At 39.5% G+C, this 144,179-nt stretch overlaps 1 protein-coding gene across 20 annotated transcripts; it reads right to left on the reverse strand.

Moving 5' to 3' along the window:
* Nucleotides 1-28,230: 28,230 nt before the first annotated feature.
* LOC105034850 (ABC transporter I family member 1) lies at nt 28,231-83,960 on the reverse strand. Of its 20 annotated transcripts, XR_012141549.1 has the most exons (9): nt 83,700-83,931; nt 82,682-82,768; nt 82,507-82,595; nt 81,864-81,978; nt 60,703-61,451; nt 59,206-59,289; nt 44,373-44,406; nt 29,197-29,856; nt 28,527-29,090 (listed from the first exon to the last, which is right to left on the reverse strand). XR_012141549.1 is itself a non-coding variant. In XM_073257974.1 (7 exons), exon 5 carries the CDS (start codon nt 61,376-61,378, stop codon nt 60,704-60,706), a length of 675 nt encoding a protein of 224 aa, XP_073114075.1. In that variant the 5' UTR covers nt 61,379-61,451; nt 81,864-81,978; nt 82,507-82,595; nt 82,682-82,768; nt 83,700-83,931; the 3' UTR covers nt 28,527-29,090; nt 44,373-44,406; nt 60,703. The 20 variants fall into 20 exon arrangements, 10 of the variants coding, with proteins under 10 accessions (XP_073114076.1, XP_073114075.1, XP_073114072.1 ...); XR_012141554.1 differs by lacking the exon at nt 59,206-59,289; XR_012141548.1 differs by lacking the exon at nt 44,373-44,406.
* Between the last annotated feature and the right edge of the window lie 60,219 nt (nt 83,961-144,179).

The raw sequence follows: 144,179 nt of genomic DNA on the forward strand, positions 1-144,179 counted from the left end.
AGCTGAACATCAGAGATCTGCGGGACTACTTCAACCTCTTGATATTCCAGTTTGGAAGTGGGAACATATCACTATGGATTTTGTAACTGGACTACCGAAGACTCCCAGTAAAAATGATGCAGCCTGGGTGATTGTGGACCGATTGACAAAGTCTGCATACTTTCTTCCAATTAGAGTTGGATTTACTTTGGAACGACTAGCAAAGTTATATATGAAAGAAATTGTAAGGCTACATGAAATTTCAGTGACCATCGTATCGGATCGAGACACCAGATTTGTATCACAGTTTTGGAAGAGCTTACACAAGGCATTAGGAACAAAATTGAACTTCAGTACAGCCTTTCATCCGCAGACTGATGGTCAGTCAGAGAGAACTATTCAGATCTTAGAAGATATGTTGAGAACCAGTATTTTGGATATAAAAAGTTCATGGGATGAGCATCTACCTTTGATTGAGTTCGCTTACAATAACAGTTATCAGGCTAGCATTGGTATGGCACCTTACGAAGCTTTATATGGTAGAAGATGTCGATCACCGATTCACTGGGATGATGTCGGTGAGCGAAGAATATTGGGTCCTGAACTTGTTCAACAAGCAGTCGAGAAGATTCAATTAATTAAAGAACGACTTCGGGCAGCACAAAGCAGACAGAAAAGTTATGCAGACAACAGGAGATGAAAATTAGAATTTCAAGTTGGTGACCATGTATTTCTCAAAGTATCTCCTTCAAAAGGAATCTCAAGATTTGGCATTCGTGGCAAATTGAATCCCAGATATGTGGGTCCGTTTGAGATTTTGGAAAGAATTGGTGAGGTGGCTTATCGACTTGCCTTACCCCCTTCACTTGCAGGAGTACATAATGTTTTTCATGTTTCTATGTTAAAGAAATATTTACCAGATCCAAGTCACATCGTGGAACTTGAACCAGTACAAGCCAGGAAGGATCTAACATATGAAGAATACCCGATACGGATCGTAGACTGTAAAGAACAGGTGCTGAGACGTCGCAACATTCCTTATGTCAAGGTACAGTGGAGTCGACATTCAGAAAGAGAAGCTACTTGGGAGCTAGAGGAAGAAATGAAGCAAAAATATCCCCAGCTCTTCGAGACTACAGGTATGAAAAATTTCGAGGACGAAATTTCTTTTTAGGGGTGAAGAATGTTATAGCCCAAACCCGTTTCAGCCCAGTAGATTAAAGCCCAAAGCGAAAAAAAAAAATAAATAAATAAAACAGGGGAATTCAAAATCGGGAAGAAGACTCCCGATGGGAGTCTCCTTCTCCGACGAAATCCGGACGGAATCAGGACTCCTAGGACCCCTCGGAGTCCTAGGGTCCTCTATAAGTAGACCCCTCCCCCTTGAGACCCAAGAACGGCCTCCTCCCTGTCTCTTTCTCTCCGATTTTCCCGAAGAAGAGCAGCGGGCACAGTTGGGTTTCTCGCCGTGTTTTCTCTCCGACGAGGTCCCAAGAGGCCGAGGTAAGTTCTTCTCTTTTTCCCCTCTTCCTTCCTCTTTCCCCCATGCGTTGTGCGCAGTGGCCGACGATGAACGTCGCCGATTTTTGGGTCGGGAAAGACCCCTGTTTTTGGGCTTACTTTCCGTGAATCTCCGGTGCCGGCGATCGGATTTGATCGCCGGCCATGTTTTCTCTGTGACCGGAGGAGATGGCCCCGTCGACCGTCGGTCTCCGCCATGGCAGCCGCGGCCCGAACGGCCGTTCAAAGCTTGAGGACCAAGAGTCCTCTGTTTCGGCGCAGGAAGAAGAAGAAGAAGAAGAAAAAGGAGAAAAAAAAAAAGAAGAAAAGGAAAAGAAAAAGAAGAAAAAGAAGAAAAGGAAAAGAAAAAGAAGAAAAAGAAGAAAAGAAAAAGAAGAAAAAGGAAAAGAAAAAGAAGAAAAAAAAAAAAAAAGGGGCAGAGAGAGAGAAACTCTCTCTCTCTCTCTCTCTCTTTAGATTTTAGGATTTATGGAATTAATTTTAAAAAAAAAAATTAGCAATAAAAAAATAAAAAATAAAATTAGGATGTCCATGGGTTAATTCGAAAATCGGGATGCTGTCGATGAATTGATCCTAGTGGGGATATTAGATTTTAATAAATTAGTTATTTTTAATTCGATAAAATTTTGATTTAAAATATGATATTTGACGTATCAGGTTCTGAGAAGGATTTTCGAGATCCCTAGAATTTCTAGTTTTGACTTTCTTTTGAGGTAAGTAGTGTTTACTTTTACTGAATTTATCTGGTAAAATTTTGAATTAAATGAATTTATACATGTTTGTGATTGAAATTATTTATTGAAATAATTGTTGAAATTATTTATGATTAAAGTTAATTGTAGAAATTATTTATGATTAAAGTTATTTGTTGAATAATTATTATGATGATGTATGATCACAAAGAATGACATGGTTGATTTGACTCGAATATCATTTATTTATATTATTTTGAAAATAATATATGAATTGAAAGACAATATGAAATTGACAACCTGACTGTGTTGAGGACCCCGCCAACGGGGGCATATACGTTGGCAATTGACTGTCCTGAGGATTTACGTCGCTAGTAAGACCAGCGACATGTCGCCAGATAGACCAGCGACAAAACCGCCAGTTAGACCAGCGGTTCCAAAGGACTTGGCTGCCAGATGATTCGCAGCCCACCGCAAGCAGATACGCGGTATTATGACCCTGCCACAGGGATAATGTGGTCATAGTCATGGTTGGTAAGAAGAATTTTAGAAATTGATGAAATTAAGAAGAAAAGCATAATTGAAAATTATGATGAATTGACTTCTAAATATGATTGACAGTATGAATATGATTTCATGAAATTACATATTAAATTGTTATGCATCGTATTATTTGTCTGATTATTCAGTTAAAGGTATACACTGCTTACTGGGCTATTTAGCTCATGATAAGTTTTATGTTTTTCTTACAGATCCAAAAAAATTAGCATGATGCGGGATTTCGGTTGGAAGAGCGATTAGAGATGGAGTTAACTCATTGATTTAGGATTTTTTCAGAATTGATTCAAGACCTTTAGTTTTGTTTTTAGTATTGACATTGTCAGACAGTTACTTTCTTTTGAACACTTAGTTTTGATTTGTTATTTGAACCAAGGTTTGATTATTGAATGAAGAAAAATTTATTTAACTGTTTGTGAAGATATCATGATGAGATGCCTTGCATGCTTATGAAAAAAGTATTCTATAAGTATGCGGCGGTTGTCATGACCCTCGATTCAAATCTCGGGTCGGGGGCATTACCAAAACGAAAAAAAAAAAAACAGAGCAAACCGGGAAGAAGACTCCCGGTAGGAGTCTTCTTCTCCGGCGAAACCCATGGAAATTAGGACTCCTAGGACCCCTCGGAGTCCTAGGGTGCTCTATAAGAAGACCCCTTCCCTTTGAGACCGATCATCGGCCTCTTCTCCCTCTCCTTCCCTCTGATTTTCCCGAAATAAAGCTGCGGTCACCGTTTTGATTTCTCGCCGTGATCGCCGCCGACGAGGTCTCCGGAGGCTGAGGTGAGTCTCCTTCTTCTTTCCCTCTTTCTTCTCCTTCCTCTCCGTGCATTTGTGCGCGGCTGCCGGCGACGAAAGTCGCCGATTTCTGGCCGGGGAAAAAGACTTTGTTTTTGATCTATTTTCCTTGAATTTTTCGACGCCGGCGATCGGAATTGATCGCCGGCCCCGCCCCTCCGTGACCGGGGGAATGGCCCCCGTCGGCTGCCGGCCTCCGCCGCGGCGGCCGTGGCCCGAATGGCTGGTCAAGGCCGAGGGGATGCCGGTCCCCTGTTCCGGCGCGGGAAGAACCGAGAAGAAGAAGAAAAAGAAAAAGAAAAGAAAAGAAGAAAAAGAAGAAAAAGGAAAGAAAAAGAAGAAAAAGAAGAAAAAGAAAAGAAGAAAAGAAGAAAAAGAAAAGAAAAGAAAAGAAAAATAATAATAATAATAATAAATATATATATATATATATTTATATATATATATATAAGTAAATAAATAAATAAATAAATAAATAAAAAATTGAAATTGATGAGAGAGAGAGTTTCTCTCTCTTCTCTCTCTTCTCTCTCTTCTTTCAGTCTGAACCCTGATTTTCTCTCTCTGGAATTGGACTTTCTCTCTCTACTTTCTCTCTCTAGAATTTTCTCTCTCTAAGATGTTTTTCTCTCTTGATGGATTCCTCTCTCTCTAAAGTTATTCCTCTAGGATTAGCGTAGTGGGAGGTCTCATCTGATGATTTTGATCGAGTTTAGGAAAGAGTCGATTTTAAGTGAGGTTTTGAGTTGGAATTTGTTTAGATTTAATTTTGAATTAAAATTAATGTAAAAATATAATTTTGGATAATAGGCACGGAAGAATCTCCTAAAAGTTAGTCGATCCGTTCATTCAGTGCTCCGTGAAAGGTAAGTAATGAATCATCTTCTTGAGATATTCCATATTTATTCTGAAAATAAATAATTATTCTCTGAAATTATGCATGATTTATGAAATTATGTTTTGAAAGAAAAGTGCTTTTGAAATGTTATGGTATATCGATTTATGCACATATTTAGTGAAAGATTATGATATATATTGTGGTACTAAGTGTTTTGATATAGATCGGATTTATGCTCTCAGCCTAACTATGTTTCAGTGGGCCCCGCCAATGGGGATTATACATTGGTACTTTGTGGACCCTGCCAGTGGGGGTTGTGCGCTGGTATTTGTGGACCCTGCCAGTGGGGGTTGTGCGCTGGTATTTCTGGACCCTGCCAGTGGGGGTTGTGCGCTGGTATTCTGTGGATCCCGCCAATGGGGGTTAAACGTTGGTCATAGTCGAGGCTGTTGAGTTACGAGTGTTTTGAATCGAATCAAATTTATGATTATATTATATGTGAATATTTGAAATTATTAGATTTGCATTAAATCAGCATGAAATATATTTTTATGTTTAATTGCAGCATTATTCTTGAAAATTATATATGAATTGAAAGACAATATGAAATTGACAACCTGACTGTGTTGAGGACCCCGCCAACGGGGGCATATACGTTGGCAATTGACTGTCCTGAGGATTTACGTCGCCAATAAGACCAGCGATATGTCGCCAGATAGACCAGCGACAAAACCGCCAGTTAGACCAGCGGTTCCAAAGGACTTGGCTGCCAGATGATTCGCAGCCCACCGCAAGCAGATACGCGGTATTATGACCCTGCCACAGGGATAATGTGGTCATAGTCATGGTTGGTAAGAAGAATTTTAGAAATTGATGAAATTAAGAAGAAAAGCATAATTGGAAATTATGATGAATTGACTTCTAAATATGATTGACAGTATGAATATGATTTCATGAAATTACATATTAAATTGTTATGCATCGTATTATTTGTCTGATTATTCAGTTAAAGGTATACACTGCTTACTGGGCTATTTAGCTCATGATAAGTTTTATGTTTTTCTTACAGATCCAAAAAAATTAGCATGATGCGGGATTTCGGTTGGGAGAGCGATTAGAGATGGAGTTAACTCATTGATTTAGGATTTTCTCAGAATTGATTCAAGACCTTTAGTTTTGTTTTTAGTATTGACATTGTCAGACAGTTACTTTCTTTTGAACACTTAGTTTTGATTTGTTATTTGAACCAAGGTTTGATTATTGAATGAAGAAAAATTTATTTAACTGTTTGTGAAGATATCATGATGAGATGTCTTGCATGCTTATGAAAAAAGTATTCTATAAGTATGCGGCGGTTGCCATGACCCTCGATTCAAATCTCGGGTCGGGGGCGTGACAATTAATATGGTATCATGGTGTGAGACTATGATCGCATGAGAAGAGACTAGCAAGAGGCCGGAAGCTTCAAGCATTCCGTAGAGAGGTCAGAGGTACCTCTTAAAGAGTTGGTTGAGACTATTAGCTATCTTTTTTTCAGATTTACTTTCTGTTTCAGATTCAGTTTTTTTTTTCTTTCTTTCTTTTTCTTTTTTTTTTCTTCTTTTTTTTTCTTTTTTTTTTTACTTTGATTGTAACGGAGGAAGGAAGATATTTCTCCGTTGATTTATTTGATGATTCAGGGATTTGTTCTGCTACTTTGACGTCACACAGGCTTGCTTAGCTTACTTATATTATTGGATCTGCTCTGGTTGCTAGAGAGGCGTTTAACCACCTATAATTACATGGTAGACAAATATCCTCGACCACCCAATTGTTCATCATCAATAAACAAATGGTGGATGATATGCAACTGGATCTTTTTGGTTCTACCATGAATTGGACAATGCTGGCTCCACTAGCACATAATGCAGCCAATTTTGAAAAAAAGAAATTTATATAACCACCATAAAGTAGATAAATTCTGATTAAGAAATTGAAGTAGCACTTAGGCAAAGTTGAAGCATGCCCATGTATCATAGACCCTCCTATCATCACAAATTTTGATGGGTGAGTCATGATATAAGTAGACACAATCAAGGTTTAGTGGGAATGCACCTTAGGTGGGTTGGGTCATGTTGAGGGCAAATGCTAACCCAACCTGTCATAGCCCAAGCCCATAATGTCAAGACCCAAGCCCACAAAAAAAAAAAAAAAACAAAACAGAGGAAAATCGGGAAGAAGACTCCCGATCATCGGCCTAGGACCTCTCGAAGTCCTAGGACCCTCTATAAGAAGACCCCCCCTTTCCCTAGAAACCGATCATCGGCCTCCTCCCTCTCTCTTTCTCCCTGTTTTTTTCGATCAGAGCCGCGGACACCATCTTGATTCTCGCCGTGATTGCTCGCTGGTGGGGTCACCGGAGGCCGAGATAAGTCTTCCTCCCCTTCCTCTCTTCCTTCCCTTTCCTCCCATACCCTTGCGCGTGACGGCCGGCGACGAGTGTCGTCGATTTTCGATCGAGAAAGAGACCCCTGTTTTGGGCCTCTTTTTCCTTGATTTTTCGGCGCCGGCGATCGCAATCGACTGCCGGTCATGCTCCTCCGTAACCGGGGGAGCAGCCTTCCTCTGTCGCAGGCCTCCGCCGCGACGGCCGCGACCTGAAGGGCTCGGCAAAAGGAGAGGACGCCGGTCCCCTGTTTCGGCGTGGAAAGAGCCGAGAAGAAGAAGAAGAAAAAGAAGAAAAAAAAAAGAAAAAAAAAAAGAAGATGAAAGGAGAGAGAGAAACTTTCTCTCTCTGCTCTCTCTCTCTCTCTTTTAGATTTTTAGGATTTATGAAATTAAATAAAAAATAATAATAATAATAATAAAATAATAATAATAAATAAATAAATTAAATATAATTAGGGTGTCCATGGATTAGTCCGAAAATCTTGGATGTTGTCGTCAAGCTGATCTTCGTGGGACATTAGATTTTAACAATTTTAGTTATTTTTTTTAATTTGATAAAATTTTGATTAAAAAATATGATATTTGACGTATCAGGTTCAGAGAAGAATTTTCGAGATTCCTAGAATTTCTAGTTGGATTTTCTTTTGAAGTAAGTAGTGTTTACTTTTACTGAATTTATCTGGTAAAATTTTGAATTAAATAAATTTATGCATGCTTGTGATTGAAATTATTTATTGAAATAATTGTTGAAATTATTTATGATTAAAGTTAATTGTAGAAAATTATTTATGATTGAAGTTATTTGTTGAACAATTATTATGATGATATATGATCTCAAAGAATGATATGATTGATTTGATTCCAATATCATTTATTTATATTATTTTTGAAAATAATATATAAATTGGAAGATAATATTAAATTGACAACCTGACTGTGTTGAGGACCCCGCCAATGGGGGCATATACGTTGGCAATTGACTGTCCTGAGGGTTTATGTCGCCAGCGAGACCAGCGACATGTCGCCAGAGAGACCAGCGACAAACCGCCAGTGAGACCAGCGGTTCCAAAGGACTTGACTGTCAGATGATTCACAGCCCACCGCAAGCAAATACGCGATATTATGACCCTACCACAGGGATAATGTGGTCATAGTCATGGTTGGTAAGAAGAACTTAAGAAATTGATGAATCTTAGATGAAAAGCATAATTTGAGATTATGATAAATTGATTTTTATATATGATTGATAGTATGATTATGATTTCATGAAATTACATATTGATTTTGTTATATCAGTAAATCGATATGTATTGTATTATTTGCCTGATTTATTCAGTTAAAGGTATACACTACTTACTGGGCTGTTTAGCTCATGATGAGTTTTATGTTTTTCTTACAGATCGAGAAAATTAGCGTGATGCGGGATTTCGGTTGGGAGAGCGATTAGAGATGGAGTTAGCTCATTGATTTAGGATTTTTTTTTCAGAATTGATTTAAGACTTTTAGTTTTGTTTTGACTTTGTCAGACAGTTATTTTCTTTTGAACACTGAGTTTTGATTTGTTATTTGAACTAAGGTTTGATTATTAAATATTAAAAAATTTATTTAACTTTGTGTGAAGATATCATGATGAGATGCCTTGCATGCTTATGGGAAAAGTATTCTATGAGTATGCGGCGGTTGCCATGACCTTCGATTCAAATCTCGGGTCAGGGGCGTGACAATTAATATGGTATCAAAGCATAAGTAGATAGATAGAGACATGTAAAATAGAGTGAGTGAGTGATGGGTAGATATTAGGAAATTGATTGATTAGTTATGATGATTATGATTTGACCTGTCACAAATAAGTTATAACCTTATTAAGGATAAGTTATTATCTCAAATCTATCATAGGTCAATATGCCTCCACGACGAGCGAAGAATACTCAAGGAGCGGTAGGAGGGACGTCAAATCCACTTGGCGATAACACTCCTCAATTAAATAGCGGCACAACTCAACAGGAGGGAATCCTTGATCCTACCGATAATACTCTGACAGTACAGGAGGAGCCGAACATGACTCAACTAATGCAAACTCTGATCGGAGTAGTTCAAACACAGCAACAGTTACTTCAACAACAACATGCACAGCCACGTCAGCATTTTCCACCGACACCTGGACATGGAGAACATCCGATGCAGAGAAATAATATCATCGAATTTAAGAAGCTAGCTCCTCCAGCCTTCAAAGGGACCATCGAGCCACTGGAAGTAGATAACTGGATTATGAAAATGGAGAAGGCCTTTGCCGTGCAAGAATGCCACGATGAAGAGAAGATCCGATATACAGCATATCTATTACAAGGCGAGGCATACAACAGGTGGCGAATACTGGAACAAAAATATGAGCACGATAGGATACCACTCACTTGGGAGAGTTTTCGAGGTGAATTCTTTGACAAGTACTTCCCTCGAAGTGTCAGAATACAGAAGGAGCAGGAGTTCATTCATCTGAAATAGGAAAATAGATCCGTTGCAGAATATGAAGCTAAATTCACAGAGTTGGCCAAGTTTGTTCCAAGATTAGTAGAGATTGAGCAAGACAGAGTACACAAATTTGAAATGGGATTGAAGACAGAAATTAGAAAATAAGTTGTACCTTATGAGCTAACTACCTATGCCTCAGTTGTGAATAAAGCTCTAATAATTGAGAGAGAAGTTAATGAAGCTCATGTGGAGCGAGAACGGAATCAGAAGAAGAGAAATAGGTTTAGTGGAACTCAAGGGCAAAATCAGAACAATAAGGGTGCAGCAAAAAAGCCAGCAATTGATAAGAATCGTGAGAATGAGGCAGCTAGATGTTCGAGATGCGGTCGAAGAGAGCATGAGTCTACTAATTGCCCATGGAATACTGGTTCTTATTTTAGATGTGGACAGAAAGGACACAAGATAGCAGATTGCCCCCAGATGGATGAAAATAGACCCACACAAGCAAAGGACAGAGGTCAAAGGCCGAAAACTCAAGAAAGGATCTATGCACTCATACAACAGGATGCTCAGGCCTCCAATGCTGTGGTGACAGGTATCATTCCTGTATCTGATATTCATGCTTCAGTTTTGTTTGATTCTGGTGCTACACACTCCTTTATATCTACTACTTTTATTAGACAACATGATATAGTATGTGAACCTATGAAAATTAAATTATATGTTGAGACACCTGTAGGTGGTATTTTGAGTACCGAAAGTGTGTGCAAGTCATGTAGTATCAGAATAGGAGAAAGAGAATTACCGATAGATTTGGTGGTCCTGGATATACATGATTTCGATGTCATTCTAGGAATGGATTGGCTGGCTACTTATCATGCCTCTGTGGATTGTCATAGAAAGAGAGTGAACTTTCACATACCGGAAGAATTAACTTTTAGTTTTGATGAAAGTATAGGAACCACCCCTCCATGTATTATTTCATTTGTGCAAGCTAGACAGATGCTAAGAAAGGGATGTAGAGGTTACCTAGTATCAATAAAGAATAAAGAACATGATGAATTGAAGTTACAGCATATTCCTATCGTAAATAAATTTTTGGATGTATTCATTGATGATTTAGTCGGACTACCATCAGATAGAGAATTGAATTTACCATTGAGTTGGTACCCAATACCAGTCCGATTTCTAAAGCTCCTTACAGAATGGCCCCTATGGAGTTGAAGGAGTTAAAAGATCAATTACAGGATTTATTGGATAAAGGTTTTATAAGGCCTAGTGTATCTCCTTGGGGAGTTCCAGTCTTATTTGTGAAAAAGAAGGATGGTAGTCTGAGACTTTGTATCGACTATAGAGAGTTGAATAAAAATACTATCAGAAATAAGTATCCTCTACCTCGAATCGATGATTTGTTTGATCAGTTGCAAGGTGCACAAGTCTTTTCTAAAATTGATCTTCATTCAGGATATCATCAGTTAAAAATTAAAACAGAAGACATACCAAAGACTGCATTTAGAACTCGTTATGGACATTATGAATTTCTAGTAATGCCTTTTGGGTTAACCAATGCTCCAGCAGCCTTTATGGATTTAATGAACAGAATATTTAGATCCTATCTTGATAAGTTTGTTGTCGTATTTATTGATGATATCTTGATATATTCAAGAAGCAAATTGGAGCATGAAGAATATTTACGGTGTGTACTACAAATATTGAGGAAAGAAAAGCTTTATGCCAAATTTAAAAAGTGTGAATTTTTGTTGGACAAAATAATCTTTTTATGACACATCGTATCTAAGGATGAAATTTCTGTGGATCCAGTAAAAGTGAAAGCTGTGATGCAGTGGAACAGACCTACAAATATTTCTGAAATTCGAAGTTTTCTAGGAATGGCAGGATATTATAGATGATTTGTAAAAGGATTCTCCCGCATAGCTGCACCTTTGACTCATCTTACTCAAAAAGGGGTTAAATTCGAGTGGACCGAAGATTGTGAACAGAGTTTCCAAGAATTAAAACAACGATTAGTTTCAGCCCCTATCCTTACTATACCAACAGGAGATGAAGGATTCACAATATATAGTGATGCATCTGAAAAGGGACTCGGCTGTGTATTGATGCAACATGGCAAGGTAGTGGCCTATGCCTCAAGACAATTGAAACCATATGAACAGAATTATCCGACACATGATTTGGAATTAGCTGCAGTGATTTTTGCCTTAAAAATTTGGAGACATCACTTATACGGTGCGCAGTGTGAAGTGTTTACTGATCATAAGAGTTTGAAGTATATTTTTACACAGAAAGAATTAAACATGAGACAGAGAAGGTGGTTAGAACTTGTTGGTGCAAAAATCCGCTCACGCCGGAGAAGCTGGAGTCGGGGAAGTCGCCGTCGGGACCTGCAAAGGAAGTCTTGAACTGGAGGTGGGGTTGCTCCGGCAAGACCCTCCGACGCTCAAGTCAGTTCTCTGCCTCAACAAGAATGGAGTGCTCGAACGGAGAATTTAGCAGAGTTTTAGGTAAAAATTAGAGCTTATAGAATAACGTATCTGGGTCCCCCTTTTATAGACAGAGGGGGCAACAGATTGATAGCGATGCCTGTAACCGTCCGGCAGATGGCTGCCCAGGGTCAGGCGGAATTTGCTGCGAAGAGTAGTGGAGTAGACCCGTGGCTATCACTGGGGCGTGCCACGTGGAGTCTACCGCGGGAAGTGGGGCGGCGTTTGTTGTCGCGACTTGCCAGCGGATGAGAGAATCGCGCGGTATCCGTCGCAGGAAGTGGAGCAGGATCGTGGCCATTATTGTGGCCTGCCAGGGAGTAGTGGAGCTGCGCGGAATCCATCGTAGGAAGTGGAGCAGAGCTGCGACCGTTACTGTGGCCTGTCAGGGAGTGATGGAGCTGCGCGAAATCCGCCGCAGGAAGTGGAGCAGGATCGTGGCCGTTATTGTGGCCTGCCAGGGGGCGCAGATCCATCGGCTGAAGTTCGACAGCGGTCGGAGTCCGGCCCCCGTAGGGGTCCGGGCGGAGTCCTCCTTGCGATTGGGGTCGTGGGTGGAGCCCGGCTCCCGTGGGAGTCCGGGCGGAGTCCTCTCGGAGCTGAAGTCGTGGGCGGAGCCCGGCTCCCGTAGGAGTCCGGGCGGAATCCCCTGCAATCAAAATCAGATGCGAAGTCCGGCTCTCGTAGGAGTCCGGACGAGGCTTACCGGCAGCTGATGTTGAGGACGGAGCCCGGCTCCCGTAGGAGTCCGGGCGGAGTCTACTTGCGGTTGAAATTGTTGGCGGAGTCCGGCTCCCGTAGGGGTCCGGATGAAGTCTGCTTGTGGTTGAAGTTGTTGGCGGAGTCCGGTTCCCGTAGGAGTCCGGATGAAGTCTGCTTGCGGTTGAAGTTGTTGGCGGAGTCCGGCTCCCATAGGAGTCCGGACGAAGTCTGTCTGCAGCCGCTGGGGTCGAGGATGAAGCCCGGCTCCCGTAGGAGTCCGGGCGAAGTCTCCCTGCAATTAAAGTTAAAGACGAAGTCCGGCTCCCGTAGGAGTCCGGACAAGGCTTACCGACAGCTGATATTAAGGACGGAGCCCGGCTCCCGTAGGAGTCCGGACGACGTCTGCTTGCGGTTGACGTTGTTGGCGGAGTTCGGCTCCCGTAGGAGTCCGGACGAAGTCTGCTTGCGGTTGATGTTGTTGGCGGAGTCCGGCTCCCGTAGGAGTCCGGACGAAGTCTGCTTGCGGTTGATGTTGTTGGCGGAGTCCGGCTCCCGTAGGAGTCCGGACGAAGTCTGCTTGTGGTTGAAGTTGTTGGCGGAGTCCGGCTCCCGTAGGAGTCCGGACGAAGTCTGTCTGCAGCCGCTGGGGTCGAGGACGAAGCCCGGCTCCCGTAGGAGTCCGGGCGAAGTCTCCCTGCAGTTAAAGTTAAAGACGAAGTCCGGCTCCCGTAGGACTCTGGATAAGGCTTACCGGCAGCTGATGTTAAGGACGGAGCCCGGCTCCCGTAGGAGTCCGGACGAAGTCTGCTTGCGGTTGATGTTGTTGGCGGAGTCCGGCTCCCGTAGGAGTCCAGACGAAGTCTACTTGCGGTTGATGTTGTTGGCGGAGTCCGGCTCCCGTAGGAGTCCGGACGAAGTCTGCTTGCGGTTGACGTTGGCGACGAAGCTCGGCTCCCGTAGGAGTCCGGGCGGACCTCCTGGAGCCGATTCTACTGAGGACTTCGGCTGTGGATATTTTATACCCAACACCAGTCCCCCTACTTCCGAGTTTGAATTTCGAACGAAGGAAGTACAGAGAGAGAGATGGGCACAGCTGAAGCCGTCCCCTTGAATCCTGCGCACTGCCGCCCCCAGATATTTTGGCATTAAATGTGCGCGTGCTGGAGTCTTTTCGAATTGGGGCGGTACGAAGGGACTCTTCAAAATTCCCGCAGGTACATTGGCCCAGGTACGGTGCAATTATAGTCCTGTCAACCGTCAGCCGCTTTTAGCCGCCTGCCAGGGGGAGTGGGACACGTGCCGGGTGCGGACTGGCTTGGGGGGATTCGCGATCATTATGGCGTCGGATCCCAAGGTCTATTTAAACCCATCCTCCCACCTTTAGGTGCCCTATTCCGTTCCAGAGTTCTTATCAACGTCTGCCTTCTCTTCGAGAGCCCTGTTTCAGTGGGCGTCTTCTTGAGCCGTAGGGGTCTTCTGTTTTCGTCCCTCTGGTCCCTCAGAGCGATATAGGTTAGTTCCGGCACCACCAACCTTCTTCCCACCGCCTAGGGACTTCTTCTCTGTCCTTATTTTTTGCATCCCTCCGAGTTAGCTTCTTGTGGCCTCTCGTCCCCCCTTCTATCCGTCTTCTTAGGGACCTTTAGAGCCCCCCTTCGAAACTACTCGAAATGTCTTCTGGTTCTTCTGCTCCCTGCAGTTCCGGGAGCTCTTCCGCCTCAAACCCCCAGGTCCCCGGCCCTGTGGACGAACCTGCGTCTGGGGCTGGGCTCCGTCCGATTTTCACGCCGGGCGCCATTCCCTATTCACTGACCTCGAAGGAACTCCTTCTGATAAGGGTTCAGTACAGAGTTCCTTCGGAGTACGACCTGGAGCTGCTTGGCCCTTCTGACCGGGCCAGCACTCCCCCTCCCGACCACTTTTGTCTGTACCAGGAAGCGTTCCGTGCCGGACTCCGGCTTCCACTTCCTTCCTTTGTCGTTGCCCTCTTCCGTTTCTTAGACATCTCCTTGGCTTCCGTGGCCCCGAATTCTTTTAGGTTCTTGATAGGATTTCTCTCCCTCTGCCACGTAGTCGAGGTCCGGCCATCCCTCTCCTTATTTAGGCACTTCTATACCTTCAAGCGTCATCCTTCGGCGAAAGACTGGTGGTACTTCTCCCCTCAGTTCGGCAAGAAGGGGTTATTGAAAGGCGCCCCTTCTTCGATCCATAATTGGAAGGAGAAATACCTCTTCGTCCACTGCCCGACCCTGAGGCTGGGCCTGCCCCCTTGGGGCTCTCTGAGGGATTCTGTCCGTCGGGCCCCTAGCCTGGGGGAGGACGACCTCCAGGCTGCCCGGAAGCTTCTAGCTTATTCCGCTCCTTCCCTTCCCAATCTTCTGAGGGAGCAGCTTCTTTTCAACATCGGCCTGAGTCCCCAGGATCCAGCGAGTATTCATCTTTTACCTCATCTTTTCTTTTCATGCCTTTCTTCTCTTCTTCTCTTTACCTCCTCTTCCTTCTCTCTCTCTTTCCCCTCTGTTTCTTTCTTTCTCTCCCTCTTTCTCTTTTTTTTTTTTTTTTTTTTTTGCTCTTTGACTGATTGGTTTGCTTCTTTTTCCTCTTTTCTTTTCTCTCTCTCTTTTCCTCTTTTTCTTCTCTTTTCTTTCTTCTTCTTCTTCTTTTTTTCTTTTTTTTTTTTTTAGGAATGGACGTCGAAGCAGCGCGGATGCTCGCCAGGGGCCTGAGGGCTCACAAGAGAAAGGGCACTGCGACCTTCGGATCGGCGAAGAGGGCCAGGGCGAAGGAGTCGAGCTTAGCTGCACCCATCCAAGTGGCCCCAGCCATCGACATTCCCTCGGATGCCGAGCCAACGGCTCTCCGGGCCTCCTCGAGGAGTCCGCCGACTGGGGCTCCCATTCCGGGGGTTCGCTCTACGGAGGTACCCGCCGTGGGGAAAAGAAAGAAATCGATGGCCCGCAGGGCGAGTAGCCGCCGAACTACTGCGGACGAGTCCCTCTGCTCCGAAGAGGGGTCGGAGAATCCCTTCAACGATAGGGACTTGATCAGGTGGCTGATCGACGGCTGCATCCTGCCTGACGTCGTGGAGAAGATCGACCGCGCCGATCCTTAGCAGCGGGCTTGGGATTCTTTGGGGTCCTTCCTTGAGGTAAGCGACTCTTCATTTACATGGCTATTCGGCCTTTGTTCTGATTCCCTAGCCGCCCTTGCAGATTGGGCACCAGCTCCTCGTCTATATCGAGGCGGTGAGCCGCACGAGGAGGGACATCCTCCAGGTGGAGGAACGCTGTCAGGCGGAGGTTGCTCGCCTCCAAGCAAAGACGGTCGAGGTAGCCGCCCTCCAGGAGGCCCTGAAAAGGGAGAAGCAAGCCCGAGAGGAGGAGAGGCAGATCTTGGAGGAATCGGCGAGGAAGGCGGAGGCCAAGGTCGCCAACTTGGTCGAGCAAACTCCGATCCTGGTCTCAGAGGTCAGAGCTCTTGTGGTGGAGGAATTCAAGGCCTCCGCGGAGATGAGGGACCTGAATGTCCAATTTGGCCAGGAAGCATTCATTAAGGGGCTCGAGCTCTGCCAAGAGAAAGTGGCCAGAAAATTTCCAGAGCTCGACCTCAGCTTCCTAGGCGAGGAGTCTGAAGACGAGGCCGGTCCCTCGTCAGCCGCCACTGCTGTCGCAGCCCCCGCACCGGAGACGCCGAGTTCTCCACCCCCCGCCCCTGAGGTCTGAGACCTCCGATCTTGTACCTTTACTTCGTCGCAATTTTTCTTTTCTGTTTGTCTTTAAAAACCATTCAATCAATAAAGTTGAATTTCTTGTTGCGGACGGCTTCTCCTTCTCCCCCCTCCTTCTCTCTGCTTTTCCTCCTACAATGAGTCATGCTTTGACGCTTTTGCCTTTTGATGGCAGTGCCCTGCAGAAGCGCTCCCCCTGCCCCTGGGGGTCCCGCTGAAATCGACGATCCAGCGGCTGAAGAAGGAGGTCCTTCACCTGACAAAGAAGTTGAAGAGGACGGAAGGCGAGCTCCGCAAATCGAGAGAAGGTCACTCTGAAGCCACCGCTGAGGCCACCCACTTTCGGAGTCTTCATGTGAAGGGGATCATGGAGTATAGCCGGAGGAAGGCGAGCTTCGCAAAGGAACTCGAGGAATGCAAGAAGAGCGCCAGCGACCGAATTTGGGCCCAGGCCGCCAGGATCAGTGCCCTCAAGGTGGAACTGTCAGCTGCGAAGGGGAAGATCGGCCAGCTGGAAGGAAATTCATCCCGGCTCTTGGCCCGGGTCGACGATGACCAGAGGTGGTCGCAGAAGGTCTCCGACCTTCAGCAGCAGCTTCAGGACGCCGAGGTGAGCCACGACGTGCAACGGGCTAGCTGGCGCAGGCAGTTGGAAGAATATAAAGGGAGATTCAGGACGGCGGCCGACGAAGTCGTCCGTCTCCAGAGGCAGCTGGCTAACAGGGCACAGCTTACTTCTGCCCAAGATTCTGAAGAGCTCCAAGCCCTAAGAGGCACCGTTGAGGGGATTTCTGTCTTCCTCGGAGAAAAGATAGCTGAGCTGCAACAACTGAAGATCCAACTGGCACTCGAGCGGCGGGCCGTCGCGGATGCGGAGGCAGAATCCGAGGTCTTGAGGAAGAGGCGTCGAGAGGCGGAAAACGAGAGCCAGCGACTTCGTCGGGCGCTCCAGGATGCGCTGCAGAAAAGGGGAGAGCTAGAAGAAGAAATTGAGAATCTGAGGCAGTCCTGGTTAAGGGATGGAGTAGATAATTCTAGGTCGGAGGGAGCAGGGCCTCCTTAGAGCTCTTTTCGTCTTTCTGTCTTTTCATGTATTTACTTCCTTTTTGTCGTTTTGCCTTTCTTTCCTTGGCCTTCCGGACTTTGTAGCGTGTATGTCGGAAATGGAATGAAAAGGGCATTTTGTGTTACCTCGTCCGCGCGTTGCACTAAATTGCCGTCCGCCGAACTCTTCTTGTCGTTTGACTTGTCTGATGTAGACGTCGTTGGGGAGTGCCCGGCCGTTGATGCGTTAACTCGCCTTTCTTGTCATACACGGCCGCAAGCCCGAGCTTGACCGTCCGGGCTCCGCATTATTTCAGGGATGTCGTTGTCTTCCTAACCGGTGTCGAAAGTCTCTTTAGCGGCCGGAGGTGTTCGGTAGGAACTCTCTGTTTCAGTTGGGACGAAGTCCTTTAGGTCTTTTGGTGTGGTTCATCCTTCATCTGTTCCCGTCGTAGTTCGTCATCCTTCCTTTTTAATTTTCCTCCTCTTCTCAGAGTGAGGGCCTTCCCCCCGCTTTTCGCGGGGTTGCAAAGGAGCGAGGAGATGCCGATGAGGGGCTTTTTCCTTTCACCCGATCTTGTTGGGCGGCCAGGCTTCGCCACCATCAGCTCTTGCTGCAGAAGTCGTGGGTGGAATTCGGCTCCCGTAGGAGTCCGGGTGGGATCTTCCTTGGCGTCGTGTACGGAGCCCGGCTCCCGTAGGAGTCCGGGTGGAGTCTTCCTTGGCGTCGTGGACGGAGTTCGGCTCCCGTAGGAGTCCGGGTGAAGTCTTCCTTGGCGTCGTGGATAGAACCCGACTCCCGTAGGAGTCTGGGTGAAGTCTTCCTTGGTGTCGTGGACGGAGCCCGGCTCCCGTAGGAGTCCGGGTGAAGTCTTCCTTGGCGTCGTGGACGAAATCCGGCTCCCGTAGGAGTCCGGGTGAAGTCTTCCTTGGCGTCATGGATGGAGCCCGGCTCCCGTAGGAGTCCGAGTGAAGTCTTCCTTGGCGTCGTGGATGGAGCTCGGCTCCCGTAGGAGTCCGGGTGAAGTCTTCCTTGGCATCGTGGACGGAATCCGACTCCCGTAAGAGTCTGGGTGAAGTCTTCCTTGGTGTCGTGGACGGAGCCCGGCTCCCGTAGGAGTCCGGGTGAAGTCTTCCTTGGCGTCGTGGACGGAACCCGGCTCCCGTAGGAGTCCGGGTGAAGTCTTCCTTGGCGCCGTGGACGGAGCCCGGCTCCTGTAGGAGTCCGGGCCTTCCACTTTGCTCGAGCCAGGGCGAGGTTCTCCTCCCGTTCCCAGCTTGGCTGTGGGGGCGCGTTAGGGCGCTGTAAGGCCTCTCCCCCCATCCGGTCTAAAAGAACCGGGCCTTCGATTTTGCTCATGCCAGGACGAGGTTCTCCTCCTGTTCCTGACATGGCTGTGGGGGCACATTAGGGCGTTGTAAGGCCTCTCCCCCCATCCGATCTAAAAGAACCAGGCCTTTGACTTTGCTCATGTCAGGACGAGGTTCTCCTCCTGTTCCTGACATGGCTGTGGGGGCACATTAGGGCATTGTAAGGCCTCTCCCCCCATCCGGTCTAAAAGAACCGGGCCTTCGACTTTGCTCATGTCAGGACGAGGTTCTCCTCCTGTTCCTGACATGGCTGTGGGGGCACATTAGGGCGTTGTAAGGCCTCTCCCCCCATCCGGTCTAAAAGAATCGGGCCTTTGACTTTGCTCATGTCAGGACGAGATTCTCCTCCTGTTCCTGACATGGCTTTGTTTTTGGAGGGATCATATCCAGTCATAATAAATCCATGCCAGATGGGAAGAGTACGTCAAATAGAAAGAAATTTAGATTCAAGGTGAAATCGTAAGTGATACATTTACAGATTTTTCGAGTCCCACGGTCGCGGGTGGTCCGCTCCTCCTTGAGGCCCTCCGGTGATGGAGTCGATGGTCCCGATGGGAGGCCAGTCCCCGGTTTGCTCCTCCCTTCTTGGCGGTTCAGGCTGCGGAAGGGCCCTTGGCCGGTCTCCTCTACCCTCAGGCCTGCGGCGGATGAACCTGTCGAGTCGACCTCGTCGAATGAGCTCCTCAATCTCGTCCTGGAGCTGGATGCATTCCTCTGTGTCGTGGCCGTGGTTGCGGTGGTAGAGGCAGAACTTGTTGGGGTTGCGCTTTCCGGGGTGTGTGCGCATCCTCTCCGACCTAGGGAGCTGCTCCCTGACCTCCATCAGCACCTGGGCCTTCGAGGCGTTGAGGGGGGCGTAGCTGCGGAATCTCCCTGGTGGGGAACCCCGCCGAACCCCGCAATCCGGGCTTCTCTGCCTGCGCGCCCGGAGTGGAGTATGGGCGCGCTTATGCCCAGGAGGGGATCGAGAACGCAGTCGGGCTTCCTTTGGCCTTTTCTCAACTGCGGGCTTACTCGAATCTCCCGCTTGCTGCTCCCTCGCCGTCTCTTCATCCTTCATTTTGAAGGCTTCTTCCGCTCGAGCGTATCCTTCAGCCCGAGCCAGCAAATCAGCAAAATCCCTGGGATACTTCTTCTCCAGGGAGAACAAAAGATCATTCTTCTGAAGGCCGCCTTTCAGGGTGGCCATGGCAACTGATTGGTCCAGGTTCCGGACCTCCAGTGCCGCGATGTTGAAGCGGTTGATGTAGGCCCGTATGGACTCTCCTTCCCTCTGCTTGATGTTGTTGAGGGACTCCGAACCCTTCCGGGGGCACCGGCTGCTGACAAAATGGGCCACAAATTGGTGGCTTATTTGATCGAAGGAAAAGATGGTACCCGATTTCAAAGTCGAGTACCAGTTCCTCGCCGCTCCCTTCAAGGTAGATGGGAAAGCCCGGCATAAGATGGCATCAGGAGCACCGTGAAGCAGCATCATCGACCGAAAGGCCTCCAGATGATCAATCGGGTCCGAAGTCCCGTCGTAGCTTTCGAACTGGGGAAGCTTAAAGTTTGACGGGATCGGTTCCTGCATGATCATTTGGGAGAAGGGAGGGTCAGTACAAATATCCTCACCATAAGCGGGGGGCGCATGGCGGAGTTCTTCAATCCGTCGGTTCATCTCCTGGAGCCTTCGATCCAGGAAATCCTCTCGACTTTGAGTCTCGAGGGTCCTCTGGCAGAACGGGGGCAGGGACCTTCCAGGGGTGGAGTCGTAGTCCGATTGAGGGCTCTCTACCCTCGGGTTTGTTTTCCCAGGAAGGATGGGGCGGCTGGCCCAGGTGGCCCGCCCCGCCGCCGGGTTCTGGCATTCCGGAGACACCCTTTCCGAGTGCGCCGACGCCTGCGGCTGCTGCTGCTGCATTGCTTGCACAGCTTCGACGAGGCCTCTGACCTGCTGTGCCAGCAAGTCAAACTGTTCCGCACCGACCGCCGCCGCCGTAGGAGGAGGAGGAGGTTGTTGAGAAACAGGAGGGGAGGCCGGAGCCTGAGATCTGGCCGCGGAGGTCGTGGACCGTCGCGTGGACACCTTGCGTGGAGGCATTGAGTATGGATCCCGTGGGGGGAAACAAGGAGTGGGTGCCGGAGGAAACGATCGGAGGCGGCTCCGTTGAGCGCTCCTTCAAGAACAATGGTACTGCGAAGACACGGCCCTTCCTCTAGCGCCAATCCTGTTGGTGCAAAAATCCGCTCGCGCCGGAGAAGCTGGAGTCAGGGAAGTCGCGGTCGCCGTCGGGACCTGCAAAGAAAGTCTTGAACCAGAGGTGGGGTTGCTTTGGCAAGACCCTCCGACGCTCAAGTCAGTTCTCTGCCTCAACAAGAATGGAGTGCTCGAACAAAGAATTTAGCAGAGTTTTAGGTAAAAACTAGAGCTTATAGAATAACGTATCTGGGTCCCTCTTTTATAGACGGAGGGGGCAGCAGATTGATAGCGATGCCTGTAACCGTCCGGCAGATGGCTGCCCAGGGTCAGGCGAAATTTGCTGCGAAGAGCAGTGGAGTAGACCCGTGGCTATCACTGGGGCGTGCCACGTGGAGTCTGCCGCGGGAAGTGGGGCGGCGTTTATTGTCGCGACTTGCTAGCGGATGGGAGAATCGCGCGGTATCCGTCGCAAGAAGTGGAGCAGGATCGTGGCCGTTATTGTGGCCTGCCAGGGAGTAGTGGAGCTGCGCGGAATCCGTCGTAGGAAGTGGAGCAGAGCTGCGACCGTTACTGCGGCCTGTCAGGGAGTGATGGAGCTGCGCAGAATCCACCGCAGGAAGTGGAGCAGGATCGTGGCCGTTATTGTGGCCTGCCAGGGGGCGCAGATCCATCGGCTGAAGTTCGGTAGCGGTCGGAGTCCGGCCCCCGTAGGGGTCCGGACGGAGTCCTCCTTGCGGTTGGGGTCGTGGGTGGAGCCCGGCTCCCGTGAGAGTCCGGGCGGAGTCCTCTCGGAGCTGAAGTCGCAAGCGGAGCCCGGCTCCCGTAGGAGTCCGGGCGGAATCCCCTGCAATCAAAATCAATGCGAAGTCCGGCTCTCGTAGGAGTCCAGACGAGGCTTACCGGCAGCTGATGTTGAGGACGGAACCCGACTCCCGTAGGAGTTCGGGCGGAGTCTACTTGCGGTTGAAATTGTTGGCGGAGTCCGGACGAAGTCTGCTTGCGGTTGAAGTTGTTAGCGGAGTCCGGCTCCCGTAGGAGTCCGGACGAAGTCTGCTTGCAGTTGAAGTTGTTGACGGAGTCCGACACCCGTAGGAGTCCGGACGAAGTCTGTCTGCAGTCGCTGGGGTCGAGGACGAAGCCCGGCTCCCGTAGGAGTCCGGGCGAAGTCTCCCTGCAATTAAAGTTAAAGACGAAGTCCGGCTCCCGTAGGAGTCCGGACAAGGCTTACCGGCAGCGATGTTAAGGACGGAGCCCGGCTCCCGTAGGAGTCCGGACGACGTCTGCTTGCGGTTGACGTTGTTGGCGGAGTCCGGCTCCCGTAGGAGTCCGGACGAAGTCTGCTTGCGGTTGATGTTGTTGGCGGAGTCTGGCTCCCGTAGGAGTCCGGACGAAGTCTGCTTGCGGTTGATGTTGTTGGCGGAGTCCGGCTCCCGTAGGAGTCCGGACGAAGTCTGCTTGCGGTTGAAGTTGTTGGCGGAGTCCGACTCCCGTAGGAGTCCGGACGAAGTTTGTCTGCAGCCGCTGGGGTCGAGGACGAAGCCCGACTCCCGTAGGAGTCCGGGCGAAGTCTCCCTGCAATTAAAGTTAAAGACGAAGTCCGGCTCCCGTAGGAGTCCGGACAAGGCTTACCGGCAGCTGATGTTAAGGACGGAGCCCGGCTCCCGTAGGAGTCCGGACGACGTCTGCTTGCGGTTGACGTTGTTGGCGGAGTCCGGCTCCCGTAGGAGTCCGGACGAAGTCTGCTTGCGGTTGATGTTGTTGGCGGAGTCCGGCTCCCGTAGGAGTCCGGACGAAGTCTGCTTGCGGTTGATGTTGTTGGCGGAGTCCGGCTCCCGTAGGAGTCCGGACGATGTCTGCTTGCGGTTGACGTTGGCGACGAAGCTCGGCTCCCGTAGGAGTCCGGGCGGACCTCCTGGAGCCGATTCTGTTGAGGACTTCGGCTGTGGGTATTTTATACCCAACAGAACTGTTGAAGGATTATGATTTAACAATCCATTATCATCCGGGAAAAGCTAATGTTGTTGCTGATGCCCTTAGTAGAAAATCTGTGAGAAATTTGGCAGTTTTAATTACACATCAAAACCAATTATTGGAGGATATAAGAAAACTGAAATTAGACATCCGAATATATGACTCAACAGTACGGTTAGCCAACATGAGGATTCAGCCAACACTCATTGAAAGAATTTCAGTTGTCCAGAATGATGATCCACAACTAATAAAAATAAAGAATTCAGTGGAAACTGATATTCAATCTGAATTCAAGATACATGAAGATGGTTCGTTGAGGTTCGAAAATAGGATTTGCGTACCCAATGATTCAGCACTCAAGCATGAAATACTTCAGGAGGCACATCAGACCGGTTATACAGTTCATCCGGGAGGTACTAAGATGTATAGAGACTTAAAGGAAATGTACTGGTGGAATAATATGAAGAGAGAGATCGCTCAATTTGTGGCTCAATGTTTGGTGTGTCAACAAGTTAAAGCTGAACATCAGAGACCTGCGGGACTATTTCAACCTCTGGATATTCCAGTATGGAGTGGGAACATATCACTATGAATTTTGTAACTGGACTACCGAAGACTCCCAGTAAAAATGATGCAGCCTGGGTGATTGTGGACCGATTGACAAAGTCTATACATTTTCTACCAATTAGAGTTGGATTTACTTTGGAAAGACTAGCAAAGTTGTATATGAAAGAAATTGTAAGGCTACATGAAATTTCAGTGACCATCGTATCGGATCGAGACACCAGATTTATATCACAGTTTTGGAAGAGCTTACACAAGGTATTAGGAACAAAATTGAACTTCAGTACAGCTTTTCATCCACAGATTGATGGTCAGTCAGAGAGAACTATTCAGATCTTAGAAGATATGTTGAGAACCTGTATTTTGGATATGAAAAGTACATGGGATGAGCATCTACCTTTAATTGAGTTCGCTTACAATAACAGTTATCAGGCTAGCATTAGTATGGCACCTTATGAAGCTTTATATGGTAGAAGATGTCGATCACCGATTCACTGGGATAATGTTGGTGAGCGGAGAATATTAGGTTCCGAACTTGTTCAACAAGCAGTCGAGAAGATTCAATTAATTAAAGAACGACTTCGGACAGCACAAAGCAGATAGAAAAGTTATGCAGACAACAGGAGACGAAAATTAGAATTTCAAGTTGGTGACCACGTATTTCTCAAAGTATCTCCTTCAAAAGGAATCTCAAGATTTGGCATTCGTGGCAAATTGAATCCTAGATATGTGGGTCCGTTTGAGATTTTAGAAAGGATTGGTGAGGTGGCTTATCGACTTGCCTTACCCCCTTCACTTGCAGGAGTACATAATATTTTTCATGTTTCTATGTTAAAGAAATATTTACCAGACCCAAGTCACATCGTGAAACTTGAACCAGTACAAGCCAGAAAAGATCTAACATATGAAGAATATCCGATACGGATCGTGGACCGTAAAGAACAGGTGCTGAGACGTCGCAACATTCCTTATATCAAGGTACAGTGGAGTCGACATTCGGAAAAAGAAGCTACTTGGGAGCTAGAGGAAGAAATGAAGCAAAAATATCCCCAGCTCTTCGAGACCACAGGTATGAAAAATTTCGAAGATGAAATTTCTTTTAGGGGTGAAGAATGTCATAGCCCAAGCCCATAATGTCAAGACCCAAGCCCACAAAAAAAAAAAACAAAAACAAAAACAAAACAGAGGAAAATCGGGAAGAAGACTCCTGATAGGAGTCTTCTTCTCCGGCGAGACCCCAGCTATTTGGGAGTCCTAGGACCTCTCGAAGTCCTAGGACCCTCTATAAGAAGACCCTCCTTTCCCTAGAAATCGATCATCGGCCTCCTCCCTCTCTCTTTCTCCCTGTTTTTTTCGATCGGAGCCGCGGACACCGTCTTGATTCTCATCGTGATTGCTCGCCGGTGGGGTCACCGGAGGCCGAGGTAAGTCTTCCTCCCCTTCCTCTCTTCCTTCCCTTTCCTCCCATACCCTTGTGCGTGACGGCCGGCGACGAGTGTCGCCGATTTTCGGTCGGGAAAGAGACCCCTGTTTTGGGCCTCTTTTTCCTTGATTTTCCGACGCCGGCGATCGCAATCGACTATCGGCCATGCTCCTCCGTAACCGGGAGAGCAGCCTCCCTCTACCGCCGGCCTCCGCCGCGGCGGCCGCGGCCTGAAGGGCCCGGCAAAAGGAGGGGACGTCGGTCCCCTGTTTCGGCGTGGAAAGAGCCGAGAAGAAGAAGAAGAAGAAAAAGAAGGAAAAAAAAAAGAAAAAAAAAAGAAGAAAAAAAAAGAAGATGAAAGGAGAGAGAGAAACTTTCTCTCTCTGCTCTCTCTCTCTTTTAGATTTTTAAGATTTATGGAATTAAATAAAAAAAATAATAATAATAATAAAATAATAATAATAAATAAATAAAATAAATATAATTAGGGTGTCCATGGATTAGTCCAAAAATCTTGGATGTTGTCGTCAAGCTGATCCTCGTGGGACATTAGATTTTAACAATTTTAGTTATTTCTTTTAATTCGATAAAATTTTGATTAAAAAATATGATATTTGACGTATCAGGTTCAGAGAAGGATTTTCGAGATTCCTAGAATTTCTAGTTGGATTTTCTTTTGAAGTAAGTAGTATTTACTTTTACTGAATTTATCTGGTAAAATTTTGAATTAAATAAATTTATGCATGCTTGTGATTGAAATTATTTATTGAAATAATTGTTGAAATTATTTATAATTAAAGTTAATTGTAGAAAATTATTTATAATTTAAGTTATTTGTTGAACAATTATTATGATGATATATGATCTCAAAGAATGATATGATTGATTTGATTCGAATATCATTTATTTATATTATTTTTGAAAATAATATATGAATTGGAAGACAATATTAAATTGACAACCTGACTGTGTTGAGGACCCCGCCAATGGGGGCATATACGTTGGCAATTGACTGTCTTGAGGGTTTATGTCGCCAGCGAGACCAACGACATGTCGCCAAAGAGACCAGCGACAAACCACCAGTGAGACCAGCGGTTCTAAAGGACTTGGCTGCCAGATGATTCGCAGCCCACCGCAAGCAGATACGCGGTATTATGATCCTGCCACAGGGATAATGTGGTCATAGTCATGGTTGGTAAGAAGAACTTAAGAAATTGATGAATCTTAGATGAAAAGCATAATTTGAGATTATGATAAATTGATTTTTATATATGATTGATAGTATGATTATGATTTCATGAAATTACATATTGATTTTGTTATATCAGTAAATCGATATGTATTGTATTATTTGTCTGATTTATTCAGTTAAAAGTATACACTGCTTACTGGGCTGTTTAGCTCATGATGAGTTTTATGTTTTTCTTACAGATCCAGAAAATTAACGTGATGCGAAATTTCGGTTGGGAGAGCGATTAGAGATGGAGTTAGCTCATTGATTTAGAATTTTTTTTTCAGAATTGATTCAAGACTTTTAGTTTTGTTTTAACTTTGTCAGACAGTTATTTTCTTTTGAACACTGAGTTTTGATTTGTTATTTGAACTAAGGTTTGATTATTAAATATTAAAAAATTTATTTAACTTTGTGTGAAGATATCATGATGAGATGTCTTGCATGCTTATGGGAAAAGTATTCTATGAGTATGCGGCGGTTGCCATGACCCTCGATTCAAATCTCGGATCGGGGGCGTGACACAACCCAACCTCAAAATCCTTCAATTCTAAACTAACCTAACTCCATCCTAAGCTAAATTTGAGTTGGACCGATTAGCTAGGTTGGATTGGGTTGGGTTGGTCAAGTTAAGTTGGGTTGTGCCATATAAATTGGACTAAATTAGGTTAGATAGGAATTTTAAGATAGGGAAAAGTTCTGGAATATTTTTGTTGAACTACTTTTTGGTGAACTGAGATCTCCAACTCATTAATTTCAATGATTACACATAAATTAACAAGATTAAAATATAATTTTCTGAACATATAAATAATATATATTAAATATAAATATGAATTATTATTTATGTATTCATATATCAGTTTGGATCAGGTTAAATCAAGTATGGCAGGATTAGGCTGGGTTCGATTGAGGTTGTGTCCAGTTGGATCAGGGTCAAGTTCAATTGGGTTGAAGGTCAATCTCAAAGAAACCTTGAGGGCTGGAATCGGACCAGGTCGGGTTGGATTTGCCTCGAGCCCAAACTTAGCCCAAAATAGTGGGCTTTAAACTAGGCCCAAGGCCAAAATTTGTCTAGGTTAGGGGAGCCCGAAACCAAGTCTAACCTAAAGGCCCAATCAAACCAAAAGCAAATAAACTTTCAATCAAATCCTATTAAGCATGACTAGGCCTAACCTGAACCCTAATCTAGACCTAACACCAAACCCTAATCACAATCCTTCACCATTTCTTACCAAAAAAGAAATAAAGGAAGAAGAACAACAACAACCTCACCAACCACCATCCTGACATTCACCATCTCCCTATCCTGCCACTGACCGTCATTGCACAACACTACTGGTTACAAGGAAAAGAGGGAGGCGAGGGTGAGCCTGGAAACCGAAGGTAAGAGGGGCTGGAGTTAAGAACGGAGAGAACTAGATCATCATATCATGTAGGGGCGAGATGGCAGTGAGCTGCTAGACGTACAACATGGGGGTGGAGGCTTAAGGCAGAGAGCGGAAATAGGGAGAGAGACACACACAGATAGAGAGAGAGAGTCATGGAGCGTTCGCAGTAATAATAATGAGTTAAGGCTTGGGCTTTAAGTAAGCCTTCAGGCCCGGCTTATTTCTTGTTTGGGCCCGGCTTATTTCTTGTTTGGGTTCTACCGCCCGAGCCCAAACTCAATATAAACCTTCTGAGATAAGGCCCAAAAAAATGACCTTAACCCAGAGGTTGGGATGAAACTTTCGCCCCCAAGATCTGTCCAAATTTATAGAATCTTAATACCGCCAATAAGCCGGTTGGGAGGGGGAGTTCGAGTTGATTCTAACCCAAGCCGTATGCCCGAGGTTAGTCCTGGTCATAGTCTCTCTCTCTCTCTCTCACACACACACACACACATCATCATCATCACAAATCAAGTGATTTTGGATGGCTCATAATCTTATTCCCATAAGATAACTTTCATGTTAATATGCACCTCAGCTAGTAGTACAGAGACCTTGAGCTGTCTCTCTCTCTCTGAATCTTGATCCACCCTTCGGAGTTTCTATAGAAGACATTACTGAGTTCAGTTTTCTATTCCTAAAGAAAATAAGATATGCATAAAGTAAAATTAGGAGATACATCTATCAATATAATTGTATAAAAAGTAAAAGTTCTAATCCTTTGCAACTGAAGTTTCTCAGTTGCCAACGAAAATTTAAAAAAAAGACAATCCATCCATGAAGTACAACAGTATATTTATTTATTGCTCAAGTTGTATAAAGGAACAAGAGTTCTTATCCTCTCAGATTTGTGGTTCAACTGGAGAGGTCTAATTTCATATTATTAACCATCAATGTATCGCAAAACACAGTCGACAGTTGGACACTGCACAGATATAGGTCTTCACCCCCACTCAATCACCAGCCATTGCAGACACTGTATGATGGACTAAATCTCTTCAATTCAACTCCAAATGGGAGATGACCGAATGCTCAAACAGAAATGAGTAACTTCATATTTGCAACAATAGGTAAGCTGAAATCAAAATTTTGGAAATGAATCATAATGCCTGATTATCACATGAATAAAATATATAAACAGAACAGGATTTGTTAATTCTGATGACCGTAAAAATGAAAAATAACCTTGTGAGTTGTTCTCTCTTAGACCTTATACCAGATCACATTAAGATGTGGCGCATTAGGAGAGAGTTGGCAAGTTCGTGGCAAATATCACATAGTTTTGTAAAACCCATTTCCTTGTTCTGGACAACCCTTCAATTTACTAACAAAAGGCTAAAAGCTACCATTTATCCACCATAAAACTATATACAGGAAGTTCTGGAACTTGGAAAAATATGTTTGCAGTGACGAATTATTACAATTACAAGATCCAGTGCACAGAGCCCAACACGTATTCAGTAGCCAAACAACTCTCCTTGGGTCCATATAGAAGGTCATATTTATGGACTCAAATCTGCCAAGAATCTGGCCTGCAGGAATGATTGAATGCAATGCTGCCCCACTCAAACCGACCACCAGGTCATCTCACTGTGGTATACCAGGCCAGAGTACTAAACTCTTGTGGGGCTACGGAAAATACCTTCTCAGACAAGATTATCTGCACATTAAATCACAACATTCATCATGATATCTACCATTCAGCGACAACAGTCGTCTTTCATGCGGAAGACCAATGAGGTCACTATTCATGGTCTAGTTCTCACCTATGAGCTTAAAACTGTAAGTAGAAATGGTGTCTTGCTGTGGAAGAAAGATGCAGGCATGCTATAATAGTGTCAGCTCAGATACACTGATCTAAAACTTTAGTGCATCCCAATGCATGCTCATGTCCCTCTATGCTTCATACCCCTCCAAAGTCAGTTTCTTGTAATTTAAGTGAGTTGACTTTCAAGAGAGTAAGATCTCATGCCGAATGAAACCTAAGAAGTAATTGCTAAATAATTTCTAGAATGGCGGTACAAATATTAACTAGAGTAATGTACATGCATGGTAATTTATCTCAACTCGTTGAATTCCTTTCAGAGGTAGTGCAGATTTGAAGCATCCGAAAGGCTATTTGATCTGAAAAACTCCAGCCTTCACTTGAGAGGGGAGCAACATCAATGCAATGGTCCCATGCTCATCAATGGAACAGCTCTTTAAAACTTGAGCAACAGCACACAGATTACTGCAAATAAAAAATACTTCCAAACCCAAAGAACCCAGCCCAAGACCAGTGGACACAGAGTGAGTTGCCTCTTGTTAGGTCATCTTTAGCATGTTTGGGTAATTCATTAAATTTTGGCTCCACTGGTTCAACTTGATCTTTCAAGAAGAAAGGTAGCTTGATAGAATTCAATCTTTCTCTGCAAGATATCATTTCCCTACAAATGTGAACTTTATTAACAATGATGCAGGTCACAGCCAAAAAATTAAGCAAGATGCTGATCATCTCAGAATACTGCAAGCCTAGTTTAGGAATGACGATATCTTAGAGCTAGGTATACAAAATTCACCTCGGGTTATTGTCTGAAGCTTATTGAGGTAAGCATCTGAGTTTAGTGTTAAAAATTTGAGAGTGGACACAAGATTTGTCATAAGTCAAGATACCAAGGATGTTACTAAAGTTTCAAGTGAGAATACTCATCTAGTAGGTGCCAAGAGCATAGCAAAGAAAACTATAAAGCAAGAACTTGGACAAATGGCAAGAATCCCAAAGCAATCTAAAATCAAAAGATACATCAGAACCTTTAAAGCTAAGCATTTTATTCCAAGACCCAGGAGACAACAACCAAAGAAGCCATTGAAACTGAACAGGGCAGTTGAAATGAGGCTTTGATAACAATTCACTAGCAGCTGGCAATGACTGACAGCCAGCTGGCAATGACCCATGACTAGAAATAGGTGATCATGCTTCCGTTTTGTAATCATAATTCTCATATGTATACTTGAGATAAATAGTCCTGGCTGTTGAAACTGTCATATTATCTAAGGGATTGGGACCTCCAAATGTAGATCTAGTTTGTCTTGTCTTCAACAAACAAAAAGTCAAAATGTAGAGATTTCGGCTCACAGGTCCTTGATGCTCGATAAGGAGGTCCTTGTTGAAACGCTATACAAAATTTCTAGAGAACTGGAAAAGTTGATCAAGTGTGAAGATGCTGAACTGTATTCTTAATAGTTTATTCTTAATCTGTCTGTATTTGATGTGTTGGTGTTGCAGGTCTTCTGTGTTTCTTCAAAATCTCTCTTGAGAGAATTTTGAGATTAGGAGTATTCCATCTTTGAAGAACTAACGGTTGATGAAAAGTCTAGTGCAAAGAAAAAAATGAAGTTGTTTAAACAATTAAGTTGTAGGAACAGATGAATAATATTCATGTAAACAATAACGAATAGTTTAACAAATCCCTTTAAATCCCAAGTTGTGGTTATAAGCGTAACTAGACTGTAGATTCAAATTGGTATTTAGAACAGGCTAGGTATAGGACACCTCAAGAAAAAATTTGCCATGGGCTGTCAAGTCATAAAAAGATTGTTACATGGATTTATGGATCAGTAAGATCTTTCAAACTGAATTGGAAAATTTGATTTGTTAACATCTCACTTAACAGTAACTTGAGTAATTGGTTTTGTCATGGGCTGCAGATGAAAATTTGTAGGCTCAATAACTTGACTTTATTAAGGTATCTTGAAAATAAGAAGTGTCCCAGTCTCACAAGATTGACTACCCATACACCTGACAGACTGTTTACATGTGATCCAGTGGAAAACTGGTTCAACAGTTGTCTCGAGTAATAGGACATTCTTCAAGTGAATCCAACAATAAATGATGTATCAAAATTCAGACTTTAAAAGAAAAGCATTTTCAAATGTTAAGAAATTCCTTTGGTGTTAAACATCGCAGAACACGATGTAAGATTGAAACAGTGTACAAAACAAATGAGATAAATCGGATGGAAGGATTCTGATTTAGACATCTTAAGCCAAAATTCATTATCTATTCCATTAATGTTCTTCAAATCTGTTTATACCTTGATTATTGTTTTAAGGGTATCTCGCATGATGTTCAACCTATCAATAGCTTTAGAAAAGAAAATCAGATCCCATAGGTTACAGATAAGATAAAGACTTGGTCAGTCATTTCAGGAAGCCGAAAATTTGCCTGAAAATTTCAGATATGCCAACATATTTATATGGAAAGATTTGTTTCAGCAGATTCCATCCAATTTGCGATATGGGAGCCCTATCTTATATGTAATTGTGATCTCAGGTAATGCCATTGCCAGTAAAATATTGATGTAAAGAGGACTTCAAGTAATATGAATTACTAAAATTGTAATGTCTCAGCATGCAATAGACTGTTTAAGATAAAAATTGATAGATATCTAGAATTTGCAATTTACTCGGTCTTGAACAGTTTTTTATCATAGAAGGCAACAGAACCACCCATCGCAAAGAAAAATCTATTATAGAAATTCAGAGCCACCTCAACAAGAAAAAGAATTATAAACGACCAAGATGTAAAATAGTTGAAAAGGAAAAAATCCTCAATGGCCAATAGAAGCTGCTGGATGTCCCAAAGATAAAGTGATCGACAGTGTCGTTCATAATAATCCTTAAGCTGTATATAAGTGGCTTAATTTCCCAAATTTTCAATTCAAAAACAACATAAACATTGTTCCACAAAATATTTATTCTTATATTATTCATAATTGCATTTCGCTCTTAAAAAGTATAAAAAAGTATAAAGCATGATTACATTTTGCTCTTAAAATTGCAGTAAATTTATCCCAAATCTAAAATCTTTAGCAACCATGTGCATTCACACAAGCATTATGTCTGGTTATTAAAAAAAATATGGTAAAAACCTCAGGAAAACAAAACCTTGGAGAACCTGCTCCCTCTTCCTCCTCAGCAAGAGGTGGAGAGAACCATCAGTGGACTCCTATCTCCCTCCATACAAAAGGTGGCGTCACCTTTTATTCTTTTTTTGGGATATTCACTCATTTTGGGTTCAAAATAGTTTCCAATATAGATTTTCCTCTTTTCGTTGCAAGTCACTATGGTGGCAATGGAGCATCCTAGTTAGCCTGATACACTATTTGTGCTAGTCAAAGGTGGTCCTTTGGCGTTAAGGGTACATCCATCAAAACCAGGGTGGTTGGAGGCACTCTTGCAAGGTCCTATTCCTTGAGAAGCTTGCACTAGCAGCCGCCTCCCACCACCCAGACAAACAACTGGTTGGTTGGGCAGTTGAACCCACCAATACCGCTACCCAACAAGGTAAAGCTTGACAGCATCTTTAGCAACACCATTAACATCCTTCACATAAGACAGTTGAACCCACCAATACCGCTACCCAACAGGGTAAAGCTTGACAGCATCTTTAGCAACACCATTAACATCCTTCACATAAGACATGGGACCATCCAATATCTAATTGCTTTAACTTTACTAAGGCAGAGCTATATGGCATTACGGACAGAAGAGGGGAGTGGTTTGTGCATGGCCTTGGCCCCCCCACCCAATAAAGTCACGAAATTACTTTTATTTTCCTATCAACTTAGATATACTTTTCTTCCATGTTCTCCAAATGCAGACCCAACTTTCTAAACCATTCCTCCCTAAGTAGATATATCACAGATGTTTTTTATTTAATGGAATAACTTCCATACCTTAACCAGTTACATTAACAAATCCAAGGCAACTATCCATAGTCATGGTTGTTCGAAGTTCATGGATTATAAATCTTGATGACTAGAAAAGATGGCATATGTCATAACCAATCCTTCCAATATCGTTCTTTACTCCATGGCCTTTAGTCTCCCTAATGGCCTACTATTGTTAAACATCACAGAACATGATGCAGGATTAAAACAGTGTATAAAACAAATGAGATAAATCTGATGCAAGGATTCTGATTTAGACATCTTAAGCCAAATTCATTATCTATTCCATTAATGTTCTTCAAATCTGTTTATACCTTGATTATTGTTCTAAGGGTATCTTGCTTGATGTTCAACCTATCAATAGCTTTAGATAAGAAAACCAGATCCCAATAGGTTTGTAGATAGTATAATAACTTGTTCAGTCATTTCAGGAAGCCGAAAATTTGCCTGAAAATTTCCGATATGTCAACATATTTATATGGAAAGTTTTGTTTCAGCAGATTCCATCCAATTTGCAATATGGGAGTCGTATCTATATGTAATTGTGATCTCAGGTAATGCCATTGCTAGTAAAATATTGATGTAAAGAGGACTTCAAGCAATATGAATTACTAAAATTGTAATGTCTCGACATGCAGTAAACTGTTTAAGACAAAAATTGATAGACATCTAAAATTTGCAATTTACTTGGTCTTGAACAGTTTTTTATCATATAAGGCAACAGAACTATCCATCAAAAAGAAAAATCTATTATAGAAATTCAGAGCCACCTCATCAACAAAAAGAATTATAAATGACCAAGATGTAGAATAGTTGAAAAGGAAAAAAAATCCGCAATGGGCAATAGAAGCTGCTGGATGTCCCAAAGATAAAGTGATCGACAGTTTTGTTCATAAGATAATCCTTAAGCTGTATATAAGTGGCTCAATTTCCCAAATTTTCAATTCAAAAATAACCCAAACATTATTCCAGTAAATATTTATTCTTATATTATTCCTAATTACATTTCGCTCTAAAAAAGTATACAACATGCTAAGACTTCTAAAGAAGGAATTCTAACATTTATGGACTTTAAGAGAAAATATTATTTCGCTAAGAAAGCATTTAAAAATTTATATAAAAGATGTCATAGTAATTTGAAATAAAAAACTTTTAGAGGAGAAAAATAGATAAGAAAAAAATTAATTATAAATTAATTATTTCCAGATCTTTTAAAATTAAAATTGCAGTTAATTTATTCCAAACCTAAAATCTTTAGCAACCATGTGCATCCACACATGCATTATATCTAGTAATTAAAAAAATATATGGTAAAAACCTCAGGAAAACAAAACCTTGGAGAACCTGCTCCCTCTTCCTCCTTAGCAGGAGGTGGAGCGAACCATCAGTGGACTCCTATCTCCCTCCACACAAAAGGTGGTGCCACCATTTATTCTTTTTTGGGGATATTCACTCATTTTGGATTCAAAATAGTTTCCAACAAAGATTCTCCTCTTTTCATTGCAAGTCACTATGGTGGCAATGGAGCATCCTCGTTAGCCTCATACACTATTTGTGCTAGTCAAAGGTGGTCCTTTGGCATTAAAGGTACATCCATCAAAACCAGGGTGGTTGGAGGCACTCTTGCAAGGTCCTATTCCTTGAGCAGCTTGCACGAGCAGCCGCCTCCCACCACCCAAACAAACAACCAATAGGTTGGGTAGTTGAACCCACCAATACCACCACCCAACAGGGTGAAGCTTAACAGCATCTTTAGCAACACCATTAACATCCTTCAAATAAGACATGGGACCATCCAATATCTAATTGGTTCAACTTTACTAAGGCAGAGCTATATGGCATTACGGACAGAAGTGGGGAATGGTTTGTGCATGGCCTTGGCCCCCCCACCCCGTAAAGTCACGAAATTACTTTTATTTTCCTATCTACTTAGATATGCTGTTCTTCTATAACATGGCTCCAAATGCAGACCCAACCTTCTAAACCACTCCTCCCTGAGGTAGATAAATCACAGATGTTTTTTATTTAATGGAATAACTTCCATACCTTAACCAGTTACATTAACAAATCCAAGGCAGTTATCCACAACCATGGTTGTTCAAAGTTCATGGATTATAAATCTTAATGACTAGAAAAGACGGCATATGCCATAACCAGTCCTTACGATATCGTTCTTTACTCCATCGCCTTTAGTATCCCTAAAGGCCTACATTTTCTTGTTATCACAAACTTACGAAGCTCCTAATACTATCAATTATGCATATTCTTACATACAAGAAAGTGGAAATATTTTTTTAACCTGTCAGATGAGGTTCTTTTCTCATGGTATATAAGTTTAATGCAACAATAAGGCATTACGAAACTTGTATTCTTAGATAAGTAATCCATCAAAAAAGCAAGCTTAGTGATGAAAATCCTAAGCCGGCCTTACGCGTTTACACTAGGCATGGGCGCAAAACCAGATTTGATTAGGATTTTTTTAAATTGCTGATTTGATTGAAAATCCTGATTTGATTAGGATTTCCTTAATTTGTTAATTTGATTTGATTTGGTTTTTCTTATTTACAGGATTCTATATTTTTTTGGGATATTTTCTTATTTTGATAAGATGTGTTGCTTAATTTTGCTACTTTCCTACTGTGGGGTTATAAGCCTATAAATACAGGCTTGTAAGACATCATTGACGTGTTTGATTGATTGAGAATTGAAATAATGTACAAAATCTTTGATTGCTTGTCCTGAATTTCTTCTCTTACCTTTGTTCTGCAATCTGTCTTCTTCCTCTTCTTCTTCTTTTGTTTTGGTTCGGCATCAATGAGTTTGTAAGCTGAATCATCATGTTGATTCATGGAATCCAATAGTCAACTGGACCAACAATTTGTTTAATTTAATTTATGTCAGTGGATTATTGGATTAAATTACTGAGGCTCAAGGAAAAAAACCTAGATTTCTTTTTTCATTTTTTTCAGAATAATTTTCTTGCTATTCTATGATTTTAATTATGCATACTTAGTACATACTACAACGCACAAGATTTGCTGTACCAATCAATGTCGTATCATACAAAACGTACATCACCATACCGATACTGAATCAGTATGTGGTTTCATACCGATACTCGATACACCTCGCATCTCATACCATACCGTATACTGACACTATAATAGGATGGTACCGGTATAGGATCCGTAACCAAGATGGCGAATCTTTATAGGGCTAAAGGAATTCTTTTAACTATTTTATATTTTTTAAGCAATTGTCAATTTATCATTTTTTTTTTCTTAGAATTACAAACGGAGGAAACCAAGCCCAAATCATGTGAGTGCAAGACTTGAAGCCAAATCATTGGCACCAAAATCTCAATGACTTTACCAATTGTACTAGTTGACTATCAATTTATCTTAAAATTTACATTTTCTATAATATATACAAAGTTCTAATGCAAAACAAATTTACCACTTTTTTAAATCACATTTGATCGTTTATGGTTCTACTATTGTTTTGATGTATGCATAATGGAAATTCTTGTTGATCTATTCCACTGAGGCATTCAAGACAAACAAATGTTAACACATTTAATCATCCATAATTGTAGATTTGACAATAATATAAGCAAGGCATTTACTACTCAAACTTTGAGGAAATTAGTACTCACTAACCAATTAACCCAAAAAGCTTAAGATGTTAAGGAAGGGTCGATAATGTTATTAGCTTAACACGCTCCTCATATGCAGACTAGACCATGCATCTAAAGGGATAATTGAGTCACAAACAGACCATAATAAGTATAACAAAAAGCTAGGGATAAATAAGAAAATAAATTGAATTGACCCCCTTCATATGCAATTTAAACAATGCACATGGAGGATACTTGAGTTAGAAATAGACAAGAATTAGGCTAATACATAAAGCAACAATAATTAAATAGAGCGTAAATTATAGTGACACCCTTTCAACTTTTTGCGATTTGCACTTACACCCCAAAAATTCTAATTTTTCTAATTAGATCCTAAAATTTAGGTTTTTGTTGCAATGCAGCTCAACCATACAATACAGATCTAATGCTATTAACGACGACTATCAAATTACTAATTGTACCCTCTTGTTTTAAAATTGAGAAAAACCACCAGAGAATTACAGAGACATCTCTTCGCAATTTTCATATACATCCCAAAAATTTCAAAGAGTTACACCTGGCCCCCCACCTAACTGCTATATGTACGGCTGCTTATGGGGTGAGACCCTTTAGTGCCAACAAACCTCCAATGATTATATTCAAGAGATTTATATGAGAGATCTTGCTTGAATAAAATCGATGAAAAACAATATCATTTTCTTATCTCGTACATGGAGCACACATAGAACCCATGCTCGAGAATTGCTGCGGGCCATTTGGTCTTCAATGCAACCCTCAACCCATAGGAAGGAGCTTGGGGAGAGTTCATACTTGAAGCCATGGAAATTTCAGGTTCCTCTCCTCCCTCAACTCTCTCCTCTCTTCTCCATTTGCTCTCTCAACAATCTCTTCTCCCTTCGCTCTCTGCTCCTCTCTCTTAATCAAATTGGAAAGCCCCCGTTGGATAAGAAAGAAAAAGGACCTGAAGGGGTCACATGATCACCACGCGATCTCCTTCAATTCCCACTAAAACAAGAGTATTTTGGTATTTCCTACCAACTAGGCTATTGTTGGTTTTTTTCTTTCTAAAGTTATTTCACGTGACTATTATGTGTTCAAGGATCTTGATGGAGCTGGATGGCTGGGTTACATGGCAATAAAAACCTAAATTTTGGGTTCTAATTGAAAAAATTAAAACTTTTGGCGCATAAGTGCAAATAACCAAAAATTGAAGGGGTGCTGCTATAATTTACCCTTCAATAAATAACTAAAGTGGAAAGATTCGAACTCATGACCTCAAGCAAATGCTAAACTCCAATAGCAAGTTGAGCAGCAACCAATTAACCCAAAAGCTTTTGAGGTCAATTGGTTAGTTAACATGGTATTGGATTTCAGGTTTCCTAGAGGTCACAAGTGCAAATCCCTCCAATTCAGTTATTTACTTAACTATCCTCAATGATCAATTATCCTAATTCTTGTGTATCTTTGACTTTTATCCCTTGGTTGCATATGAGGGGGGTGTTAAGCCTAATATACATTTTGACCCATTCTTTGTCAACTTAAGCTTTTCAAGTCTAATGGTTACTCGGCAATAAGAACTTCAACAATGAGTTATGTAAGACATGATAACAAAATGATCAGCATGTGCATTGTATGTGCCAATTTAACTACTTTAATTCCATGATCCAATTTCGATCCAAGAGACACCGAACCAACCTAAATCGAACAGTTCGGCCCATACCAAACAGAACAGATGCCAACCTAGATGATTCGGCCATGCGAATCAATTTGGGCTATAAAATCAATCCATCAATCCATCTATTCGAGCAAACTTTTGAGAGGCCTCTCTACTCTCTTGCCCTCTCTGCCTCCCAAGGGCCTCTCCATTAGACATCGCTCAAGGTAAGCCTTACCTCTCCTCTGTCTCTACCTTCGCTTATTCGTTGGAGTTGAGGTTTGCCATAGAGGATGATGCCATCATCGTAGTGAACCAATTCTTGGTCCCAATTGCCATCTCCATGACTACCCATCAATAATCTAGCATCAAGATCATCCACCGTCGACTCCTCATCAATTGTCGCCCTTGACACGACACCCCCTTCGCCTCCTCCAGCAATCGTGGTACAGTGGTATCTCCATCTCCACCTCTATCTCTCCTCCCTCTCCTTCTCTCTCCCTCTCCCTATTTGAATATGCTCTGACACAGCACGACACAAAATAGTATAGGTCACAGAACCGATTTGGCAACCCTTGCTTCAGTTAATCTTGTAAAGGTGTGTGTTTCCTGGAGTTGAACTTATACTACAAAGATTATTATGAATGCTTGCATGAGTTCCACCAGAAATTAGTTATCTAATCAATAAATTATTGCTTCCAAGCTTTTGCACACCACATTACATTTGGTTTGATGTAATGACTGTTCAGATACTGTCAGACCTTCTTGCCTTTGAAACCGATTTAAGATCTGTCAACATTACTATGCATGGATTGCTTCTGAAAAATATTATATAGCTTTTATAAAACCCTATACTATTATTGAAAATCATGCTATCCAAGGTTCGTCGTCTCGATACCAATGGCTGTTTCGGCCGACCGACGGTATGATTCGGTATGGTTCCATACCGTATCAAACCGGCAGCGAACCGATAAAGGCACCGGACCCGAACCGGAAGAAGAAAAAGAGAGAAATAGAGAGGAAGGAAGAAAGAAAAGGGGGGAAGGGAAGAAGGGGGTGGGGCCGCCGGACGGCCTGGCCACCGGACGGCGCAGTCCACGCACGCAACGCTATGGACGTGAAACAAAGGCAACACCCCTGTTTCACGATTTTCTTTTAAAAATCAAAACTTAAGTGAAGCCAGCAAATAGTTTGCCAGCTTCATTGATTTTAATTTTTTTTAAAAATTCTTTTAAACAGTGAAGTTGGCAAATGATTTACCGGCTTCACTGTTGATCTTTATTTTTAAAAAAGGGGACCGCGTGAATAAGGGCGACAGCCCCTTTTCCGCGACCATGACGCCGCAAGCGCCACTTCCACCACCCCCCCTCCCCGGCCTCGACCAAACCCGCATCCACGACCGTGATGCCGTCCGCTCCCATCTCCGATGATCTCCCCCTTCTCTCTCTCTTCCTCACTCGTTTTAAAGCTCTATCGGATGAACCGACGAGCTATGGATGCTTTCATGGCTCTCCGATGGCCGCAGCAGGCCACCGTCAGCCTCCAGCAGCTCCCACCTTCCTCCCTCTCCTCCTCTCTTTTTCTCACTTTTCTTATCTTTCTCTCCCTCCACCGGTATACCGTTTGAACCGACCGAACCATACCGGTTCCCCGTCGGTCCGGCTCGGTACGGGGTGTACAGACCGATTCGGTACGGTACAGCATTCCATTATGCTATCATTTTTCAATAATTCCATGTGTTTCTTGTCCCCCAGTCAGTAAATTTTTGGCATGTATCATTTGGAATGGTTTGGTTTTGTTACTTCAAATTAGATTTTGAAGTATCACACATAAGTAATGTATATCACATTTTTAGTCAAAAATATGATTTCCTTCTGTTCTTGTGATAGTAGATATGATCATTGGAAGTTTCATTCCAATATCAGTTTATTGCAAGTTACTTTTACCTATTTGACATTTAGTTAGGTCTAAGTCATGCTTATCTACTTTTATTAAATAGCCATCACTTTATGTTTCATAAACATCCCAATAGCTTCAAGGAAGAGTGTTGACCCCAAAGAATGATTTTGATGATTACAAAACATTGGAGTATAAAAATGGCTAATGTCTTTGAAGTTTGCTTTGAGAATGATTGTGTAGGATGATAACTCTTTTGACAGGCCTTGAGATCTTTTGAAAAAAATTTGAAGCAAGAAAAAACAAGTTTGGCAAAGGGTCTTACGAGAAAAGCAAGTTTGAGGAAGTCGAGTCCAGCGATGGCATCGGGCCGGGTTTGGGACGGATTTCTAACTATCCAAACCCAAACCCAAATACTCAATAAACCACCCAAATCCAACTCAAACACTATCGGAACTGGATTTTTTTTGTCCAAACCCGCCTCAATCAGATATCGGATATTAAGTAATTCGAGTTTACCTGGCCCGAATCCAATTAAGTCGTATTGAACATGTTTGTTCATTTCTATCAACTCTAAAGCTATACTAGCATATGGGGCGGTGGCTAAAGGAAATAAGGTAAAGAGAGAGAGGGGAATGAATGAATAAGTTAGGGTTTAGTAACTAATAAGTGATAATTGATAAAATATATTTAATATAATATATATATTAAAATACTAAAATAGTTCGGGCCGGATTTGGGTTGGGTGCATAACTATCCAGTCTCGGTCCGAACCCAAAATTAAGCATTCAGGTTTTACCCAAACCCAGTCAACGTGTTAACTTCCCGACCCAATCGGGGTCGAGTACCCACCAATTTCAATTTTACTGCCATCCCTAGTCGAGTCGACTCTTGATCCCAAAGAGTCGGCTCTAGCACATTTTGGGATTAGCATGCAGGTTTGGCATGTGGGCGAGTTGACTCGTGGAAGCCCTGAGCCGACTCTCTTGATGGGATAGAAAGCAAATTTTTTTTGACGTGCTTGCAAGAGTCGACTCATGGGTCTGATCGAATTATGGTCACTTCGAGTCGACTCCTGAGCTTCTGACAAATCTAACAGTTAGTTCTGCAACAGACCTAGTTTCGCCTAAATTTTTTTCCAATGGCTATATTTCATCTCCAACGATCAAAAACAGCTAGAAATATGTTCAAAGTTGATTAAACTTGATGAAAATTAATTAAGATATAAGAGAAACTAAATGAACATAAGAAAGAATACATTCAAAGCAAAAAAGAAGCTCATTTTCAGCATCTACTACATTCAAGAGGGTTCAATCACTTTCCAACCACTTTCTCTTGATTCTTGTGAGGGCATTCAAGGAGGAAAGAGTGAGCATTGAAAGCGAGCATTCTAATATTTTCCAAGCAAGCATCAACGACAACCATTGCCTCATCTAAGAGCTTTTCTTGTGTTGTAAAATTTTCTTCTTACTGAATTTTTCTGTAACCAATTTTAGACGGACTGAAACTTGGGTAAAGGTTTGATCCAAACCTAATAATTGGATTGTAAATATTTTGATTGGTTGACCTGGGCAAAACTAATTGGATTGTTTATGAGCCCGGTAAAACAAACTTGCTGTATTCTACAGGAATATAGTGGAATTCCCAAGGATAGATTGGGGAGTAGATGTATTTGCTTGGTGTGCACTGAACCACTATAAAAATTTATTGTGTTTGTGTGTATGGCTCTCTTTCTCTCTATCTTGCATTTATTCCTCTTTGCATTCACTACACTTCACTTGAATTATTTTGTGAAATTGCATATACTTGTTTGAAATTTTTAAAAAACCCAATTCACCACCCCCCTCTTAGGTTGTCTAGCTCGACAACAAAGAGTTTGTATTTTTGATGGAAATTCACAAATCAATTGATTTAGAAGATAATGAAGAGGCTCCAAATGAATCAAAACAATGAAGCTTGCCAAATTGCAGCTCAGTGATGGTAGCATTGCTGTTTTCATGATTTGAGGATTAGTGCTCGAAGATTAGATTCATCATATTTTGAGGAAACAAAATGAAGCTACGCTTATTTAAGCATGTTTCAGACATATTGCTATATTGGCCATTTTTCCTGCAATTATTTCTTTAATACTTGCATCCAAGGTTTTACGTCCCGATGGAACAAGGGGCATCCCGACTGCCCCATCCCGTTCCTATGAGAAAACGGGATCGAGACAGGTTCGGAACTCCGAGATTCATCCAGGAGAGAAAGAGAAGAAGAAAAAGGAAAGAAGGAAAGGTAAAGAAAAGAAAAAAAATAAAAGGAAAGAAGAAGACAAGAAAAGAAATAAAAGGAAAGAAGAAAGATGAAAAAAGAAAAGAAGGGAGAAGAAAAAGGAGAAAAAGAAAGATAGAGGAAAAGAAATTAAAGGAAGAAAAAAGAAAGAAAAAAAGGAGAGAAAAATGAAGGATATCTAATAGGATGCATGACCGGGACTGCTATCAGGATAAGATCGGACAGGCGGGGCATCCTGTTCTATAGAGAAACTGGGATACCTTCGTCCCACAGTCAAATCTTACTTGCATTCAAGAGAATTGCTTTAACTAAAAATAAAATATAGTCTTTTACATGGACAATGTTCTTTGAGCCAGAACTAAACAAACAATCAAATAAAATGCATGTGTGACTCATATAGTCATCTTACTAATTCTATTAAAACGGGTAAGAAGTGAAACAACTTGGTAACTTACCATATTTCCTTTCCACAATTAAAAAAATGTCCAAGGAGGCCATCTGAATAACCGCACAGATTGGTAATTCTGATCGCTATTTAATTCAAATATGGGCTAATGAATCAAAGAAAGATCTGACAGGGAAAAAAGGCCTGATAATAATTCTCTGAAAGCTTTGAATATCTATCCTGTCAGAAGTTCACACACAGTTTGGACTACTTAAAGTTTCTCTAAGAAAATAATCATTATCAAATTATTGTGGATATCTCTTTGATTTAACGACAAACACCCCAGTGACAAAGTAACATTCCTTCCAAAATGAAGACTCACTTAAGAAATTTTGAATAAAAATGATCTGACTGAAGAACCTATCCTCAGAGATGCAAGTGCAGATACATACACAACAAATAAACCGAGCTAGAAAGAACAAGAATCTAATTTAATGGCTTTACTCATTTGATATATTCATTTTCACTGAATAAATGCAGCAAAATGTCATCTTATAAACTAAGTTGGACTGCTTTGCATAGTCCTTGAATTGAAATCAGGCTTAGATTGCATAAGCTATTACCTGAATCCAGTCCAAGCCTAACTGATGACATTATAGGCTGGGCTCGGGCTTAGGCATGTTAAGAGTGGGCCAGGCAAAGATTGGGTAAAGACTGAGATGGCCTTTGGCTAGGTCCACCCACAAAAATGCATCCTAGTTCATTGTCACCCCAAGCAATTGAAGGAGATCTTATATCTAATAATTGCAAGAACCTCTGAGAACTTCAATGGTCGTAATGCAAGTTCATGTAGGAATGTTTTGATGTAAAACATGTGATGCAGTGGGTGACCCGATAACACTGGGTGCATGTAAGAAGTTTGATAAACATGCAGCCAATGCTAAAGATGTTTTGCTATGTAGATTAAGCCTAATGCCCAGGAATTGTAGAGCCTGGTGTCTAGGGCAAGCCAACGCCCAGTTACCATGATAACGTACCTAGACACATGGTCAAAATAGTAATTAGATGGAGGGGGCAACATTGAAATTAACTGGTGAAATGTTCAATTTCAAGATTCAATCGCAAAAGGAATAAAAAAAAAGTTAGATATGTGGTGACAGATCGATCTCAAGGACATATCCAACCTAATCAAGTTTGGGTTGGATCCGGAGGGATTTAGCTACAATGAAGAAAATATCAAAATTAAATGCAAGTAAAACAAACAGAGATGATCTAGGAATATTTTTCTCTCACTTTTTGGGTGATTAAGAGACCTTTTTATACCTGAACTATCAACAGTCATTGCATAATGATGATAAAACTTTGTGAGATTTGATAAGAATTACCTAACGGTCTTATAGCATCCCCATCTTGCATGCGCTGCAATAAGACCAATTGTTATAGATTATAATGAAGAAATTCAAATGATACCCTCACATGAACAAATATAAAGAGAAGAATTACATTATATAGATTAGGTCAAAACCAAGAAAGCCTAGAAATTGCTGAAGGCTAATTAGGGTTCCAAGAAGTTGGACAAGAACAAAACAGAAAGAGGTGTCAGGCATCCATGATTCCTTACTAATGCTCGTCTATGGAGAAATGATGCCAAAGATGTTGATAATGACAAAGTTACTGAAACAGAAAATGGGAGAGAATCGATCTATCTTATTTCATGATTTTGTACTCCTATATATAAGAGTGTACAGAAATAGAATTTTCCTAAAGAGGGAATGTGACACCCTAAACCGAGAATGTGGTGACCTAAAGCATTTGCATTCGCATTTGGCATTTATTCATATATATGGCATAGTATTTCATTCATGATAAACATGAGCATTTGAATTTCAATTGATTAGTATTAGTGAAATATAAATTTGTTCGATACTTGAGGAAGAAATTGATTTCAGAGATTGAATTGATAATAGTGTCATTGAAGTTGAATTTTGGTGGTTATTGAGCAAAGAATGAGCTGATATTTTGAAAGACATTTAGGTATATATATATGTTGAGGGCAGTGTTGTGGCGAGCCGACTCAAAATCCAAGTGAGCTGACTCGGCTGCAGGAAAACAGCAAAAATAAAGTGGGTCCCAGGTGTTTAGTGTTTTGATTTGAAAAAAGATCCTTAAACAGCTTCAAGTCATAAAGAAAAAGCAGAAATTCCTCCCAGCAGAACCTCAATAAGTGCATTAATTGCAGGACTTTTAGGTGTTTGACAAGTGGCAAGCAGCTCTTTTAATTTAATTTATTTTAAGCCTTATCCACCGGTTCCTTTTGCTGCTGATTTAATTCCTTAGTTAAACCAGAAAGGATAGCAAGGGAGAGGGGCTGTAGAAGGCCATATTCTCAGCTAAAAATCCTAGAGAATTCAATAAAAAAAAATGATTTCAAATTAAAAGAAGAAGGGTTGCTGAAATTGCTGATTTTAGAAAAAGAAAGGAACTTATCTTGATTTCAGCAGGGTTTTAGCCATTTGAGGTAAGGATTTTAATCCCTAAACTAGATTTAAATTGAGCCTTGAATAATTACTATCAAATTTGATGTTTTGATGAATCAAATTATGGATTTAAACTTGAATTGAGGGTGATTTGCTGCTGTAATTTTTTTGAAACCAGAAAACAGTCTGAAATCTTTTCAGCAAATAAGTTGGAGTTGTGTTAACTGAACTTGGGAGAAATTATGAAGATGAAATACAGTTAAATTGCTGAAATTTTGAGTTTATGTTGAGGTTTAGCCACCCCTAAAACAGGGCAAAATAGAATAGAACAAAAGAAAGAGTTAAAAGAGATAAAGAATAAGCATAAAAAGTGAAGCATGCATTCTCATACTCACGTATCATAAAAGTATTTCATTAACAATGTTATAGGAGAGGAAGAGGGCTCAAAGGGTGCCTTGGGGGAGTCAAGCACCAAGGTGGTGCAATATCCATCAAGAGGTGAGTGGGTTTTCCAATCTAACCCTGATGTTTTCTCTACTATATTTTGCTATGAAAGAGTTTAATTCTGAAAAAGAAAGTTAAATTCCTGTTATTTTTACAGCTTATATATATTGATGCAAGCATGGAAATAGGGATTGATATATTATTGAATGTTATTATGAATATGTATATGTATGTGAATCCGATTTGGACAGCATAGCATGTTGGTTTTGAAAAATGTTCTCAAATCAGCTTATCAATCTTTGAAAACTTATGGAGCATACTTTTGAAAAGGGCTATCCATAGGAATGATCAATCTATGAGGTATGCCACAGCTTCAACATTTTATACAGCAGAAAAATAGCCGGCACCACAAACAGCAGAAAAACAACAGAAATTCAGCATGCCCAGTGAGACTCAGTAGTATCAATTGCTACGTATCGTCTGCCCATAGAAGTGGTGCCCTATAGTGCAGTCGGCAGTAGCCAGCAGCATTTTCTTCAGCAAAATGATTTACTACATGATTTTACTCTTGTTTAGCCTATAAATGTTTTGAAAGTATATCAACAATGTAGCTATATGTGCTATGTTGAGTATTAAAGCTAAACTTTCCTATTTTCCCATTGTTAGATGGATTATCCATTCACTGGGACTTAGGTCTCATTCCCCCTCACTTCTTTTGTTTGCAGATTTAGAGTATTTTAGGCAGGCATAGAAGTAAAGCATCAGCATTTTCATCAACTTCTATACTAGAAGAGGTTGGTCATGTTTGCTAGAGAAAGAGGAGCTCATTTTTTATCTTGTCAGCTAGTACCGAGGCACATTTTGTTATGGTAGTTAGTGAGAGGAGCATTTTGGGATTTGATGTATATTTTGGGTTTGTTCAAACCAAAAAATATGGATGTATCATGTTTTAAAACCTTATGTAAAAAGTTATGGCATGATGAATAAAAGCTTCAAGTTATTTTTGAATTATGTTGAGTTGACTTGTGAATCAGATTTAATATGAACTGTAGCAAGATATAGTAAATGAACAGAATTTACTGATGGCTTATGAACCACGACATAAGATACTGGTACAACTCTGCTCAACTGTTATACCTTTATTCGATTAAGGGAGTGAGGTGTGACAGGAAAAGTCTCATAAAGAAAAATACGATAAGAGATTGTACTCCTATACATAGGAGTGTACAGAAATAGAATTTTCCTAAAGAGAGAAAGTCTTATAAGAAAAAATACAATAAGCAATTGTACTCCTATATATAGGAGTACAGAAATAGAATTTTTCTGAAAAGGAAAGTCTTATAAAAATACAATAAAAAAAAAAATATAATAATGAAAGAACTATAAACATAAAGAATAATAGGAAATAACATATGTCAAATGACGCATGTTAAATATGCTCTCTAACACTCCCCCTCAAGCTGGGAAGCATAGATATCCAACATTCTCAGCTTGCCACGCAACAGAGAGAACCTACTACCTCCCAAAGGCTTAGTGAACACATCAGCCACCTGATCTTCAGAATGAATGTACGGAGTACATACTTGTTTGCTTGTGACTTGATTTTTGATGAAATGACAATCAACCTCTATGTGTTTTGTCCATTCATGAAATACTGGATTGTTAGCAATGAAAATGACTGCTTGATTATCACAATACATAGGAATGGATTTATCATGCTGAAATCCAAACTCCGTTATCAAGGAATGCACTCAGATTAACTCGTAAGCAGTATGAGCCATAGCTCGATACTCTGTTTCTGCACTAGATTTAGCCACTACATCTTGCTTCTTACTCCCCCAAGTCACAGGATTTTCTCCAACAAATATACAATAATCAGAAGTTGATCGTCTGTCTATCTTTGAACCAGCATAATCAACATCAAAATAACCAACTACATTAGTATGGTTATTCTTTTTGTAAAACATTCCAAGTCCGGGAGCCTTTTTAACGTACCTAAGAATGCCACATGCAACTTCCCAATGGTACTTCTTAGGCTTGTCCATAAACTGACAACAACTGCAAATAAAATATCAGATCAGATAACTATCAAGTAAATAAGCTCACCAACCAATCTCCTATACGCAGTCTTGTCTGATAGCTCTTTAGAATCCTCTTTCCAGAGCGCTCCTGTTTGGTCCAGAGGAACATTTGCTAGTCGAGCATCAAGCATGCCCGTCTCTTGTAGTAGATCAAGAGCATACTCTTTGAGAAAGTACAAGTCCTTGATGATTTCGAGCCACCTCTATTCCAAGTACCTCAACCGACCCAAGTCTTTGGTCGCAAAATGTTGTTTCAAGTGCCTTTTAGTTGCCTTTATGCCAGCTTGGTCATTGCTTAAGATAATAATGTCATCCACGGAGATAACTAGGATGACCACTCCAATAGAGGTGTGCATAATAAACACCGAATGGTCCACGAGTTCTGACAAAGCCAAATTGACAAACAATTTGACTAAACTTCTAAAACCAAGCCCTCAGAGTCTGCTTCAACCCATATATTGCTTTCCTCAGGCGACATACTCTAGAACTCTCTCCCTAAGCAACAAACCCCAAAGGTTGCTCCATACACACCGTCTCTTCAAGATCGCTGTAGAGGAAGGCATTTTTCACATCAAGTTAATATAGCGGCCATTCCATGTTGACAGCAATAGAAATTAAAATTCGGATGGAGCTGAGACGTACCACAGGAGAGAATAATCAATACCATATGTCTGAGAATATCCTTATACAACCAATCATGCCTTAAGCCTTTCAATAGTGCCATCGTGCAGATACTTGATGGAGAAAAACCAACGACATCCAACGACCTCATTATCAGCTGGTGGAGAGACCCACTCCCAAGTGCCTCTGCTCTTTAAGGCAGATATTTTCTCTTGCATTGCATGTCGCCAACCAAGGTGAGATAGTACCTCCTCTACATTCCTGAGAATAGAAATAGAAGAAAGGATCAAGGAAGACTGTCGAAGGGCAGGACTAAGGCGATCCAAAAAAACAAACGAAGCAATAGAATGTTGAGTAGAAGAACATTTACCCTTCCATATGGCAATGGAAAGATGCAAATCTAATGCAGACGGTGAAGATATTGGACCACTTTCCAAGGGCGAAGGTGGTGGTGAAAGTGCTAGGACCTGATTCCATGGACGTCGAGTATACACCTTCAGAGGTGGTGGAGAAATAGTAGCAAGCATAACTACAGGCTCTTTTGAAGTGGAAGGAAACACCGGAGCAGGGATAGATGTTGATGGAACCAGTAACTCATTAAAGATTCTCATATAGATGAAAAATAAGGCTGCTCCTCAAAGAATGTGACATCAACACTGACAAATACCTTATGACTCACAGGATCAAAGCATCTGTACCCCTTCTGATTTCTAGCATAGCCAAAGAAAACACATTTGATGGCTCTGAGAGATAGTTTGTCCAAGCCTGATTGAAGATCATGGACAAAAACTACACATCCAAATGTATGAGAAGGCAAAGGAAATAATGGACGATGTGGATATAGAAATTGGATGAAAGTTTTATTTTGGAGTATTGAAGATGGCATATAGTTAATAAGAAAGCAAGCAGTCAAAACAGCATCTCCCCAATATGTTTTAGGTACATGCATATGAAAAAGAATGGTGCGAGCAATATCAAGAAGATGACGATTTTCGCACTCAGCTACCTCATTTTGTTGAGTGTACGCACAAGAAGTTTGGTGTTGAATCCCATTTGAGGCACAAAATGCATTTAATTCCTATTGGACAAACTCAAGAGCATTGTCTGTGCAAATAGAACAAATATCAATAGAAAACTGCATCTTTATTTTCTTATAAAAATTTTTGAAGACAGACAAAACCTCAGATCATTGCTTTAACAGAAACACCCAGGTGGTACAAGAAAATTCATCAATAAAGATCACAAAATATCTATGACCAGTAGGACTCTTAACTCTAGAAAGATCCCAAATATCAGAGTGAACCAACTCAAATAACCTTGTACTAGTTTTATGGACCCTCCTTGGAAACATTGACCTATGGTATTTTCCAAGCTGACAAGCCTCACAATTAAACAAGACCGACGACTGACTAAGAGGAACAATTTGATGTAGTTTTTGAAGAGATGGATGCCCAAGCCAAAAATGCCTCACCACAGATGAAAGAGCTCTTGATCTTGGAACATCTAAGTAATACAAGCCATCAGCACCTTCATGGTCCCCACCAATCTTCTTCCTCATCAAGAGATCCTGAAAACCACAATAAGAAGGATAGAAGGTAACGAAACAGTTTAAAGACTTTGTAAGAGAACTGACTGACAAAAGATTTACTAGAAATTTAGGCACAAAGAACTGAGGAAAGTGACAAAGAGGAAGTGGGTGATATAGAACCACAACCAGATACTGACGATTGTCTGCCATCAACTAGAAAGATAGGAGAGTGATTTTTGAAATTGTAAATAAAAAGAATAGTCTAAAGTCACCTGACATATGTGATGTAGTACCTGAGTCAATAACCCAAGAGGAAGATGCAGATGCAGTGGCAGACAAGAGAGTAGCGCTACCCAAGGCAAAGGATGCTACAGGAGTCGAGGAAGAAGCAAAAGACAGTTGAGTCGCTTGACGAATCAATTGCTCCAAATCCACCAAAGAAATAGTGAAAGTATCAGAAGCGACTTTACTGAGTGCAACAGTAGTCTCAGCTACCCCTGACTCTGGAGCAATAACTTAGTTAGCCCAATCGGACTTACCATGCTTCTCCTAACACTTCTCCACGTGATTAGTGCGGCTACAATAAGTACATTTTTGTCTACTAGAACTTGTCCCACAACCACGGTTCCTCCCTTGGCCACGTCCACGACTGCGGCCGAATGAGAAATTGCGACCATGACTACCAACAACAAATGCCAAAGACTCAACAGAAATAGTTTCAGATTTTGAAAGTGGAACAGGAACTCACTGAAGACGAGAAAAAACAGAATATAGGGAAGATAAGGAGTCACCATCAAGAATCTGATCACGAACAGGAGCATACTCAAGAAGAAGGGCAACCAAAAACTGAACCACTTAGAACTCCTTGCATTACTGCTTCATTACACTTACATCTGTAGTTAATGACTGATAGATATTGTACTCGTCCCAAAGCCCTTTAAACTTAGCATAGAAGTTGGCCAAGGATCCACCAGTATAGCATTGGGAAAATAGTTGCTGAGATAATTCAAATACTCTAGATAAATTCTTGGCATGAGAATACATCTCCTTAAGAGCATTCCAAATTTCTTTAGCAGTGTTTAGAAACACTACATTAGCACTAACATCCGACTCCATACTGTTCAGCAACCAAGTATAAATACATGAGTCCTCCTTGAGTCAATCTTTGTACTTCACATCATTAGAAGAAACTAGATCATCAATCAGAATGTGAAGCTTGCCATATGCACTAACAAACTTCTTAAATGCTCGAGCCCATACAAGATAGTTTTTATCATTAAGTTTAATGGTAGTAAGACCTTGCAAATGTGAGGGAGGCAGAGATCCAACAGTTGAAGACATCGTTGTAGTATTAGCCATCAAATTAGTACGAAGACAGGTAGTCAATGTAATAGATTCGGTAGACCAAAATCACCACATATAGGCAGGCACAGGAGGCACTTAAACTGATGGCAAGCCACAGAACATATTTATGCGGCGAGCCGCAGATCCGATCCTGATAGATCGGGAAAGGAGAGAGAAGCAACGCCTCCCACTTCAAGTCACTCAGTAGAGGAAGTCCCTCTGTCTAGATCAACACAAAAAAGAGAAGAACGAGAAAGATGGAGAGAGGAGAGGCTGATGTGCGAGTAGAGAAGGTGATAGGAGAAGAGATGGTGGTGAATCTTACTTAAAGAACCCTAAGCTCTGATACCATAAAAGAGAAAATGGAAGAGAATTGATCTTATTCCATAATTTTGTACTCCTATATATAGGAGTGTACAGAAATAGGATTTCCTTAAATAAGGAAAGTCTTATAAGGAAAAATACAATAAGCGATTGTACTCCTATATATAGGAGTGTATAGAAATAGAATTTTCCTAAAGAGGAAAGTCTTATAAAAATACAATAATGGAAGAACTATAAACATAAAAAAAATAATAGGGAATAACAAATGTCAAATGACACATGTTAAATATGCTCTCTAATAGTTACAAAAAGCCAGTAACCTCCCGCCTAACATTCCACTCATTACTTACGTTTGATCACCTCCCTTACTTTCCCTTAGTGATCTTCTCAAGCCCATGCATAGGAGAATGAAGTGGGCAACGGCACTGGAGAAAAGGGTGTGGTGGGCAGCAACATCAGAGAGGGAGGAGTGGCCAGTGATGTCACTCAAACAAAAGGTGAGTGCTTAATTTCACTTGCCTTACCTTGTATCCTGGTCAGATTAAGCAAGAGAGATGTCAAAAGATTGAAGATAGGAGTGTATCTCTCCTCAATATTTTAGCCAGATCAAGGGTCTAGATACTGATCCAATAGCCAACACACTCAGGACCATATTATATTAGAGCAGACACTAATTTCATTGAGTTTTAAAAAAATTGACTGCAATTCAGCTATTTGAGGATAGGTTAATGATGGCTAGCAGGTCACATAGTGCTGTCATTCTAAGAAAAATAGTCCTGTAAAAAGAATAATCTTGGAGGTAAGATTCCATAATCAGTAGGTTGCTTAGTGTTAAAAATTGTGAGGTTCACTGGATGCATAATAGGTTTGTTTGGGCATGTAAAATTATTAGACCATGGGAATTAACATGTCTATATATGACCTAAAATTATTAACCAGCCTCTGATGGTTCATGTTGGTTAGTTGGTCCAAGTTAAAAACTGCTAGCCCAATGTCATTCTAAATAATAATTCCTCATAAAAAGGATAAACCTAGATGTGACATTCCATAATCAATAATTAGCCCGTTGTTACCAAAAATTGCAAAGTTTGAGAAGAAATTGTGCTCGTTAGGGCATGTGTAATTATTAGACCATGAGAATTAACATGTCTATATATGACCTAAAATTATTAACCAGCCACTGACGGTTCTTGTTGGTTAGTTGGTCCAAGTTAAAAACTGCTAGCCCAATGTCATTCTAAATAATAATTCCTCATAAAAAGGATAAACCTAGATGTAACATTGCATAATCAATAATTTGCCTGTTGTTACCAAAATTGCAAAGTTTGAGAAGTAATTGTGCTCGATAGGGCATGGATAATTATGGCCATAAGACTTAATATGTCTATCCATACCTAAAATTATAATCAGCTTTTGAAGCAATTAATCACCTAAGATCCTATTAGTAGCCACCTTAAAGGCCTATTTGGATGGCTGGGTATGATATTCATTGGATAAGGCCCTCTGCAATTAGAATTTAGACTAACAAGGAGAGAAATGATAAAACCAACAGAACTAAAGATTGCATGCATTGAGACCATTGAAGCTCATCATCCCTGAAAAATCAAAACCATTTACCTCATTTGAGAGGTGATTTACCTTGTGCGGACAGTCATGAATCAAAGCTCCCAATTATGGTGAAATCCTCTCTTCCCCTTGCATTTTTTGCTATACAAATTAAATCATATCTTATCACTGCATAAGAAACTGCAGCATCTAAACAGGGCCTAAGTAACATGAGCCCTATTATTAGGCCTTGATAGCTGCACAATTCGCCTAGCCCAATCTTTGAGCAACATTGAGGCTTCGTCCTCTTAACAAGGCCCAAGTATTGTTGCCCCACCAATAAGCCTGGATGGCTGCACAATTCACCTAGACCAATCTTGGAGCATGCCTAACCATGAACTTTCAGCCTTGTTAAGTTTCAAGCCAAGCCCATCTCTACGCAATTATAACCTAGCAGGGCCCAAACTAAAAGTTAGTATATTTCTTTTATACTTATAAAACAAATATATGTGTGTTGGTTGCTAGATTCTCCACTAGGGAGAAGAAAGGGGCGTGCATCCCTGGCAAGTCCATGCAAGTGCGTGAGCGTGCCACCAATGTCAGTAACTAGAAAAAAGAGAGGGTAAAAGATGGGTAGCATGAGTCTTGATGCCTTTATCTTCAACAACTTTCACTATCATAATATCATCTGCTCCAAAGAAGAGGTCGGTAGTAGCCACAGCTACAATTCTACTATAAGAACTATAAAGAAACTAGGGTAACTAAAGCAAGTAAAATGTAAACATAAGAATAAAGATAAAGACAACATCAACAATAGATGTTTGATTGGCAAAGGGTCCTTTCTCAGAGTTACATTTTTATATTTATACAATTCTAAGCATTTTGGTTAAAGCCTATCTCTAATGTCAACACCTATCCACATCTAGTGTAAGTGTCAAGTCTTCTACCTTATCACAATCTCCTTGCTAAGTTGGAGGAATTGAAGGAAATATGCGGTAGTGCAGTACATGCAATTTTAAAATTTTATATAGCGGAAACAATAGATTAAACGATTTAATCCTAATCACATGTATAAGATCCTATCTTAGACTACCACATCATGATCTTTGATATGAAAATATGCACTTTAGATCTGAAAATAAAAATCGCATCGATCTCATCGATGCTGAAATTCTAGATCTAACTATTAGATCTACCATAGGAATCAAAACAAGTTAGAGATCGTTACCAAACAAATTTGATCTTGATCTCCTCTGGTCCAACGGTTGGAGAAGGTGTTCTTCAGGTCGCCCTCAGCTACACGGAGTCGTCTAGCCTCTACAGGAAGATCCACGTGAAGACAGGCGCGGATCAGGGACTTGGAGGTGCTAGCCTGCAAGCAACTTGGACAGTTGATTTGTTCCTCCTTCCTCAAGTACCTTGGACACTCCAAAGTAAGAGATGATCAAGAGGAAGAATAGAGGAGGAGAAGAGGCTCTGGAAACAAAAAACATCAAGGGAATGATCATGGGATGTCTAAGAGAGAGGACCCCTTTTTATAGACTAGGAATTAGGGTTTTCCAAAAAAAGGCACCAAGAGTCAACGCCAAAACCTCCTTTTGGCGTCTCAAAAAATTCCAGAAAAATTATTAGAACGTGGAGAAAGATTCTGGAGTCTCACACGCCAAAGAATTCTTCAAGAAAAATAAAGAAAAAATTAATATGGCGCCAACAATATTCCATATACGAAAAATCTCTTTATTAGTTTACCTCTTATCTCTAATTCGGATCGCATTCGAATTAAGCAAGAGATAATATTATGACTCATCAGCTATAGCCACCCACCCTTATTGGATCCTCTAGCATGATGCCAAAATTCACAACCCAAATCCAATTAGGCATGGAGAAATTGGCATGGATCCAGGTGTGGCGCAAAAGATAAAGATAGATCCTAGTTGACAAAGACTCTTCATTTCCAATTCTAATTCTAATCCAAATCAAATTTGGATTAAACCCACTGATAGAAATGAACCTAATCCAATTAGAAACCCAAATATCTCATCAAATTCCTAACCTAATTAGGAATTAGCCGAGTCAAAATTCTGATCGAGTCAGGATCAAATTTTTCTTGCAATCGGATTCAATCATATCAAACCCAATCAGAGTCAAACTAAATCTAATTCAATTAGACTTGATCCAAAGCTCTTTGCTCAATCAAATTAAGTCAATTAGTAATCTAATTACTAATTAATTCTCCAAAAATAGTAAAGTCTCAGTTCCAATAGAACTCCCCCAGAGTCCTAGTCGGAGTAGGACTCTTCACCAGAGTCACAATCTAATTGGACTCTTCAGCCATCTGATCTGACCAAATCTTCTAATACGTGTGACCCCATAGGTTCGAAACTAAGCCGGTAATATAGAAACAACTTTCTATACCAATCGATATAACCATCTAACAATGATGACCCGACGACCGGATAGGTTGAAGTATTGCAAAGCAACCTTCTAGAACCTACTGGCGTATGGTTATCGTATAATTCATCCCTTTGACCCAAATGCTCAAAGTGACCTAGGATTTAACAGTCAACTCTAATTTAGTCGACTACATTGTATCTCAACCTTTCAAATCCATCTCATGGATTATCCTGGTCAAGGTTTTACTAAATTGAAATACACTAATGCAGATCTCCTATTAATTCAGAGGGGTCAATTCCATCTTGACTCACACACCGACTTGATAAGTACTTGACTGCACCCAGTAGCCTTCCGACACTGAGTTAGAAACTCAGATGGTCCGGTACTAAAGTACAGTGAGTTGCTTACAAGTCACCATGGTGGTCTCAGATCGAAGGGATACTTATACCCATATCCTTCACAAGCTACTCTTGACAGTAGAGTACTCGACACATGGTCACGTTCGATGCGAATGTACTCCTACATTCCATCTGCATGCCATAACAACGTCTTCACACTCCTTGGTTAAGAGGACAACCAACTCATATGGCACACAACGACCTACACTTGATATCGCTATCGTCCTAGTAATAGCATATCGTTTGGTCACGAATATTTTTAAGGACTTAACGACAAATTCTCCTTTGTCGATTAATCAATCCTAAGGACTCATTATAATACAAGAGTTCAAAGATAGACAATTTGTAATGAAAACGTCAAATAACTTTTATTAATGAAAATTCATATACAATTTACAAAATGAGTATAATCGTCTAACAATTGGCTCTGGGACACATTTCCCAACAGGAATTCCATGAATCACCATACACGATCAGCCTCAAACGCATCATAATTGGTCTCCGTTCGGCCTATCCTTGACAACTATCCAACCTACCTCAAACGCACTTCTCCTCAACCTATGGGGCATCATATAGGTCCGAGCCATCCTTGAGATTACTCGATCTATTTCCTCAAAAGGAATCAAGAGGGCATCAAGGCTTCGGCCTCCAAGTTACCATTTCAGTTTGTCAACCAAAGGCGCTTGACTTGAAACTCCTCCATCATTACCTTGTCCTAGCCTTACCATGTAGTTGGGTATGCATGTTCCCTTTGGATACCATCATTAGCCAAAATATGGTTTAAACAATACCCCCAACATCCCATGGACCATCAGTCAGAAAGGATGATGGGACGTATCGAGCACATCCATACTTTACACCAAAAGCTGATGCTGAAAGGTATTTCAAATCAATCCACCCATCAAGAATCCTGCCTATCTTAAATGTATCTATCGTTGTACAGAAATCATTGGATATCACTTGCTTTCCCAAAACATAGTGGCCATGAACCCACATAGGATAGGTTGCCTCTCAAAACTATCATGACCTAATCTCTGAAGATCTTGTAATCAAAGCAAATCCCTTTGAATTTTGCCTCGATATAAAGCACCATTTGGCCATCAATTAATTGTCTTCTTCAACATTCCCACCATAACTTTTAGCCTTCTGATCCCTGTTATCATCCATGTCTTCTTATAGACCACCTTACCATCATGAATCTTGAAGCTCCATTTCGAGGTCTTACCAAACAATAGCTGGATGACCTTGCTTATTCTGGTGTTCTCAAATGAGTGAACTTGCAGGTACTCATCCAAGACCCTTTAGGTTTTCTTATGCTTGGCCAGACCTTTTATTCCAAGATTCCCAACACCCTTTCTTCTCTCCTCTCTCATTCCCCAGATGAAGCCTTTCAATATGAAAGGTTGGGCTTCAAGACTTCAGTCTAAAAGAACCCAAGCTTCCCAAGTTAATGAATCAGTGTACATCAGGATGCTTTCTGAAGTAGGTGTACAAAGTACAGTTCTAAATAGACAAACTCGCTTATAAAAGGGCAACATGGTTGTTTTAAGAAATGAAATTGAATTTCAAATAGAATCCCTTTAACATTACAAAAAAATACTCTGATTTTTTAGGAGGCATTGTGAACTCAAGTCATACAGGAAATTCAATATGGGCTGAGTGAAAAGGGGAGGGAGGATAATAGCACTACATGGAGGTTCCTAGATGGGTCTCTGTTTCCGTAGAAAGCTTCTTGCCAGCCCTCCTTTGGATCCGCCATTCTATTTTCCTCTCCTTTTCTTCCTTCTTATATATTTCCTCTCGTCTTCAATTCCTCCTCTTATTTCTTGAAGCATTGTTCTATGCATTAGTCATAAATAATATATAGGCAAATTGTCCCTACATATTAGGTTTGTATAATTGTATCCCTTTAGTGCATTGGTTTATTGTTTAGTGGCGTAATCATCAAAGTCTCTACATGTTAATATCAATCAAACACCTAAAATTCTTTATAATAAAGCAATTTAACCCTTCAGTAGAAAGACTTCAAAACTCATGGTAATGTATCAGCTTTAGTATTATGTAGAAAGGCTTAAGGCCTCCAATCTAACCATCTTTATTTTACAAGTGTATTCTTATCTTGTCTACATGCTTTGGCAGATGATACTTAATAAAATCATAAGAGAGGCTTCACATGCAATAAACCAAACAACTTTCCACAAAAATAATCACTAATTCTGTCCACAAAATCAAATCTATGTAAATCAAGGACAAGCTTGTCTTACAAACACTGATAGGACCCACTACTAGAGAAAATAACAAGAAAATGATAACCAAATAAAGATTAAATAGAAATTACTAACCACCTGTTACTCCACAAAAACCACATGGAGCTCTTCCACTGTTTGTTAGACTCTGGAAACAAAAAGGACCTCTATTTGTGGTTTAAAAAACACAAGCTAACAAATCAAAAATTTTATGTAATTCAGAAGGTACTGCATAGCAAAATTTCAAAAGTGATCTGTGGTTCCACAACTCAGAACATTAGAAAAGTGGATGATGATTAAGAAAGCAATTATATTCTATATTAGCTCTACATGTACAACCAATAAATAATCATGGGTCACCAACTTCTTGTTCTGTAGAGATTAGACTTCTTCAAAATTTTCTCTCATTGACATCCTTCATTGGCAGTAGTCATCCTTTTTAACCACAAAGGCTCCTCTCGTGTCATGGTCAATAGGTCTTCCTAGCTGCCCAACAGGCAAACACAAATGTGTGAAGTGTGAACATTTGAAACTCGGCCTAGTTAAATGATTAAAAGGTCAGATTTTCCTTTTTTTTTTTTTGTGTGTGTGTGTGTGTGTGGTGGTGGGGTTGGGGGGGTGGGGCCGGGGGAAGCCTTTTATCACCAATATATGTTGACAAATTATCCTAACAAATGCCAAAGAATTTTATGATCGATGGTTGGCAAACAGTCATCATGTCACACAACAATCTAACTAAAAAGCTAAGAACATACATAATTGACTGAACAATAGATTAAAAAACCACCAGAACAGGACAATACCATTAGTACATACCATTCTGACGTGAAACCAGCCTCAACTATTGATCAACACCGACAATTTTTTTATTCTTTTTGATGTTTTCAGTTTCTGCACATACTGACAATAGAGAACCATATCAATACCGCAGCATTTCAATGAAAAACAGTACAAGGTTTGGCACCAGTACTTCAAAGCTTGGACTGAATTATGATGATCAATTGCAAAAGTAAGATCTGGGACCAACAAATTTTTTAGTCAATTTTTCCATCACTGATCTCCAGAACCATCATGAAATTCCACAATCATTGACCATAATTGAAAGCATTTTCTGCATTCAACCATTTCATGCAACATGCAGTATATGACCACCTAACTAACTAGATATTAGCCAAAACAGCTTTTGGATGTGCTTAAAGTATTGAGTTATTACATACCATTTTAGTAATATTGATTGTTAATTTACAATATAATGAATCATTGAATTACGGTAATAAGTATCATTACAAGATTCGGACCAAAAATTTTTGCAATTATATATTGATGTAAATTTTGATTTCACTTGCTATCTAGATATTAGGTTGATCCTGATGCTTGCCAATGTTTTTCAAGTGATTCTTGATAAAAATTAACAAAACATACTCAGGAAGATTTTCTTGAGTATGATTTCTTTAGGAATCAAGCATGTGATGCAAATGTTCTAGACTTTTTGTATCTTTATTATTTCGTTAGCAAATTTTTAATCATCATTCATAATTTCATAGAAATCCAGATTTCTATATCAGTAAGAAATAATTTGGTCAGTATGTTGCACACACATCCCTTAACAGGGTAGTGTTGATGCTCATGATAATTTGTACAATCTAGCACCATATGCATATATGTGATTAACTGATACAAGCATTATAAGCTGATACTAAAACCCTTGCCCAGGCCTCTGCACAAGCTGGGAGAGGAAAAAGAGGGAGCAAAAACCCATCACTCATCATGTCACAACAAGCAATGGCCCACAAGGTATGTTCTCTCACAAAGCAATGACTTAGATAATAAAATGACCCCTACCAATGCTCATGGTTTCAATATTGGAACTTCCAATATCCCTGCTAGAACATGTGCACATGCACACAACCACACAAATAACAGGACTTCGTCCATCTAAAAGATCACAAAATAAAGCAACTATTAATTTATTTACCACAGTTACCATTTCCAAACCAATACTGCATTAAACACAAAACAAATACTGCCCATCTGCACAAATAATGCTTAAAACAACACTTTGAAAGTTTAAAACAATATGTTAGAGTACAATTACAGTAATATGTTTAACTAGTACTCTAACAATAAGGGATGATTTTTGTCTAGAATAATTTTTAGTATAAAAAAACTCTCTAAATTCTAACAATCTTCAAAACAACATGGGCAGTGATAAGTGGAGATGATAATGCAACCTAACATAACTAATTGAGATACAGGTAAATTTAAATATATAGCATGACTGAAGAACATGATCAGTTTGTGATTTATGCTTACATCAGCGGACCAGATCAACTAAAGTTTTCCTCCTTGGGAACCTTTGCGGGAGCCTCAAAGACATAGCATCCTCGATCTGGATTGGTAGGTGGGTTGCCACAAAAACAATTCCACCTTTCTTCCGGTGCTCTGCGATTATATACTCCAACAGGCGGACTCCTTCATCATCCAATGCAACTGAAGGCTCATCAAGCAACCAAATGGGCCTATCTATGGCCAGCAATCTAGCCAACTGCAACCGCTTCCTCTGCCCCATAGAAAGCATTCTTGCCTTCTCATTTGCAAGCCTACCTAACCCCATGAGCTCAAGAGCCCCCATTGCTTTCCCGCATTTCCCTTCCAAGACTTCAAACCACTCAACATTGTCTAACACAGTTTGCTTATCCACTATGGCATCTTTTAACGACAGCCAGTTAAGTTGAAGCTTGTATTGTTGGAATACTCCAGGAGATGTGATGTCATGCCCATCCCAAAAGATCTCGCCAGCAGAAGGGCGGGAGAATCCAGCTAGCATGCGAAGGAAGGTTGTCTTCCCAGAGCCATTAGCACCAGTCAATACAAGAGCAGAGCCATCATGCACAGAGACATTAATATTGCGGAGGACAGTCTGAGCATTACGCATGCAGGAGACATTGTTTATGAGCATGCGTGGAAGTGGAGGTTTCAGAGGGGGCATTATATCTACCGTCACAACTCACAAGGTTAATTCTAGACTAGAACGAGCAGTTTAAGATATTCCAACAAAGAACCTACAGCAGCGCATGAGAAAGATTTTGAGTCAGCACTTCAAGTAAAATAAATAGTTCGATCAGAAAAAGAAAAGACAAAACCAATAAATGCTTCTCAAATTAATGTAAAATAGAGATAAACATGGTAGCACCTCCATAAAGCTAGTATGATATGCAATATCAACAAATTCTATGGAGTTTAGAGGTATACAAAAAATAAAATAGAGATCAATTCATTTCCCATACAAACAACAGAGATGTTCATGCTTGGCTCATTTATGAGAAATGTGTTTAAGATCAATTTACTTCCTACGTAAGCCAAGCACAAATAAGCTCTCAGGCTCTTACAGAGCCAAGCCAAGCTGCTCATAAGCAGCTCAGTTCATTTTCATCCCTAGCTAAAAACAAAGTTCCCCCCAGAGGCTCGTGTGGCAGCAGGCTTCTAAAGTGATTGATCTCAATCTCTCTACTCTCCATATGGGAGATTTTAATTGTATTATTTGCTAGCTCAAAGAAGTGTGGTGGCAAGGAATTTATGGTGGATAATGATGCTCGAGAGTCCAAGGCCTTTCATTGTGACAATGGCCTTACCTACCCTGGGGCCCAAGGCACCTGGTATAATGGTGACCTTAGATGTGCTTGGATGCAAGAGCGAAATAGTGAATTGATCGAGCTATGGTAACTAGGGGAAGGATTGCTTTAGTCCCTAAAGATCAGGTTTGCCATCTTCCCCATATTGCCTTTTATCATTGTGCTTTAATGCATTCGATCAAATATATAAAATTAATTCTAATCCTTTTCATTTCAAAAAGTTCTAGCTCTGGTACAAGGACATGGCAGAAATGATTCATGCGGCATGGAATTATCAAAGTCACCAGTCTACATCTATTCAGATTTTATTATTTCAAAATCATTGAGTTCAGCTCTCGGAACCTAAAACAGAGAGATGGTCGGCAACATTTTTCAATGAACCTAGGAACTTCAGAATCGGATCCTTCCCTTCAACAAAAAGAGACTGAGCAGGATCATCCACCTTAAGAAGCTCACTTCACCTTGAAGAACCTTATCAACAAGGATGGTCAAACAGTCTTGAACTGCTTGATTCAGGGGCATACCGAAGAAAACCGGTCGATTACTAGGATGAGACAGCCTATCAAGTTGGTTTATGCCGTGAATCAGCCTGAACCCAAACAGTGCAAAATTGCTCGGTTTCGCTCGGTTCGAGCATTCTGCAGCCCATATCATCACAATAATTGGAGAGGTGATGCAGAGAAGGCCTCCTATGCCTTCTCTACCTCTTCTTCAATTTTTTCAAGAAGAAAAGAGGGTATTTTCCATTTTTACCAGATTTGAGACCAAATCCCTGATTCTTAAAGTATAATCCCATCCACTCTTCCCATTCCCTTTCTTCTTTTAATGCCAAAAATTGGCCCAAAAAAAGGAAAAATAAGGGAAGGTTATACCAAAATTAATGTCTAATTGCACTATTCCTCTGCATGCAATCGATCAACTAGGGAGGGTCTTTAAATATTTCCTCTGGGGTCACTCTACCTGCACTAGGAAGCTTCACCTGATTCCTTGGGATAGCGTCTGGCAATCTCATTATTCAAGAGGTCTTGGGCTTCAAGCTTTAAGACCTACGTCATTAGCTCTTCTAGGAAAGCAACCAGATAGCTTATTCTTCATCCAACTTCTCTTTGGGCCAAAGTCTTCGTTGCAAATTTCTTTGCTCTTGGAGTGAGTATAAACCCGCACCCCCCCCCCCCCCCCCCCCCCCCCCCGGCAGAGTTCTTTTGCTATCTAGAGTGATGCCGGATAGAGGACTAAAGCTATAATGCATGACTTCATTTGGATCACTAATAATGGGAACCCAATTAGTTTTCTTGGTCATCCTTGGATTGATATGGATCAAAGCCCAGTTATTGAAAATGGAAGCTATTGATGTGTCAGATAGGCTGGCCAATCCTAATAAAATTAGTTTTCTTGGTCATCCTTGGATTGATATGGAATCGAAGCCCACTTATTGAATATGGAAAGTATTGATGTGTCAGATAGGGTGGCCAATCCTAATACAATTAGTTTTCTTGGTCATCCTTGGATTGATATGGAATCGAAGCTCACTTATTAAATATGGAAGCTATTGATGTGTCAGATAGGGTGGCCAATTAGGATTGGGATCCTCTCCAGTATTGACTTGGACTAGAGAGGGCCAGCTTTCCCATCACGGTGGATGTCCTTCATTGGTATGATGACCATGATTGGATGGGATCCACCAGTGTGCTACCCCATGTGTTGCATCAAGCCCCACCAAATCATGGTCGTCGCGCTAATCATGGATGACCATGATTGGAAGACATATCTTTTCTAGTCCCAGTCCAGATTGGAGCAGATGTAAATCTAGCCAATTATATTACTACAAACAAGGTGTGAGACTAAACTTTCTTGCATTCTTCAACAACAACATGTCGGTATTGTTCAAGGTTCATCGAACCAGTACCAGCCGATGACTGGTTCGATATGGTACCAGTACGAGCAGAGGTGTACTAAAGACAAGATTGAAAGAAGGGAAAAGAGGGAGAAACCTAATACCTTGGAAGTAGAACCAGGGGGAAGAGAAGACAAAGGGGAGACAGAGGGAGAGGGGGAAGAGGAAGGAGAGGGAGAGGGGGGGAAGAAAGCAAGAGAGTGGTATATACCATGGAAAAGATATTGACATCAATGTTGCTCGAGGGAAACAATGATGTCAGCATCAATTGAGGACTCAAGAGCCATGGGAGAGGATGTCAACATCGGCGTCAATAGAGAGGAGTCCATTTGAATCGTCGATTGAGGGAGATAGTGTCGACATCCACATTCATTGACATAGATCATGAAAGAAAGATTGTCAGGAGAGAGAGGAAGATCATGGAGAGAGAGAGAGAAGAATCGAAAACGAGAGGAAGAGCCGGAGAGAAGCTTCAAGAGGCCCCTCGCGTGCTCACCACATGCTCATTTTATACATTAAAAAAATGAAAAAACAAAAGAGTTTAACCTTGCTAGTTACTACCTGAACCATCTGATTCAGCACAGTTTGGCAAACCTTGATATTGTTGCTTCCATTCCTATTTAGGGCTGGCAAAATATGATCCGACCCGTCAATCCGACTCATGTTCGACCCGCCATAAACAAGTTTGGATTTAGGCTAAACGGATTTGAGTCATAAATGGGTCGACCCGTTTAACCCGTTTAATAATTGGATCGAATTTGGGCTTTAAATATCTGACCCATTTAACCTGTTTAATATTTAGGTCGGATTGAGTCAGATAACTCATTTAATCTGTTTAACCTATTTCTGACCCATTTAACTCCACCTGTTTAACCTGTTTAACCCATTTAAGATCCGTTTAACCTGTTTCACCTATTTCTGACCCATTTAACCCGATCTGTTTAATCTGTTTAACCCGTTTAATCTGTTTAACCCGTTTAACCTAATTTGATCTATTTAATAAATGGATTAAATGGATCAGATCGCATTACCTGTTTAATAAATAAGTCAAGTTCAAGTTTGAATTTTTGACCCATTTAATAAACAAATCGGGTTTGGGTTGACGATTTTCTAAACCGACCCGCATTGACCCGACCTGTTTATGACCCGACCCGACCCGATTGCCACCCCTATTCCTATTCCAATTAGTGATTGGAAAGAGCAGCTCTGTTAGGGCAAAGGGCATAATTTCATAATCATACTCTAAAAAGCTTGTAGCAATATCACTCGACTTATCTTCTCCTCTTGTAGTTAGTTGAGTTTCGAAGACGATAGTGGTTCTAAGAATGGAATTCCATACCGGTATGAACCGGCCAGTACACTCCATACCGAACCGGATCGGCCAGAAGCCGATCCGGTTTGGCCCAACCATTCGGAAAATGCCCCAAACCGCACCCAACTAGTCGATTCAGTGCGATATGACCCGAACCACACGAAACCGCACAATTCGGGCCAATTCAACTCAGTTCGACCCCAAACCGAGCTGCACATGGGGGGTGGGGGTTGGGGTGGGGTGTCTGGAATCTCTGGATAGATGGCCTTTCGAAGAAAAGGTAGAGAAGCATTTGCTTCTCTATCTTTCGTTCGTTTGGTTTGGAGCCGAAGAGAAAAAAAAGGGAAACCACCCCAACAATCCGAAATTTTTGTAATTTCATCAAGGAATCAACATATTTCAATCGGATTCAAGGTAATCCAATATTTCCTCACTCAATTATTTTTTTTATTTTTGTGGCCCGAAAAATGGCAACAAATAGAAAAATAGAAAAAAATTATGTCAAAATTTTTTATTTTGGTATGATTTCTTTATATGTTGTACATCTTTGGATGATCTACACAATGACACTAAAATCATTAATTTTTATTAATTATATTTTTTAAAAAAATTAAAAATATATTTTTAGAATAAAAAATTATTTAAAAAATAAAATTCAAAAAGTAACTGTAAAATCAGAATATTGTTTAGAATGATTCAAGCTACTTTCACTATAAAATTGATATTCAATTGTGAAAATTTTGATGTATGATGCGCATAATAGCTTAGGCCTAATTTTGAATAAAATTAAAAAATAAATAGCCTTTAACACATATTCATGGGCTTATAAAAAATATATGTAGCATCCATGATATATTTCTACCTGGATATAAGTTCAAATAAATTTTTAAAATTTTTGAAATTAAAAAATATTTTTAAATTAATTAAATAAAAATATAATTAATTTAAAAATATATATATAATCAGTAATACATTTTAGCTAATTCAGACGTATTATTTGAAGCATAAAATATTTTTTTGAATTTATGAGATTTAAAATTATTTTTCAGTACAGAACAATTAGATATCAATAAAAGTTATGAAAAATTAGAAGTACAAAATATATTATTCAAATATATTTTTGGAGATTTAAAAATTAGATTTTTTTTTTAAGATGACAAAATTTTGTTATTTTTATGTCCTGTTGGATATAAAATACCCCCAGCCGAAGTTCGTAAAAGGCCGACCCTCCATGGGCTCTTCCGGCTTCCGACCTTGTGCGATGTCTTTCTAAACTCCCCCGACTGTCCGAGCTTCCATAATGTCATCCGGACTTCTCCGATAATGAGCTCCCCCATTCATCAACCAGACTGCTTCAAATGCTCTCCGGACTTCATTATCAGCCGACTTTCTACAGTAATCGACTATCCTCTGAATCTCTTCCAGACTTCTTCCTGCCACGAGCGACTTTACTCCGAACTTCTTCCGGACTTCGTCAATGTCCGAGCTTCCCCAACAGCAGGACTTCTATAGTAACCAAACTCCATCCAAGTTCCTTCTTCCGACGGTCGACCGCCTTCCGGATTTCATCCGGACTCCTACAAGAGCCGGACTCCATCCGAACTTCTACAGTGGATGGATCACAGAGGAGTTACTCCTACAACGGACAGGCTCCACCAGCCGGATCTCTACTCCAAACTTCTTTTGGACTTCGTCAATGATCGAGCTTCTCCAGCAGCGGGACTTCTACAATAAGAAGTCTCCATCCGAGCTTCCACGACAACTGATCTTCGTCCGAGCTTCTACAATAATCAGACTTCATCCAGACTCCAATAAGAGCCGGACTCCGTCCGAACTTATACAACAGAATAGAATCCCGAACTCCTCCAACATTCGACCTTCCACAATGTCCTCAAGACTCCTCCAGCGGACGAACCTCCACAACGCCATCCGAACTCCACTGTCGGTCGACCCTCTGCCGAATTCCTCATGAAACCGGATCTCTCCGGCGGACGGTCCTCAGACGAGCTTCCACATCAGGCAAATTCCAGACGGACTTCTCTAGCAATCGGACTCCTGCCGGACTTCTCCAATAGAAAGTCTCCGTCTGAGCTTCTACAGCAGATGACTTCCGCCTGCAGCATCAGCGCCCAAGGCACCCGACAATAGTGGACTCGTCAGCAACCTCGGAAACATCCGAGCCTCTCTTAGATTGCTAAGATAGAGAGCCAGTCCGCTCCTTCAGCCGTCCAGCCCGAACTCTCCGGCAAGTCACGACAACGGACACCACTCCACTCTCTGTAACAGATTCCACGTGGCCCCACCATTCTCTGGCAAGTTGCGACAACGGACACCACTCCACTCTCCATAACAAACTCTACGTGGCCCTGAACGGCCCCCTGACGCCACTACTCTCCGTAACAAACTCCGCGTGACTCCGAACGACCCACTACCAGGTAGTTACAGACGTCGTTGTCAATCAGTTACGCTCTCCGTCTATAAAAAGAGCCTCCCAAATACGTTCTTCTCTAAGCTCTAAACTCTATCTCGAAACTCTGCTAAAATCCCATTCGAGTGCTCCATTTCTGTTGAGGTAGAGTACTGACTTGAGCGTCGGAGGGTCTTGCCGGAGCACCCCCAACTCCGATTTAGACTTTCTTTGCAGGTTCCGGCGGCGACTGCATTCCCCTCGACTCCAACTTCTCCGGCGTCGGCAGAATTCTGCACCAACAAAATTGGCGCTAGAGGAAGGGTGCTGTGTCTTCGTAGGACCCTTGTTCTTAAAGGAGTACTCAACGAGACTGTCTCCGGTCATATTCTTCAACATCTTCTCCTTCTCCTACCAGATCTCTACCTGATGCCTCTCCGAAAAGCATCCACCAGGCAATCCACGGCCTCCGCGGCCAGATCTCAGCGAGATCCGCAAGCTCCGACCTCGTCTCCAGTTTTCCAGGCTCCTCCTCCAGCAACGGCAGTCGGCATGAAGCAGTTCGACTTGCTGGTTCAGTAGGTCAGGGACCTCACCAAAGCCGTGCAGGCCATACAGCAGCAGCTGCAGCAGCCGCAGGCATCTGTGCGGCTGGAAAGAGCATCGTCGGAGTTCCAAAATCCGACGACCGGACGGGCCACTTGGGCCAGTCGCCCTGTCTTCCTCGAAAAAGGGAAGCAGAGGGCAGAGAGCCCTCCGTCTGATCACGATTCCACCCCCGGAGGGTCCCTACCTCCGTTCTGCCAGAAGATCCTCGAGACTCGCAGTCGAGAGGATCTCCTGGATCAAAGGTTCCAGGAGATGAACCGACGGATCGAAGAGCTCCGCCATGCTCCCCTTGCTTACGGTGAAGACATTTGTACTGACCCTCCTTTCTCTCAAATGATTATGCAGGAATCAATCCCGCCAAACTTCAAGCTCCCCCAATTTGAAAGCTACGACGGGACCTCGGATCCGATCGACCACCTGGAGGCCTTCCGAACAATGATGCTGCTCCATGGCGTACCAGATGCCATCCTATGCCGAGTTTTCCCATCTACCTCGAAGGGAGCAGCAAGAAATTGGTACTCGCACTGAAGCCGGGTACTATCTTCTCCTTTGATCAGATGAGCCACCAGTTTGTTGTTCATTTCGTCAGTAGCCGGCGTCCCCGGAGAGGTTCGGAGTCCCTCATCAACATCAAGCAAAAGGAGGGAGAATCCATTCGAACTTACGTTAATCGTTTTAACGACGCCGCATTGGAGGTCCGAAACTTGGACCAGTCAGTTGCAATGGCCGCCCTGAAGAACGGTCTTCAAAAGAACGATCTTCTGTTTTCCCTAAAAAAGAAGTATCCCAGGGACTTCGCTGATCTGCTGGCTTGGGCCGAAAGATATGCCCGAGCAGAGGAAGCCTTCAAGCTGAAGGACGAGGAGGCCGCGAAGGAGCGGCAGGCGGGTGACTCCAGCAAGTCCGCAGTTAAAAAAAGGCCGAGTGAAGCTCAGCCACATTCTCAAACTCTCCCCGGACACAAGCGTGTCCGAACTCCTCCCCAGGCTCGTAGGCAGAAAAGCCCGAACCGTAGAGTTCGACGGAGCTCTCCCCCATGAAGGTTCCACAGCTACGCCCCTCTCAATGCTCCAAAAGCCCAAGTGCTGATGGAGGTCAGGGAGCAGCTACCAAAGCCGGAAAGAATGCGCACACACCTCGGGAAGCACAACCCTAACTAGTTCTGCTTCTATCATCGTGACCACAGCCACGACACGGAGGAGTGCATTCAGCTCCGAGACGAGATCGAGGAGCTCATCAGACGAGGTCGGCTCGACAGATTCATCCGACGTCGGCCTGAGGGTAGGGAAGATCGATCGAGGGCCCTACCACAGCCAGAGCCGCCAAGGAGGGAAGAACAACCTGAAGATCGGCCTCCAATTGGGATCATCAACACCATCTCTGGAGGATCCCGACGGGGAGCAGACCTTCCGCGACCATGGAACTCAGAAAATCTGAGTGTATTACCAATAACTTTGCCTTAAATAAAAGTTTCATATTTGCATATCTTTTCTTTTGGTATGAGCTTGTAACGACAGGGAGTAGCTCCTTCAGACAATCGAAATTAAGCGTCAGGAACAAGAGGAGGACCTCGTCCTGACACAAACGAAGGCCCGGTTATTTAGAGACCGGATGGGGGAAGAGGCCCTCGCAACGGCCCTTATGCGCCCCCACAGCCACGTTAGGAACAGGAGGAGAACCTCGTCCTAACATGAGCAAAGTCGAAAGCCCAGTTATTTAGAGACCGGATGGGGGAAGAGACCCTTGCAACGGCCCTTATGTGCCCCCACAGCCATGTTAAGAACAAGAGGAGAACCTCGTCCTAACATGAGCAAAGTCGAAGGTCCGATTATTTAGAGACCGGATGGGGGGAGAGGCCCTTGCAACGGCCCTTATGCGCCCCCACAGCCCTGTTAGGAACAGGAGGAAAATCTCATCCTAACATAAGCTGAAATTGACTGTGTCGGAAATAGGAGGACCTCATCCTGACACAAACGAAGATATGGTCGTTTAAGACTGGATGAGGAGAAGAGCCCCCTCAACGACTCTTCTACACCCCTACAATCCCGTTAGGAGCAGAGGGAAAACCCTCGCCCAAACATAAAAAAAAAAAGGAGAGAAAAAGAGAAAGCGATGAGCCACGCCAGAGATAAGGAAAAAATGAACTATACCAATGACGCAAAGGACCTCGTCTCAACGAGGAAGGAGACTCTTGTCAAAAACCCTCAATCTCTAAGGGGGAACCCAACACTGGCCGGAGAAAACAGACTTCCTCAAGGTAACGAGAAGTTCGGACCCCCAAACTCGAGCACCGAGAGGAAGTGTCAAACTCGAATGGCCTCGAAGAGACCTTCGATCATAAACAAAAAGGGCAAATCAACATGACGATGATCCGAAACCTTCTAGCAACGTCGACATCGAATAAGGCAAAAGATAAAAGAAGCTCGGTAAACAACAACTCGAAGTAAGAATAGACAAGATAATGAAAAAATTCCTTTTCATTTCATTAGTAAAGTGCGCATTACAAAGCCTTTGAAGGCAACAAAAAAAATGACAAGAAAAGAAAAGAATACATGGAAGAACAAAAGGTAAAAGAGGCTCTAGGGAAGCTCGACTTCTTCCGACTTCGAACTCTCGGTTCCAGCCATCATCAGGGATCGCTTTAAGTTCTCAACTTCTTCTTCTAGTTCTTTCTTTCTTAACAGCATCTCCCGATACACTTGGTGGAATCGCCGACTCTCGTCCTCCGACTCCCGAAGCCTCTTCCTCAGAACTTCGGACTCCGCCTCGGCATCCTTGACCGCCTGCTGCTCATAGGCCAGCTGAATCTTCAGCCGCTGCAGTTCGGCCTTCTCCTGCCCAAGGGCCATGGACAGTTCTTCCATGGTCCCCCTCAAGGGAGCTGATCTTGGAAGCCTATGTCCAAGATCGATCGCTGGCGCATTTTCAGAGTTCCTCAAGCTCCTTCACGAAGTCAGTCTTCCTCCGGGTGTAATCCATGAAGCCCTTTTTGTGGAGGTCCCGAAAGCGAGTAGCCTCTGCAGTGGCTTCCGAATGGCTCTTCCTCAGCCGGGGAAGAGCTTCGGCAGGGCACTGTTGTTGGGAGACAAAAGCGTCACAACACGAATCAGTGCAAAAAAATAAAAAAGAAGAAAAAGGATGCAGAATAAGAAAAAGGAGCTCTCTGTAAAGAAGAATCCGATTTCATTGATTAAATAGTTCTTAAGTACAAAAAAATGAGAAAAAATCACAACAAAGGGAAAAAATACAAAATTAGAGGTTTCGGACCTCTGAAGCAGAAGTAGAGGAGCTCGACGCCCCCAGAAGGTCGGTCGTGGCAGCCACGGCAGTCGAAGAAGTTCCGGCTGGAGGAAGACCAGCAGCGGCTTCAGAAGGTCCGACTTCATCATCGGACGCCTCATCCAGGAAGCTGAGATCCAGTTCAGGAAACTTCCTGACCACCTTCCCCTGACAAAGCTCGAAGCCCTTGATGTAGGCGACCTGGCCGAACTAGACCTTCAGATCCCTCATCTTGGAGGAGGTTTTGAACTCCTCCACTGCCCGGACCATTGCAGTCATTATTGCACCGTACCTAGAACAACGCTCCAGTGGGAATTCCGAAAAAAATTTTTCAGATCGCCTCAACTTGAAAAGACTTCAGCACCAGCGCGCCAAACGCCAAAATATCTGAAAACAATCGAGTACAAAAATCGAGAAAGGCAACTTCGACTATGAAAGTTTCTCTGTACTTCATTCAGAACCCGAACTCGAAAGTGGGGGGACTGGTGTTGGGTATAAAATACTCCCAGTCGAAGATCGTAAAAGGCCAACCCTCCATGGGCTCTTCCGGCTTCCGACCTTGTGCGATGTCTTTCTAAACTCCCCCGACTGTCCGAGCTTCCATAATGCCATCCGAACTTCTCCGATAATGAGCTCCCCCATTCATCTACCGGACTGCTTCAAATACTCTCCGGACTTCATTATCAGCCGACTTTCTACAGTGATCGACTACCCTCTGAATCTCTTCCAGACTTCTTCCTACCACGAGCGACTTTACTCCGAACTTCTTCCGGACTTCATCAATGTCCGAGCTTCTCCAACAGCAGAACTTCTACAGTAACCAGACTCCATCCAAGTTCCTCTGGCGGTCGACCGCCTTTCGAATTTCATCCGAGCTCCTACAAGAGCCGGACTCCGTCCGAACTTCTACAGTAGATGGATCACAGACGAACTCCTACAACGGACAGGCTCCACCAGCCGGATCTCTACTCCGAACTTCTTCCGGATTTCGTCAATGACCGAGCTTCTCCAGCAGCGAGACTTCTACAATTAAAAATCTCCATCCGAGCTTCCACGATAACTGGTCTTCGTCCAAGCTTCTACAATAATCGGACTTTATCCAGACTCCAATAAGAGCCGGACTCCGTTCGAACTTCTACAACAGAATGGAATTCTGGACTCCTCCAACGTTCGACCTTCCACAGTGTCCTCAAGACTCCTCCAGCGGACGAACCTCCACAACGCCATCCGAACTCCACTGTCGGTCGACCCTCTGTCGGATTCCTCATGAAACCGGACTTCTCCGACGAACGGTCCTCAAACGAGCTTCCACATCAGGCAAATTCCAGACGGACTTCTTTAGCAATCGGACTCCTGCCGGACTTCTCCAACAGAAAGTTTCCGTCCGAGCTTCTACAGCAGATGACTTCCGCCTGCAGCATCAGCGCCCAAGGCACCCGACAATAGTGGACTTGTCAGCAACCTCGGAAACATCCGAACCTCTCTTAGATTGCTAAGACAGAAAGCCAATCTGCACCTTCAGCCGTCCAGTCCGAACTCTCCGACAAGTCGTGACAACAGACAGCGCTCCACTCTCTGTAACAGATTCCACGTGGCCTCACCACTCTCTGGTAAATCACGACAACAGACGCCACTCCACTCCATAACAAACTCCACGTGGCCCTGAACGGCCCCCTGACGCCACTACTCTTTGTAACAAACTCCGCATGGCCCCGAACGGCCCACTACCAGGCAGTTACAGACGTCGCTGTCAATCAGTTACGCTCTCCGTCTATAAAAGAGACCCCAGATACGTTCTTCTCTAAGCTCTAAACTCTATCTCGAAACTCTGCTAAAATCCCATTCGAGTGCTCCATTTCTGTTGAGGCAGAGTACTGACTTGAGCGTCGGAGGGTCTTGCCAAAGCACCCCCAACTCTGATTTAGACTTTCTTTGCAGGTCCCGACGGCGACCGCGATCCCCTCGACTCCAGCTTCTCCGGTGTCGGCGGAATTCTGCACCAACATGTACTATTAAATTGACGTGCTTTGTTAAATTTGTAAAAATCCATTGAATAAGAAAGATTTAAAGCGTAACATTGGTTGGGATCATGGTGAAATACTCTCAACTTGACACAATTGAAAATGCAAATGGTGCAATACAGAGTTCAAGGAGAGATGACTAGATCGGAGCATCACTTGACTGGTGGTTACCCCAATATAGCCACATGTCAAAAATACCCCCAAAAGGTCCGACAGTTGATGAAAAAGTACTTCGCTGATTTTAAAATAATAAAAGAGATGACAAAATAGAAGAGAATAGAGGCAGACTGCCGAACTGCAAAGCCACCTTCCTATCACTCTAAAGAGTCAGAGAAGGCCTCCCCTCCAAATGATGAGAAGGCACAAATTGAGATGCCATTCAGGCAAGTCTGAATGACCAGTACCAACTGAACAAGATGGCCAAGTATAGAGAACGATTTGGACCGTCATGCTATGAATCGGGGTCCGACTTTGGACCGCTGGGGGAGAGTTCAAGTTCAGAAGGACCTCCTCAGTCAAGGAGACCATCAGTAGAGGCAAACACAGTATCTCATCTATGGTGGGGGCTTTTGACAGTAGGAGATCCTCCAAAGAGATTCTAACAGGAGCTACCATCCATGATTTAAATCTACAAATTTTTTTCACTAAAGATTCAAAACAGCAAAGGATTGATAATATACTAATGAAAGATAAGAAGAAAGATATGTTGCGAGCTATTGGATCATGGTTTCATCTAAACTATATTTCAGTGAATGCAGCAGGCAATACTTACTATCAATCTGTCATTTTAACTATACAAGCTGCCGGTCTGAGTGTATATCCTTTAAGATCTAGGGACATCTATGATGAGCTTCTTGATAATAATAAGGAGCTGCAAAGATAGACATCTTCTTACAATAATAAATGGCCTACATACGAGACTGAGATGATGTGTGATTGTTGGACCGATCCTACCAAATAAAGCATTATCAACTTCTTCATATATTGTGATGAAAAATATTTTTTTTCGCAAGTCAATTAATGCTTCAAATAAGATGCACGATGCTGCATACATCCTTGACTGACAGAGGAAGTGATTGATCAGGTAGGAGAGCAAAATATCATGCAGATCATCACAGATAATGAACCGCAGTATAAGAATGCTGGAGAGTTGCTGATGGAGCAACAACCACATATTTAATGGACCCTATATGCTACACATTGCATCGACCTCATATTGATAGATATTGGGAAGCTTCGTAGGATGCAGCAGGCAGTGAACTCCGTCTAGACTATTACTAGATTCATCTATAATCATACATGGATCCTGTCATTGATGCAGATATATACTAGGAGAAAATCTTGAGATCCGATGTCACACGATTTACTACAAACTACATAACACTTAATAGCCTTCTGGAGAAGAAAGTAGCCTTGCGTCAGATGTTTGTCAATGCCAAATAGCAGGAGAGTAGATATGCGAAGGCTGGCACTGAGGAAAGTTATGTGAAGAACATGATGACAAGTCAGTCATTCTGGCAATAGACCGATAAGATAGTGAAGACTATCAAGCCGTTATACAAGGTATTTCTGACCGTGGGCAGCAAAAGATATCCCAAGATGGGCTTCTTATATCACACAATGAAAAGGATAAAAAAATAGATCAGTGAGATAGATCCGAAATATGCTCAGGAATACATCAAAATTATTGAGCGACAATGGAATTACTAGATGAATAGAAATTTGCATCAGTAAGTAAACACGAAATCAAAAATTCTCTAAAAATTTTTCTTCTCTTGGACTCGTATAAATTTATTTAATCATTTATGAAATTTATCTGCAACATACTCTCTGAATCTGATGTTCCAGTACAATATACCTAAGATAGATGTGGATAACGAGTTTTTGACTGCTCTCCGTAATATGATATATAAGATAGTGCCCGATCCAGAAATTGCATTTGTGTCCAGAAAAAGTGTGTTAAGTTAACTGAGGTGTGACACACCATTTAACTGAATTTGATCTGCAATCAAAATCATATTCGCTAACTTATTAAATATATTTTTCACAGATGAAACAATTTAGAAAGGGAATAGACAGCTTTAGAGTCTCATCGGCTGTCATAAGCAAAAAAAGGTTGAATCTAAATAAATTAGACATCAATAACAATAAGACTTTATTGGCATTACATACCTATTAATTTTATATAATTTGATACATAATTTTGCTTAATATTTTTGTGACTGAATGGTCGATTCATTTTGGACAGTCCACAGATAATTTGAAAGGTGTGGTTATCCGCATTCTTTTCCAAACAGTCTCCTCTAGTGGTTGTGAGTGCAATTGGTCAATTTTCGCCCTCATCTACAGCAAGCAAAATCATCTGACACAAAAGCACCTCACGATCTTGTATACATTCACTATAATCTGAAGTTGAAACTAAAATGCATCTAGGAGGAAGTACAGCTGAAGGAGATGAATCCAACGATAGATGATTATGATGTTGATGACAAAGATCCGATGATCGGATGGCTTGCAGGCCAATAGCAGGAGCCGGAGCTTGATGAGTCGAGATCCCCTCCACGACCAACCAATTTGGGGGAGATTAAAGTAGATCCAGGGCCATGGATAAATTGAAATATTCCACATAAGATTTCAACTGATCAGCCACAACCTGAGGAGCCATAAAAGAGCCATTCATCATGTGACTCCATGTCTGAGACATCCTCCTAGAGATTTGAGCGATAACTGTTAAGACGAGGCCAATCATCTCAAGAAGAAAAAAGACATCCATCCTTCCAAGCACAGCAAAGTCAGTCATAGAGGGGCACGAGAGGAAGTCAAGCAACTGCTCAGCAAAAAGACAAAGAAAGATAGTTGCAGCTTCGTCAAGCATGGAGTTAGCTCACTCAGATAGTTGCAGCCTTATCGGTATATTTCGATGGCCCCTTCATAGCCGTACCATCAACCCGAGGATACCTCTTAAAGCCAAAGCTTGAACAAGAGATCTGAGATGTTTTACAATCTAGAAAGGATGTCTTATGGGATGAACATTCAGAACTACAATGCTGCTTGATTAGAGGGGCGGTCTAAGTATGCGAATAATCCAGATATCTACATGCATTATAGACATTTGACAAGATATTAGATCAGTAAAGATCTTGAAGTTAGTACATTATTCTTTATAATTAGTACTTTAAATATATTTAATGCATTATTTTAGATTTTTTTTATTTTATTTTAGAGTGATAGAACCATTATATGATATAAATGAACATTAATTTGGATCTAAAATAATTCAAAAATTCAAAAAAATTGATTGGATTCAAAAAAAATGAAAAAAAATTGTGCCGATACGGAATCGACACACCAAGCCATACCGACACTCGATACGATATGGTACCGGTACCGTACCGATCAAGAACCGATACAGATACCAGTTCCAAAAACCTTGATCCAAGGGTCAAGATCTTTTTCTTGAAGAAACTATGTGGGCTGTGACTTCCTTGTAAGCAAATTCCAATCACTATAAGATTACTCCCCCTAACCAATGTAATTGTGATAACGTACACGCGCACTCTAGAAGATATGGAACATGTTATTATCAGCCCCCACTCTAGACGATGCTACTTGGGTTAAGATGGGAAAAAGAAAATTTAAACATCAAAATTCTTGCAGCTCTTCCTTGAACAAGTTACCTATCTATCCAATGGTTGTTCCAAGTCAAACGTCCAAACTATGCTTTGCTACATAGCATGGCTGTTACAGATCTCCAAAATTGACCATCTTCCAACCATCAAGAACCCAAATTCAGATAGCTGGAAAGGCTTGCTGGCTGACTTCAAAGTATAAAGGCTAAATATCAATGGAGCTCCATCCCCAATCTGAGGCACTGGGGCTCCCATGGCCCTCTGGGTCCTTGTTCAACATTGATTTGTTAGCAGCCCCCTCACCTTGGGCTGATTAAGCTCAACTTTGATGGATCTGTCTATCCAAACTTGGCAGGAGTTGTGTTCCTCCTCAAAGATTCACAAAGCAGACCAATTCATGTTAGGGGTAGAATGTTTAATGATGACACTGTTCCTGAGCCAAAGCTCCAAACTGCTTGGGAAGGTATCACTGTAGCCATCCCATTCTATGCTTTTAAGTATCAATGGGTGGAGGGAGATTCTTATACAGTTGTTGTGTGGATTCATTGTTCTACATCATGGCCTACCAAGGCCAACATGCTTCTTCACGAAGGTCCTCATTCAGTCCTACTCCTTCTGGCAATCCACAATTATTGGGAAGGCAGTTAGTCAACTGATTTGTCGGCCATGAAGTCTGCTTCATCTAATTTTTTGCCATCTCTACATATTCATTTTCTTCTTCATTAAAAGCTAATTGCATGAGATATTTGTTCAGTAAAAATTAGGCTTGCTCTAGGCTCATTTCCAACAGAGGGAAAAAACACTCTCTTTGGAGTCAAAGGATTATATCACAATTAATATGTACGTATATGGTCATGTCTCATATCCAAGATTTTTAAGATCACCATGTCGGACACTTTAGAACATTCGTGCCCTCTGTTCGGATAACACTGTTAGGGTTAAAAACCCAGACAACCTAACCCAACATTGAACGATACCTAATTGTTCATAGTAACACTATTTAGGACTCCTAATTTCATGGAAACACACATCTCTAGAGCTTCTAATCTAATGGACTTCCTTTTCCACCAGGTAAATTTAATTATTGACTGTAGTGTAGATACTCCTAGGCCAAAAGTAAGCATCATAATTAGTAAATTTAGGTTGCATTTGGCATCGCTGTCAATGTTCAGTTTTTCTGAAACTGAAAAAACCTATTTATTTTTTTTTCTTTCTGAAATCTAAAAACCAAAATCTATTTGATAACCAGTGGTTTTTTCTGTCTGAAAACTGAAAAAGGGAAAAATGAATGCTACTACAGTACGGTGATAAGAGGGTCACACGCTAGTAAGCTGCTTTTCCTTGCATACTAATAAGTTAAAAGAAACAATATGGGAAAAAATGAATTTGAACCAGGAAAGGATTGCATTACCATTTTAAATGAAATATATTGTTAATGAATACATTATATGCAGATGAAACTACCAAAAAAATCAATTGCTTTTAACTTTGGTGATTGGCATCTAATATTAGCCATTACTTCAAAATAGGTTTATTGTCTTGGCCATATTCAGGATCTAATAATTATCACTGTAAAAGTGATTCTTTGAGATATTTTTTTGATACACAGAAACAAAAATCAGAAGAATGTTATAAAGAAATTTATAACTTCTGCACAAATCTCACATTAATCAGGCAATTTCATACAATTTTAATAAAGTGCAATGCACACATAGCATACTTCCAGAAAATGCATCAATCCACAAAGATTTTTTTTGTTTAATGAAACCATTAATCTACTAAGATTTAGGGGTGAAAGTGGTATGGATAATATCTATTCGGATCTGTTTTCATATCCGAATCAATTCGGATATAGACAGAAATTTGAGAATTTGACTAATATCCGTATCCATATCTGTCAAAGAAAAATTGATATGGATATAGATAGACAATATCCAATCTATATCCGAATCTATCTGTAACCCTATATAATTTTATATGGTACTTATTAATTTTTAAGAAAAATATACAACCATATAAACATGCTATTAATTTGATTTATTATCTATTTAGTAATATTTTTTATTTTATAGTCATAAAGTTTAATTATCCAATTTATATCTGTAATTATATCCACATTCTCAGTATCTGAATTGTATCCGTATCCGTTTAAAATAAATATAGATATGAATTTTTGCATCCAAAGAATATTCCTACCCATATTTGTATTCGTCAGACAAAACAAATATGGATACGGATATGCTAGTATCCTATCCGGTTTCAGCTCTACTGAGATTACATGGCTAATTAGAAGGATGATTCAGGAAGAAGAAGAGGACAAGAAAAGGAGGAGGAGGAGAAGAAGGAGATGGAGTCGGTTACAAGTAGGGGTGGCAAAATATGATCCGATCCACATTCAATGTGCCATGAACAGGTTTGGATTTAGGCTAAAAGGGTTCGGATCGTAAACAGGTTGACCCATTTAACCCGTTTATTATTCGAATTGGATTCAAGTTTTAAGTGGCTGACCTGTTTAATCCATTTAATCGGTTTAATTTTTGGATCAGATCGAGTTGGATCAAATTAGATAACATGTTTGGACGAATAAACCTGGGGCCGGGACACGAGGTGGCCCGTTTAAAATAGTGTTTTCATCATGTATCGTGACCGAAAACTCGAAAAGACGAAAACACTTACGTGGGCCACTGTTTTGACCCTCACAATCCTTCTCTAACCCTAAGCAGCCGAACGGGCGACCAAGCGATGCCCCATTTCCTCTTCCTCTACCGCTTGCTCTTTCTCTTGGCCAACCAGGCGACGGTGCCCCATGTTGCCTCTATCACCGCCGTCTCCTCCCCTCCTTCCAGAAACAGAGCAAATGATGCACAAGCCTGATGATGGCGACCTCCTCCTGTTCTCCAAATCAGGGTGGTGGCTCATCCGAATAGCAGCTGCCCAATTGGAGCTTATAGTCTCCGCCCTTCTCTCCCTTGCCGCCCCCATCGTCGCCCTCCACGAGGACTCCAAGACCGCCCCCATTCGCATCGCCTGCACCGGCACTGCCCTCCTCCGCCACCTCGCCGTTGGCCTCCTCGAGGCTACTGGAGCCACCATGGTCCTTGTCTTCATCGTGATCACTATCATTCTACTCGGCATCAGCCTAGTCCGGCTGTGGGTCGGGGAGCCCATATCGGTGCGGCAAGCCCTTCACTTCGACTACATCGAGCCCCACCTGAGCGCCGTTGCCGCGCCCGGCGGCGCACGGAGGGGGAGGTCGGTGCCGCCGCCGCAATGCTCGGGTCTCATTCATTCTCATCATGCCCGAGTCTGATTATAATCACCGAACTGGTGTGTTTCAAGTGAATTAAACCATTATTCTTTTTTTAATTTAGGGTAGAACTATTCACTTGTAATAATCCTCCGTGAATATTGATTTTTGAATTTTCACAAATATTTATTGGTTAAATTATTATTCGAATTATGCTTCAATAGTAGAATGTCATACCCATTTAATAAACAGGTTAAACAGGTCGGATCGGATTACCTGTTTATTAAATTTGTCATGTTCATATTGTAAATTTTGATCTATTTAATAAACAGATCAGATTCAGATTTAGAATTTTCTATCTGACTTGCACTGATCCGACCCATTTATGACCAACCCGACCCGACTGCTGCCCCTACTTACAAGGAGAAAAAGGAAAGGAGGAGAAAAAAGCAGATCAATGGGTTGATGGTAGGGCTGGAATTGGACCGGCTTAGCCTAAAATTTTCCTCTAGGCCGGGCTTAGGTCCAAAAATTCTAGATAATCCAAATTTGAGCCCGACCTAAGCCCAGGCCCAAATCCTATCTGAAACCCAATCGGGCGGACCAAAATTAGCTAGTTTGGGCTAGAAACAGAGCCAACCCAATTTGGGCCGATTGGGATTGAGCATCCACTAGCAAAAGAAAACTAGGAAAATTGCATTTTTAACTATAATCAACTTTGATTTAATCCCTCATCTTCCTGCCTTTACAAATCATCAAACCTCTTTTCTTTTATGAAGAATATTAGCTCTCAATATTTGGTATCAGGTAATCAATATAAAAATTTGTTTAGCAAATCCATCAGTATCTCAGCATCTCAGTATCTCTTCCGACATTTTTTTTCTTTAGCAAGGTACAGGAGAACTGAATTTTCACCACAGAATATCATGCTTCTACGAAGATTAAGCTCTCAAAACCTACCAACTCACACCGCCACAAGTCGCACCAAAATTCCAACCGGAACCTAAAAAACCCCTCCGATCTCTCTCCGAAAAAGAGAATGAAAAGAAAAGAAAAAGAGGAGAAAAAAAATTATCAATCTATATGAGAAAAGGTCTCACCATTCAATTTTTTCCATCTTTCCTTTGTTTTCATTGATTTTTCCTATGTTTTCCACCGATTTTTCCTCTATTTGTTCGATCCTTGGGAGTTTCAATCGGGTAGGAGGCTTGGGGCGGCCGAATAGGAAGCTTAGCCAGCAAGACGATGGCTAGGATTTTGTGTTGGGTACCTATATCTATATATATTTTGCTTAAATGTTCGTATGCAAAATGCTACATGTTTTGTGTTCAAACTTTAATGAGTTTACATTGTAATATTAATGATATTTTGATTGTAATTTGAACATATATAATTTTACATATTATGCATATTTCATCTTATTTTTAATAAATGTGCGCCTCACCTTGCTCAGGCATGCACTTGCGCCTTGCGCCTAGGCTCCTGGCACCTTTTGCGTCTTGGTGCGGCTTGTGCCTTTAAAAACTTTGCTCTCAAGTGCTCTCCTTTCCCATAGATCTCTGAAAAAGATAATGAAATGAAAAGAAAAGGAAGCGAAAAGCAAAAAAAAAAAATTTCTTTGTTTTTGTTGGTTTTTCCTATGATTTCCCTGTTTTTCTCTTTATTTTTTTCCGTCCTCATGAGTCCCAATCGGGTGGGAGGCTTGGAACGGCCAAATAGGGAAGCTTAGACGATGGCTGGGTTTTTGTGTTGGGTAATTTTTTTCCTTTTTTCCTATTTTTTGTTTCCATTTCTTTCTCTTTTTTGGAGATCTATAGGAAGGGAAGCACCCGAGGGAGTTATCAAAAATATACATAATTCTCAATAAACTATGGTGAAAACTATAATAACAAAAATACCAACCATCTCTAAATGCAATAAAAAAAGAAAAACTGGCAAATAATTCTAACACAGCAAAATTGCAAATCAAAATCCCATTTTGGACGCTTGGACCGACCCCTTTCCTTTGGAATCTAACAACATTAAATTTTAATAAAAAAATAAAAAAACGGCATAGAGAAGATAGAGAGAGGGGGAGAGAGAGTTACCTTGATTGCTCCAAACCTCCCACCCAATTGAGACTCTTGAGAATGGATCTAAACTTCCCTATTGGCCGCTCTGATCGAGACTCTTAAGACTGGAAAAGGCAGAGGAAAAATTAGAGGAAAACATAGAAATAATCAACCAAGACAAAGGAAAAGTGGAAAAATTAAAAGAGAAGACCTTTTCCCATAGATTGATCAATTCTTTTTCCTTTTACGTTCTTTTTCCATTTCTCTCTTTTCCGGAGATCAGTGGGAAGGAAAGCACCTGAGGGAGATCGGAGGGGAAAGCTCACTTTCAATTTAGTGGGAATGAAAGCAGTTGTGGAGGCGGAGGAGGCGGTCGTGGTTAGGGCGGATGAGAAGAGAAGCGGCGTCGATTTTGTGGCATTCAGAGGGGGGTGGGCGCTGATGTTCTCGACGCTGGGGGGAAGGCCGGAGGCGGTGGAAGGGAAGGGGTAGAGGATGGTGCGGAGGGGCAAGCTGGCGGCGGCTGCACGATCGACGGTGGGCTAGATGAGGGCGATATTGGCCGGGGTGAGAAGGATGGTGGGAGTCGACGCCGTGGCCAGCGAAAAGTCGAGCGATGTTGACCACGTGGCCCATGACGAAGAAGTGGATAAAGAAGACCCCCCTCCATGCCTTCTGCCAGGGACGATCGGGATCCCTCGATGCTTTGTGCCAGCGGTGAACGAAGCGGAGGCTCTCCACGAGGACGCCATGGCTGCCGTGGAATCGTCCGTGCCGAGAGAGATCGCGCCATCCGCTATGGATCACAAGAGGAAGCTGGGCGATCTCGAGCCCCGCGAGGATGAAGAGGCCCCACCCAAGAAGCAGGAGGACGCGACCGATGCTCCGGCGCTGGCCACCAATGAGTCGGGGCCGGAGGTGAAGGAGATCACCGCCGATCGCGACGGGGGGCATAGGGAGGCCTGGGAAGCCTGCGAGGATTGTGTGTGTGGCATCGTTTGGGATGTCCTCGCCGGCGTCGGCGTCGGCGTCGTCGCCGACCTTTGCAGCCGCATCGGGGTGAATGCCTGGATGGGTGTTCTTGTGCGTGTTTCGGGGATGGGGAGGAGTGGGGGGCGGTGGGGGGTTTAGACGTTCGGAGAGAGAACGCAGGGGGGGATAGAGGAAGAGACGGAGAGAGAGAGAGAGGAGGAGGAGGAGGAGAAAGTGGACAAAGGGAGGGGATTTACCTGTTGGAGAGGGTGACTGCCGCCAGTGATTATCACTGGCTGTCGAGAAGCGAGGGCTGAGGGTGAAGGATCAAGGGCGTGTGCGGCATCGTTTGGGATGTCCTCGCCGGCGTCGGCGTCGGCGTCGGCGTCGGCGTCGTCGCCGGCCTTTGCAGCCGCATCGGGGTGAATGCCTGGGTGGGTGTTCTTGTGCGTGTTTCGGGGATGGGGAGGAGTGTGGGGCGGTGGGGGGTTTAGACGTTCGGAGAGAGAACGCAGGGGGGAGAAGGGAAGAGAGAGAGAGAGAGAGAGAGAGAGAAAGAGAAAGTGGACAAAGGGAGGGGATTTACCTGTTGGAGACGGTGACTGCCACCAGTGCTAATCACTGGATGTCGAGAAGCGAGGGCTGAGGGTGAAGGATCAAGGGCGCAGAAAGGAGGAGCAGAATAGAGGCGAGCGAGATTGGATGCGCATCACCCATTGTGTCAATTTTGACTGCCGAGTGGTTAGTGCGCTTCACTTTTTTTTTTTTTTTAACGGTTGATGTTGGGTAATTATACTCCCTTCTGCTATCTTCCATGGTACAGAACGTCAATTTACTACTGCATGGGCTCATCTACGAGAGGAACAATGCGGCTGCAGCCATCTGCATTCGCCCTTGGCTATGGGCCGGGCTTCTATGTATGTTTTTTATTTTTTTAACCCAAATATCGGGAGAATCATTTCCATATATACATATTTTAATCAACGTGCTCAAATATACTACTAAGTTTTTTTTTTCTCAATAAAAATATAAAATTTATAAATTTTTGAACATATATTTTTAAGTAATTAATAAAGCTCAATGTCCTTCTCCTAGCACGCATATGAAAAGGAGGGTCGCCAATAGTTGATGCCCCATCTTTCTAAGACTCTTTTTTTTATTCAATTTAAAAATTAATTAAATACTAACCGATTAAGAATTAGATTAAAAATTTATTTAATTTATTTCTCTTATTTTTGGCATAGAAATTGAAGAGAAATTGGATTCCTTCTAGGATTGGACGTGTGACTCATCATGGCTGCCCATCCTTGTGCCTATAAGAAGGGCATCCCACCTCTTGGACGCCCTAACCACAATTCCATCAGGTTTTCCACAAAAATAAAAGAGAAAAATAAGAGAAAAAAAGAAGAAAAAAGAAAGAAGAGAAGAAAAAGAGAAAAGGTTCTCTTCTTGCATCTTCTTTAAGGTCCTGTGCGAAAATAATCGTGCTGTCTTCTTCTACGATAAGATTCAATTGTTCGAAGTAGATCTGAAAGAAGCTAGCATCTCGATAATCAAAAAAGCTTCAGACTCACCTCAACTCTGTGTGGATAACTGTAGAGGCCAGGCACGTGCGTGACTTCAAATAGAACCAAGATTCGATCTAGATCCAACTTACAAGAGGATAGCGATCCTAATGTAAGTTTTTATTCTTTTTATTTCTATTTTCAAATTTATAGATCTGATTTTATCATGCATGTTCATTTTTAGATGATATTAGATGTGATCTAAGGCATGTAATAGATTAAAGTTTTAATCTATGCTTTCTGCTACGTATTCATGAGATGAAAAAAAAATCTGTATGTTAAAATCACCTAACTCCAATAGTGGTATTAGAGTCACAAATTTTTAACATGCATGAAATAGATTTAGATTTGATTTCTCTTTTAGATCTGATTGTGATTAATAGAAATCGATCTTGTGCAGCTGTAAGGTTGTTCTGATATAAAGTTTATCTCTTATATTGAAAAGATTATCCTAGCACAAGATTGATCGATTTTGAAAATGATTTTTGAAATGAATAAATCTATAACTTGAGATCTGAAAATTGATATATAAGATATGTCATATTTTTTATTAGATCTGAAATTAAAATGATTAAAGTTTGCATCGAACTGGTATAAGGTTGTCTTGGTATAAGGTTTATCCCTTATACTGTAAAAATTGTCCTAGTACGATGCGAACGAAATTTTTGAAAAGTATTTTCAAAATATTCTAATCATTATTGTAAATCTAATTATGCATGTATGAGATATGTGTCATATTAGTTTTAAATTTGAAAATAATATATGTGATATATGTTTTGTAGTTTTTAGATCTAAAATACCATATATGTGATATATAATATTAGGTTTAGATCTGAGATTATTTCGAGATCATAAGCTATTAATTCATGCAAGGAAATATAATTTAAAATTACTTTTAGAATCTGAATTTTATATTTATGCATGAGGGTATGGGTTTGAATAATTAGGTTTAATGATTGAACTACAATAAGGATCATTGATTAGATCAGATTAAAATCCATTGTCAATTTTGAGTAGTTGATCGAACGTAATCAATGGTTCGTTAGGATTAGATCAAAGAGGTTCAAGATCGAGATTAGTTGTAGTTGGTCACATCAATTCACATTTGATGTGAATTGATTGACTCAAGATCGAATTTGGCTCAGTGGATCGAGTCCGAATAACTAAGTTGGCCTATTCAATTCTAATTGACCAATTAGTATCTAAGGAAAGTCTCGATCCATGGTTTTTAATTGGGAACATGCTTAACTGACCATTTCGATGGTGTCTAAGGCAAGCATCAACATATCCTTCTACCGATCTCACTTACCTGACTAACTTGATCAATTAAGTTTTGAATAAGATTGCTTAGTCATTCGTGTTCACCCATGCCGATTAGGATCGTCAGACATAAGACTATACTGACCTAAATCTGGTCAGTCAGATATGAGATTCCGCTAACTAGATGAGATTTGAATCCAAACCTCTCCACAAATATTAAGTCCTAAGTCTTCCATCGTTGTAGGAGTGTGGGCATTCTGCTGGTGTTGATTGTTCTCGGTTGGTTACAGTGGTTCAGTTGCATCGAAAAGATGCAACCATCCTATTAGTATGAGATATTGCTAAGTAATGATGGGGTTGGGTCCAAATATTCTAGGCATGGTGAGGGATCTAATGACAGCTTTACCTATGCATTGAACGATAGATCTGACTTAACTAAGGATTGAATCAATATTACGGGCACGTTAAGGCTTCAAGACTTAGAGACCAATCACTACATCATGCTTAAGAAGTATTGAACAATAATTATCCACTCATCGATATAGCGTCGCTCAATATTCCGAGCACGATGAGGTGTGCGTATATCGATGGGACCGTAGTACCCACTAGGAACCTTAATCACGTAGGGATTTCTGCATCTCCATGGGAGAGTATGAGAGATTCGTGAAAATAGTGGGAGCCTAATTTATTTCTTAAAATTCCTAGAATAAATTTTATAATCTGAGTATAATATCTAATTTGAATCTCTGCTCTCACAGTTAACCATGTTAGCCTTCAACTCTTTAGCTTGTATTCTAGAGTCCAACCGACTAGTTGGCCTAAACTACAAAGACTGGTTCAGAAATCTTAAAATTATCTTGAGTTCGAAGAAATTGAGCTATGTGCTCAACCAGGACCCCTTTGTCTTACCTGACCATCTAAGTACCTGTCAGACGGCAACACAGGAAAAATGGATGGAGGACAACAATAAGGTGAAGTGTTACATTCTGGCCTCAATGTCAAATGAGTTGCAGGGCTAGCATGAGGACATACTTATTGCTAGAGTCATGATTGCTCATCTGCAAGAGTTGTATAGTGAGCAGAGCCGTAATTGCACGCTTTGAAGTCTCCAAAAAACTTTTTAATAAGGCAGTATGTCCATGATAATTGTTTGATATTGATCAAAAATATTGAGTAGCTTGAGAAGCTGGGCATTCCTATTCACAGAGAACTGTCAGTGGATTTGATCCTTCAGTCCCTTACTAGTTCATTTGCTCAATTTGTTATCAATTACAATATAAACAAATTGAACCACACTTTGCCTGAGTTGATGAACATGCTGGTAAGCAATGAGGGGACCTTGAAAAATTCAAAGGGTATTGTTCTAGCTGTGGAGCATGCATCTTCCTCCAAAAGAAAGTCTACTTGGAAGAAGAAGAAGCATGCAAAGAAGTAAAAAAAGGAAAGCAGGCCAAAGAAGAAGGACACTTCAAAGAAGGCCGCTGCTAGCAAGGGAAGGCTATTGGAAAATGAACTGTCTGCTGTACCAGAAAAGTCTGAAGAAACTAAAGGCGGACACACCTTTAGAAGGTAAGTCCGATATGCTTGTTATTAAATCTAACCTTACGGTTTCTTCTACTTCTAGTTGGGTATTAGACTCTTGATCGAGTGCTCACATATGTACTTCTATGCAGGGTTTGGTAAAAAGTAGAGGATTGAGAGAAGAAAAAATGGTCTTGTATGTTGGCAATGGAACATGGGTTGTGATCGCTGTCGTAAGCTGTCAAGAATAAAAACCAACTCAAACTATATAGATAGGGTGAGTAGGGATCGTTTCCATGGGGATCTAGGATGATTGTCTCTTTTTTTAAAAAATAAAAAATAAAAGAGAATTGATTGTAGAAAGATTAAAAAAATAAAATAGTAAGATTCAATTAAAAGTATAATTAATGAAAGAAAACAAGTCAGAGAAATAACCTAAGAATTCTAAATCCACCATGCAAATTAGATTTTTTTTTTTTTTAATGTTGCAATATTAATTCTTGTGATTAAGATATTAGCATAGCTTATCTCTAAGGGATACGGACTGTATTAGTAAATCACAGCTCGTCCTGTTGGAGTATAAACTATCTAAGTTCAATTACAAGATCTAAGGTTTAATCTCACATACTACGATCTATCTCTCCAAAGCACGTACCGTATCCAGAGATCACGGCACGTCAATAGAGGATATAGGCTATGTAGGCTGAATCAATACCTCAAAAGAAAATAAAAAGTTATAAAATAAAAGTATAATTTTATTGTATAAAAATTAAATATAAGAAAAAAAATAAAAATTCATTTATAGGCTTCATCATATTCTTGGATTGAAGGGATTTAGCCACACATCAAGCTCTCCAGCTCTATAATCTTCCAATATTTGATCTCTAAAGCTCCTTGATTTTTTTTTCTTATTTTTTTTAATTTTTTTTCCAAAGCTTATTCTCGGACCCCCTATTTATAGGTAAATTTTTTATATTTTTTGGATAGAAAAATGAGTCCTAAAACCCTTAGAAAATGTATTAAACCTATAAGAATATTCCTGACTGTCAGATGGAGCTTGGACCGCCCAGATCAGCCCAAAAATCAGCTCTTTTCTCCTTATCAGCGTTGGATTCGATTCTGACCATTCAATCATGCTTCAGATGAGATCTGGACCGTCGATCAGCGCTTCTAATCTCCTATTCAAAGTCGGCAACGCATCTAGACCGTTGGATCTGATGATGGATGTGTTTTCGACCATTAGATTGTGCAAAAATCTCTCTTATAAACCGATAATGGATGTTGACTGTCGTATCTGGATCGGGATGAATGTTAGCCATTGGATCGTGCAAAAGTTCTCTTATAAACCGACGATGAACAGCAGCCGTTGGATCGTGAGATGGATGAACGTGGACCGTTGGATCGTGCAAAAGAGGCTTCCACCACCATGGACTGCATCTATGGACCGCGTGAGGTTTTCGATGGATTGCGCCCTGGCTCTGTGGACCGACCGACCGGTCCACCATGCACCGAAAGCTATTTTTAGATCTTTTAAGGTATTTTGGCTTCGTTTTTGCTCTAATTTTTATCTAAAAAATTGAAAAAATATATATTAAATTTTTTAAAAATTTCTCTTCATTTTAGTACTTAAATTACTCAATTAAATTAACATCTTATTTTTCATAAATATATATAATTTCATATATTTTTTTAAAATTATTTATTTTTCAAGAAAATTCAATAAATTAATGAAATTAGGTTTGTAAGAAGATGTTAACATAAAAAATTATCAAAAATACCTTCAATAAATATAAAAATACACTACTTATCACATCCTCCAACTTGAACTTTGCTCGTCTTCGAGTAAAGAAAGAATTTAGAATTAAGTGCTTTTTAACTAAAAATTTTGAATTTTATCAAATAATTTTCAAAAGAGCCACTGATGTTCAGTAGAGCGTAAATGAGATATGTCATTGGAGTATTAATACTAATCAATATAAGAGTTAAATTAAGAACACTAAAGGCTATCATAAAGGCTATCATCAATATGAAGCATCCAAGCTCCAAGAAAGAGATACACAACTCAACGGAAGGATTGCTGCACTTAGCCGATTTATCTCAAGGTCAGTAGAAAGGTGTTTGCCCTTCTTCAAGATCCTAAGACAGGCAAAAGACTTTTCATGGTCAAATGAATGCCGATGATCATTCGAAGATCTAAAAAGATATTTGGCATCCTCACCACTACTTATAAAATTGAAGGTGGGTGAAACTTTATATCTCTATTTGGCAACTTCGACAGAGACAGTTTAGTACTCGTCCAAAAGGATGAAAATCGAATTCAACAACCTATTTACTACACCAACAAGGTGCTTCATAATATCGAAATAAGATATTCAAAGGTGGAGAAGATGATCTATGCTCTAATCATATCATCATAACGACTTCGCCCATACTTCCAAGCACATCCCATTGTCATCTTGATAAATCAGTCATTGAAGGCAATTTTATACTAACCTGATACTTCAAGATGAATGGCAAAGTGGGCAATAAAACTCAGTGAGTTTGATAATCAATATCACTCACGTCCATCAATGAAGGCACAAGTTTTGGCCAATTTTGTCACCGAATGTACCATACTTGATAATAATTCTGAAGATAAATCCAATAATAAAATAAAGCAAGTAGAAACTCTAGAGCACAACTTAACATCAGTGTGGGTACTGCATATTGATGGAGCATCCAACGCATAAGACAGTGGAGCTGGTCTCATCCTCACCAATTTTGAAGAGATTGTAACCGAATATGCCCTTCGATTTAATTTCAAAGCTTCAAATAATCAAACTGAGTATGAAGCTCTCCTAGCTAGCTTGAAGATTACTAAAGAGCTTGACATCGAAAATCTGAAGGTTTTCACCAACTCACAGTTGATTATCAGGCAAGTTAAGGATGAGTTTGAAGTCCAAGACCCCGTTATGATGAAGTATCTTCAGAAAGTGAAAGATCTTACATCGATTTTAAAATATTTTGAGATCTCTCATATTTCAAGAATAGAGAATGCTCGAGCCAACGTACTTTCTCGACTTGCAACAACTTTATTCAACTCATTGGATCGGACATTCATCGAATGCCTTGAATAGTCGAGTATTGATAAAGTCGAAGAAGTGCTACAACTCAATGATGAGCCAAACTGGATGGATCCGATCATCCAGTACTTGACTGATGGAACTCTACCTGTAGATCTTTCAGAAGCTAGATGACTTGGATGGCCTCATAATATATTTTGATTAATGGCCAACTTTATAAAAGGTCTTTCTCTCTTCCCTTACTAAAGTGTTTGAGACCAGCAGATACTGACTATGCACTCTGAGAAGTTCACGAAAAGATTTGTAGAAATTACTTGGGGGGTAAATGTTTGGCGTATAAAATTTTATGACAAAGATATTATTGGCCCACTATGAAAAAAGATGCTGTTGAACTCATCCGAAGATGTGAATGATGTCACAAGTATGCAAATATACAACATCAACCGATCAGTCAGCTGACATCAATTATTGCATCATGGTCCTTCGCACAATGAAGAATCAACATACTTGGCCCTTTCCCTCTGGCATCTGGTCAGAGGAAGTTCATAGTGGTTGCCATTGATTACTTCACCAAATTGGTGGAAGCTGAACTTTTGGCACAAATCATTGAAAGTAAGATGGAAGATTTTATTCAGAAGTCAATCATATATAGATTCAGTCTATCACACACCATCATCACTGACAATGATCGATAATTTGACAATCAAAACTTCAAAGAGTTATGTATAAAATTCTATATTACACACAAGTTCACATTAGTCGGTCATCCACAATCTAATAGTGAGGTGGAAGTAACCAACTGAATAATTCTACATGGTCTCAAGACCAGACTGAATAAAGCTAAAGACCTCTGGATAGAAGAACTGTATCCGATCTTATGGGCATATCGGACAACTCTTCGTATACCGATGGAAGAATCGCCGTTCAACCTAGCTTACGGAACAGAGGTGATGATTCCACTTGAGATCAGATTACCATCGATGAGAGTAGAACAGTATAATGAGCCAAACAATTTAGAATATCGAAGAGCCGATCTAGACTTACTTCCAAAATTCCAATAGCAAGCTCAAGTTTGAATGGTAGCATATTGACAAAGAATAGTCCGATATTATAATGCAAAAGTTAAGCCAAAGTCTTCCATCTAGGAGACCTAGTCCTAAGAAAGACAGAAGTTTCAAAGCCTCTGGACTAGGAGAAGTTGTCTCAAATTGGGAAGGACCCTACAGAATAATCGAGACACTTCGACTGGATGCATATCGACTAGAAACTCTTAATGGAATAACTATTCCTCGAACTTGGAATACCGACAATTTAAAGATATATTATCAATAAAGTTGTTCACATGTACAATGTTCAGAATCAAATATTAGAATTCAGAATCGTGAAAGCTTCAACTATATCTACAAAATGACATTAGGTCGATAAATAATTGATCAATTTTATCAACTGTATCTCAATTTTTCACTGTAAAAACTGACATCCCGACTATATCTCGATTTTTTACTGTAAAAACCAACTCTAGTCGAATGACTATTTTTGGTGACTTAATTTTAACTAAATGGAATATTATGCCAATTCGGCCCCGATCGAATCAAAAATATTTAAACATACCGACTTGATTACGATCAATCGAAGGATATTCGGCTTACCACCGTCTATCAAATATCTAAACATACCGACTTGACTATGATCAGTCGAAGGATATTTAGCTTATCACTGTCTATCCAAATACCTAAAAGGTAAGGTATGTTGACCGACACTCGACTAACAGAAACTCTATTACAGTTATTACTAGACATCTGATTCACTGATGGATAATTGGTTGTCCGACTATGATTCCACAATATTGAAAGTACAAAGAGAAAAATATCAAAAAGAGTTTGTACTTAAAAATTTTCTTTTTCATTCATCAAAGAGAAGGTTACAAAATTGATCCGAAATCTGATTACAAAATTTGTCTGATTACAAAGAGGAAAAAAAAAATGTTACACCGATCACCAGTCATTTTCTTCGTTACCTTGCTCCGGCATAGCTTCGGTAGCTGGAGCAGGCCCTGGTGCAGTCGGTGCATCTTCTTCAGTCGGTGCGGCACCCTCTTTAGTAGCCTCTTCTTTCGAACTAAGAGGAACGATGCTGCTCAAGTCCAAGTCTGGATATAATTTCTCGATCGTATCTCGATCATCCTCGTATCCAACACAATTAGAGGTGAATCTGCCCTCAAGAATCTCTTTGAATTCTTTCGAATTCTTGAAGTTCTCGATAGCCAGACTCAGGGCATCTCTCACCAACTCAGCTTCAGCTTTCATGGAGGCCGACTCAGCATCGACCAGTGCAAGCCTTTCCATGATGGCCCGATGCCTCCCGCACTCCACTTCCAGCTCCTCAATACATCCATCCCTTTCTCTCCGGAGTCGACTGATGGAGTGCTTCTTGCTCCTGATCCAAGATTCAAGAGATGTAATATTATGACGAGCTGATTCAAGCTCAACTCTGGATGACTATAGGTCGGCCATCATACGAGAGATTTCTTCTTGAAGCTTTTTCTCCCATTTAGTTGCCGCCTCAAGTTGTTCGACGGCAGCAGACTTTTCGATGGTGACAGCCGCCACCTTGTCCATCCAAGCTCGACGAAGGTCAGTGATTTTTCGATATCCACTTTTTAAGTTATACACATCGTGCACCAACTGAAAAGAAAAGACAAGTCAGAATCAAAAAAAAAAGAAGAAAAGAAGTGTCGAAAAATTACCCCAAACATCATTGGGTAAAAAGACAAAAATATTTCAGACACAGTCCGATTTCTTCTATTCTCCCAATCTATCAGGAGAAGTTCAACCTCAATGAGTCGCTTGGCCAACATCGGATTGGCCAAGACTGACTCACCAATAGAAACTCTAATGTCGAAAAGAGTGGGGAGGCCTACAGATGATCCATCATCATCAGAAGTAGCTGGTACCTTCCTCCAGTCTCTAGTTGGCGATCGCACACTTGAGACTGTCGGAAAGTCAGTACTTGACTGTGCCCGAGACTACTCCACTGGAGGAATGGCTGGCGTAGCAGTGATTGTTCAAGTTTGGCTGCGACTGCTGATTCGGCCCGAACCCCCATCGATGGAGCTGCTGATGGTTCTGCTGTGGCTTCTTCATCTCTCGCTATCTCAATTCCAACAGACGGCACTTTAGTCAGAAGAAGCATTGTCGGGGTCGATAATGCTTGGACCAGCTCTGAGGCTGAATCTGACGGAATGTTAGATTTCCTTGCCAGTATCGATAAAAAATCAACGCGACTCTTTGTCGACGATCGGGAGGATCCAGCGGCGGTCGCTGCCCTTTTTTTGGTAGCATGCAAACAGATGTCAACAGCCGACACTCGTGCCTTTGTCCACATAGCTGCAATCAAAAGAAAAAAATCAGTATAAAATTTAGAAACAGATAGAAAAAAAAGTGAAGTGACTGACTATATTATACCTAGAGAAGTTATCGAACTAAGTCTGACATCGTAGAAAGCTTGTTCGATCATTAGCTCTCGCTGTGGTGGAACTTTCATATCCTTTAGTCAGAAAAAATCTTCTCGATCAATAGCATCCATCCGACTATTCTCGTTGGGGCCAGTTCTCAGATTGCCCCAGCATGAAGGAAAGCCCTAGGAAGAAGAAGAAAAAATAAAGAAAAATTGGTTCTTCCATCCATGAATGGATGATGGAAGATCAGAGATAAAAGAAAGACCCTTTCTCAGGTTGAGAAATCACCAATCCTTGGCCTTAGGGTGGGGACGGAGAACAAAGAAAGCTCGAAATAAAGAGGGACGAGGATTAGTCAGGATAAGATGACATAATAAGGCAAAACTAATGATCAGCTGGATGGAGTTTGGAGCCAGCTCCAATTGAGTAGGACAGAGACCATAATAATTAAGAAGATTTTGGATGAACTCTGAAATTAAAAATTGAAGATCGATCCGAAGGTCCTCGACGTAAAATATGATCTGACCTAGAGGAGGAGAGTTCATCCAACTATTCGAACCAGGAGCGGAAAGCTGATATTACTCTAGGATACGGTACTGTTCTCGAAGCCGCTCAATATTGGGCCCGGATAAGGAAGAAACTTTTGTTTTCGGATCTGAGGGAGAATCATCGGTCGGATTCTTCGACCGACTATCCTAAGAAGATGAAGCCTTCTTACTTACCATTGAAAATAGAGAACTAAAGAAGAAAAAAGAAAACCCTAGAAGTAGAAAAAACCCTAAAAGAAGGAAAATCCTAAAAGAGGGAAAGGAGAACTTGACCTGGAGCCAAAGATGATGCAAGGAACAAAACTCGAAAAGCTCCTAGTATTGGGGCAAAATCTTCTGGCAGAACCTTCTATTGCAGAGAAAAGCGACAAATGCAAAAGTAAAATCCAGATGAAAGCGACTTTGTATATATAGGACCCCTCAACGATTTGGATAAAATCATTCAAATCAGGATCTCCTCAGATATCGACACGTGGCTACATCAAGATCGATCATTAATCGGATGATTCGACGCACCTATTCCCAGATCATGCCACCTTACCATTATCCGCATGAACAGCTCAGAGCCAAAGATATCTGGATACGTGGCAAAGATCTACTCAAATCGTCTGGATTCTTCGAACATTGAATTATCTTTCCGAAATGACATCCCAATGATGATCTTGCAGATATCAAAATAACAAAACAGCTGGAGACCTCTCATATTTCAAAAATCATTAATATCAACGGTCGAAATGGGGCTCAAAGTAGCACGTGATATGATAACTCTCTTCGTCCAACGTGATAGACCACGTAACAATATGCACGTTATGCTACCTTGGACTTGCGAGTGGGGGGCAATTGTTGGGACAATTCAACCGACCCTCGATTCTGACTCTAGATTGGCCTCATAAACACAATATACTGACTAACAATCAATTGATTGATCGACAGTCAGCTATTCTTAGTAATCAATAGACAACCACGATAACTCAATTAATCTTCGATCGATGATCATCATCATATCAGAGTTACCGATCGATACTCATTCAGATCTGTACGACTATCGACATACTATTATTACCGACATATAGTCGGTTTATATGAAACTGCAAGCGCAGAAAGTGCATAATAGCTAGAACATGACCAGTGATAGGTGCAACCATCCATCCCACGATCACATAATGCCAGAATGTACAGAATCCACATGTCTAACCATTATAAACGGTTATCAACTACATGTCATGATTATTAGTGGGCATAAACAGCCCATTAAGTCTATGATTATGGCCCAATAATTGCTCTTTAATGCCATAAAAAGTGGGACCACGTGCTCGATGGTTACATCTGAACCACATATAAAAGAAAGGTAAACGAATAGTATTGGTAAGATAATTCTGGACTGATACTCTATCACTTTCAATATTCTATCTACTGTTCACTACTTTTCACTGACTTAACCATCGGAGGGTCTCTATCAGATATAATTTTGGTCAGTGTGGATTTCTTTTACAGATGCTCTTCTCCAGTGATAGATGCAACAGGGGATCGGCCGCAACAGTACCCATTAAAAATAAATGGTGAAAGATTATAAGAAAAATCTATTATATACATAAGTCGATTGGCTTGTAGGACATATTCCTTTGACTTATATAAATGATATTTTATATTAATAAAAGATATTTTTTTTTGTTTCATCATGTGCTGCATCTTATATTTTTTAATTGAGATCATGATGAATTCCATAGATCAGGGCAATAGTTTTAGGATTATGATGAGATCATACCTATAAGACCTAAAATCTTAAAATCCTGATCTAGAACATTCCTGTTAGAGGGACATTGAGTTAGAGATCAATGTTCCGGAAGAACTAGCACATCCTATATATGCTCAGTAGAGAGGGTAGCTGATCTCATAAGCTAGTTATGTGAGACACTAATACAAGGATGTGGCTGCTCATTAGAGAATAAGTTCATTGAATTGATCTGACATGAGAAATATCTTATAAAATTCTAATGTCAAGAGATGCTTCTCTAGTAGGGGTTGTGCATGTAGTCCTTAGACCTGAGACACCATGGTACCTTGTGCATATAAAACCATAGTTTTGGTTCATACTCATTCATGACTTAGTCATGTACGGAGTATTCTGAATATGATGAATTATGTATTGAGGTTATGAGTAGGTCAACATGGAATCGATCACTCCAATTAAAAAGAAGATCGCATCCTACTTATTCCGATCAAGAGATGATTCAAGAAGACTTTGATCAAAGCAGAATGAAAATTAGAAAAAAAATTTAAAATTTTATTAATCAAATCATCATCTTATAATCAAGAAAAATATAAATATAAAATTAGATTTGACTTGGTTCCATATCCATAATCATATTCGAGATGCTGGATGATCGAAGGATTGAATTGCACGGTAACTTGCCACTGAAGGATATTTTTGGTATTTTCATAAAAAAATTTTACATCTTCCAGGTAGGCATGATACATTGCTAGACATCAATCATGTCTTATAGGTTTTTATAAATTAAAGAGTTTAATTCATGGGTTTAGAAAGGGTTCTAATTTGACAACTTGGATATGCATCGGTTTGACCTAATTCGATTAGATGGACTCTAATCAATTCGGGTCAACATAAATCTAGACCTACTGCTGGCTAGATATGAAATCCAAAAGATCACACACATCAAAAAATTAGTCAAAAATTTTATTTGATTTAATCATGGGATATTGGATCGGGATTGGGTGCCTAATTGACAAGCTAGCACTTATTGGCTAACCCAAGCTCCTAACCTAATCTATTTGGGTTTGAAACCTTGCCAATAAGTCAACCAAAATTAAGTGGGACTTAATTTGATTAGTTCCTATTTTAATCAATCTTAATTAAGAATTTTTCATAATTTTAACATCATTTATCAGTAGTCCCAAGTTGGTAGGACTCTTGGTGTAAGGCGCCACATTGTTTGACGCAAGAAATGTGCGTGTACAAGAAGTCCTTCTCCAAAGAGATTTTACTCTAAATTTTTATGCTATTTTAATCCTTATTTGATAATGTTTAATGCCTAATTTTATGAGATTTTAATGAGATTAAAATCTATGGCTTATGGGGTGTGGAAATTAGATCATGCATTTTGGTTTTAGTGCATGAGGACTTGTTACGTGTGAGAGGATTAGAGTCCTTCTCATGGAAGGATCTAATCCTAATTTTTGATGCCAACTAATCTCTTTCTTTTATCTTGTTTCACACCATTTTTGAAGAATTTTAATGATATTAAAATGCCTAAATGGTGTGGAGATAAAGTGGATAATGTTTGGCGCATGATATTGGCGCACAGCAATTGTTCTTGGTGTGCAGATGGGCTAAGAGCCATTCTGCATGTTAATCACCTTTTTGGAATAATGATTAGAGGGCCAAAATTTAATTCCCACCTTTTGTTGAGTGATTTGACCAAGTTAAAACATATTTGGAGGGCAAGATGGGGTCTTGGTGGCGCCAATTCTAGAAGGCTGAAAATTCTTCATAACTTTTCACGTATCAATTCTCTCCCAAGATTTTAAATTAAATTCAAGGCCTTAATCAGATTATGGCATGCAATTTAGATGGCTAGGATCAGATTTGACCTGGTCAAACAACCATAAGAAAGTCTGATTATTGAAAAGAAGTCATACGACACTTAAACGTCGTATGAATTCATAATGCGTAACAACGATCCTTCTGATTAAAGGACGTATTTGACATGTTAATAACCAGATTCAAGACTTTTATGAATAGACATATTAGCATCTATTCATATGTTATAAATACCCCCCCTTGGTCCGGATAAAAATCAATCAGAAGTCCGATAAAGTTTCTTCCTTGTCTTGTTAAGACAAGGTCTTATAGTTTTAAGACAAGGGGTCTTCTTTAAGACAAGGTCTCAGAGTTCAAGACAAAGAGTCTTCCATTAGGATAAGAGTTTAGGAAGATCCTTTTGAAAGGCTAAGAGAGGGGTTTAGGCCATTTAAGAGAGAATTGGTGGAGTGCTGGGAATTGGTCTTAGCAAGGCAAGATAGTTCTCAGGAGGAGAATTTGATAAGGCAAGGTTCTGCCAGAGCATTTCTTTGATCCTGATTTCGTGTGGATCACCTGTTGGAGGGCGAACGTTTGGGTGCCTCATAAAAAAAAAAGGATATCGACTTCTTTCATTATTCACCGATCTAAGGTTTCATTTCTAAACCTCACTTATGGGCATATATATTTGATTGAATACACCAAGGGAGATCCTATGATTTTGGATTTTGGGTTTATCGGATTTCATAAAAATTTTGAAATCCAATCTTCTGTTGCGTGACCCGAAACCCAACAGTGGTATCAAAGCCTTCTTTGGTCGATTCAATCAGATGTGATATTTATTGATGATCAGATTTTATTATTCATCATTCTGTAAGGTTGCCCTGGCATAGTGGTGGATGTCCGCTATGTGGTAGATGGTTGTCCTAAAATGATGAAATAACAAATATTTTGTTTTATATATAATATTTTATGATTCATTGATCATATGCTATATTCATGAGATGGTTATGTAGAACATATATGATATGTTAAAATTGAACTCTTAGTAACCTAGTACTCGAATAGTTGTAATCTGATTGTTTGAAGCATGTAGTTTATCATCTTTGTTTTATGCTCTATGCTTCTTTATAAGAATGTGCATGAGACCAATCCAAGCCCTCATAAAAATTATATTAAGTCAATAGTAATAACAATAATTAAGTTTGCCGATTCTTGAAACGATTAATCCTTTAGTGTCTAGGAGTGTTTCAAGTACGGTGGTTATTTAATTGATTCCATTCGCTAGCCTGGCCAACTTTGTTGGTGTCTGAAAAAACAACGGGGGGACTCCCACCAAACTTATTTTTACACTTTTCTAGCCAATTGTATTAATTCGAATCTTGAATTTGGATTGCTTAATATTAAAAAATACTACTAAGGGGCCTTCCTTTATGCTAGGTCAATATTATATCAAGAACCAATGGGGGGACTCCCACCAAACTTATTTTTACATTTTTCTAACTAATTGTATTAATTCGAATCTTAAATTTGGATTGCTTAATGTTAAAAAATACTACTAAGGGGCCTTCCTTCATGCTAGGTCAATATTATATCAAGAACCATAGTATGTTTGTTGTGTAACTACAAGGCTTGCTGTAGGGACTGATATAATATAGTCCTGGTGCATACAAGATGCTTACGGTAATTTTGGATATACTACTTTGTTGTATTACCACAAGAGTAGTTATATTCAATTTTGACTGTATAGAAATGAAGGGTCATACTTAACTAGAACATTATAGTTTGTTGTGCAACCACAAGACTATGAATGTTTTAGAGGCTAAGATAGAGTTGAGAATTGCATGAGTTACAATTAGAAAGAGTTTTCTACCTATGAACTCGTTAGGATTTGTTGTGTAACCACAAAGCTCTTATGAGAAATTAAGATCTCAACTCCACTTGGATAACTCTACAGTATCCCGTTCATCATGGCGAGGGCTATGGTGTCTGATAAAATAGTCAGAGATATAATTAGATACAAGATCCTGTTTAATTGTGCATGTCATCATAAGTCGGTCGCTTATGTTATGTTCTTTATTTATTGTAGATTAAAAATGGCATCTTCATTATCACTGAGAGGCATCTTAGATGCCAATAAGTTGATCGGTCTAAATTATGTTGACTGGTTGAGAAATTTAAAAATTACACTCACACAAGAGAAGATCTCCTACATCCTTGACACCCCAGACCTGGGACCATTAGGAGATGATGCTACTGAGGATGAAGTAGCCACATACAAGATGTGGCAAAATAATTTTCTTGCTGTTAAATGCATCATACTGGCCTCTATGTGTAATGATCTACAAAGACAGTATGAAAGCATGGATACTCACTCCATACTCCTCAATCTAAAGGAGTTGTATGGAGAGCAGAGTAGAACTACAAGGTATGTGATATCCAAGCAATTATTCCGTGCTCGAATGACAAAAGGATCATCTGTGCATGACCATGTCCTTAAGGTCATAGACTTGATCATCAGATTGAGTCAATTAAGTTTTGTGATGGATGAAAAATTGAGTCAGGATTTGTTCCTGCAATCACTCCCAGAATCATTTTCTCAGTTTGTGGTTAATTTTCATATGAACAAACTGAGTGCTTCATTGCCTAAGTTATTGAATATGCTCAAAACAGCAGGGAGCCATATTAAAAAGGATAAGGCTCCAATTCTTCTTATGGGTAAGACCTCTAAGAAGAAATCAGGCATGAAGGGCTCAAAAAGAAAGCTGAACCCTAAAGGTGGTGTTATGAAAAGGAAGAAGGGAAAGAAAGCTTTTGAGAAAGGTACCTGCTTTCACTGCGGCAAGGCAGGATACTAGGAAAGAAATTGCAAGGTTTACCTTGCATCTGTAAAGACTGGTGCAAGTAATGCACCAAAAGGTATGCATGAGATACATACAATTCTGTCATTAAATTTTTCTAATTTAGATTTTTGGGTATTGGATACCGCCTGTGGTTCTCATATATGTAAGTCATTACAGAGGCTGCAGAATCTTGGAGTTTTGAAGGAGGGTGACTTCGAGCTCTACAGCGCTGGAGGAGAGTCCATTCAAGCAGAAGCTGTGGAGACTTATATGTTGAAGTTACCTTCTGGGAAGATCTTAGAGTTGGATAATTGTTATTATATACCTAAGATTATTAGAAATATTATTTCTGTATCATTGTTATTACAATGAGATTTTAAAATAAATAGAAAGGGCACTAGATGCTCTATTTCTTTTTCTAATGAGCATATCTGTGATGGCATTGTTAATAATGATTTTCTGATTCTTTCTCTTAATGACTATATTTTTCATGTTGATAAAAATAAAAAATGTAAGAAAGAATACATAAATAATACTTTACTTTGGTATTACCGACTGGGTCACATTAGTGAGACAAGAATTAATAAGTTATACAAAGAAGAATTCTTTGATCCTTATGATTATGAATCATTAGAGACTTGTGAATCTTGTCTTATAGAAAAAATGACTAAAACTCTATTTAGTGAACATGAAGAAAGGGCAAATAAGTTACTAGGACTTGTACATACAGAAGTATATGGTCCCATAACAACTGAAGCCAAAGGAGGATACTCTTATTTTATAACGTTCACTGATGATTTATCTAGATTCGGATATGTGTATCTTATGAAACATAAATTTGAAGCTTTTGATAAATTTAAAGAGTATCAAAGTATGGTTGAGAAATAAATTGAAAAATATATTAAAATCTTTCGATCAGATCGAGGAGGAGAATATCTTTTTGGTGAATTCTTGAGCCATCTTAAGAAAAAAAAATTCTCTCTGAATGGACCCCTCCTTATACACCACAGTCGAATGGTGTAGCTGAAAGGAAGAATCACACTTCATTAGATATGGTGCGGTCCATGATGTGTCTTATAGAATTATCTATTTTCTTCTGAGGGTATACCCTAGAAACTGCCATATATATTTTAAATAGGGTACTTTCAAAATCTGTGCCTAGCACTCCATATGAGTTATGGAGAGGTAAGAAGCCCAATCTTAAGTATCTTAAGATATGGGGCTGTCCAGCATATGTCAAAAGAAATTTTGAACATAAGCTCAGTGCTAGGATAGATAAATATCTATTTATAGGATATCCTAAAGAGAGTATGGGATACCTCTTTTACCATCCTACTGAACAAAAAATATTTATCAGTAGACATGCTACTTTTATGAAAAAGGAGTTTATCCTAGAAAGAAGCAATGGGAGAAATATTGAACTTGAAGAAGTTCAAAGTGAAGTACAAAATATTCCTCAATCAAAAGTACCTAGTGATAAGGTTGTTGGGAAATATATCCCAAAAGTTAATTGTCAAGCTGTTGACGGTTGAGCAACCTTGTATTGTAATTGATTTGTTAATAAATAAAATATATTTTTGATATTTTCATTACAAGTTTTCATCTTCTAATGAACTCTATTATTGTGATGAAGTCTTTAGGATTATTTAGATTCGATAAAGAGAGAATTTATCAATTAGTCCTTAAAACTGTTCACGACCAAATGGTAGGCTGTTAACAAGGACGACAGCTTCTATCGAGCATAGATCACTGTAGGCCACATTGGTTAGTTGTCTTCTTAATCAAGGAGTGTGGAGATATTGGTATGGCATACAGGTGAGATGTAAGGGTACATCATCATTGAATGTGACCAACTCCAGAGCATTCTACTGTCGAGAATGTCTTTGATGGGTTAAAGGTATAAGTGTCTCTTAGACCTGAGATCGCCTCAGTGACTTGCAAGCAACTCACTGTGCTTTGGTACTAGACTAACTAAATTTTTAATTCAGTGATGGAAGACTTCTGGGCACAGTTAAGTACTTGTGAAGTCAGAGTGTGATCAAGATGGGATTGACCATTCTAAGAGTTGGAGAAGAATGAGTCACTGTATTTCAATTTAGCAAAATCTTGGCCAGGATAATCCATCAGATGGATTTGATATTTTGAAATACAATGTGGACAACCTGATCAGAGTTGACAGTTGAACTCTAAAGTATCCTATGAGCATTTTGGTCAAGGGGATGAATTATATAAAAATTATATCCGCATGGGTTCTAAGGATGTTGTTCTACATATTCGACCTATCCGGCCGTCGGGTACCATTGCTAGATGATCACTTTGATTGGTACAAAAATTTATTCCTATGCTACTAGCTTAGGTTCAGACCTATGAGGTCACACACATTAGAAGTCACAATCCGATTGGATGGTTGATCAACGATGAAGAATCGTTCTAGGGTTAAATGATCAATACGATTGATATTTAACCTAGTGCAAATGTTGCAGGAGCATCGATTAGCAATTCGATTGCTAATTGACTTAATTTGATTAAGCTAATGGGCTAAGATTAAGTCTAATTAAATATAATTTAATTAAATTTAGTTTGGACTTGATTAAATCAAGTTCAATTGGTTTATTGGATAAGCCAAGTGCAAGAAAAAACTAGTCCTAGTTCAATTAGGATTTGGGTCAATCTAATTTTTAATTTAATTAGAAAATTAAATCAGATTTAAATCTAATTTAATCTGATTAAATTAAGTTTTTAATTGGATTAAGATCTATTTTAATTAGATTGATTTGATTTTGATTTGATTTGGTTTGAGAAACCAAATTTGAAACAAATCATAGATTAAATCCTGGTAAGACAAGGATTCCATCTTGCGCCACCTTAGCCCCCACGCCCACCCTCTCTTATTCCATGCCCACTCTCTCTTATTTTGTGCAACAAATATTCTCTCCCAGGTCTTCATGCACGCCCAAAGGTTTCCTCTCTTTCTCTCTTATATGGAAAGTGGTTGTGGATCAAGTCAAAGTAGAAATTAGTTTGGAATTCAAATTCTATGAGATAGAGTTTTAGGAAACCAAAACTCTTTCCTTATGGCACTGATTTTATCCAAATTTTTTCTAAAATTTTTATGAATTTTATGGCACATAATATGCATCCTTTTCTGGTGGTCTACGCACAAAAAAAAAGAGGGGGCACCCAAGAGTTGAGCGCCCCTTATCTTGTCCTGTTTGGATATACCTTGACTAAGTATTTGACCAAGACAAGGACTCTATCATATCTTTCTATTTAAAATAAATTTTTTCATAAAATTTTTGTAGATTATAGAGCATTGAGAGACCTTTGGGGCATCCAAAAATCAAAGAGAAAGAGTCTTGAGGCATGGAGATCGAATAGACACAAAATTAGGTGTTTGGGTTAGAGCAAAGAGAAGAAGAAGAGAGTCTTCTTCTAGAGTTGCTGGGTTCATCCCTTTCCTTTCTCTATCTGTAAGTTTTTTGAGAGTGTCTCATCTAAAACTCCTTCTCCTACTTCTCATCTTTGGAAGAGTCCAAATCAAGAAGAAGGAGACATCTGATCGACCATCGAAGAAGGATCAGCGCAGTACTAGCATACTGTGCTGATTTTCTGCACCAGGACTTCTGATCGTGATTTGTGGGCTCATGTGGACGACTCCTAGAGATCGAACACGTGTGTGGCTCGGAACATCATCCTCAAGCCTGAATCTGTAAAGTTAAAATGTCTAACTTGCAAGGTAATAGATCTGATCTATTATATTTTACATACATTAGATGTAGTATAGAAACATGTTGATATGATCAATATATAGTTCTTGTTCTTTATATTTTAATTTTTGATTTAATATCATGTAATAATCATGTAATAGGATCTTAAATTTAAGAATTTTTTAGTTTTATAAAATAAATTTTAATTTATTTTAGTCTTCTGCTGTCTAATCTTGAAAAAGTTTCAAGATCTAACCTTGAAACCCTAGATCTGATTTCATCAAAGGTACAACCATAAGCTACACCTCCTCTCCGTAGGTTAGATAGAGTGCGAAATACACCTTTAAGGTATGAATTTGTTATTGAGAATAATTAAGCCCACATCATGAAAAATGATGGACCTCTGACCTATACGAAAGCTGTCATGAATAAGGACTCAAACAAATGGCAAGAGGCTATGAAATTCGAAATGGATTCCATGTACACCAATCAAGTATGGACTTTGGTTGATCCACTGCAGGGTGTTACCCCTATCGGGTATAAATGGGTCTATAAGAAAAAGATTGGAGCAGATGGCCAAGTAAAAACCTACAAAGCCAGATTAGTGGCTAAGGATTTCAGGCAAAAATAGGGCATCGATTATGATGAAACATTTTCACCTGTTGTCATGGTCAAATCAATTTAGATTATACTTGCTATAGCTGCATACCATGATTATGAAATCTGACAAATGGATGTAAAGACCGCTTTTCTTAATGGTTATCTTGAGGAAGAGGTCTATATGTCCCAACCAAAAGGATTTGTCTCAAGTGGGAGACCAAATCAAGTATGTAAGCTTAAGAAATCTATTTATAGATTAAAGCAGGTCTCGAGGAGCTGGAACATCTGTTTTGATGTAACAGTCAGAGAATATGGCTTCATCAAAATAGTGGATGAACCTTGTGTATATAAGAAGACTAGTAAGAGTGTCATTGTCTTCTTAATTTTGTATGTGGATGATATACTTCTCATTGAAAATGATATCCCAATGTTACAATCGGTCAAATTATGGCTATCATCTAAGTTTGCCATGAAAGACTTGGGTGAAGCATCTTTTATACTTGGTAAAAAGATCTATAGGGATAGATCTAAAAGGATACTAGGCTTACCCCAGTCAAGGTATATAGATCTTGTGCTGAAAAGGTTCAGCATGGATGGGAGTAAGAGAGGTTACTTACCCATAAGTCAAGGTATACATCTCTCTAAGAAAATATCTCCTAAGACACCTAAAGAGAGGAATGCTTCGGCAGTAGGATCAATCATGTATGCAATGCTATGTACCAGGCCTGATGTTGCATGTGCCTTAGGCATTGCTAGTCATTTTCAGACTGATCCAGGAGAGGATCATTGAAAAATAGTAAAGAATATTCTTAAGTATTTGAGAAGAACTAAAGATATTTTTTTAGTTTATGAGGGATCTGATCTAAAACTAGAAGGATATTCTGATTCTAGTTTTCAGTCAGACCCTGATGATAGCAAATCCTCTTCAGGATATGTTTTTACTCTGAATGGTGGAGCAGTGAGCTGAAAAAATTTCAAGCAGCAGACTGTAGCTGACTCAACCACTGAGGCAGAATGCATTGCTGCAAGTGAAGCGGCCAAAGAAGCTGTCTGGATGAAGAAGTTCATCATCGAATTGGGTATTATTTCTGAGATTAAAAATTCAGTACCACTTTATTGTGACAATACTAGAGCTGTTGCTCAAGCAAAAAGCTAAGGTCTCATCATAAATCTAAGCATATTCTAAGGCCTTCCACCTCATTCGTAAGATTGTCAAAAGACAAGATGTAGTCATTGAACGAGTGGATACAAAGAACAACATAGTAGATCTATTTACTAAGGCTCTACCACAGCAGTAGTTCGATTGCCACCTCGATTGTATGGGGTTAAAATATAAGAGCGATTGACTTTAGTGCAAGTGAGAGATTGAAAGGAATATGCCCTACAAGTCAATCAACTTATGTATATAAGGGATTTTTTTTGTAATCTTTCAGACTTATGTAAATGATATTTTATATTAATAAAAGATATTTTTTTTTTATTTCATCATGTGCTGCATTTTATGTTTTTTAATTGAGATCATGATGAATTCCATAGATCAAGATAATAGTTTTAGGGTTATGATGAGATCATACCTATGAGATCTAAAACTCTAAAATTCTGATCTAGAACATTCCTAGTTAGAGGGACATTGAGTCGGGGATCGATGTTCCAAAAGAACTAGCACATCCTATGTATGCTCGGTACAGAGGATAGCTGATCTCCTAAGCTACTTGTGTGAGACACTAATATAAAGGTGTGGGTGCTCATTAGAGGATAAGTTCACTGAATTGATCCAACATGAGAAACATCTTATGAAATTTTAATGTCAAGAGATGCTTCTCTAGTGGAGGTTGTGCATGTGGTCCTTCGATCTGAGACCACTATGGTACCTTATGCATATGAAATCATAGTTTTGGTTTATATTCATTCATGACTTAGTCATATACGGGGTGTTCTGGATATGGTGGATTATGTATGGAGGTTATGAGTAGGTCAACATAAAATTGATCACTCCAATTAAAAAGAAGATCGCATCTTACTTGTTCCGATCGAGAGATGATTCAAGAAGACTTTGATCAAAGTAGAATGAAAATTAAATTTTTTTTTAATATTTCATTAATTGAATCATTATCTTATGATTGAGAGAAATATGAATATAAAATTAGATTTGACTTGGTTCCATATTCATAATCATATTTGGGATGCTGGATGATCGAAAGATTGAATTGCACGGTAACTTGCCACTGAAGGATATTTTTGATATTTCTAATAGAAAATTACACATCTTTCAGGTAGGCATGATGTGTTGCTAGATGTCAATCATATTTTGTAGGTTTTCATAAATTAAAGAGTTTAATTCATAGGTCAATTAGAAAGGGTTCTAATTTGACAACTTGGATATGCATTAGTTTGACCTAAATCAGTTAGATGGACTCTAATCAATTTGGATCAACATAAATCCAGACCTACTGCTGGCTAGATGTAGAATCTAAAGGACCACACATATCAAAAAATCAGTCAAGGATTTTATTTGATTTAATCATGGGATATTGGATCCAGATTAGGTGCCTAATTGACAAGCTAGCACTTGTTGGCTAACCCAAGCTCCTAACCTAATCTATTTGGGTTTGAAACCTTACCAATAAGTCAACCAAAATTAAGTGAGATTTAATTTGGTTAGTGCCTATTTTAATCATCCTTAATTGGGAATTTTTTCATGATTTTAACATCATTTATCAAGAGTCCCAAGTTGGTAGGACTCTTGGTGTAAGGTGCCACATTGTTTGGTGCAAGAAATGTGTAATACAAGAAGTCCTTCAAAAAGATTTTACTCTAAATTTCTATGCCATTTTAATTCTTATTTGATGAGGTTGAATGCCTAATTTTATGAGATTTTAATGAGATTAAAATCTTTGACTTATGGGGCATGGAAATCAGATCATGCATTTTGGTTTTAGCGCATGAGGACTTGTTACGTGTGAGAGGATTAGAGTCCTTCTCATGGAAGGATCTAATCTTAATTTTTGATGCCAACTAATCTCTTTTCTTTATCTTATTGCATGCTATTTTTAAAGAATTTTAATGAGATTAAATTACCTAAATGGCATGGAGATAAAGTGGATAATGTTTGGCTCATGATTTTGGCGCACGACAATTGTTCTTGGTGTGCAGATGGACTAAGAGTCCTTCTGCATGTTAATCACCTTTTTTTGATAAAGATTAGAGGATCAAGATTTAATCTCCACCTTTGGTTGAGTGATTTGACCAAGTCAAAACACATTTGGAGGGCCAAGATGGGGTTTTGGTGGCACCAATTCTAGAAAGCTAAAAATTCTTCGTAACTTTTCACGCATCAATTCTCTCCCAGAGTTTTAAATTAAATCTAAGGCTTTAATTAGATTATGGCATGGGATTTGGATGGCTAGAATTAGGTTTGATCTGATCAAACAATCATAAGGAAGTTCGATTATTGAAAAGGAGTCATATGACGCTTAAACGTCGTATGAATTTATAACGCGTAACAACGGTCCTTTTGATTAGAAGATGTATTTGATATGTTAATAACCAGATTCAAGACTTTTACGAATAGACATATTAGCGTCTATTCGTATGTTATAAATACCTCCCTTGGTTTGGATAAAAATCAATCAGATATTCGATAAAGTTTCTTCCTTCTCTTGTTAAGACAAGGTCTTGTAGTTTTAAAACAAGGGGTCTTCTTGAAGACAAGGTCTTAGACTTCAAGACAAAGAGTCTTCCATTAGGACAAGGGTTTAGGAAGATCCTTTTGAAAGGCTAAGAGAGGTGTTTAGGCCATTTAAGAGAGAATTGATGGAGTGCTGGAAATTGATCCTAGCAAGGCAAGATAGTTCTCAGGAGGAGAATTTGATAATGCAGGATTCTGTCGGAGCATTTTTTTGATCCTGATTTCATGTGAATCACCTGTTGGAGGGCGAACATTTAGGTGCCTCATAGAAAAAAAAGGATACTGGCTTCTTTCATTCTTCATTGACCTAAGATTTCATTTCTAAACCTCACTTATAGGCATATATGTTTGATTGAATGCACCAAGGGAGATCCTATGATTTTGAATTTTGGGTTTATCGGATTTCATAAAAATTTTGAAATTCAGTCTTCCATTGCGTGATCCGAAACCCAACAAATGGATCTACAAAAGAAAGATAGATATAGATGGTAAGGTAGAGACCTATAAAGCTAGACTAGTAGTGAAGGATTATAGTCAATGCGAAGCCATTGACTATCCGGATACCTTTTCATTTATAGTCATGCTGAAATCCATCCGCATATTGCTTGCCATTGCAACTTATCATGATTATGAGATATGACAGATGGATGCAAAAATAGCATTCCTTAATGGATATCTTGAGAAAGATATCTATATGGAACAGCCTTTGGATTTCACTTTCGGTGATAGAGATTACAAAGTCTGCAAGCTGCATAGATCCATTTATGGATTAAAATAAGCATCTCGGAGTTGGAACACTCATTTCAATGATACGATCAAATCGTTTGATTTTATCAGAAATGAGAAAGAACCTCGTATTTACAAAAAGGTCAGTGGGAGGGCCATCACATTCTTTGTATTATACGTGGATGATATCCTCCTTATTGAGAATGATGTTTCCATCCTGACTTCAGTCAAGAGTTGGTTGTCCAAGAAATTTTTTATAAAAAACCCAGGAGAAGCATTTTACATTTTAGGAATTAAGATCTATAAAGATAGATCAAATAAGATGCTTAGCCTTTCACAGAAGATGTACGTGGAGGAAGTGCTGAAGAGGTTCAGCATGAAGATCTCTAAGAGGGGACTACTATCTCTTAGACATAGCATTAGTCTTTCCAAGAAGATGTGTCCTAGCACATCTGAGAAGATTCAGAGAATGAGCAAGATCCCTTATGCTTCAGTAATAGAGAGCCTCATGTATGCCATGTTATATACACGATTTGATATAGCCCTTACTGTGAGTGTTACAAGCAGATATCACTCGAATCAAGGTGAAAAGCACTAGACTGCCGTGAAAAATATTCTTAAGTACTTAAGAATGACTAAGAATTTGTTCTTGATCTTTGGAGGAAGTCCTGAGTTGCGGGTTGAAGAATATACTGATTCGGACTTTATATTTGATCATGATGATAGAAGGTCTACATCAGGATATATATTTCTGTGCAATGGTGGTTCTACTAGTTGGAAGAGTTCCAAGCAGCCCATCATTGTGGATTTTATAAGGAAGTTGAGTATATCACTGCCTCGGAAGCTGCAAAGAAAATCTTCTAGTATAAAAAGTTCGTTGTGGAGCTCAAAGTGATGCCATCAAATACCATCCACTTTGTTGCCCAGCTATGCAACCCAAGAGGGGGGGGTGAATTGGGTTTCTAAAAATTTTAAGCTCAACTGATTACTTATGAACAGTATTTGTTAAAACTTGATGAATGAGAAGAAGGTCTTTAAATCAAGATTAAATTATCTAAAGCAAGAATGCAAGTATATAATAAAGAAATAAAGCGAAACAATAAAGCACACCACAAACACAAGGATTTATAGTGGTTCGGTGCCAACCTTGCACCTACATCCACTCTCCAAGCTCCTACTTTGGAATTCTAATCCACTATACTTGTATTCAACCTGAATACAAACATCAAAAACTCCGACACTAGCTATCCCAAGCTAATCCACTTATTTTTTGGGTATAAGCCAACCCAAAATACTCCGATTTCAGGTTCGGATCAACCTTCCCTTGTTTTTTGGAAACCCTCCAAAAACAAGAACAATTACTCACAAAGAGTAAGATAATTTAGAGTATTTATAAATATAAGAATAGCTCCTTAAATGAGTGAATATAACAATAAAAATACTTTACTCAAATGAAGAATCTCCTTTTGGATTTTCTCAAGGTAGATGAACGCTTGAGGAGAAGATGAACTTGATTGAAGACTTCTTGAACGCTTTGAAAGAGGTCTTGATCACGGTTGAAAAATAGGCTTGAAAAATCCTCTCTTGGAATGCTCTTGAATTTCTCTTTCACAATCTCTCGTGTATATAGTAGATCTCTCGTGTGGATTGTGGATCCCCTCTCTTTTTCTTTTGTGTATTTCGTTGATCTCCTCTTGTATATTTTTAAATCTTCTCTCTTCTCCTGTATTTTTACCTTTTGAAACCTTTTATAGCATTAAGAAATAAGAGAAAATATATTAGGCAGAAAAAGAGCCGTTAGAGCATTTTTAGGGAGCATAAAAGGCAATGAAAACGGGCAAAAAACTAGCCGTTGCGGATATTTTCCGTCGCAGGGGTCGACTCATGAGGGTCGACTCATGCCTGGGGGTCGACCCCATGGGGTCGACTCACAGGGTGTGCCAACAAAAAATCTGGGTGCCAATCAGCTCATTGTGCCATGAGTTGACTCACGGGTTGACTCATGATTTTCAAACATGCATAACTTTCAAAATACAAGTCCAAAATCAATATAATTTTCACCAATAGATTACAAATCATTTGTTCTACCAAATGATACTATCAAATTAAGATTTTAGTAAAATTATGATTTTTCCCCTGAAGAGCATAAAGACTTTTTCAATTTAAAAATATTTGTATCCCTTCAATCTGCTTTGTAATCATCAAAATCAATTTAAGAGCAACAATCTCCCCCTTTTTGATGATGACAAAATATTTGAACAAAAGCATTTATGTGAATGCATTAATTTCAAAAGAATGAAAAGAGTATGATTCTTTTAGCATGTGATATAAATGGTCATATGCAAGAATAGTTTGCCCATTTGCTTAAAGATTTGAAGATATGCTCATTGGATTATGTGATTTTGGTGTTAGAGCGGAAAATTTGTTTTTGTTATCAGATTAAGCTGTATTTTGAAAATTTGCTCATTCTCATTTGATTTTAGTTTTATCATTAGAGCAAAAAATAATTATGTGCTTTAATTGCTTTTGATATAAAAAATAATTATGTGTGCCAAATCATGTTTAAGAGTTGATTTGGAATGTGTATTAGATCATTTTGAGTTTAAGATGTATCAGAGCAAGAGAAAAATAAATTTTGCAATGTATCAGAGCAAGAAAAATAATTTTACAATGTTATCAGAAAAAATTTTACAATGTATCAGAGAAAATTTTACAATGTATCAGAGCAAATTTTATAGTGTATCAGAGAAAATTTTACAATGTATCAGAGCAAAATTTTACAATGTATCAGAGCAAATTTTATAATGTATCAGAGCAAGTTAAAAAAAATTTTAAGATGTATCAGAGTAAGTTAAATTTCTTAAGATGTATCAAGGTAAATAAAATTTCAAAAGATGTATCAGAGCAATTTGGAATTTTGAAGTATATCATAGCATATTTAAATTTTTAAAGTAAATCAGAGCATATGTAAAAAAGTAATTTAAAAGTTACTTATTTGCATTGTACTTAGCATTGTACTTTTGATATTGTTCTTTAAATTCTCCAATTTATTAATTTCTTATAGTTTTGCTTTTGATGGATTGCATTTTCTTTAATAATTTTTTTTTTTTGTTTAATAATTTCTCCCCCTTTTTGACATCATCAAACATGGTTAACTCCTCTTTTTTCTGAAACATTCTTTAATTTTTCCCCCTTTAGAGTTTATCACAGATGTTTGCTCCCCCTTAATACAGCAATTATTAACAGCAAACAACAACAAAGAGAAGACAATATTTCAACAAGGAGAATATATATAACCAAAATATGATCGTCATCATTACAAAAGGTAGAAGTAAAAGTAAAAGATGATACCATAAAACCATAATTGTTTCAGTACATAGTTCTTAATATAAAAATCAACCAGCTAATTGTCAATACATGGCCCCCAGATACAGATCCTAGAACAAGACACTAATACCTAGGATCTAGTAATGATCAAGACAAAGTCATGGATCGGAGTCATCAGATATGGTATGAGAAGCTGATGGATCAGAAGTGCATCCTCTACCCCGTCTGCCTCTGGCACGAGCAGGAGAGCGAGATGAACTGGGTGGCTGAGAACGCTGAGAGGCTAAGGACTGAACAGAAAGGGTGAGTCTGATGGAATCAAGTACGTTCAATGCTCTAGAAACAGATTGAAGTAGAGCAGTGAACTGAGTGGATGCTTGCTCACTCGATCCTTGAATCTCTTTTCTCAGTAACTCATATCCTCCCTCTAGTGCTCCTCTGAGCCTTCCAGCCTCTGCAGTGAGGTCTGTGACCTCAATAGTAGACTCCTGTGGCTGAGGATGGGCCAATGCAAGGACTTGCCCCTGCAAGTCAAGAATTCTGCCAGTCAGTCTCCAGACTGTGTCCTCAAGCTGCTGAATCCGGACAGACTGATCTGATATCATCTGAAACACAGTGGATATGTGGGGAGTCATGGTCTGATCAGAAGAAGTGGCTTCCGGTGCAGAAGTAGTACTGCTCCACTGACTAGACAGCAAAGAAGCCACACGCTGTGATATCTGCTCGATCTGATCGTCAGCCAGTCTGAACTCTGATGGAGGTGCTCTGCTCTCTGGCTGATACACTGGTGTGGGCATCCTAGTAAACTCTGAAGGGCCAGCCTCTGTATCAGGAATGAACTGGATATTTGGTGATGCTGTCCTGAAATCATGTACAGGAGATGATGGACCTTCTTCTTCTGCTCTGCCTTCAGTTCTGTCTTCAGCTCTATCTTCAGTTCTCTCTTCAGCTCTTTCCTCAGCTCTCTCCTCAGATCCCTTGATCCAACCACCATTAGTCTTTGTAAATCCCATTCGGTGCAGGCTGTGTTTGTTGAAAGTGTCCACATGAGATAGCTTAGTAGAAGCCTCCCCCTCACAGCTAACTCCAAACCTCCTAAATACTCTAGTAAGGGCCATACCATAAGGCAAGTGTGCCTTGGATCTGTTCAAAGTTTCTCTCATGGCCTCTATCATTAGTGCAGGGAGGTTCAGGGGGGTCTGAGTGATGACATGAAACATGATACAAACATCTCTGCTGGAAAATAAGTCATGCCTACCACTCCTAGGAAAGAAGAGCTTCGTTACCATCTGATGCAGGATCCTCATCTCAATGGACAAAATCTTTGCTTCCAATTTATTTAAACTTCCTGAATAAGTTTCTCCTAGAATAATTTTGATCCCCTCTTCTTTTACTGGGAGTTTCATATAAGAATAACCTTCACTAGGCAAATGTAATATTTCTCTCAATATACTAGAATCCAAGCAAATATCAATACCCTTGACTGTTGAAGTCACTGACCCATTTCCATAATATAGATTCTGGTAGAATTTTCTAACTAGGTCAACATAGGTGACTTCCTTAAGGGAGCAATAGAAACCCCATCCTTGGTTTTTAATCTTGGTAGCAAAAGTAAAGCCCTCATCTTCAAAGAACCGAAAATCTATATTTTTCCCAGTTTCTACTTTTCTATCAGAAAGAGGGTTCTTACTGGGGCTTTGAGATGATTGGGAAGGACCTTGAGCGGATACTGAATCTGGAGTGGGAGCATTGGAAGACTGACCAGCTTGCCTTTTCTTTCGGACAATTTCTTCAGGCTCACGGATTGACTTTCTTCTTTGGGGAAGCTTCATCTTCGGAGCCATATTCACTTCAATAGCAGGGCAAGGAGACTTGGAGGAACAAGTGAAAGAGTGGAGGAGGGATCACAAGAGAGTAAAGAGGGATTTTGGTGAAGAAAAGAAGTGGATTTGGAAAGAACGGTTGAGTGCTAGGGCACGCTCCAACCGTGCCAAACAATGGGAGAAAACAAGAAAAATCCCTTTCCAAAGTGGCGATTTTTGGTGGAGAGGAGGAGGGAGAAGTGCCTCGAACTAGTTCCTTGGATTTGGAGCAAAAGGAAGTGGAGAAGTCGGCTTTTGGAAGGAAGAAGATGAGAAGATGGGTCGGCTCACGAGCAGTAACCCATATAAAAACAATGAGCCCGTTGTAAGTTGGTGGGATTTACAAGTTTGCCATTGAGTCGACTCATGGGGGTCGACTCATGAAGTTCAGAAATTCAGAAAAAATATGAATAAATTCCAGAAAAATTTGAAATTTTGGGAGAAGGAGTTTTGCTCAAAGATAAGTTTTTAGAATGATAAGCTTGAGCTTTTGGAACCAGGATAGATGTTGAAAATTGAGCTCTAAGAGTTTTTGACATCAATTCTTTGGAAATTGAGAAAAATTTAGGCATATGGATCTAGAATTCCTAAATTTTTCCTAATTTCACAGAATCTATCCTCACTAAGGGCCTTTATAAAGATATCAGCTAATTGATTTTCAGTGCAAATATATTCAAGAATTATATTTTTATTTTGAATATGTTCTCTTATAAAATGATGTCTTATTTCAATATGTTTGGATCTTGAGTGTTGAATTGGATTTTTAGATAGATTTATGGCACTTGTGTTGTCACATCTTATTGGTGTTTCATTAAGTTTGATTCCAAAATCTTCGAGTTGGTGCTTAATCCACAAGATTTGAGCACAATAACTTTCGGCTGCAATGTATTCGGCCTCAGCCGTAGACAGTGCCACCGAATTTTGTTTCTTGCTAAACCATGAGATTAGGTTAACTCTAAGAAATAGGCAAGTTCCACTTGTGCTTTTTCTATCTAATTTGCATCCAGCAAAATCAGCATCTGAATATCCTAATAAATTAATTTGTGAGTCCTTAGAGTACCATAACCCTAGAGTTTGAGTACCATTTAAGTATCTAAGGATTCTTTTAACAGCATTCAAATGAGATTCTTTAGGATTAGATTGATATCTTGCACATAAACAAACACTAAACATGATATCAGGCCTACTTGCAGTTAAATATAATAATGAGCCAATCATACCTCTATAGTATTTTAAGTCTACACATTTACCTTCATCATCCTTGTCAAGCTTACTTGAGGGACTCATTGGTGTGCCAATTGGTTTGCAGTTCTCCATTCCAAATCTTTTGAGTAGATCCTTGGTGTACTTGCTTTGGGTGATGGAGATTCCCTCTTTTGATTGTTTGATTTGGAGTCCGAGGAAGAAGGTGAGTTCTCCCATCATGCTCATCTCGAACTCCCCCTGCATAAGCTTAGCAAAGTCTTGACAAAGGGATTCATTAGTAGACCCAAAAATTATGTCATCAACATAAATTTGTATAACTAGCATATCATTTTGATTTCTTTTAATAAAGAGGGTTGTATCTACATTACCTCTTGAAAAACCATTATTTAGTAGAAATTTACTTAGCCTATCATACCATGCTCTAGGTGCTTGTTTTAATCCATATAAAGCTTTATTTAATCTAAAGACATGATTAGGAAAAGCATGATTTTCAAATCCAGGGGGTTGTTCTACATATACTTCTTCAGCAATATATCCATTTAAAAATGCACTTTTAACATCCATTTGAAATAACTTAAATTTCATAAAGCAAGCATATGCAAGTAGAAGTCTAATAGCTTCTAATCTAGCAACAGGTGCAAAGGTTTCATCAAAATCAATTCCTTCTTCTTGATTATATCCCTTAGCAACCAGTCTTGCTTTATTTCTAATTACATTTCCATGCTCATCTAATTTATTTCTAAAGACCCATTTTGTGCCAATTATTGAATAATTTTTAGGTCTTGATACTAAGGTCCAAACATTATTTCTTTCAAATTGATTAAGTTCCTCTTGCATTGCATTAATCCAATTATGATCATTTTCAGCTTCTTCAAAAGTTTTAGGTTCAAGATGAGATACAAAAGCACAATGATTAACTACATCTCTAAGTGAAGAACGAATTTTTACCCCATGCATAGGATTACCAATAATTAATTCCTTAGGGTGGTTGTGAACATACCTCCATTCCTTGGGTAGGTCATTTGTACCTTGAGGTTGTTCTTGAATTTCTTCACCTCTCTCATCTTGTTTGTCTTTGTCTTCTGGAGTTGCTGAATCTTTCAGAGTGATCTCCTTCATACCTTCTATTAGTGGATCTGCATCATCAACACCCTCATTCTTCCTTGAAGGAAGATCGTTAGATTCATTAAAAACTACATGTATGGACTCCTCAACTACTAAAGTTCTTTTGTTGAAAACTCTAAATGTTTTACTAGTGGAGGAGTAACCTAGAAAGATTGCTTCATCTGATTTTGCATCAAATTTACCAAATTTTTCTTTGCCATTATTTAATACAAAACATCGGCAACCAAAAATATAAAAATATGCAATATTTGGTTTTCTTCCTTTCCAAAGTTCATAGGGGGTTTTCTTTAAAAATTGTCTAATCAAAGCACGATTTAAAATGTAACATGCTGTGTTAATTGCTTCCGCCCAAAAATATCTTGGAAGGTTGCTTTCACAAAGTATGGTATGGGCCATTTCTTCTAAGGTTCTATTTTTTCTTTCAACTACCCCATTCTGTTGGGGTGTCCTAGGAGCAGAGAAGTTATGGCCAATTCCATTTTTATCACAAAAATTTTCAAAATCTTGATTTTCAAATTCAGTTCCATGATCACTTCTAATATTTTGAATTGAAAACCCTTTTTTATTAGTGACTTTTCGATGAAATTTTGTGAAAATATGAAAAGTTTCATTTTTGTGTGCCAAAAAAAAAACCCAAGTAAAACGAGAGTAATCATCTATAATTACAAAGTCATATCGTTTTCCTCCTAGACTAGTGGTTCTAGTTGGTCCAAATAAGTCCATATGTAAGAGCTCTAAAGGTCTAGAGGTTGAAACAGTATTTTTGGATTTAAATGAAACTCTAGTTTGTTTACCTAATTAAAATGCATCACAAATTCTATCCTTTTCAAAGTTCAGTTTTGGCAAACCAAGAACTAATTCTTTCTTAATTAATTTTGAAAGAGAATGCATGCTAATATGTGCAAGTCTACGATGCCACAGCCAACTAGTCTCATTAATTTTAGCATTCAAGGATACTAGGCATTGCATGTCTAATTTGGCTAAATCATTCAAATCTACCATATAAATATTGCCATGCCTATGTCCTATAAATTTAATGCCATCGTTAATAGGACTAATCACAATGCAAACAGATGATTCAAAAATGACTTTATACCCTTTATCACAAAATTGACTAATGCTAAGTGAGTTATGCTTTAAACCTTTAACTAACAAAATATTTTCAATGTATTTGGAGGGAGTGATACCAATGTTACCTATCTCGATGATCTTTCCTTTACCATTATCTCCAAAGGTGACCATCCCTCCATCCTTAGCATCAAGCGTGATGAATTGTGATTCATCACCAGTCATGTGTCTCGAGCATCCACTGTCAAGATACCATTTTCTGTTTCCTCCTTGGGATGCTAGACACACCTGCAAGCAAAGGTCAAGTTTCTGTCTTAGGTACCCAAGCTTTCTTGGGTCCTTTTAGGTTAGTCAAAATGGTTCCTTTTGGAATCCATATTTTCTTTATAGTTGTATTTGCAGATTTGTTAATAAGGCATGTGTATGATTTATGTCCTATTTTACCACATTTGAAACAAGTAATATTTGCAGACTTGTTACTTGAATAATTTACATAAATATTCTTCAGAAATTTTTGTTTCTTAAAGGGATTATATCCAAGTCCAGCCTTATCATATACAGCTTTTTGATTATCAAGAATCATATTTAATTTGTTTGAACTTAAGGTGAACTTATCTACTATAGGTTTCAGCTTGTTAATTTTATTCTTTAAGCTTTGATTTTCTTGAATCAAGATGGATTTTTCAATTGAAAGGTTTTCAACTTGTTTCACTAAGGACTGATTTTCCAATTTCAGTTCTTTGTTTTTCATCCCTAGTTTCTTTAATTCATCTATTAAATCATTGAATGCTTCATGCAATTCTTCAAAAGTAAATTCACTAGGGGATTCAGAAGTTACCTCATTTTCGTGTGCCATAAGGCACAGGTTGGCTTGTTCTGTTGAGGTTTCCTCATCGGAGCTTGAGTCATCGCTCGCACTCCAAGTCGCCATCATTGCTTTCTTTTTGAACTTTTTGGGACCTTTCTTTAGTTGTGGACATTCGGATTTGAAATATCCCGGCTTCTTGCACTCGTAGCATATAAGGGGTTGATCTTTCTCTTTCTCTTTGCCTTGTTCCCCTTTTGTGAATGACTTCTTTCTCATCCCTTGTTTCCTTTTTCTTAGAAACTTTTTAAATCTCCGGGTGATGAGTGCCATCTCTTCATCCTGTTCTTCATCTTTAGAGTCATCCGTTTCATCATCAGGTGACGCTGTAGATTTGAGGGCAATGGTTCTTTTCTTTTTGACTTCATCCTCTTGATGTTGCTTCATGTTAAGTTCATGAGTCATCAAGGATCCAAGAAGCTCTTCTAGAGGTAGAGTGTTCAAGTCCTTTGCTTCTTGGATGGCAGTCACCTTGGCTTCCCAAGTTCTTGGCAATGACCTGAGAATCTTCCTTACTAGCTCACTGTTAGTATAAGATTTGCCAAGACTCTTCAAACCATTAATTATATCAGTAAAACGAGTAAACATAGCAGTTATGGACTCATCATGCTCTATTTTAAACAATTCATATTTATGCACAAGCATGTTTATTTTAGACTCTTTTACTTGATTTGTTCCCTCATGGGTTACTTCTAACCTATCCCATATTTCTTTAGCAGATGCACAAGTAGAAATGCGATTAAATTCATTTGCATCTAGTGCACAATAAAGAACATTCATAGCTTTAGTATTTAATTGTGCCCATTTCTTATCAACCTCATCCCATTCTTTCTCGGGTTTGGTTGACTCCTCACCATCTGTAATCTTGGTGGGTGTGTGAGGACCGTTTGCTATGATACTCCACATATCATAGTCGAGTGCTTGTATGAATATCTTCATCCGAGCTTTCCAATAGGTATAATTAGACCCATTGAAAAGTGGAGGTCGGTTGGTAGATTGCCCCTCGGCTAGAGAAGTACCGACATGGGTTGCCATAGATCTTTGGCTCTTTGATTGTTAGATCAAAGAAGGGCTAGAGCACCGGGCTCTGATACCACTTGTTGCCCAGCTATGCAACCCAAGAGGGGAGGGGGTGAATTGGGTTTCTAAAAATTTTAAGCTCAACTGATTACTTATGAACAGTATTTGTTAAAACTTGATGAATGAGAAGAAGGTCTTTAAATCAAGATTAAATTATCTAAAGCAAGAATGCAAGTATATAATAAAGAAATAAAGTGAAACAATAAAGCACACCACAAACACAAGGATTTATAGTGGTTCGGTGCCAACCTTGCACCTACATCCACTCTCCAAGCTCCTACTTGGGAATTCTAATCCACTATACTTGTATTCAACCTGAATACAAACGTCAAAAACTCTGACACTAGCTATCCCAAGCTAATCCACTTATTTCTCGGGTACAAGCCAACCCAAAACACTCCGATTTCAGGTTCGGATCAACCTTTCCTTGTTTTTTGGAAACCCTCCAAAAACAAGAACAATTACTCACAAAGAGTAAGATAATTTAGAGTATTTATAAATACAAGAATAGCTCCTTAAATGAGCGAATATAACAATAAAAACACTTTACTCAAATGAAGAATCCCCTTTTGGATTTTCTCAAGGTAGATGAACGCTTGAGGAGAAGATGAACTTGATTGAAGACTTCTTGAACGCTTTGAAAGAGGTCTTGATCACGGTTGAAAAATAGGCTTGAAAAATCCTCTCTTGGAATGCTCTTGAATTTCTCTTTCACAATCTCTCGTGTATATAGTAGATCTCTCGTATGGATTGTGGATCCCCTCTCTTTTTCTTTTGTGTATTTCGTTGATCTCCTCTTGTATATTTTTGGATCTTCTCTCTTCTCCTGTATTTTTACCTTTTGAAACCTTTTATAGCATTAAGAAATAAGAGAAAACATATTAGGCAGAAAAAGAGCCGTTAGAGCATTTTTAGGGAGCATAAAAGGCAATGAAAACGGGCAAAAAACTAGCCGTTGCGGACATTTTCCGTCGCAGGGGTCGACTCATGAGGGTCGACTCATGCCTGGGGGTCGACCCCATGGGGTCGACTCATAGGGTGTGCCAACAAAACATCTGGGTGCCAATCAGCTCATTGTGCCATGAGTTGACTCACGGGTTGACTCATGATTTTCAAACATGCATAACTTTCAAAATACAAGTCCAAAATCAATAAAATTTTCACCAATAGATTACAAATTATTTGTTCTACCAAATGATACTATCAAATCAGGGTTTTAGTAAAATTATGATTTTGCCCCTGAAGAGCATAAAGACTTTTTCAATTTAAAAATATTTGTATCCCTTCAATCTGCTTTGTAATCATCAAAATCAATTTAGGAGCAACACACTTGTACTGTGACAACAATAGTACCTTTACCCTAGCTAAGGAGCCCATGTCTCATTAGAAGTCTAAGCACATCGAGCGACGATTTCACATTATACGTGATTATCTTGAGAAGAAATATGTCGAGGTGTGAAGAGTAGACTCCGTAGACAACGTGACAGATCCATTAACGAAACAGTTGAGCCAATTAAAGACTGAAGCCTATCTTGAAAAGATGGATCTTAGATATATGGCCAATTGACTTTAGATCAAGTGGAAGATTATTAGATTTATGACCTAAAAAATTAATTGTTGGCTGACACATTATATTATTCTAGGACATATTTTGTACTCGATTTGATGAAATTAATAAAATAGATATTTTTCTTATCTATTTATGTATAATGTGTCTGTGAATCATCCAAGAGATTAATGGACAATGACACATATTCTTAAGAATTAAGAATTTGGGACATATGTCGTTATAAATTAATACCTAAATTATTTTTGATTATTGAATCATCACAAGGATAATGATGGATCTATCAAGATTGGTGCATAGATCGCTTTTCTTTAGGATAGATGAGTCTCAAGTCTATAATGTGGAGACACTGGAGTAAGAGTGTAGGTGGTTGTTAGAGAATAATGGTACTGAGTATGATCAAGATGAGAAATCACTTGGATGTCTACTCACGATCAGTGACTATCTCGATGCTGTAGTTGTGTGAGTAGTTCTCTAATCTGCAGTACCTCGGCTGCTCACAATGGGGTTACTGTAGTTTAACAACACATAAACATGGTCCCTAACCATTCAAAATCTTACAGTATTTGTTGGCTATAGTAGGTTCGCTGTAGGAGTCGGGTGTGCACTCATAGGAGATTTATCAGTCTTAGTAGTTGAGTAGTCCTATGCGACCTATAAGGTTAAGTCCTTAAGTCTGTGGCCACAGCAATGTGATAATGGAAAAGAGTTTTCATGGGATTCATGATTGGACTCAAGCTAATTAAGTCTTGCATGTGACGGATGCTTAGGGTTTGATGAGTTTTCATGATCTGCATTCTGTCAGAATTTTCGATAGAAGAACTGAATCACATGGTAACTATACCTAGAGGTTCTGCTTTTAGTTTTACTAGATTGTCACTATATATTGCTAGATATCATTGGTGAATTATGAAAACTCATTAGGATCATTCTGGATCGATGATCCTTGATGGTTGTGAGTTGGAAGTGTTTCAGCCCATAGAAAAGAGTTTTCGATGTTACTTTGATAGAGATCATTGTAAATCTCACTACCAGATAGAATTAAACTTACAGGATCATACACAAAAGGGGTTGACCAAGTCATTTGATTGGATCAAGATCAAATTATCAGTTGGATTGATAATTTGGATCAATTTGTAAGAGTTACAAATATAGTAACTGCTAATTGTTAGCATAAGGGTCTTAATTGCAAATGTTACAATATAGTTTAGCCTAATTAAATTATGGATCAAGTCCTAATTAATTTAAATAAAATTTAACTTAATTGGATTTGACTTAATTTAAGGCTAATTGAGTTTAATAATCTAAGTTGGACTTAGGTTTTAATCCTAATTGGATTAGGATTGACAGTCTTTTCAAATTAGATTTGAATCGGATTCGAATTGGATTCGAACCAAATCCAAATTGATCCTAGACTATACCTAATTAGATTATGTTAAGAGAATCTCAATTTGATTGAGATTCTCTCTCCTTTTCAGTATAGAAAAGAAGAGGAGGTGGTGCCCTTCTCCTAGCGTGCGTAGGAAAAGGTGGGGCACCAATAGTTAGCACCCCATCCTTTTGAAACTCTCTTTCTTTCTCAATTTAGAAATTAATTAAATTCTAACTGATTGAGAATCAGATTAGAAATTTATTTAATTTATTTCTTCTATTTTTGGCATGGAGGTTGAGGAGGAATTGGATTCCTTCTAGGGTTGGACGTGTGACTCATCATCGCTGCCCACCCTTATGCCTATAAGAAGGGGGTCCCACCTTTTGGATGCCCTAACCATAATTCTATCAGGTTTTCCACAAAAATAAGAGAGAAAAATAGAGAAAAATAAGAAAGAAAAAGGAGAGAAGAAGAAGAGAAAGGATTCTCTTCTTGCATCTTCTTCGAGGTCCTGCGCGAAAGTGTTCGTGCTGTCTTCTTCCACGACAAGATTCAATTATTCGTAGCAGATCTGAAAGAGACTAGCACCTTGGTGATCAAGAAGGCTTCGGACTCATTTCAGTCATGTGTGGATACCTATAGAGGCCAGGCACGTGCATGGCTTCAAACAGAACCAGGATTCGATCTAGATCTGGCTTACAAGAGAATAGCGATCCCAATGTAAGTTTTTAATCTTTTTATTTCTGTTTTCATATCTATAAATCTGATTTTATCATACATGTTAGATCTTTTTTAGGTAATATTAGATGTGATCTAAGGCATGTAATAGATTAAAATTTTAATCTATACTTTCTGCTATATTTTCATGAGATTAAAAAAATTCTGCATGCTGAAATCACCTAACTCCAAGAAATTAACCATATTCTTTGATATTTTTTGCAAATATTTTTAAGATGGTATTTTAGATGACTTGTTTCTTCTCTAGTACTACCACTTAATCCCTTTTTATAATGTTGCATGTAGCTATTGATCCATCAAAATTTCTTCCCTCAATAAAATGATTCCATATCCAAGATTTTTTTTAAACCTTGGTCGCAATTAATTTTAGAATTATCTTCATTTTTGTCATCTTCATTCCTTGTATGTTCAACAATCTTATTTTCATCCATTTTAGATTCAGATGTTAGCAAAACATTCTGCACAAATAACATCATAAATTCCTAAAAAGAACTAGCTAATATCAAACTACAACATAAATCAACATATACTCACAAATTAAAGGTATGTGAAGAATGAGAAATAAAAAAGAAACGAGTAGTATTAATAATTCATAATTCATAATTTCTTTTTTTTGGTTGAAAAGGGAACAAAAGCTATAATTAGAAAGGTAAAATCCAAAATTCAGAATCAGAGGTAGTTCTAATTAATAAACACCAGAACAACCCACCCACACCCATATACAAGAAGCAAAAGAACAATCCCATCAAAAACAAAACATCGGAAAATAATGGTCCATAGCAAATTTTTCTAACCTGATTCCTACTAATTTTATCATGCTAAGCTATACAGCACTATTGCTCAGGCATGTAAGTCAATTCATACACTAGAAGCACTCACCACTTCATCCATCCAACCTGTAGCAATAGGGTTTAGTGTGTCAAAATGCATGATGGACCATGCAATATAAGTACTCACTATTTAAATACATGTAAACACATATATTTCTTGATGTATCTATTGTGTGTATACATGGTAAGTTTGGACTTTGTTTCAACATAATATCCTGAAATACAATTTGTGCCTTAGAGATGAAAAATGCAATTGTCTATGCTAAACCTTGTCATCTTCCTTTATTCTCTAGATTCTTTCAAAGTCTAAGGGGTTGTCGAAGGTTGCTCCTTGGCAATGTGAGCATAAACTGATAAGCTGGCTTGCAACTTTAGGAATCAGGGTCATGTATTGGTATTGATAGGTCTTAAAGAAGGTCAATTCTAGGGTGATGGTAAATTTGAGAGCTTGATGTCCAGATTTGTGAAGATGGAAGGACTAAGTAAGATAAATAAATACACTATTGGAAGAGCTAATAAGCCTCCCATGAGGTTTGGAAGTTGGGGAAGAACACTAGGAAGCATCTCCTAAGGCTTATAGGTTTTAGGGAGTTTCTTGGTGACCAAATATTAAAATTTTGGAGTTTTGTTTCTCGAAAAAAATCAATCAAAAACCATAAAAAATCTCAAGCATATTGAAATAATTAACATCTACGATCTCCTTTGAAAACAAAGATGAAAGAGATAGGGGAGATTGGAGAGCAAGATCGTGGTACCTTAGGGAATGATAAACTAGGGCTAAGGAGTGGCAATCGGTGAATGGTGATGATGAACGAGGACAACCTTCAGGAAACATTGACAACTATCGACTGGCGAATAGTGATGAGGGCTTTGAAGTGGCCGATTAGCATCCGATGATGGAGGTGGAAAGGAGAACTTGATCCTAGGTGGCAAGGCTTTGCCACAATTTAAGAAAACAAAGAAGAACAGTGGTACTGGTGCTACAGTTGGGACATGGGAAGAGTTAGGATTGAACTTATTTTCAACTTATTTAAGTCAATACAGAAATAAGTTAAAACTTAATGTGAACCCAAGTCCTAACTGCAGTTTGGAAGGTGGGCTTGGGAATGGCGATGATGGGAAATGCCGAGCATAACTTAAGCTAGGTGGCTAAGCTTATCATCTTTTATATAATTAAAGATTACATTTAGACCTTGAACTTGAGCCTGAATTTTGGGCTAGGATCGGGCTTGTAGTCGAGCCAATGATAAGCCCAAGCTTGGTCCGAAAATAAAATGGACTCTATATCTGAGCCCAAATCTATTCTATTTTTTTTTAGACTTAGCTCGAAACCGTACCTACAGTCGGGCCCGTCCGAGCCTATTTCTAGCCTTAATTATGAGAATATAAGTATCATAATTTTTATTTGAATAATATAAAAGAGAGCTCTAATATTTGCTTTAGAAAATATTTATTTAAAATTTTCAAAGCTCATCTTTGCTTTTATAGTTTCAATTACATAATGCAATAAAGATACTCATAAGGAGGTAAATATAATTGAGCTCTTCCATCACATCCAATATAAAGAAGGCAAGAGATGAGTGTTGCAGTCAAGGGGTCAGATGGCTGGATTTGCCTCTGTACCCGCATAGTGAGGTATTGTTCGTTTTGGCTCTGATCATTTTTAAACTTTAGTGGGCTTTGGCCATTTGGAACCTTATAATTTTGTCCTTTAAAAGATGCCTCATATGGGAAAGAATGTTTCAATCCATATAAGTCATACTCCCTCTTGACTCACAACCGATGTGAGACTAAAGATGCCACCCCCCATAACATTAGGCTCCCTGATCAAGAGGGAGTATGTGTGCGTGGACAGGAGGTATTTCCACAGACGATGTCAATGTTGCGGTCAAGGGTCAAAAGGTAAGATGGCTGGGTTGATTTTGCACCCGCATATGTGATGTATTATTCGCTTTGGCTCTAACCTTCTTTGGGCTTTAGTGGACCTTGGCCATTTGAAGCCTCACGGTTATATCCTTTAAAAGGTACCTCATATGGGAGAGAAGGTTCCAATCCGTATAAGCCATACTCTCTCTTGACTCACAATCGATGTAGGACTAAAGATGCCATTCTCCACAATAATGGGTATGAAAGGAAGTTAAAGAGGCTTATGTAAGAAAATATTATGTTTTATAGAATAAATTTTGTATCATCTTAGTTAAGTGGTTAAACTAATATTTGCTTTTTTTTAGAATAAAATGATAGAGTTGCAATCTCAACCCAGACTAAAGGATGAGGCCCCTATTTGTTCTCGTGAAATATATGATTATATTCTTAGGACAAGATCGAGATATGTTGAAAGCCTTTGGGAGGATTCAAAACTAACTAGCTTTTCTTCATCTAGAAAAAAATTTTTAAAGTTGTAGAAGGCTCTTCAGAAGACTCGGGAGGAAGCAGAAAGAGTTCAAAATTAGCTAAATGAGAAGATATAAACATACTAATCTAAACTAGAAGATATCACAATACAGATGCACGGTATACTAGCCCATCTAAATCAATACAGTTGTATACTTGTATCTAAAGCAACTAATGCATCTATTCCACGTGCCCTATAGTACATGATAAAATATAATTAACATATTATTTTTTAACTATTTTTTAAATAATAAATTCAATAATTTTCCTTTTGTAAGAGAACTACTATTTTTTATCTAACTCTTATATTAGATTTTCTAACTACTCTTTATTTTTTGTATGTAGATTGATGGTGATAATTGTAGCTTATTATAGTTCTAGCATTTTTTGAGATTCTTCAATTTATAACTCGAACTCTATTACTTCTTTCATTTATAAGTTGACTTTTCGTATTAAATATTGTCTCTTTCTTTATGGATGACAAGTTTAGAACAATAATGGATGTTATGGATATTTATAAGCTTTATTTATAAGGATAATTAATATATATTTGTAATAAAATTTAATTCATCAGAAGTTATATTAATATTTGATGATAAAATATTTTTTCTATCATGATTTCTTCTAAATGCAACATTTTGACAATGAATTTTAGTTTCAAATATTCAACAGTTGGTAACAAAATTTGATACATCATAAAACTATCATTATATTAAATGACAAAAATACTCTTATTACCATATATTAATTATAAATATAATATCTATATGATGAAATTTTTACATCACTAGATGCAAGATTTAGTGACTGAAAGAATAGTGCTCGACAAGCCAATCGCATGGTGATGCGAAGAAATTTTTTTATGATATCTTCCTACTCATTTGCATGATATTAGTTATTTTTATTTATGAGGTATTGTATTTTATTATTTGCTGCATCATATTTTTATGATTATGATAAACCCCATAGATTAGGGTAGTATTTTTAGGGCCATAATGAGATCATGTCAGTAAGACCTAAAATCTTGATAGCTCCAATCTAAAATATTCTCAAACGTTGAATCATCAAGTCAGAGATCGATGATACCGATAAGACTGGTACATCCTATGTATGCTCGATGGAGAGGATGGTTGATCTCATAATTATATGGTGACACTAATACAAGGATGTAAGTGCTCATTAGAGAATGAGTTCATAGAACTGACCCACAAAAAGAACATCTGATGGAGCCTTACAGCATGTCGACAGATGATTCTCCAGTAGGAGTGGTACATGTGATCCTTTGACTTGAGATCACCATGGTATTTTATGTACATGGATCCTTACTTTGGTTTATTTTCTAGCATGCCACTTTGAGATGTGTGTGGGATATTTTGGGTATGGTGAAGTATACATGGAGTTTGTGAGTGGTCAATAAGAAATCGATCACTCCTTATAAGAGGAGAGAACATCCTATGTGATCTCATAGGATGATGACTCTGAGAGTCTTTGGCTAGAGCAGGGATGAATAGTAAAAAATATTTTTACTGATTCATCAATCGAGTCATCATCATCAAATCGAGATACATATAGATAGGTATTTGAGCTTGACATATTTTCATGCCCATGGTATGTCTGGGATATTATGTGATCGAAGGATTGAATTGTACGGTAACTCAAGACGGAAGGATAATTTTGATATTTCTATCAAATTCTAAATCTTTCAGATAGTTATGACATGTTGTTAGACATCAATCTTGACTTGTGGATCCATCAAAATTCAAAGACTATAATTCAAAAATTAATTAGAAAGAGTCCTAGTTGATTGGGACTCTTAAGCTGACCTAATCTAATCGGATTAGGGTTACATCGAAAGTCTGGATCCATTGCTAGCTAGATTTGGAACTCAATGGGTTACACAAAAAAAAAATTGATCTTGATTCAATCTATTTAGATTTATTGTAAATCCAATGGGTTAATTAAATTGCTAGCACATGAATTAACCTAAGTTCTCAATTGGATTTAGTGTAAAGGTGTTTGTGCTAACCCTTGACTTGTTGCCTTGATCTAATGTGATTAGGTTTGAACCATCTATTTGTTAGGTGGTTGATCTGGATTTTATGAAAGTGTTCTATATGTGATCCACCTTCTCCACGCCAATTTTCCACACCAAAGAATTATTGGCGCCACACTTATAGCGTTAAGAAGGAAGAGTCCTTAACGAAGACTCTTAACTCCCTTTAATATTTCACACGTTTCCTTTACTCCATACGCCATCTGATGGCTCTTGGGGACATGTTGGTGTAGAAGTAGAGGAGTCCTTCTGCTTGAAGGCTCTTCCGCATCCAAAAAACTTTCATATGAAGAATTTATTCTTTGTGAAAGTCTAGGGGATGTCGCGTGTGATTTTATGCTCCAAATATTTTTTCTTCTCTCTTGTCTCTTAATTCTTCATGCCTTAATTTATGGGACATCAGAAGAAAGAGTCCTTCTGCTCCTTAACTTCCCCACAAACCATTTTTATTGTGGTGATTTATTTTCACCACGTGAGGGATATGGGATGCCAAAGGTTGGCGTTTATTGGAGGGTAGTGCCTCTTCTTATCCTATAAATTAGGAGGTGCTAACCCAGGTTCCACGTCCCATATCTAGCTGATTTTAGGCATGGGAATGAGAGAAAAAAGAAAAGAAAAAGTCTAAAAAAAGATAAGAAAAAGGAAGAAAGAAAAATGGAAAGGAAGTGAAGAGAAAATGAAAAACATGTGATGCTCATCCAAAAATCAGATTGTTCAAGTGTTGAACATCTAATCTGATTTTATGTGATGAGATCATTTGGGAAATAGTTTCTAGAGTAATCCTAGTGGAGGTTTCGAAGGCATACAAGTGGTGATGCAATCCATTCTTGCGAAGAACGATCGACAGCAAACTTGCGAAGAAGGATGCAGCACTACGTCAAATTGGAAAGGATCTTGATCAGTCCCGTGTGGATCACCATTGGAGGGATTCTACTTTGGAGTCTTATGAAGATCTCATGATTATCAGATCATCATCTTTATGTTGGTATATGGCTTCTAATCTCTTCTTGTTATACATGCTTATATTATTTGATTGTAATCATCAAGGTGTTTCTAGGATTTTTGTATTCCGGTAGTCTAGTTTAATTGTTAAACTTGTTTTCAATTATTGAATACATATAAAATTTTTTAAAATTTATATTCCACTGCGTTACTGAAATTTAACAGTGGTATCAAAGTCATCCTTGATTGATTCAATCAAATTTCATGTTATTATTGTAATATGGATTAGATCCAGTTCAAACTATGTCAATATCAGATTTTCTGATTGATGTTTAATTGATGTTCTTGATGCATTTTCGTTAATGATAAAATATTGTCAATCTATGATCAAATCTTGGATATGAAATTTCATGATCTTTAGACTTGTGAGACAAGTTTAAGTTAGATCTTATGATCTAATTATTGATGGAATTATAAATCCAGCGCATGTGATGCGTGTAGCCTTGGATTGATACATTGGATGTACATTGCCAAGACTTAGGGTTCTTGCATATGATGTATTTACCTAAAATTTAAGGATCGACCATCATGTTATTGGGCACTCACTATTGTAGATCTTCTATCTTGGTTGTTGTCCTAGGTATGTGTGGAGTCAGAAAATTTTGGTCATGAAAAGGATGCATCAGACATAGATTAGGATTTTTGTTAATAGATTTGTTTAACAATAATTTATTATTCTAATGTGATTAGAATTAATGATTATAGATTAAATCAAATTCATAGTTCTAATTTGATTAGAAGTCATGTTTAATTTAGGTTGATCAAATTATCATTTACCTAATTCGATTAGGGTTTGAGTCATGGTTGATCGAATCTATGCTAACCTAATTGGATTAGGATTAACCTAAGAATTGATCAACACATCTCAAAAGGATGATAAATGATTGACTTAAAATTAAAATTGGGTCAAGAGTTGAATCCGAATCAAAAACTCTAGATGGATCTTATGCCCAAATATTTAAACATCTCCATTGACATGTTTATGAATGATATCACAATTAAGATAATATGAGAAGTTAATTATCATATTTTATAATTATTATAAAATACATGTTGAGTGGCTATGGACTATGGTACATCCATGTGATGGATGTATACATGAATGCTTTCATGTTTGCTGATTATATAAATGCATCTGCAAGAGTTGCAATAGGGACTGGGTACCCCTGATGCATTGTATAATTAGCTGTATCTTTCTTTTGTATGTTTCCAACTATTGATTGAAACTTTTACATATTGATGTAAAATTAAAAAAAATAATTAAAAATAGATAAAAATTATTTTTTTTTATTTTCAGATAAAGATCGAGTATTCATGGTAGTCTTCATGGAGATGAAGATTGGATTACCAGTCATTAGTAGCACAGAGGTGCATTAAGATTGAGATAATTCAATCTAGGATGTACTTAGAGTTCGACCCATTAACCATCTTGTGGCTCAGATGATTTTTCAAAAGTCCATAACCATTAGTTTTCCTATATATGCTCTTATGTGCTAGTAGTTAGAATTAAATTTAAAATGATATATGATGCATTTTTATATATGTTTTGAATGTGCATGAGACCTAAGTCCCTCATTTAAATTATATTAAGTCATAATGGTAAAGTGTTAAGAACACTACCCATGCCTTCCTTCATACTAAGCCAGTATTATGTCAAGAACCATAGTAGGCTTGTTGTGCTATCCACAAGGCTTACTGTGGGGACTGATTTGATACTGTTTTGGTGCATAATGAAGCTAATGGTATTTAGCTCATACTAAGTTAATAGAGTATGTCAAAAACTGTAGTGAGTTTGTTGTGCTATCCACAAGGTTTGCTATAGAGATTGATATGATGTTGACTTAGTGATGCTTATGGCATATTTTGGTAATGCTGCCTTGTTGTACTATCCATAAGGATAGTATTATTCAGATATGACCATATAAAATTGAAGGGTATGACTTGACTAAGATACTATAGTTTGTTGTGCTATCTACAAGACTATAAGTATTTTAGAGATAAAAATTATGTTGAGAGTTGTATGAGATGCAATTGGTAAAGAGTTACCTACCCTTGAACTCATAAGAGTTTGTTGTGCTATCTATAAGACTTTTTATGAGGAATTGGGATCTCAACCCCATTAAGAAACTTTATGATAGGTTCCTTATTTTTCATACTTGAGAGCTATGAAATTCATTAAAATAGTGAGAGACACATTTAAATAAAAATCTCGTCTAAATTATGCATGTCATCATGAGTAGTTCTTTTATGTTCTTATATATTCAACTGCATCTTCACTATCACTGCATTGTATACTTTTAAAATTGATCGAACTTCATGGAATGGTTGAGAAACCTGAGAATAGTTCTCACATAAGAGATAGTCTCCTATTCTCCTGATTTCGATTTGTTCGGAGATGATACCATAAGAAGGAAAAACCACATATGTGATATGGTGGGGTGACAGTATGACTGTCAAGTGTATCTTGATTAACTTAATCATATGATTAAGTCATTATCATGGATGGTGAGTTAATCTAGGCTTTGATCCTACTAACTCTCCTAAGTTCCTTCTTTAGTATTTCCCAAGAGAAGAAAGGTGAAGATCGTCTTCGCCATAGGTAGCTATTATCATTACAGCAATGATGAGCATTGGAGATAAATTACAAGAGTTATCTTACAAGTGTGAAGCAGTAGCACGATACAAAAGTTGTATTTGCTAATGGTTTGTATTTGATACAAACTAATTTATCATCGAGTATTTCAGCTTCAAAATTTTGGGTATGTGATACCTTATATAGGTCTCACTTATGCAAAGTGTTGCTGGACCTATAAAACTGAAGAGAAGTGACTACATACTTTTGGTACAGATGGATAGTCCATTCATGCTAAGGCTGTAAGAACCTATGTAACCTTCTAGCAAGGTTTAGAAACTAGTAGACCCTTGATATATGCCTAAACTTATCAGAAATATTATTTCAATACCTTTGTTATTATAGCATGATTTTGAAATTAATGTAAAGAGTAAAAGTTACTCTCCTTTTGATAAATTTTATGGCTATGGATTTTTAATAATGATCTCATATTTCTATCACTCAATGATATTATTCTTCATATTGATGAGAATAAGAAAAGAATATATAATAGTCACATATATCTGGCATTGCTAACTTAACTATTTTGTGAGTCAAAGATAAATAAGTAATACAAAGAAGAGTTCTTTGTTCTGTATGATTTTGAATCATATATAACTTGTAAATCTTGTCTCATGGATAAAATGACCAAGATCTCATTTACTGGACATGAAAAAAGACGAGCGAGTTATTAGAATTTGTACATATGGATGTTCAAAAGTTAATAATATCTCGACTCAGAGATGACACTGTAGGAACCATATCTAGGGTTTCAGGGTTAGATCTTGAAACTTTTTCAAGATCATACAGCGGAAGACTAAAATAAATCAAAATTTATTTTCTAAAATCAAAAAATCCCTAGATCTAAGATCCTATTACATGATTATTACATAGCATTAAATCAAAAATTAAAATATATAAATATAGCATGAACTATATGTTGATCATATCAACATGTTTCTATACTACATCTAATATATGTATTAAACAATAGATCAGATCTATTACCTTGCAAGTTAGACGTTCTAACCTTGTTGATCTGGGCTTGAGGATGATGTTGCAAGTCGCACACGCATCCGGCCTCTAGGAGTCGTCCACACGAGCTCACGAATCTCGATCAGAAGTCCTGCTTCAGGAAATCAGCACAGTATGCTAGTACTGCGCTGATCCTTCTTTGATGGTTGATCAGGTGTCTCCTTCTTCTTGATTTGGACTCTTCCAAAGATGGAAAGTAGAAGGAGGAGTTTCAGATTTGAGACACTCTCAGGAAACTCAAGATGGAGGGAGGAAAGATATGAAAACAAAAACCCTAGAAGAAGACCCTCTTCTTCTTCATGTTTTTCTCTCTAGACACCCAAACTTGCGTCTTTTATATCTCCACGATCCAAAGGTATTTCTCTCTGATTTTTGGATGGCACAAAGGTCTCTCAAATCTCTGACTTTTTCTAAAATTTTGTAAAGAAACTCATCTTATATAGAGAGATATGATAGAGTCCTTGTCTAGGTCAAACACCTAGTTAAGGCTTATCCAAACATGGCAAGTTAAGGGACGCTCAACTCTTGAGCACCTCCTTCATATTTTCATGCATGGATTACCAGAAAAAGGTGCACAATGTATCCCCTAAAAGCTACAAAAATTCCAAAAAAAATTTGGATAAATTCGGTGCAAAATTGAAAGAGTTTTGGATTTCTAAAACTCTATCTCATAGAATTCGAAATCCAAACTTATTCCTTTTAGATTTGATCCAAACCACCTTCCATGTAAGAAAGAAGAGAGGAGACCTTTTGTGAACGTGGGAGAGATCTGGGAGAGGGCTTTTGTCACACAAAATAAGTAGAGATTGGCGTTGAATAAGAGAGAGGGCATGGAGAAGGCTTATGTGGCGCAAGGTGGAATCCTAGTCTTACTAGGATTCTGTCTTATGACTTGTTCTAATTTGGTTTCCCAAACCAAATCAAATCAAAATTAGATCAACCCAATTAAAATAGGTCTTAACCCAATTAAAAACCTAATTTAATCAGATTAAATTAGATTTAAATCTGATTTAATTTTCTAATCAAATTAGAAATTAGATTGACCCAAGTCCTAGTTGAACTAGGACTAGTTTTTCTTTGCACTTGGCTTATCCAATAAATCAATTGGACTTGATCCAATCAAGCCCAAATTAAATCTAATTAAATCATATTTAATTAGACTTAATCTCAGCCCATTGGCTTAATCAAATTAAGCCAATTAGCAATCAAATTGCTAATCGATCCTCCTGCAACACTTGTACTGGGTTAAATGTCAATCGTATTGATCATTTAACCCTAGAACGATTCTTAATCGTTGATCAACCATCCGATCGGATCATGAACTCTAATGTGTGTGACCTCATAGGTCCGAACCTAAGCCGGTAGCACAGGAACAAATTCCTATACCAATCGAAGTGACCATCTAGCAATGGTACCCGACGATCGGATAGGTCGAATGTGTAGAACAACATCCTTAGAACCCATGCGGATATAGTTTTCATATAATTCATCTCCTTGACCAAAATGATCATAGGACACCCCAGAGCTCAACTGTCAACTCTGATCAGGTTGTCCACATTGTATTTCAAAATATCAAATCTATCTGATGGATTACCCTGGCCAAGGTTTTGCTAAATTGAAATACAGCGACTCATTCTTCTCCAACTCTTGGAGTGGTCAATCCCATCTCGATCACACTCTGACTTTGCAAGTACTTGACTATGCCCAGAAGCCTTCCATTTCTGAATTAAAAATTCAGTTAGTCCAGTACCAAAGCACAGTGAGTTGCTTGCAAGTCACTGAGACGATCTCAGGTCTAAGGGACACTTATACCTATATCCCATCAGAGACATTCTTGACAGCAGAATGCTCTGGAGTTGGTCACTTTCAATGACAATGTACCCTTACATCTCACCTGTATGCCATACCAGTGTCTCCACACTCTTTGGTTAAGAGGACAACCAACCCATATGGCCTACAGCGACCTATGCTCGATAGAAGCTGTCGTCCTTATTAACAGCTTATCATTTGATCATGAACAGTTTTAAGGACTAATCGATAAATCTTCTCTTTATCGAACTTAAATAGTCCTAAGGACTTCATCATAACAACGGAGTTCATTAGAAGATGAAAGCTTATGATGAAGATGCCAAATATATTTTATTTATTAACAAATCAATTACCATAATTGGTTGCTCAACCATCAACAGCTTGACGATTGACTTTTTGGGACACATTTCCCAACAACTCCCACTTGTCCTAAAGCCTCTCGGCACAGTATCTAATACCCATCTTTGACTTGTGGTTGTCGAACTCCTTTATCGCCGGGCTTTAGTGAAGGGGTCGGCCAGGTTCTCCTTTCCATCGATCTTCTGAAGGTCGACATCATCTCAATCCACGATCTCCCAGACCAGGTGGAAGCGGCGCAAGATGTGCTTCGTCCGCTGATGTGCTTTGGGTTCCTTCACCTGAGCTATGGCACCAGTGCTGTCGCAGTAGAGCAGGACTGGACCATCGAGGGAGGGTGCTACTTCGAGCTCAGTGATGGATTTTCTCAGCCATATAGCTTCTTTCGCGGCATCTGATGCTGCGATGTACTCCGCTTCACAAACAGAGTCTGCCACAGTATGCTGCTTGGAACTCTTCCAGCAGATGGCTCCACCATTCAGAGTAAAGATATAACCCGACACACTTCTGCTGTCATCATGGTCAGATTGGAAGCTGGAGTCTGTGAACCCCACAAGTTTCAGATCTGACTCGCCATAAACCAACCATTGGTCCTTAGTATTTCTCAAATACTTAAGGATGGCTTTAACCACTTTCCAGTGGTTTTCTCCAGGATTAGATTGGTATCTACTCACTACTCCTAGTGAGTATGCTACATCTAGTCTTGTACATGTCATGGCGTACATGATAGATCCCACGGCTGAAGCATATGGGACTCTACTCATACGCTCTCTCTCTTCAGGAGTTGTCGGACAATCCTTCTTAGAGAGAGAAATTCCTTGGCCTATCGGTAGATAGCCCTTCTTGAAATTCTCCATGCTGAACCTCTTCAGCACAGTGTCTATGTACATGGACTGGGATAACCCAAGCATCCTTTTAGATCTGTCCCTATAGATCTTCATCTCTAGGTTGTAGGATGCTTCACCCAAGTCCTTCATGGAGAATTGTGATGACAACCAAACTTTTATTCCCTGTAGTGCGAAGATGTCATTCCCGATTAAGAGAATGTCATCCACGTACAAGACAAGGAATACCACAACTAGACCATTTGCCCATTTATAGATGCAGGGCTCTTCTCCATTCTTAATGAAGCCATACGTTTTGATCACCTTATTAAAATGCATGTTCCAACTCTGAGAAGCTTGCTTCAATCCATAAATGTTTCTCTGAAGCTTGCACACCTTGGACTCATCTGTGGATGTAAACCCCTCAGGTTGTATCATATACACCTCTTCGGTCAGCTCTCCATTCAGGAAGGCTGTCTTTACATCCATCTATCAGATCTCATAATCCAGATGGGCAGCTATTGCAAGCATTATCCGAATGGATTTGAGCATTGCCACAGGGAAAAACGTCTCGTCATAGTCAATACCATAACGTTGACGATACCCCTTGGCGACCAGACGGGCTTTATAGGTCTCCACCTTTCCGTCTGCGCCCTTTTTCCTTTTGAAGACCCATTTACACCCAATGGGTTTAACCCCTTTAGGTGGGTCAACCAATGTCCATACATCGTTGACCTTCATGGACTCCATTTCGGATTTCATGGCTTCAAGCCATTTCTCGGAATCAGGTCTCTGCATTGCATCCATATAGGTGATTGGATCCTCATTATTCTCATCAAGTTCGATGGGATCACCGTCCCGGATCAAGAAATCATAGTATCTGTCCGGTTGATGCGGTACTCTACCAGATCGCCTTAATGGTGTAGGTACATTGGGCTCCGGATATGATCTAATCATATCAGACTCAGGTTCAGCTATTGGTCTCGGTCCTTCTACCTGTTGAACTTCATCAAGTTCAATCTTAGAGGCAACGGTTCCTTCACCAAGGAACTCTTTTTCTAAAAAGATTGCTTTAAGGCTGACGAACACCTTTTGTTCATCAGCATGGTAGAAAAAATATCCTTTTGTCTCTTTGAGGTACCCTATGAATGAGCATTTGTCAGACCTAGGTCCAAGTTTGTCCGTGACTAATCATTTGACATAGGCCGGGCACCCCCAGACCCTAAGGTGTGAAAGTGCTGGCTTACGTTCCGTCCATATCTCATATGGAGTCTTAATTACAGACTTACTTGGAACCCTATTTAACAGATAATAGGCCGATTCGAGTGCATATCCCCAGAAGGATATCGGCAAGCTAGCAAAACCCATCATGGATCGGACCATGTCTAACAGAGTTCGATTCCTCCTTTCAGACACACCATTATGCTGTGGTGTTCCTGGAGGAGTCCATTGGGAGAGAATCTCATTCTCCTAGATATGTGAGAAACTCACTAGAAAGGTATTCTCCTCCTCGATCAGATCGAAGAGTTTTAATACTCTTCCCAGTTTGTTTTTCTACTTCACTTCGGAATCGTTTGAATATTTCAAATGAATATGACTTATGTTTCATCAGATAGACATATCCATATCGGGATAGGTCATCCGTGAAAGTTATGAAGTAGAAATATCCACCTCTAGCACTGGTGCTCATGGGCCCGCATACATCAGTATGTACTAGGCCCAAGAGCTCAGTAGCTCTCTCATCTTTTTCAGTAAAAGGTGACTTGGTCATTTTACCAAGAAGACAGGACTCACAGGTTGGAAGTGATTCACAATCACTAACTTCGAGGATTCCCTCTTGAGTCAACCTGTTTATTCTGTTCTTGTTTATATGACCTAGCCTACAGTGCCATAAGTAGATATCTGACACACTATCTAATCTAGGGTGCTTGCCAGTTGAATAGACTCTTATCAGGCTTGATCTTTCTATTCTGGCTCTGCACTGATGTCCCAGCCTGAAGTTGCACCTTCTTTTCTTTCTTCTTCTTGTTCTTCTTCCCTTTCTCAAAGGGTCGAGAACCAGAAGACGAACCTCCCACTAAGTTCACCGACTCCTTGTGAAGTTGGTGATCCTTCTCAAAGTTCTGAAGCAACCCCAGTAACCCGTGGTAGTTCTCTTCAGGCTTTGTCATTCTATAATGAGTGAGGAATGGGTGATATGACTTGGGCAACGAGTTCAGTATTGCATCTTTCCCAAGCTACTCATGCAAGAGAAAGCCGAGCTTGTTCAATCTTTCCATCAGCTCGATCATGTACAATACATGATCAGTGACAGAGGCACCATCCCATATTTTGGCGTTGAAGATGGCACAACTAGTCTTGTGCCTCTCTACGTCATCGGGTGTGCCAAAGGTATCCTCCAACACTTGAAGCATGTCCTTTGGCTGAGCCGTCTCGAATCTGCGACTGAACTCGTCGGTCATGATAGCCAGCATGATACAGCGCACCGTGGTCCGATCACTGAGCCACTTCTGGTAAGTGTCTCTGACTGTTCCACGTGCATTAACAGTTGGCTCCTCAGGTGCAGGATCCATTATCACATATAGGATCCGTTCATGCTCCAGGACTATCTTCAACTTTCGGTACCAACTACCGAAGTTGGGTCCCACCAATTTATCATTGTCCAACAATGATCGGAGCGATAGGGAAGTGGCCATATTTGCACAAAGGAGAACCATAACCTAATTAGTAATTGATTCATTAAACCTAAAGATTTGGACTTTAATCAAAAGGTTTCTCCCACTATTTTATTCGAATTGGTAGTCTCTACCTTCAATTCGAGGAATTACCCTAATTCCTTAGCGGGTACTAGAATCCACTTAGACTGCACACAAGCCCAACTTTGGTTGGCCAACCCATGTACATCTAAGGGTAGGTTCATAACCAATTGTTTCTCTAAATAATTTCTAGTAATTTTAATTTTGCCCCAGAAACCTAATCAGTAGGCTTTGGCCTCCACTGTAAGGATCCGGTTAGGTCCAACCATTAACATGATCATACTTGGTGTATCTAACCAATGAATGATTAAGTCCAACTTTGGTTGGCTCACCTAACCACCATTAGAGAGGCACTTCCAAGTCGTCATATGATGAGTGATAATTCCATTAGTCAACAAGCACCAGGCCTTTGGGTCTGCAATGATTATTGAGTTAATGGACTCATTATCAAACACCTTAATGGAAGGCTATGATTCAGTTATCTCCATAACTTTATCATTTTAAGGACCTAATAATTTTAGAGGATTTAAATAATATAGAGGATGAAGTCAGATGAACCAGCTTATCATGATCCTCCCACTGGCTTCACCAAGTCAGCTTAAGGGAGACCAGGGCTGGTCTAGGAGCACCTAAATCAGTCACACTGATTTACCTAGCTGACATGGGTCAGCTCGAATAGTCAAGTGATCCGATCAAAACATAATTTTACGAAGAGGTCAGATAAGTTCGATCAGTGGGAGGGTCTGCCAAAGCTTGCCTTAGACACCATCAGAAATGACCAGGTAAGCGGGCTCCCAATTAAAAACCATCGGTCTGGTTTACCTTAGACACCAACTGGTTTAATTAGTTTCGATTAGATCAACCTAACAGTTCGTGCTAGACCACTTAGCCAAGAATCAAGTCCATTTGGTTCTCGTTAAAGACATGGACTTGACCAACTACAACTATTGTAATTGATCTAGAGAATCCTTGATCTAATCTAAGACAACAATTGATTAGATTTAGTCAATTCTCTAATTAAGTCCATCTTTAATCTAACCATAGGTCTAACCCAATTAATGGACCTAATTCCCACTAACCCATTAATCCAATGTATTATGATTTGTGTCTTAAGTTCTTCAATTCACAATCCTAGAACCTAATCAAACAACTTTTTAATTCTTAATTAAGTTTTGGGCTGAGGGTTGGGTTCGGTTTTTCAAAAAATAATTTTTATATTTGTAAAATAATTTTACAATATGATTCTACCAACTATATTGCATGTTTGATTCATAATCAAGATACAAGTGAAATAAACATGAAACTATTTTAGATCTAATCTAAACAGGTTCATGTAATTGAAACAATTTCAACTTTAAACAATTTCTTTGCACAAAAATTATTAACAAAGAGATTTTATTTTAGATTTAAATATCTTTTAAATCTAATAAATCATAAATTTAATCTAGATCATATCTAACAAATTTATGATTAAAGATAGATCTACACAAACTAGGACAACCTTTGCACTGTAAGGGGTAAACCTTACAGCAGGACAACCTTGCAGTTTGTGATTGATCTAAAATTTTAATTTCAGATTTAATAATCAGATTATAAATTAGGTTTAATCTAAAAAATAATCTAAGCATGTATAAATAATCATGTAATAAAGAACCTAGGCTCTAATACCAATTGTAGGAACCATATCTAGGGTTTCAGGGTTAGATCTTGAAACTTTTTCAAGATCATACAGCAAAAGACTAAAATAAATCAAAATTTATTTTCTAAAATCAGAAAATCTCTAGATCTAAGATCCTATTACATGATTATTACATAGCATTAAATCAAAAATTAAAATATATAAATATAGCATGAACTACATGTTGATCATATCAACATGTTTCTATACTACATCTAATGTATGTATTAAACAATAGATCAGATCTATTACCTTGCAAGTTAGACATTCTAACCTTGTTGATCTGGGCTTGAGGATGATGTTGCAAGCCGCACATGCGTCTGACCTCTAAAAGTCATCCACACGAGCCCACGAATCTCGATCAGAAGTCCTGCTTCAGGAAATCAGCACAGTATGCTAGTACTGCGCTGATCCTTCTTTGATGGTTGATCAGGTGCCTCCTTCTTCTTGATTTGGACTCTTTCAAAGATGAAAAGTAGAAGGAGGAGTTTCAGATCTGAGATGCTCTCAGGAAACTCAAGATGGAGGGAGGAAAGATATGAAAACAAAAACCCTAGAAGAAGACCCTCTTCTTCTTTACGTTTTTCTCTCTAGACACCCAAACTTGCATCTTTTATATCTCCATGACCCAAAGGTATTTCTCTCTAATTTTTGGATGGCACAAAGGGCTCTCAAATCTCTAACTTTTTCTAAAATTTTACGAAAAAACTCATCTTATATAGAGAGATATGATAGAGTCCTTGTCTAGGTCAAACACCTAGTCAAGGCTTATCCAAACATGGCAAGTTAAGGGACGCCCAACTCTTGAGCACCTCCTTCATATTTTCATGCATGGATCACCAAAAAAGGGTGCACAATTTATACCCTAAAAGTCACAAAAATTCCAAAAAAATTTGGATAAATTCGGTACAAAATTGAAAGAGTTTTGGATTTCTAAAACTCTATCTCATAGAATTCGAAATCCAAACTTATTCCTTTTAGATTTGATCCAAACCACCTTCCATGTAAGAAAGAAGAGAGGAGACCTTTTGTGAACGTGGGAGAGATCTGGGAGAGGGCTTTTGTCACACAAAATAAGTGGAGATTGGCGTTAAATAAGAGAGAGGGCGTGGAGAAGGCTTATGTGGCGCAAGGTGGAATCCTAGTCTTACTAGGATTCTGTCTTATGACTTGTTCTAATTTGGTTTTCCAAATCAAATCAAATCAAAATTAGATCAACCCAATTAAAATAGATCTTAACCCAATTAAAAATCTAATTTAATCAGATTAAATTAGATTTAAATCTGATTTAATTTTCTAATCAAATTAGAAATTAGATTGACCCAAGTCCTAGTTGAACTAGGACTAGTTTTTCCTTGCACTTGGCTTATCCAATAAACCAATTGGACTTGATCCAATCAAGTCCAAACTAAATCTAATTAAATCATATTTAATTAGACTTAATATCAGCCCATTGGCTTAATCAAATTAAGCCAATTAGCAATCAAATTGCTAATCGATCCTCCTGCAACACTTGTACTGGATTAAATGTCAATCGTATTGATCATTTAACCCTAGAACGATTCTTAATCGTTGATCAACCATCCGATCAGATCATAAACTCTAATGTGTGTGACCTCATAGGTCCGAACCTAAGCCGGTAGCACAGGAACAAATTTTTATACCAATCGAAGTGACCATCTAGCAATGGTACCCGACGATCGGATAGGTCGAATGTGTAGAACAACATCTTTAGAACCCATGCGGATATAGTTTTCATATAATTCATCCTCTTGACCAAAATGATCATAGGACACCCCAGAGCTCAACTGTCAACTCTGATCAGGTTGTCCACATTGTATTTCAAAATATCAAATCCATCTGATGGATTACCCTGGCCAAGATTTTGCTAAATTGAAATACAGCGACTCATTCTTTTCCAACTCTTGGAGTGGTCAATCCCATCTCGATCACACTCTGACTTTGCAAGTACTTGACTGTGCCCAGAAGCCTTCCATTTTTGAATTAAAAATTCAGTTAGTTCAGTACCAAAGCACAGTGAGTTGCTTGCAAGTCACTGAGACGATCTCAGGTCTAAGGGACACTTATACCTATATCCCATCAGAGACATTCTTGACAGCAGAATGCTCTGGAGTTGGTCACGTTCAATGATGATGTACCCTTACATCTCACCTGTATGCCATACCAGTGTCTCCACACTCTTTGGTTAAGAGGACAACCAACCCATATAGCCTACAGCGACCTATGCTCGATAGAAGCTGTCGTCCTTATTAACAGTTTATCATTTGGTCGTGAACAGTTTTAGGGACTAATCGATAAATCCTCTCTTTATCGAACTTAAATAGTCCTAAGGACTTCATCATAACAACGGAGTTCATTAGAAGATGAAAGCTTATGATGAAGATGCCAAATATATTTTATTTATTAATAAATCAATTACAATACTTGGTTGCTCAACCGTCAATAGCTTGACGATTGGCTTTTTGGGACACATTTCCCAACAGACACTGCATATGTGATATGATGTGTTTCTTAATATGCTTCATAGAACTTCTTATCTCATTCTAGAGATATGCCCTAGAAATTACTGCATGTATTTTGAATTAGATACCGTAAAAATCTGTTACTAGCACTCCATATGAGATATGAAAAGAGGTAGGTTG

Source organism: Elaeis guineensis, chromosome 5 (assembly GCF_000442705.2).
Source record: "Elaeis guineensis isolate ETL-2024a chromosome 5, EG11, whole genome shotgun sequence".
Lineage (NCBI taxonomy): Eukaryota > Viridiplantae > Streptophyta > Magnoliopsida > Arecales > Arecaceae > Elaeis > Elaeis guineensis.

Coding starts and splice junctions, on each gene's coding strand:
- LOC105034850 (XM_073257975.1), bottom strand. CDS start 61,378: ATGCCCCCTCTGAAACCTCCACTTCCACGCATGCTCATAAACAATGTC.